Source organism: Neoarius graeffei, chromosome 2 (genome assembly GCF_027579695.1).
Source record: "Neoarius graeffei isolate fNeoGra1 chromosome 2, fNeoGra1.pri, whole genome shotgun sequence".
NCBI lineage: Eukaryota > Metazoa > Chordata > Actinopteri > Siluriformes > Ariidae > Neoarius > Neoarius graeffei.
In genome coordinates this window covers 107,804,954-107,949,132 of record NC_083570.1, presented here as the reverse complement: position 1 = coordinate 107,949,132, position 144,179 = coordinate 107,804,954, and the positions used below count along the sequence as shown (strand labels likewise).

At 44.4% G+C, this 144,179-nt stretch overlaps 1 protein-coding gene across 2 annotated transcripts; it reads right to left on the bottom strand.

The window, feature by feature from the left end:
* Nucleotides 1-75,755: 75,755 nt before the first annotated feature.
* Nucleotides 75,756-120,270, bottom strand: LOC132882102 (synaptopodin). 2 transcript variants are annotated; one of them, XM_060915356.1, is made up of 5 exons: nucleotides 120,058-120,270; nucleotides 107,238-107,481; nucleotides 106,360-107,098; nucleotides 83,653-85,697; nucleotides 75,756-81,607 (listed from the first exon to the last, which is right to left on the bottom strand). In XM_060915356.1, the coding sequence occupies exons 3-5, from the start codon at nucleotides 106,553-106,555 to the stop codon at nucleotides 80,693-80,695; spliced, it is 3,156 nt and encodes a 1,051-aa protein (XP_060771339.1). In that variant the 5' UTR covers nucleotides 106,556-107,098; nucleotides 107,238-107,481; nucleotides 120,058-120,270; the 3' UTR covers nucleotides 75,756-80,692. The 2 variants fall into 2 exon arrangements, with proteins under 2 accessions (XP_060771339.1, XP_060771338.1); XM_060915355.1 differs by having other exon boundaries at nucleotides 106,360-107,481.
* Nucleotides 120,271-144,179: the final 23,909 nt, after the last annotated feature.

Here is a 144,179-nt window from a genome sequence, read left to right as displayed (position 1 = left end):
GGTGACTCTAAATTGACCGTAGGTGTGAATGTGAGTGTGAATGGTTGTCTGTGTCTATGTGTCAGCCCTGTGATGACCTGGCAACTTGTCCAGGGTGTACCCCGCCTTTCGCCCGTAGTCAGCTGGGATAGGCTCCAGCTTGCCTGCGACCCTGTAGAACAGGATAAAGCGGCTAGAGATAATGAGATGAGATGAGTTACATAATATGTTTATAATCTTTTTATTATTAGGTATAGGTTATATTGAACATCCATCATACAAGTCCCTGTGAATGAGCTGGGGGGGGGGGGGGGGGGGGGGGGGGGGTTCATACAAACTCTGTTATAGATTTCTATTTTATGACTTCTACATTATCAAGTCAGGACAAAAACATTTTAGAGTCCAAACGTTCATTTTTTTCCAGCACAAAATTAAACGTTACAGAAAAAAAATGTTCGTATCTGAGCAGCATATTCTATAAGAGAGCACTTTTCAGATGAAAAAAAGAAAAAAAACATAATGAAGGCTACTGGGTTTTGGTGCAAAATGAAGAAGCGAGTGTGGCAGTCAAAGTGTCCAGAAGAACTGTGGCTGGTTCTGGAAGATGCTCAGTAAAACCTACAGCTCATTTCCGCATAAAACTGCACTCACTGGACCTCAGATTACTTTTTTTTTTAAGCAAAAGGTCATCTCACACAAAATATTGACTTTGTTTCATTGATTATGGCTTATTGATTACTGTTTATAGTATTTTTTAATGTTGAAACATTTCATTTCATTATTTTTAAGCCATTTTTTAGTCTACATCATTTCTTTACATGTGCCTAAGACTTTTGCAAAGCATAGTACAATCATGTATTAACATGGAGTTGGGAAGAACATCTGTCCTTTAGTTTCATCCAGATGTTTTGTCCTAAAAAGGGCACTGTGACCTAAAACAGGATTTTGTGGATGAGGTTTAAAAGACGGGCGGCACGGTGGTGTAGTGGTTAGCGCTGTCGCCTCACAGCAAGAAGGTCCGGGTTCGAGCCCCGGGGCCGGCAAGGGCCTTTCTATGCAGAGTTTGCATGTTCTCCCCGTGTCCGCGTGGGTTTCCTCCGGGTGCTCCGGTTTCCCCCACAGTCCAAAGACATGCAGGTTAGGTTAACTGGTGACTCTAAATTGACCGTAGGTGTGAATGTGAGTGTGAATGGTTGTCTGTGTCTATGTGTCAGCCCTGTGATGACCTGGCGACTTGTCCAGGGTGTACCCCGTCTTTCGCCCGTAGTCAGCTGGGATAGGCGCCAGCTTGCCTGTGACCCTGTAGAAGGATAAAGCGGCTCGAGATAATGAGATGAGATGAGAGGTTTAAAAGACACTACCTGCCATACAGACTCATATTTAATGGTGGTTAATGGAAGCGCAGGTCCACGTGCACCACTCATGCGGTTCCTGAGTAACAGAGGCCCCAGCATGTTCGTAACCCTGGAGTCCCTGAAGTGCTGCTCGTCATGGCTGACAGGCTGAAAAAAGCGCTACGGAGTAAGTGGGGCGAGGTATTGTTTTTGGTCGGGCTTCTTTGTTTTTTTGTTAACGATATTATGGGAAAACGGCTGGATCAATCTTCGTGAAACTTTCAGGATAGATGGGCGTTGGTCTCAAATAGAACCTCCAACATTTTGAGGGTCATCCGGTCAAGGTCACCAAAAAGGTCAAAATCGTTTTTGTTGTGTCTACTGCCTCATATAGAGGCACTTGCCACTACGTCATCGTGCTGTAAAAATGTAAGAGTGTAACGATCGCGCACTGCGGATACACATACACGTGTTCCAATTAAAATGGCCAGTGAGTGTATACAATTCAGTTCACCATTCGAAATAAATGGATTAAAGAAATCGCTTTCAGACATGTTTATGCTTATTACAGAGGGAAAGTGCGTTCCACTGAGCTCTAGTGCCGGGCCTTTTCCAGGAAATAAGAGTTTGGGTCATGGCGATAGCGTGTGTATGTCAGCCTCGGGTCAGGAGTTTCAGTTTTGAAAACTCTAAGCAGTAAGAGTAGAATAATATAAAGTACAGACACTTGGTATATTTTACTTCCGTGATTTTTAAATGGTTCATTTTTGGATTATGCTTCATTTTTGTGGCTCCTGCCTCATAGAGTAAATATACTGTGAGTGCTATATTTACTGTATGTATTAGATTAGATTCGATAGATTAGATACAACTTTATTGATCCCTTTGGGAGGGTTCCCTCAGGGAAATTAAGAGATGGACATGGGATCAGAAAACAATTTTATTTATAAGCAGTAGCCACATGGACCCATAGGGTACCTATTTTTTTCGTGATATCTTCCTTCATATTCATTATAAGTGCTACCAGGCGAGGTTTGTTTTGCCTGGCAACACTTGTTTTAATGTTGAAACAGTACATTTCATTATTTTAAAGCCATTTTTGGTCGACAGCATTTCTTTACAAGCTATGGCCGAATGGTTAGAGAAGCAGCTTTGGGGACTAAAAGGTTGGTGGTTTGATTCCCTGAACCAACAGAAATGGCTGAAGTGCACTTGAGGAAGGAACCTAACCCCCAACTGCTGCCCCAAGCTGCTCTGGGTATGTTGTATGTTGCTCTGCATAAGAGTGTGTACTAAATGCCACTAATGTACAACCCCGATTCCAAAAAAGTTGGGATAAAGTACAAATTGTAAATAAAAACGGAATACAATGATGTGGAAGATTCAAAATTCCATATTTTATTCAGAATAGAACATAGATGACATATCAAATGTTTAAACTGAGAAAATGTATCATTTAAAGAGAAAAATTAGGTGATTTTAAATTTCATGACAACAACACATCTCAAAAAAGTTGGGACAAGGCCATGTTTACCACTGTGAGACATCCCCTTTTCTCTTTACAACAGTCTGTAAACGTCTGGGGACTGAGGAGACAAGTTGCTCAAGTTTAGGGATAGGAATGTTAACCCATTCTTGTCTAATGTAGGATTCTAGTTGCTCAACTGTCTTAGGTCTTTTTTGTCGTATCTTCCGTTTTATGATGCGCCAAATGTTTTCTGTGGGTGAAAGATCTGGACTGCAGGCTGGCCAGTTCAGTACCCGGACCCTTCTTCTACGCAGCCATGATGCTGTAATTGATGCAGGATGTGGTTTGGCATTGTCATGTTGGAAAATGCAAGGTCTTCCCTGAAAGAGACGTCGTCTGGATGGGAGCATATGTTGCTCTAGAACCTGGATATACCTTTCAGCATTGATGGTGTCTTTCCAGATGTGTAAGCTGCCCATGCCATATGCACTAATGCAACCCCATACCATCAGAGATGCAGGCTTCTGAACTGAGCGCTGATAACAACTTGGGTAGTCCTTCTCCTCTTTAGTCCGAATGACACGGCGTCCCTGATTTCCATAAAGAACTTCAAATTTTGATTCGTCTGACCACAGAACGGTTTTCCACTTTGCCACAGTCCATTTTAAATGAGCCTTGGCCCAGAGAAGACGTCTGCGCTTCTGGATCACGTTTAGATACGGCTTCTTCTTTGAACTATAGAGTTTTAGCTGCCAACGGCAGATGGCACGGTGAATTGTGTTTACAGATAATGTTCTCTGGAAATATTCCTGAGCCCATTTTGTGATTTCCAATACAGAAGCATGCCTGTATGTGATGCAGTGCCGTCTAAGGGCCCGAAGATCACGGGCACCCAGTATGGTTTTCTGGCCTTGACCCTTACGCACAGAGATTCTTCCAGAGTCTCTGAATCTTTTGATGATATTATGCACTGTAGATGATGATATGTTCAAACTCTTTGCAATTTTACACTGTCGAACTCCTTTCTGATATTGCTCCACTATTTGTCGGTGCAGAATTAGGGGGATTGGTGATCCTCTTCCCATCTTTACTTCTGAGAGCCGCTGCCACTCCAAGATGCTCTTTTTATACCCAGTCATGTTAATGACCTATTGCCAATTGACCTAATGAGTTGCAGTTTGGTCCTCCAGCTGTTCCTTTTTTGTACCTTTAACTTTTCCAGCCTCTTATTGCCCCTGTCCCAACTTTTTTGAGATGTGTTGCTGTCATGAAATTTCAAATGAGCCAATATTTGGCATGAAATTTCAAAATGTCTCACTTTCGACATTTGATATGTTGTCTATGTTCTATTGTGAATACAATATCAGTTTTTGAGATTTGTAAATTATTGCATTCCATTTTTATTTACAATTTGTACTTTGTCCCAACTTTTTTGGAATCGGGGTTGTAATGTTATTTATATATATAAATGTAATATGAAAATTGTGATCAACATTTTCTGAGTAATCAGAACAAATTCAATTATTTGTAAGAATGCATTATTTCTGTTCTTGGATAGAAAGGGAAGTGGGATTTACTATTTCCAGCCTCCAGAAGGCAGTATAGACCAAACATCAGCTCGACACCACTGACTGTAACACTGCAGGCAGGGAGCGTCACGATTCAAATACACAAGTGCAACAATATCAAGGATTTTTTTTTAGACGCAAAGAGCATATATTTTTCTTATTAAAGCAATAGATACGATCTTACCAAGGAGCTTCTCAGATGGTGTTGGATGTTATCGAGGATTAAATCATTGGTCAAGAAAATATTCCTGCAGTTCTCAGCTGTGGCTTCTGAAGAGTCAAGAAACACAGTGGTGCTTGAAAGTTTGTGAACCCTTTAGAATTTTCTATATTTCTGCATAAATACAACCTAAAACATCAGATTTTCACACAAGTCCTAAAAGTAGATAAAGAGAACCCAGTTAAACAAATGAGACAAAAATATTATACTTGGTCATTTACTTAGTGAGAAAAATGATCCAATATTACATATCTGTGAGTGTCAAAAGTATATGAACCTCTAGGATTAGCAGTTAATCTGAAGGTGAAATTAGAGTCAGGTGTTTTCAATCAGTGGGATGACAATCAGGTGTGAGTGGGCACCCTGTTTTATTTAAAGAACAGGGATCTATCAAAGTCTGATCTTCACAACACGTTTGTGGAAGTGTATCATGGCACGAACAAAGGAGATTTCTGAGCACCTCAGAAACAGTGTTGTTGATGCTCATCAGGCTGGAAAAGGTTACAAATCCATCTCTAAATGTTTGGACTCCACCAATCCACAGTCAGACAGATTGTGTACAAATGGAGGAAATTCAAGACCATTGTTACCCTCCCCAGGAGTGGTTGACCAACAAAGATCACTCCAAGAGCAAGGCATGTAATAGTTGGCGAGGTCACAAAGGACCCCAGGGTAACTTCTAAGCAACTGAAGGCCTCTCTCACATTGGCTAATGTTAATGTTCATGAGTCCACCATCAGGAGAACACTGAACAACAATGGTGTGCATGGCAGGGTTGCAAGGAGAAAGCTACTGCTCTCCAAAAAGAACATTGCTGCTCGTCTGCAGTTTGCTAAAGATCATGTGGACAAGCCAGAAGGCTATTGGAACAATGTTTTGTCGATAGATGAGACCAAAATAGAACTTTTTGGTTTAAACGAGAAGCGTTATGTATGGAGAAAGGAAAACACGGCCTTCCAGCATAAGAACCTTATCCCATCTGTGAAACATGGTGGTGGTTGTATCATGGTTTGGGCCTGTTTTGCTGCATCTGGGCCAGGACGGCTTGCTATCATTGATGGAGCAATGAATTCTGAATTATACCAGCGAATTCTAAAGGAAAATGTCAGGACATCTGTCCATGAAGTGAATCTCAAGAGAAGGTGGGTCATGCAGCAAGACAACGACCCTAAGCACACAAGTCGTTCAACCAAAGAATGGTTAAAGAAGAATAAAGTTAATGTTTTGGAATGGCCAAATCAAAGTCCTGACAATCCAATCGAAATGTTGTGGAAGGACCTGAAGCAAGCAGTTCATGTGAGGAAACCCACCAACATCCCAGAGTTGAAGCTGTTCTGTACGGAGGAATGGGCTAAAATTCCTCCAAGCCGGTGTGCAGGACTGATCAACAGTTACCGCAAACATTTAGTTGCAGTTATTGCTGCACAAGGGGGTCACACCAGATACTGAAAGCAAAGGTTCACATACTTTTGCCACTCACAGATATGTAATATTGGATCATTTTCCTCAATAAATAAATGACCAAGTATAATATTTTTGTCTCATTTGTTTAACTGGGTTCTCTTTATCTACTTTTAGGACTTGTGTGAAAATCTGATGATGTTTTAGGTCATATTTATGCAGAAATATAGAAAATTCTAAAGGGTTCACAAACTTTCAAGCACCACTGCATGTTCATTTGTTTTTGCATTTCCTCCAGGTTACATTGTCCACAGGCTTTGGAAAGACACTGAATCGAGGGGTTTTGGTTTGCCGTTTATTCATTCGTTCATCTTCACTTAGCAATTCATCCTGCTCAGGGACACAGTCGATCATGGGCATATACACTATACATGAGATGCTATTACACACACACACACACACGGGGTAATTAGGTAAGCCTATATTGTATACAGTAACTCCACTTTGTAGCTAGAGAATTACTGACCATATTTGTTTTTAACCAGACATGGTGGTGATACATACAGTCCAGTATGTATTGTATCAGGTGTTTGAGTCAGCCAGAGGTTTGAGACTGGGATGAAGGTTCATGTTCCAGCAGGGCAATGACCCGAAACATACTGCTAAAGCTACACTGGAGTGGTTTAAAGGGAAACATTTAAGGTTCTTGGAATGGCTTAATCAAAGCTCAGACCTCAATCCAATTGAGAATCTGTGGTATAATTTGAAGATTGCTGGACACCAAAGCAACCCATCTAACTTGAAGGAGTTGGAGCAGTTTTGCCTTGAGGAATGGGCAAAAATCCCAGTGGCTAGATGTGCTAAGCTAATAGAGACACACCCCAAGAGACTTGCAGCTGTAATTATAGCAAAAAGTGGCTCTATTAAGTATTGACTTTGGGGGGTGAATAGCTATGCACACTCCAGATTTATGTTTTTTCATCTTGTTTGTGTCTCACACACACACATACAAAAACAAACAAACAAACAAAACAATTTGCACCTTTAAAGTGGTAGGCATGTTGTGTAAATCAAATGGTGCGAACCCTCCAAAAATCCATTTTTAATTCCAGCTTGTAATGCGACAAAACAGGACAAACACCAAGGGGGGTGAATACTTTTGCAAGACACTGTACATTCAATATTATTGTTATTAGAAGGATAACTGATTGCTGTTATGTGCTTCCGAATGGTTAGAATATTTGGTTAGCATATTGTCATTATGCTAAGATATTTGAACGATGCTCCACCTTCCATCCAGTTTTTGTTATTAGATACTGTAGTCATGTAGACATTTTTGTGACCATATGTTCATGGCAGGGGTGGCATGGTGGTATAGTGGTTAGGACTGTCGCCTCACAGCAAGAAGGTTCTGGGTTCAAGCCTAGCGGCCGATGGGGGCCTTTCTGTGTGGAGTTTGCATGTTCTTCCTCTGGGTGCTCTGTGGGTTTCCTCCTGGCTGACACTTGATGTTTCAAAGTCTCGTGCAGATAAGCGACGCCTGCTGTGGACCAAATGACTAAATTCAACATGGCTAAAAACTGAATAGGCTGAAAAGTATAATATTTAATTGCAATTGATTGCCAGTACGAGTCACGATATAACAGAAGTGGACAGTAATGAAGTACATTTACTTGAGTACTGTACTTAAGTACACTTTTTGAGTATCTGTACTTTACTTGAGTATTAATTTTTTTGGAAACTTATGACTTTAACTTAGATTAGATTAGATAGAACTTTATTGATCACTTTGGGCAGGTTCCCTCAGGGAAATTAAAATTCCAGTAGCATCATTACAGGATAAACAGAGAATAGAAATAGAGAAAAACTTCTAGATAAATTAAATTAAATATTTACATATACAAATATAAAAAAGAATAAGATATGGGGAAGAGGGGAAAAAAAGGCCAGCAGAAGAGGCATTGCACATTATATTGCACATTATATTGCACATTGTCCAGTATTGCTTATTGTCAGGCTAGGCTACTGCTCCTTCCCATCCTCTGTCCTCCTGTTACCCTTCCTCCCCCCAGAGAGGAGTTGTAGTCTTATGGCGTGAGGGACAAAGGAGTATTTAAGTCTGTTTGTCCTGCACTTGGGAAGGAGCATTCTATCACTGAACAGGCTCCTCTGGTTGCTGATGATGGTGTGCAGAGGGTGACTGGCATCGTCCATGATGTTCAGTATTTTGTCCATAGTCCTCTTCTCTGCCACCGTCACCAGAGAGTCCAGCTTCGTGCCGACCACAGAGCCGGCCTGCCTGATCAGTTTGTCCAGCCTGGATGTGTCCTTCTTGGATGTGCTGGCCCCCCAGCACACCACAGCGTAAAACAGGACACTGGTGACCACAGACTGATAGAACATCCACAGGAGTTTCCTGCAGATGTTAAAGGACCGCAGCCTCCTAAGGAAGTATAGCCTGCTCTGTCCCTTCATGTACAAGTGGTTGGTGTTGCAAGCCCAGTCCAGCTTGCTGTCCAGCCACAGCCCGAGGTACTTGTAGGAATCCACAGCCTCCACCGCAACTCCCTCGATCAGAACTGGTTGTGACCTTGGTCTGGACCTCCCAAAGTCAATGACCAGCTCCTTGGTCTTCAAGGTGTTGAGCTGCAGATGGTTCCTGTTACACCAAATGGCAAAGTCCATCACCAGGCTCCTACACTCCTCCTCTCTGTCGTCCCTGATATACCCCACGATGGCTGTGTAATTGTCAAACTTCTGAATGTGACACAGCTCTGAGTTGTAGCAGAAGTCCACGGTGTACAGGGTGAAGAGAAGAGGGGCCAGCACTGTGCCTTGGGGTGCTCCGGTGCTGCTAATCACAGTGTCAGACGTGATGTCCTTCAGCCTGATGTACTGTGGCCTGTTGGTGAGGTAGCTGGAGATCCAGGTGACCAGGCAGGGGTCCACTTGCATCCTGTTCAGTTTGTCCTGAAGCATAAGGGGCTGGATGGTGTTGAAGGCACTCAAGAAGTCCAAGAAAAGGATCCTCATTGTGCCATTTCCCTTATCTAGATGCGAGTGTGCTTGGTGTAGCAGGTAGACGATGGTATCTTTCACATCAACACCTGCCCGGTACGCAAACTGCAGACAGTCCTGGGCATGTTGCACCTGGGGTCTGAGGAGGCTGAGGAAGAGCCGCTCCAACATCTTCATCAGATGTGAAGTGAGTGCCACCGGTCAGAAGTCATTCAGCTCGCTGGGCCGGTTCTTCTTGGGAACTGGAACAATGCATGATGTCTTCCAGAGGGTGGGCACTCTCCCCAGCTGCAGGCTGAGGTTGAAAATGCGTTGGAGTGGCTCACCCAGTTCAGCAGCACAGGTCTTCAGTAGTCGGGGACACACCTTGTCGGGGCTGCTGCTTTCCTGGGGCGAAGGGTTGACCTCTGACCTGGTCTGCAGTAATGTATGGAGGAGTCTGTGTTGAGGTGGGGGAGGAGGGGGCTGCTGTGATGACTGGGGGGAGGTGTGTTGAGGGAAGAAGGAGAGATGGCTGCAGTGAGGGGGAGGGTGGGGGAGACGTGGGCTGGTTCAACCGGTTGAAGAAGTCATTCAACTCGTTCGCTCTGTCCATTGTCTCCTCAACAACTCTGGTCTTTGTGTTGTGGCCTGTGATGGTTTTCATACCTTCCCAGACCTCCCTCATGCTGTTCTCCTTCAGCTTCTGTTCCACCTTTCTCCTGTAGCTTTCCTTAGCTTCCCTCATGCAGCGTTTCACCTCCTGCTGTGCTGCTTTCATCACCTCCCTATCCCTGTTCCTGAAGGCAGCCTTCTTCCTGTTGAGGACAGCTTTGACTTCCCATGTTACCCATGGCTTGTGATTAGGGTAACACCGTACAGTCTTAGTGGAGGAAACCACGTCTGCACAGAAGTTGAGATAATCCGTCAGACAGTGTGTCAGCCCCTCTATGTCCTCACAGTGTGGGCTAAGCAGCACATCCCAGTCTGTGGTGTCATAGCAGTCTCTGAGGGCATCTTCCATTTCAGGGGACCACCTCCTGATGGAGCTAGTTGTTGCAGGCTGCCTTTGGACCAGGGGGGTGTACTTTGGCTGTAGACGAACCAGGTTGTGGTCAGACTTCCCCAGTGGGGGGGAGGTGTGTGACTCTGTATGCATCCCTCACATTAGCATACAGCACATCAATTGTCCTGTTGTTCCTAGTTGGACAATCCACAGCCTGGTAAAAAGCAGCCAAAGTAGAGTCCAAAGTAGCATGATTAAAGTCCCCAGAAATGATAATAAATGCCTCAGGGTGCTATGTCTGCAGCCTTGCTGTGACAGAGTGAATCCTCTCACATGCAGCGGCTGCGTCTGCCCTCGGAGGAATGTAAACACAGATGGTGATCACGTGACTGAACTCCCTCGGCAGATAATATGGCCGCAGGCTAACGGCTAGCAGCTCCAAGTCTGGGCAACATAAGACTGTCTTTACAGAGATATGTCCCGGGTTACACCAGCAGTTGTTCACGTAAATGATGAATCCCCCACCTTTGCCTTTCTCGCATGCTTTAGTGTCTCTGTCGGCTCTCACATCAGTGAATCCCCGCAGGTCCATGTTAGCATCCAGTACAAGGTGTGTTAGCCATGTCTCCATAAAAATAAATAAGCTGCTCTCCCGGTAAATCTGCTGGTTGTTCAGTGCGGATAGCTCGTCGACCTTATTCGGCAACGAGTTCACATTCCCCATGAATGGATGGTTTGTAGCACTGCCGGTTGTCCGCAAGCCTAGCCTTTAGCTTAGCCCCGGCTTTGCAGCCCCTGGGTTTCCTCCTCAGCTCCACTGGGATGGGGTGTCATATCCTGGCTCGTCCCATTGTTTTCAGGGCCAGCAGCTCCTCTCTCGAATAAGCAAGAAAACTGGCTCCTGGTTGCATGTTAAAGTTAAAAATATCCATGGGGTATGAAGAAAAACACACTATGTCTTCGTAAGAAGAGCAGAAAAGTAAAAAGGTGGTAAAAAGAGGTTTAAAGAGCTAAAAACTACAGAGCTACTAGAGAGGCAGCCATCTCACACAGCGCCCCACACTTCACTCCATTTGAAAGACAAATTTAATACTTTTCACTCCACTACAGTTCTATCAATGTCCTCGTTACTCATTACTATGAAGCAGCTTTGAAAGTGGATTTTTTTCGTTTTCTTTACTAAAACGTGGTTGTTTTTTTCACAGGTGACACTGAGACAGACTATCAGTAATCACTAGGGTCACGTCATGTCCATAGACTATATAAGATCAAGTTCAGTTTCTCAGCAGCATTATTTGAACACGATAAGTTGATGGCAGAATGGCAAGAGGCAGTTTTTCTGGAGAATGCACGCCCTCATGGCCATACCTAGAACCCATGTTTCAGTTTTCAGAAAGGGTTAAAGATTCATTTTGTTTTAAATGTTTGCTTTGTTTGCTTAAAACGAACCACATCACAGCCTACAAAAACTCGCCATCCAATCTGCGGAAGCATATTGAGGGAGGTAAACATTTTATTCCAAGAGAAAGCTTGCAGTGAAGGTGTCTGTGCTTTTAGAGCTAGCGATAATGCTGCAATACAGTGGTGCTTGAAAGTTTGTGAACCCTTTAGAATTTTCGATATTTCTGCATAAATATGAGCTAAAACATCATCAGATTTTCACACAAGTCCTAAAAGTAGATAAAGAGAACCCAGTTAAACAAATGAGACAAAAATATTATACTTGGTCATTTATTTATTGAGGAAAATGATCCAATATTACATATCTGTGAGTGGCAAAAGTATATGAACCTCTAGGATTAGCAGTTAATTTGAAGGTGAAATTAGAGTCAGGTGTTTTCAATCAATTGGTATGACAATCAGGTGTGAGTGGGCACCCTGTTTTATTTAAAGAACAGGGATCGATCAAAGTCTGATCTTCACAACACATATTTGTGGAAGTGTATCATGGCATGAACAAAGGAGGTTTCTGAGGACCTCAGAAAAAGTGTTGTTGATGCTCATCAGGCTGGAAAAGGTTACAAAACCATCTCTAAAGAGTTTGGACTCCACCAATCCACAGTCAGACAGATTGTGTACAAATGGAGGAAATTCAAGACCATTGTTACCCTCCCCAGGAGTGGTCAACCAACAAAGATCACTCCAAGAGCAAGGCGTGTAATAGTTGGCGAGGTGACAAAGGACCCCAGGGTAACTTCTAAGCAACTGAAGGCCTCTCTCACATTGGCTAATGTTAATATTTATGAGTCCACCATCAGGAGAACACTGAACAACAATGGTGTGCATGGCAGGGTTGCAAGGAGAAAGCCACTGCTCTCCAAAAATAACATTGCTACTCGTCTGCAGTTTGCTAAAGATCACATGGACAAGCCAGAAGGCTATTGGGAAAATGTTTTGTGGATGGATGAGACCAAAGTAGAACTTTTTGGTTGAAATGAGAAGCGTTATGTTTGGAGAAAGGAAAACACTGTATTCCAGCATAAGAATCTTATCCCATCTGTGAAACATGGTGGTGGTAGTATCATGGTTTGGGCCTGTTTGGCTGCATCTGGGCCAGGATGGCTTGCCATCATTGATGGAACAATGAATTCTGAATTATACCAGCGAATTCTAAAGGAAAATGTCAGGACATCTGTCCATGAACTGAATCTTAAGAGAAGGTGGGTCATGCAGCAAGACAACGACCCTAAGCACACAAGTTGTTCTACCAAAGAATGGTTAAAGAAGAATAAAGTGAATGTTTTGGAATGGCCAAGTCAAAGTCCTGACCTTAATCCAATGGAAATGTTGTGGAAGGACCTGAAGCAAGCAGTTCATGTGAGGAAACCCACCAACATCCCAGAGTTGAAGCTGTTCTGTACGGAGGAATGGGCTAAAATTCCTCCAAGCCGGTGTGCAGGACTGATCAACAGTTACCGCAAACATTTAGTTGCAGTTATTGCTGCACAAGGGGGTCACACCAGATACTGAAAGCAAAGGTTCACATACTTTTGCCACTCACAGATATGTAATATTGGATCATTTTCCTCAATAAATAAATGACCAAGTATAATATTTTTGTCTCATTTGTTTAACTGGGTTCTCTTCATCTACTTTTAGGACTTGTGTGAAAATCTGATGATGTTTTAGGTCATATTTATGCAGAAATATAGAAAATTCTAAAGGGTTCACAAACTTTCAAGCACCACTGTAGCTATGCAGTCTGGTTAGTCAAATGACTTTCTATGGATTTGCCTGCCAAGTTGCTACAGCCTTGTCCACAGCTAACATTAACACATAGCTAGTTAACTTGGACAGTTAGTTAGCATGTAAAAATGGACTTATGCTCACATGAATAACAGTAACTTTAGCCTAATCTTGCCAAATAAACAGAATGTAGAAATCTTTCTTTTCTCGTAACATTAGCTACCCAATATTATTTCGAGTTTGAAAAGAGTTTGCGAGCATGTCAGGTGGAGCTTCAGCGCTAAAGGTTCTACAAATTATTCAGAAAATCCAGTCGTTTGCTTCAGAGGCATTAGGTTTTGTAAGCGTTGTGACAATAATACAACAATGCATTGACAGAAAATGTACTTTTAATACTTAAGTATTTTTAAAAGCAATTAATTCAGTACTTTTACTTAAGTAAAATTTTGACTGTACAACTTTCACTTGTATCAGAGTAACATTTAACCAGTGGGATCTGTACTTTGACTTAAAGGAAAAGGCAACTTTTGTACAAAATCACCACAAATAGATAGATAAATATATAAAGTAATCGATCATGGAATTTATAGAGAAAGAACAGACCGCATAACAGTATCTTTTAACTTTTAATAATATGGGCTTGCGCTGAGCTCAGCGAAGATGCGTTCCACCATATTGATCTACTGCGTGACGTCATGCGGCCCACCACTGAAAAGAACTCTTCAGTGCTTCATGGTAATAAGGTAAAAAACCAGTACAATCGCTTCTTCAAAGTTTCACCAAATGGTTTTATTTATGCAACTTAAAGCTCATAATACTGTATAACTTTGGTCGAGTAAAAACACGGAGCAAAAACATGGCTGAATCCTGAATGACTCCTATTTGGATTTGTCCTACCAAGCCTACTGCGCATGCGTGAAGCGGCTCGGCTCGGTTTTCCCTTTCGGGCGTTCTCGTTTTCTGTTAGAATTTGGTAAAGAAAAAAATAAATGAATATTATTTACCAGCTTACCGGGTCCATGAACATAAATCTGACAGCTGACAAGGTCGGGATATAAACGAATCGAATACAAACCACCCGCCGGGACTCCTAATCACAGTGATCTGCTTGTAAACACTGTTTTCATGGGCCCAGTGACGTCACAGATCAGAGGGAGGCGCATTAACGAAAGATTCTGATTGGTTTATAGTTGCCCACAATCTCAAAATGGCTGCCTCCTCCAACTTCGACTCCTCTGTGTCAATTCATGATTTCAAAGTTAAAAATATTTTTTCATGTTCGATATATAATGGAAATAATTAATGGAATTGATTACGTATATGTTTTTCTCCTATTACACACCTGGTTTTGTACAAAAGTTGCCTTTTCCTTTAAGGAATAAACTTTGGGTACTTTGTCCACCTCTGCGATATAAGGTTACTAAAACCGAAAACGTAATTGAATAACACGTTAATTTAGAAATAAAGCAAGTTTTAAAATGACTTCAGTTCTCCTTTAATAATAATTATAACATTGTCAGAGAAATCATGTGATTAGCTGTGAGCCATCTACAGAGGATAAGAATTATTTCAAGTCTGCAGGCTTGTTCCTGGAGTGTGTGCTGTAGCTGGTTTCACTGCTTTATATTTTGTATTAGAAACAGCAGAAGCACTCTCGGCACACTCCTCACTCTGAGTGTGTGTGTGTGTGCCCACTTTTGGTTGGCTATTGCTGAAGCCATGTGTGTTACTTTTATCGTATATTCCTATTATTTATTTGTTAAATGCTGGTCCGTTAGCTGTGATTGTGTCTCCATTTTTAGTTTTTACAGTGAACAGCATCATAAGTCGACAATAAAACTCTTACACCTCAGCTCCATAAAATTCTCGATTCTGATCGGACAAAACAAATTGGTGTTTATTTGTTTCTATAACGGCAGCTCCGACTGTTGTGCAGAAACACTCGTTCTAATATGTTATCATTATTGTTTCTATAGTAACAGCTCGCTCGGAGGGACTTCTACAGTTTACACTATGCCCAGAATTTAAGACTGATAATAAATAGATTTGTTTTTAAACGTATTGTTATTTAACAAAGTATCTCATTGACAATGCGATGAATCTTACGAACAAGACGTTTATTTAACATTATTTTTGTCATGCTCCGCCCCGGACATCCACTCCGGAAATTACGGATCTCCCACGCCAGTGCCGATCCAGATCTGGGACGGGAATTCCATCTCACCTGAACTCACTTCCTGGTTTTCACGCCTGCATATTTAAAGGCCGTTCTCTGACTTTGTCAGAATGTCTAGTTTTGATACTCTAGCCGTTTCTGTGCCTCATTGCGGTTCATGGTTTTTTGCTCTAGCTTATTTTTCTCGTTCTTGGTTTTTTGCACTAACGTTTTTTTTTCTTGTTCATGGTTTTTTGCACAAGCACTTTTTCTTGTTCATGGTTTTTTACTCTAGCATTTTCGTCCTTACCTGTTTTATGTTTTTGTCAAGTTTTTTGTCCCTTTTTCCCTTGACTATTTTTGCCATTTGTGTTTTTGTCCTGTTTGTTTACCTTTTTGCCATGCTGTTTTTTTCCCTGGATTAAATCACCTTATTTACTGGATTACTGTCTGTTCTGCTTTTGGATCCTTACCTCACCACACCTCCACCACCCCTAACAATTTTACAGAAGGAGTCTCCAGTGTCAGTGCTGTAACAGTACGTTTCAGGATGGAGAACTTTACCAGTTTTGATTTTGCAAAAACACAAGCAGCTGTTTTTTGGACTTAAGAGTAATGCATCGGTAATGCATCGACCTGATTTTTGATGGATTTTGTGACCATACAACGTCCGTGTACCACCACAGGGAATCCTGTATGGCTTACTGATGTGGTGGTGTGTGTGTTTTTTTTTTTTTTTTTATATAAATGTTAACATTTCATTTCATTTTTTTTTTAAAGTCAATTTTGGTCGACAGCATTTCTTTACATGATGTGCCTAAGACTTTTGCACAGTACTATATGTATCATTACACATTAAAGGAAAAGGCAACTTTTGTACAAAACCAGGTGTGTAATAGGAGAAAAACATATACGTAATCAATTCCGTTAATTATTTCCATTATATATCGAACATGAAAAAATATTTTTAACTTTGAAATCATGAATTGACACAGAGGAGTCGAAGTTGGAGGAGGCAGCCATTTTGAGATTGTGGGCAACTATAAACCAATCAGAATCTTTCGTTAATGCGCCTCCCTCTGATCTGTGATGTCACTGGGCCCATGAAAACAGTGTTTACAAGCAGATCACTGTGATTAGGAGTCCCGGCGGGTGGCTTGTATTTGATTCGTTTATATCCCGACCTTGTCAGCTGTCAGATTTATGTTCATGGACCCGGTAAGCTGGTAAATAATATTTATTTATTTATTTTTTCTTTACCAAATTCTAACAGAAAACGAGAGCGCCCGAAAGGGAAAACCGAGCCGAGCCGCTTCACGCATGCGCAGTAGGCTTGGTAGGACAAATCCAAATAGGAGTCATTCAGGATTCAGCCATGTTTTTGCTCCGTGTTTTTACTCGACCAAAGTTATACAGTATTATGAGCTTTAAGTTGCATAAAAAAAAACATTTGGTGAAACTTTGAAGAAGCGATTGTACTGGTTTTTTACCTTATTACCATGAAGCACTGAAGTGTTCTTTTCAGTGGTGGGCCGCATGACGTCACGCAGTAGATCAATATGGCGGAACGCATCTTCGCTGAGCTCAGCGCAAGCCCATATTATTAAAAGTTAAAAGATACCGTTATGCGGTCAGTTCTTTCTCTATAAATTCCATGATCGATTACTTTATATATTTATCTATCTATTTGTGGTTATTTTGTACAAAAGTCGCCTTTTCCTTTAATATAATACGAAGTAAATAAAAAAAAAGCAGAATTCAAAAGGCAAATAAAGAAAATGTAAGTTTGATTTTTTTTAATCAATTTTTTTATTTACTTAAATTACACCGCATTTATAAGAGCAAAAATACATGTTGGTTGCATATCTATAATACAAAAAGTAATAAACACTGCTTGAAGAAGTGCATATGAAGGCTGGGGTCGGTTCTGCAGGGGCTGATGGAGACGATATTCTGGTCCGAGGTGCCAGGTCACCCTGCAGCTGGTGTTTGTCACTCAGGGCGTATGTGCAAGTGACGACTCAGTAATCTGCTGATGTACCAATATATAGAGTGTCACGACTCCAGAGAAGAATCACTTCTGCATGTGTTGAGATGAAATACTCGATGGGATTCGATACTCAGTTTTTCACACCTCTCCGAGCTTGCTGTGAGGAATGTTTACCTCTGTCATTACTGCATACAGCACAAAGCTCTCATGAGAAATGAGACAGGTTGCAATTTATAGAAAAAGTCTCAATATTGTTTGGAGTACACTGGACGTGTTCCATGCGTGCTTCAGAGAACAAAAAAAGTGCAAAAATAAGTGATCTTGCATATTTAAAAGAAATTAATACATGTGCTTGTTCAATGTCTAGAACATTCTCAATATCAATAACCTGTTCATTTTGTTATAAAATTACATTTCCAAATGACCCTTAAAGGAACCTCACCCAAAATAGAAACATTTCTGTTCATGAAGAAGTCAGTTAGCATGATCAAAATGATGCGTTGTGATAATCGGTATCGACATTCACTGGCCATGTTTTTGTGAGAAGTATTCCTTCGGGTGAACTTAAAGGAAAAGATACTATCATAAAAAGTCATTACCTGCTTATTTCCTTTACATTAATCCCAATTAAACTGGAAGGTAGGAACACTATTAAACATTGAAATTACACCAGGGATGGACAAACCACTAGCCCAGCGTTCCAGGACAAGCAAATTTGTTAGTTTTTACAGCACAAGTAGGGGTAAGTTTCCTCAAAAGCATCATAGTTCTTAAGATCTTGGAGAGAAATGTTCAGTATGATGCTCACTCTATCTACCATTCAACCGTTATGACCTCTGACAACATCGTTGGCAAAGGTTATGTTTTCACCTCCATTTGTTTGCTTTTCCCAACATAACTCAAAAAGTACTGAACAGATTTGGATGAAATTTAGTGGAAAGGTGGACCATGGGCCAAGGAACAACTGAATAAATTTTGATCCAAATCTGAATAAGTATGTGGATCCAGGATCCAGATATGTACATGGAGCCAGGATTTAAAAAAAAAAAATCTGTTCCATTAGTGGCATTTAGCAGACGCTCTTATCCAGAGCAACGTACAACATACTCAGAGCAGCCTGGGGAGCAGTTGAGGGTTCGGTGACTTGCTCAAGGGAACTTCAGCCATTCTTGTTGGTCCAGGGAATCAAACTGGCAACCTTTTGGTCCCAGAGCTAACCATTAGGCTATGGCTTCCCCCCAATGTAACTCAAAAAAGTAGTGAACGAATTTTGATAAAATTTGGTGGAATAGTGGGTCAAGGAACAACTGATTAGATTTTGATCTAAATCCAGATGTATATGTGGATCCAGATATGTACACGGATCCAGGATTTTTTTTTTCTGTTCCCAACATAACTCAAAAAGTAGTGAACAGATTTGGATGAAATTTGGTGGACAGCTTTAGTATTATCCTAGATTCAAGTGGTCTGATTTTGATGTTGATAATACGTGACTTGGTCGAGGTATGCACTCTATTGAGTGCTCTTCTAGTTCTTTCTGGGTCTTTTTTCACAATAAATTACTTTGAGCAATCTTTCAATGAATAAAAAGGGGCACTTTATCGTACATTGTGTCTCAATTCTTCTCCATCTGGACTTACACAAGCTATTTTGAATGCATACGTGTTCACATTGACGAGTATAGCAACACGCTATGAGTACCCGGGTGGTGTACACAAAATGGTTAAAATGTTGAGTGTGCAACACTGCACAGTTTTCACACTCAATAGTCACCATCTTGGCTATGTAGTGAAAGGAGAGGACCACCAACCTATTTTCAGCCAGTTTGAGGAGGACATTTCCACAGAGCATGAAATCTCTATACACACCACTGAGGAGGTTGTTTTAGCCTCTGTTTGTTTGTTCCCAACGTAACTCAAAAAGTAGTGAACGGATTTGGATGAAATTTGGTGGAAAGGTGAGCCATGGACCAAGGACTAATTGATTAGATTTTGATGCAAATCCAGATATGTATGTAGATCTGGATTCCAGATATGGACATGGATCCAGGATTTTTGTCTGTTCCGAATGTAACTCAAAAAGTAGTGAATGGATTTGGATGAAATTTGGTGGACAGCTTTAGTATTATCCTAGATTCAAGGAATTTGATTTTGATGTTGATAATAAGTGGCTTGGTGGAGGTATGCACTCTACCGTGTGCCCTTCTAGTCTTTGTGCTATGATGCTTTTTGGAAACTTCACCCAGATTCTCCTAACTGACTTACTCCCAAAACAATACTTACTTGGCTGTAAGTATTTCACATGCTACATGACCTGCTGCACCACACACATCAGCCGAGACACGATCTGGCTAACGGACGGTAGAATAATTTTTTAATTAGCATGTATTGGTTAATTTGTTGATAATCGGGAACATGCAGATGTGTGGAAACACTGAACAAAATAAAGTCCAGCGCAAAGCCATCATAGAACTCTCTTGCTTATGAGATGCCGTCACCTCATGGTTAAACATATAGATAGAAAATAAAGACATAGCCATAAGACTCGACGGATATATTTTACATGCGATGAGAGGACAGAGCAACAAGGCTCATATCCGAAACGTAATGCGCTACGTTAGCATATAATTGTTCACTTCATTTCGTCAAATTGGAATCATTCTTGGTCATTTTTCTAGCCAATTCCCTCACACATTCTCCATGACTCAATTATAGTCCATTCTTTTATCCATTCTCCAGGATCCTTTGAAGGTAGTCCATTCTCTTGTCCATTTTCTATGATCTCTAAATTGGAAGACATTCACTTGTTCATTCTCTACAAGCCATTGATTATAGTACATTCTCACATCCATTCTCTAGGAGTTCTCAAATTGTTGTCCATTGTCCTGTCCATTCTCGATGATCCCTAGACGATAGTTCCTTCTCCCATCCATTCTCTATTATTCTTAGATTGTGGTCCACTTTCTGTGGTCCCTAGATTGTAGTCTGTTCTTCTGTCCATTCTGTGTGGTCTGTAGATTGCAGTTCATTGTCTTATTTTTTTTTTCATTTCCGTTTCCGGTTGAGAGTACGTCGTGCGCGTTCTGGCTGCCGCTTCTCACCAGAGCTTTTTTATTTTATTTTATTTCTTTTTATATATTTTTTCTGTGTGTTTGTGTAGTTTGATGTTTGTTTGAGTGTTTTGTCCACCGGTTGTGGTGTGGCTCCGGACCCAGTTTTGGGTGTCAGTTCCCTCCAGGCCTTGGTTCGCCGCTTCTCACCACAGCTTTTTTGATTTTATTTTATTTCTTTTTATATTTTTTTTGTGTGTTTGTGTAGTTTCATGTTTGTTTGAGTGTTTTGTCCGCCGGTTGTGGTGTAGCTCCGGACTCAGTTTTGGGCGTCGGTTCCCTCCAGGCCTTGGTTCGCCGTGGGTGATGCCTGCGCTCCCAGCTATGGACTGCAGGGAGCTTGTTGCTCATTTTACATCGTGGATGTCCAGTGCTCTGCGCTTTAACGCTTGGCGTGATGTTCCGAGCGATGTTGCTGGGTGGCGTTGCGGTGGCTGTGCAGGCGGTTTGGACATACCAGCACTCTGTGTGGCGGTGCTTCTCTGCTTGCTTTGTGGATCCATGGCGTGGTGTTCGAGCAATGTTGCTGGTGGCATGATGGCGGCGATGCTGGAGATGTGGGACTTGTTTCCGTGCGCCTTTTGGTGGGACTGTGGCTGCTACAACACGGGAATTACATCCTGACCCTTACTTGTGGCCCTTTTCCACTACCCTTTTTCAGCTCACTTCAGCTCGCTTCAGCTCACTTCAGCCTGACACGGCTCGCGTTTCGACTACCAAAAAACAGCACGACTCAGCTCGCTTCAGCCCTGCTTAGCCCCTAAAACTCGCACCGTTTTGGAGTGGGGCTGAAGCGAGCCAAACCGTGCCGAGTGAGGCTGGGGGCATGAGGAGACACTCCCCTGTGCACTGATTGGTGAGGAGGAGTGTCCTCACATGCCCACACACGCCCCGCGAGCACGCTGGGATCTGTAAACACCGTAAACCCGGAAGAAGGAGAATTACGAATTACGAGAATTATGAAGCCTTATGCGCCTCGCCTCATCTATACGCTCTTGCCAGTATCTGTTGGCGTTGTCGGTGACAACAAGCCACAGAACCAAGACCAGCAACACTAACGACTCCATGTCCTCCATGTTTATTGTTTACTATTTTGGTCATGAGACTACCGCTTAAAAGCTCACTGATGTCACTGTTTGCGCTGCTTAACGACATCACGTGACATCCACCCACTTTCGCTAACTCCACCCAATGTGTCCACCCACTTTCAGCCAGCACGGTTCAGCGCGGTTGTAGTCGAAATGCAACTCCAACAGCCCCGCTCAGCTCGACTCAGCAGCATTTGTAGTGGAAAAGCGACATTGGTGGACTTTTTACTTTTTATTTTTTATTTATTTTTTATTTTATTATATTATTTATTTATTTTTTCTTTCCTTGTCTATAATTGTCAAGCATCCTTGGGTTTTTTGAAAGGCGCTATATAAATTTAACTTATTATTATTATTATTATTATTATTATTATTCATTCTTTATAGTCCAGTGGTCACCAACTCAACTGACTGGCCTGAGATACTCGGTTCCAAACTGAGTCAGAAACATTTGTCATGATTTCATATCTTAGATGAAATCAGTCACTCTAGACACTTGCTCTAGAATCGGTGTAATCCCTTTAGGCCCCTTGTACTCTTCTTTACCTTCTGGTTTCCATGAAAACATTTCCAAATTTGTGAACGGTAAAAGCATAGGCAGGTGTTGTAGCTGAATCAAGTGTTGTAAACTAAATTCTATAGGCAAGCAGGTATTCAGAAGGATGTCAAATGACCACTGTTCTGGTCCATTGAATGGTCCAAGCTCAAGTCCAAAGTCCATTCTTCATTCTCTCCGACTTACAGGTCTTCTGACATTCCACCCCTTTTGAGCCTCAAGCTTCCAGACCAGCCATGAGGGCAGGTGTTATGGCTGCGGATCCCAGGGGAGTGCATTCCAGAATCCTCCGATTCCAGTGAGGCATCCGAATCAGTGAGCGAACGAGTAGTGTAGAGGTGCAGAGGGGACCGGACTATTTGGGTGGGGGTAGCTGGGGGGCTGGTGAATGTGGGTGACTGGGCACCTTGCAAACGAGACTGAAATGGACTTGAAGGTTTGGTCTCAAAAGGCAAAATGGTACTGCTCACTGGAGACATAAGGAGACCATGGCCACTTAGAGCCCCAGGCAATAGGCTGTTCTTCTGCTTGGCTGCATTGATGATGTTCTTGGCTAGGAGGCAGTGATTAGCTTTGGTGTCTTGAAGAGGGATGGGGGATTGGCACCTGGTTTCCCAAAGTGGAGATACAGGAGTGGTGGCAGTGCAGTTATTGGTGGGCCTGGACAATGAGATGATGGCGACAGAACTTTTGAAGGGTTTTGGTGATGGGGAGGAGCTCATGGACTGTGGAGTTGGGGATGAAGTGACTGGGTTATGGAAAGGTCTTGGAGTTGGGGGAGGGCTGATGGGGTTCTGGACAGACTGTGGTGCTTGAGAGGAAGTGACAGGGTTATGAATAGAGCCTGAGTTTGGGGAGCAGGTTGTGGAATTATGGATCGACCTTGGTGGTGATGGTGAGGAGGGAACAGAGTTGACTGAGTTATGGATGGTCTTTGGTTGTGGGGAGGTGACCAGAGAGCTGCATTGGCTGTTGGGGGTCCACACTGCACCTGGGGATCTGTCTGTGCTGCTGAGGTGGCGGGACAGGTTGGGTGTCCAAGGCGTTGGGCTGCTGCCACTGTTGCACTGTGTTGCAGCTGAAGATTCTTCCTTGGCCTGGTGGTGGAAAAATAAAGTTATTGTCAGAATAAATGTATCTCTTGGTTGTATTTTTTGTAAGGGGTTTGTTCCTGTTATATAATGGTAATTGGTGTGCTTTGCATGTGTAACAGAGGTCGTCTCCCCTCCCCATGTTCTCTCTGCGTTGTGTATTTTGAAGGAAGGATGTCACACCCGACCTGATTTTAGAGTTTAATTGTTCTGAGATATATGAAAATAAATAAAACAATCAGGCACAGAAGCAAGCCAGACGCGTAATACTCCTCTGCCTGAAGCCAGTCGCAAAAGAGCAGAGTGCATAATACACTGTACAAGCATAAATAAAAATGCATAACCAGTGGCATACCTGAGATACGGTATATGAAAAGAAATAAAACAATCAGGCACCGAAGCAAGCCAGATGCGTAACACTCCTGCCAAACAAACCAGGTAAACCACATTAAATACAGCGGACAGTACTACACTCATAACATTGCTAGCTGAAGCAATTGAGCTACCACTCCAGCCTCGCTAGCTGACTGCAACGTGAGCAAGTGTGCTAAACTGATTTAATGCACATAGAAATAAAACAGCAAAACTTGTGCATACAGCACACAATGCACTAACATTGCTACTATGTTACAGATATACAAAACTCAAACTAGCAAATAAGAAAACAAAATAAAATAAATAAATAAAACAAAACAAAACAAAAAACAGTGCACATAAATACCATATACCTCTGCCTGAAGCCAGTCACAAAAGAGGCAGAGTTGAGGGCACCAGCAAATTTAAAAGATCCTGGCATGGGGAAACCCCGCCCCCCCAGACTACAACAGGACTTAAAGGAAAATGGACACGAAATCAAACATAGATGGGGAAATTCAGGGAACACATTCAACCCTGTTACACTCACCCCCACTGACTTCACTGAATTTCCTCTTAAGAAAAAAAAATCACATTACAAGGAAGGGCTACACAGACCCAGACTTGAATACAGTATACGAAAAAAAAGATATGCGGGCAGCAGAATAAAACAAATAAAGAAAACACTAGTGCAGGTAGGTATACCCCAAAACCAGGACAGAATGTCCAACAGCTGAGATGCTGTCCGGTGACGGACTAGAGAGGTGGGTAGTTAGAGGGGTTAACTAGACCACAACCAATCATAGTAGAGGTGCCATGTACACCTAATAAAGAGGGAATACACCCAAACCTACAATCATAGTCTAATACAATAAATAGACAGGAAACAGCAATACTTCTTTTCCTCCAAAGATAAGTGCCAGTACTGTGTGGAGAGGAGAGAAAAGTCGTTCATAAAAGGAAACTTACCATACTACAAAAGGAAACTTAACAATACCCATGCCCATGTGATAACCATGAAAAGTGAATATACTCTAGTGAGCCCCTCCAAAAAGACGCCGCACCCACTGAGCAGACATAGTCTGTATGAGCCTATTCACTGGCTTAATCAGTCTACCCCGTCTGGTGCGTACCCCTGTCAGGCCCGGTGAGACACATGTAGTGGGGGCATCCATGCATGTAGGGGAACCTACAGATGGCAGAGGATCAATAGACAGAGCCTCAACAGAACTCATATCAGTGGTGACACACACAGGACTATCACAAACTGAGGACACTGAGGTATTTCACAATTCCACTGAGTCTGGAACCCCCACACTCCCTTGTCAATAGTCGCTGGCTCAAGGTCCTCTGTGTCACTGCTACTTGTACCCAAGCCACCAGTAAGAGTGGCAACCCATCTCACAGTCCTGTCATCAGTGTCGTCTACACTAGACTGTGAGTTACCCGCCACACTCATGCTACCCCCAGAAAATGACATATGCTCATCCTCGTGGTCTGTGTCAGGGAGAGGCAAGAAATTAACTGGCATAATTAGGTTCCTGTGCACTGTCTTCACACCCCCAGAGGGACTCCTGATGTGATATGTGTGGATAGCCTCGTTCTTGGAAACTACAGTGTACAGTGTGCCGTCCCATTTATCTGCCAGCTTCTTTTTTCCTCTTTCCCCTTTATTAGCGAGCAGGACCCTGTCACCAACACTAACAGTTAGACCCTTTGCCTTCCTGTTATAAAGCTCCATCTGCCTACACTGCTGCTTCTCAGCATTAGACTGAGCCAGAGCCATGGCCTCCCTTAAATCCCTCCCCAGAGACTCAACATAACTATCCATGTCTACTGTATCCCCATCCAGCAGAACACTCTGAAACATCAAGTCCACGGGCAACCTGGGAGTGCGTCCATACATTAAATAGAAAGGGGAAAAACCAGTGGTCTCATGCACAGTACAATTGTACGCAAAAGTAAGACTGTCAAGCATTTGAGGCCACTTAGCCTTTGACCTGGGTGGAAGAGCCCTAATCATGTTCCCTAGTGTGCGATTCATCCTCTCTGCTTGACCATTCCCCATAGGATGATATGGAGTGGTGTGAGACTTTTCCACCCCCGCTAACAGAAGCAACTCCGCAATTAAAGCGCTTTCAAAATTAACCCCCTGATCTGAGTGAATGCAAGCAGGAAAACCATACACACAGAAAAACTTGTTCCAAAGCACCCAAGCTACAGACTTAGCAGACTGATTAGGGCAGGGATAAGCACACGCTAGCTTAGTGAAGTGGTCTGTCAATAGACTTATTCTGCGAGTCTTCTGCTGACCAGAAGTCGATACAGACCAACTCAAGGGGGCTGAGGTAGCAATAGAAATGAGAGGGGCCCTAGCCTCAGGTTCCGGGGCCTTGCTTACCACACATCTCTTGCACCTGTGAACATAATCCCTGACATCTCTTTCAAGCGTGTCCCAGTAAAACCTCTGTCTAGCCAGCCACAGGGTACATTGCTGGCCCTGGTGACCTGTCTCATCACGAACCCCCTTTAAAACTATGGATCTCAGTGCTTCAGGCACCACGTACTGGAAGGCATTCTTTTTAGACACAGGATTCTTAGCCACCCTGTACAGCACACCCAGTCATGTTGTCAGCTTACCCCACTGCCTTAAAGTCCTAAGGGTATCCCGGGACTCATGCACCCGCTCGCGCCTGGATGGGCATCTCCCCCTGTCAACAAAGAACCTGACCCTGCAGATAGTGGGATCCTGACACTGCTTGTCATACAGTTCCTCATGACTAAAAACAGGCAAAGTATCCTGACCAGTCATGGACATGGCCCTCAACTGTTGAGCATGAGAGATAGTCCTAAGTTTAGCACCATCCTCCCAGTTACAAGAAGACTGCAGCACAGCAGAGACCTCTTCACACGAGACCCTGCCTCCTGCTATGTTCTGAACAACATGTGTGGCCCCAACACACACATTGTCAGATGCAGAGGTCTTGGGGGCATGTGTGGCCCCAACACACACACCGTCAGCCACGGAAGCAGCCCACTGCTCTCTCATTTCAGCCAGCTCAGAGGATAGGCGAAACATATCCTGAACTGAATCCACCTGCAGGTTCTCTGCTTCTCCAAGCAGTTCAGCATAGGGAGTTCTGGTCAGGCGATGCATAATTCTAGGCGTCCCAAGTGGCTCCCTGCTCAGGGCATCTGCCACCACATTCTTAGGGCCTGGGATGTATAAGATGTCAAAATCAAAGGCCGCCAGCCTAGCCACCCAGCACTGCTCACAAGCATCCAATTTTGGCTTCGTCAAGACGTACTTAAGGGGGTTGTTATCAGTCCACACTGTGAACCAGTGACCCCGCAACCAGTGACTGAATTTGTCACAAATAGCCCACTTCATCGCGAAGAACTCAAACCGATGAGCAGGATATTTAGACTGGGCATGGTTCAATGACTTGCTTGCAAAAGCAATAGGCTGAGCTTTGTCCTCACCAGGCTGCACCTGAGACAAAACAGCCCCAAGACCACTCGTGGAAGCATCAACAGACAAGAGAAAAGGCTTCGAGAAGTCTGGATGCGCTAAAGGCACATTACTCACCAGTGCAGACTTAAGGTTCTGGAAAGCCTCTGCACACTCAGGGGACCAGTCCTGAGGGCAGAGTTTTCTCCTCTGCAAAGGCCTACTCACACCTTTACTCTTGCGCGGTCGCTTAGACCCACCTTTAAGTGCAAACAGTGGCCTTGCCATCACAGAACAGTTCTCAATGAAATGCTGGTAGTAAACCACCATACCTAAAAAGGAGCGGATCTTACTTGCAGATGATGTGACACCATCAGCCTCCATCAAATCTGACTGTGAAACATTCACAATAGCCTCAACCTTATGTGGATCACTTGCAACGCCATCCTGAGAAATGATATGCCCCAAAAACTTTACAGACCTCCTAAGAAAATTGCACTTAGCAGTCGACAGTTTTAAGTTGTGCTTTTTCAGCTGTTCAAACACCATGCACAAGCGCTGCAAACTATCCTCTTCAGACCTGCCAAATATGAGGACATCATCTAAATAGCACAGGAGACTTAAGAAATTTTGATCACCAAAGACAGAGAGCATCATCCTCATGAATGTAGCTGGGCTATTACAAAGGCCCTGAGGGAGCCTGTTATATTCATGTAACCCTAATGGTGATGAAAAGGCTGTATATTTCTTATCATCCTCATGTAATGGCACATTGTAATAGCCCGACGTGAGATCCATGGTGGAGAAAAACACATTGCCACCTAAAGCTGCAAGGACATCAGCCTGGTGGGGTAGTGGGTGAGTGTCTTTCACAGTGTGCGCATTAAGCCACCTAAAGTCAGTGCATATCTCCAGGTCTCCATTTTTCTTCCACACCAGCACCAATGGAGACGCGTACTCACTACTAGACTTTCTAATAATTTCCTTCTTGTCCATCTCATCTAAAGTCTCTTTCAACTTCTGGTAGTGGGCTGGAGACAACCTGCGATATGGCAATCTGAAGGGACGGTCATCCATCAACCTAATCCTGTGGCAAAACCCATGTGCTTCACCACAGTCAAGATGGTGGCAAGAAAAGACAGACTCATACTCCTTTAATAGATTAACTAACTTGTCCTTCCAATAAGAGGAGACCTGACAACTGTCAATGGGTATAGCACCCAGTCCAAGACTCTGCAGTGAACAGTCACCATTACCTACACCACTGCCAGAATCACTCTTGACAGATAAGCTGCCATGAGAACTGTCTGCACTCATTTTAGCCACATGCTGTGAAACAAAGTCCTGATCAAAATCCTCCAGTGTAACACATGGATATACGTCAGCAATTTTTGCATTTTGGCGTAAAGTTACTGCAGCCGACATGGGATTAAAAACCTTGACTGGAAGCCACCCATCTCCCCACATAGGAGAGACAATGTGCCCTACAAGCATCTGTCTATTAATACAGCGCGAGGTGCTGGGCTCCACAACCACCGTGCTGCCGACAGAGATGCATGTCTTAGGTGGTAACCTACCCCACACAAGGTGTTCGGTCATGGGCTGTAGCATGACTGCACTCCTCAGCCTCAGTGTGCCCACTTTATCTGGGATGGACCCCCCTCTCCATCTCTCCAGACTGGATAACAGCTGCAAAAACTGACTATCATCCTGACCTGCCACATCAGGCTGGCTCACAACCCGACAGAAAGCATCTCTGGACTTAAACTGACTGATCAAAGGCTTCAAAACATTTGTGCCAATAATCAATGGATCCATCTGTCCCTCAACAATTAACACTGGGACCTCAAAACTGAATCCATACATCTCAATAGCCAAATCGCACACACCCAGAGGACTAGTCTGCTTACCCCCACAGCCAACCAGGACAATATCAACAGGAGCTGGTGACTCACCTGGCAACACACCTGCTTCCCTCAGACACAGCACAACGTCTGCACTAAGCGTGGTTGCCATTGACCCAGTATCCAACATCCCCTTCAATTCAACTTTGCCCTGCACTAACACAGATGTGTAAAACAGACTGTCACTCTGCACAGCCCTAACAGTGTTTTGCATGACTATTTTACTTGATTTTGGCAATGTTTCATACAAATATGAATACACAGACTCAATGTCATCATTTAAATTGGAGGGTAAACTCAGATGCCTGCCACTGCCCTCCTCCGAATGGAGGCTCTCTAGTTTCCCTGAAAAGGCCTCGGCCTCTGTGCAGTCCCCACTGTGGCAGAACCAACAGCACGCCTCGCACCTTGAGACCTATCCTGACACTGTGCACGTATGTGCTCAGGACTGAAACACAAAAAGCACAACTTGTGTAACCTACAGTGTGACTGGGTAGAGTGGTCAGCGCTCTGACATACATCACATTTGAAACTGCACCTCACATTCTGCCCAGGGTAAGTATGCCGAGCAGCTTGCACATTGCACACTAATGCCTTCTCCAGCATGCCCAACAACCTGTCCAGTATTGTGCCCTCTGTCGCTGCACTATCTGGCTTGCCCACCCCCACTGTAGACTCACCAGATGGCCTAATGCCACTCATGACCTCATTTACTGGCATGACAGCAGAAACAGTGTGCTGTGCTACATGACCCCTTTGTCCCTTGCGATTTCTTAAATACTCATCCAGACGTGCCTGAACTTCATAGGCCATCCACTCACTCTGAGGCTTGCTTAGAAATGTCACAGAAAGGTCTTGGTCAGGGCAATGCCTAATAAACATGGCAGCGACTTCTACAGTCTGCAGCCACACTGACTTACCTGCACTCCCCAGAGCCTGTTCCGCTACCTCAGCTGCATTATTCAGCCTAATCCAATAATCAAGAGGTTGTTCATTGGCATATGGTGTGGTAGCGTAGAAATCAGCAAGAGGCATACCCGAATGCACAGCACTGTCAAAATGCTGTCTGAGGATGCGAAAGACAGCATCCACATTACCAGTAGTGGACACCTGGACATTATTATGGAGCCAAATGCGAACTACATCCCTGGCGCAGCCCAATAGCTTGCTAAGAAGCTCATCCACAAGTTCCCTCCTAGCACAGTTACTCTTACTCAGATACCCTCTCATCAAACCCTCCTACAGAGAATACTTGTCCGTGCTATCACCCCTGAAGAAAGGTGGCTCTTTCCGCTCAGACTTAAGGACGAGGTTCAATTTAGAAGCATCAATAAGAGTACCATCCCACAAGGAATGATCTGCAGAGTGTGTTGCTGGTGAACCTGATTGAACATTATTCAAAACACTTGCAGTGACACACTGACTAATATTAGCACTGATCTCCTTCACCTGCTCACTACTCAGTCTAACCGGGGTGTTAGACTCCGTGAAATTGAATGGTGGCACATCCTGATGCATGGGTGTAAATGGCGTAACTCTGTAACACTCAGCTAAGCCAGGACTACCTGGAGTGCTACATGTGAGAAGGCCCCTCCCCCTCACAGCACTAGAGTACCCACTATCCATACCCCTGCCAGCACCAGATCTATCCAAAGCAAATGTTAGATGGCCCCTCCCAAAACTATAGTGCCCAGGACTACCACCCCTAACATCCATGGTAATCTAACCATTCAAAAAAATTGAAATGGGGGGAAGAAAATGAAGTAGAAAGAAAAAAAAACAAAAACAAAAAAACCACAAAGCTACCGGTATATACACAGAATATACAATGCTCTTTCGCATCACCCTCAGCAAATGCATGCACGGAGAATTAAAAAAATATGCACGTCAGAGTCTTTGTAAAAGATACATGCATCCAATGGCGGTTCGCGTGATGACCGAGGCTCCGAAAACGGCAGGGCAGTACTCAGCAACAGGTCCTGGTGGAACGTCTCATCGATGCAGCAACCCCAGTGTTCGGCCACAGCTGAACAGACGAACGGGTCAAACGGCACCACCGTAACGGAGGTCGTCTCCCCTCCCCCACGTTCTCTCTGCACTGTGTATTTTGAAGGAAGGATGTCACACCCGACCTGATTTTAGAGTTTTATTGTTCTGAGATATATGAAAAGAAATAAAACAATCAGGCACAGAAGCAAGCCAGACGCGTAACACTCCTCTGCCTGAAGCCAGTCGCAAAAGAGCAGAGTGCATAATACACTGTACAAGCATAAATAAAAATGCATAACCAGTGGCATACCTGAGATATATGAAAAGAAATAAAACAATCAGGCACCGAAGCAAGCCAGACGCGTAACACTCCTGCCAAGCAAACCAGGTAAACCACATTAAATACAGCTGACAGTACTACACTCATAACATTGCTAGCTGAAGCAATTGAGCTACCACTCCAGCCTCGCTAGCTGACTGCAACGTGAGCAAGTGTGCTAAACTGATTTAATGCACATAGAAATAAAACAGCAAAACTCGTGCATACAGCACACAATGCACTAACATTGCTACTATGTTACAGATATACAACCCCCCCATTATCTCTAGCCGCTTTATCCTGTTCTACAGGGTCGCAGGCAAGCTGGAGCCTATCCCAGCTGACTACGGGCGAAAGGCGGGGTACACCCTGGACAAGTCACCAGGTACAGGGCTGACACATAGACACAGACAACCATTCACACTCACATTCACACCTACGGTCAATTTAGAGTCACCAGTTAACCTAACCGGTGGCACGGCAGTGTAGTGGTTAGCACTGTCGCCTCACAGCAAGAAGGTCCGGGTTCGAGCCCCGGCGAGGGCCTTTCTGTGTGGAGTTTGCATGTTCTCCCCGTGTCCGTGTGGGTTTCCTCCGGGTGCTCTGGTTTCCCCCACAGTCCAAAGACATGCAGGTTAGGTTAACTGGTGACTCTAAATTGACCGTAGGTGTGAATGTGAGTGTGAATGGTTGTCTGTGTCTATGTGTCAGCCCTGTGATGACCTGGCGACTTGTCCAGGGTGTACCCCGCCTTTCGCCCGTAGTCAGCTGGGATAGGCTCCAGCTTGCCTGCGACCCTGTAGAACAGGATAAAGCAGCTAGAAATAATGAGATGAGAATGAGATGAGTTAACCTAACCTGCATGTCTTTGGACTGTGGGGAAAACTGGAGCACCCGGAGGAAACCCACGTGGACACGGAGAGAACATGCAAACTCCACACAGAAAGGCCCTCCCCGGCCACGGGGCTCGAACCTGGACCTTCTTGCTGTGAGGCGACAGCGCTAACCACTACACCACCGTGCCGCCTATAGAGAGCGTGCACGTGACGTCACGAGCTCACGTGATATTTCTTTATCCGCCATTTTAAACGGCAAGGTCACACATAGAACTTAGACGAACCCGTTCTAATTATCAAGTGTGTGGGAGTAGATCTTTCGAGAATGGTTATATCTTGTTCAGCATTTGGTTGTACCAATAGACAGGGCCAAAAGGAGGGCCTGTCATTCTATAGATTCCCCGCAGACTCGGAGAGACGCGCAAAATAGGTGTCTGCTGTGCGAAGAGAAAACTGGAACCCCAGTTCTACCAGCTGAATTCGTAGTGAACACTTCATATCAGGTAGGTGTAATCTTCTAATTCAATACTCCTAGTACATCTGTTAAGTTGATTTTCGGATTGAATGATAACTGCATACTTAGAAACTAGACAGTCTCTAACGTTTAAAATGGCTATGCCTAGCCCTACTACCCTGGCCTAGTCTATGACAGTGTTTTATCTTTTTGGCTCATATATGCCTTTGAAAGGCCAATCCATAGTAGGGATGGCGAAAACTAAAAAAAATCTTGACCGACCACCGAGCCTCATTAGCCGGTTAAAGTCGGTTAACCTATGAGTTTAAACAGGGATGCAAACGGCGGATGCGCCTTTTTCACGGCTGAATCGCGCAGATCCGATTTTTTTTTTGGGGGGGGGGGGGGGGCGTTGGAGTGTCTGAATAATTTCATCAGAGTAAATTCTGTATTAAAATTACTAAATAAGCAAATGCCGTTACAGTCATGAAAAATAGGAAGTATTAGTATGAGAAGAAGGCAGTTAATCAGAGAGCTGCGCACATTTGCACAGCTTCCGCGCAAACGTGCGCAGCTTTCTGAGTTACTGTTTTTCAGACAAAAACATACATATTTACAACCCTGTCATTATCTGGAACTGAGTTTAGATTACAAACATTCTTAAGATAAAACGTCCTGCATAGTCTCTTTATGATAAACGTCTTAATGCCACTTACCCGTGAGGTTATCAAGTAGACATTCTTCTTTGGAACCTTCCAGAGGTATAGTTGAGATACCCATCCCGCAACAAAATATTTATAAGCTTCCAGGCTCTTGTAAGCTTTGAGGGCTTTGCCAGTGTAACACGATTCACAATTAACGAGAAAATTGTAAATGTCGTGGTAGGCCAGATCGGGCAAATAGCCGGCACCGCAGCTCCGAATTTCCCTGAACAAGGATTGTGGCAAGTTGTACGGATCTGCAATCCCCAACCTGGAACACTTTTCCACGTAACGCTGCCTCACGTCACCTTCAAGATGCTGAACAAACTTAGACAAGTAATCGCGCGATGTAGATGGGGTATTTTCCGAATTTTCTTGGGGATTACTGCCTGGATCCATTACGCTCGCGCAAGGTAAACTACCCTGATGCCGTCCAATATGGCGGAGTGGGCGGAGTACACACGTGCGGGTCACGTGACTGCACATCGTCTATACAAAACTCAAACTAGCAAATAAGAAAAAAAAAAACAGTGCACATAAATACCACATACCTCTGCCTGAAGCCAGTCGCAAAAGAGGCAGAGTTGAGGGCACCAGCAAATTTAAAAAATCCCGGCATGGGGAGACCCCGCCCCCCCAGACGACAACAGGACTTAAAGGAAAATGGCCACGAAATCAAACATAGATGGGGAAATTCAGGGAACACATTCAACCCTGTTACACATGCAAGCGAGACCAAAAACAGTTTGATTTAGTTATTTAGTGACTAAACTGTACAAGACCATGACAAACACCACGGCAAATAATATGCACTTACCACAGCAACACATAGATACACCAGAGAGCCAGCTTGCCTGATGAAGATTAACCATAGTTAAAGCTGCTATAGCTCTGTCTAGTCCTAAAATATCACTGCACATCTTAGTATCTTCCTTCTTGAGCAAATGACTGAACTCATGAAAGGCTTGATATTTAACTTGCAAGTTTAATCCTGTTTATTATAGCTATAGACAAAGCTTAATCTGCAAACAAAATAAATACAGTTGCAAATAACCATGTGGCCGAATACAACCTAATGTGCATGCCAACCAAAGACCATGCCTGAATGTTTTAAAAGGATTAGGAAGCCTTTACTTACACATTTACATCTGATGAGGCCAAGCGTTGGCCAAGTGGTAGTTCAGTGGTTAGGGTTCTTCCTGAGTGCTTTTCTAGTTACTTGTCTTGATGTAGTTCAGTTTAGCTATGAGAACTATGATTAAACCAGTATATCATTCTGAGGCTTTAAATATAAATTTTTTTCCTGGACAAATGACAAGCAAGCTAGATGAAGGAGGCCAAAATATACATGTTGACAAATTTGTTTTAATGCTTTCTTTCTTTCTTTCTTTCTTTCTTTCTTTCTTTCTTTCTTTCTTTCTTTCTTTCTTTCTGTTTTTGTGGTTGTGATGTAGTTTTTATAGCTCTCTCTCTCTCTCTCTCTCTCTCATGGAATTACAAAACAGTGAGAAAGGAAACTGTGAAACGGACAAAGACTCCATAGCAGTGGCGGCTGGTAGTCTTTCAAACAGGGGAGGCTGGTTGGTTACGATATTTCTAGATTTTAAAAGAAAAAACATCAATTTTGCCCATACTCTTGCCTCTGATCTGGCTGATTGTTGGCAGCGTCACAAACTGTGAAATAACAGGTTCTTTTGGCCCATTAGCCTACTGTCCAATATACATGATGGTGGTGTTGGGGGGGAGGGGTATATTTTAACATTTTATATTTTAAAATTGTGGCATGTTGTTTAAAAATTGATCATTATTGAAAGCAGCTCTTTGTCAGGAACCTCAGCAGTAGAGCTGGGTGCCACACATTTCATTCAATGACACTTTCCCTATATTTTACTTATTTTGACTGAGAAATGTTTTATTGACAATTTTGATAACACTTCACTTTTAATCCAGGTCTGTAGTGTGAAATGTTCTCGGCTGTGTTTTTGTTTAAAAATGTTTTCCAAATTGTAGCTGTGTTTAATTCATATCCAGAAAAATATATATTCCAATATAATATACTCAGCATAAACATTTTAAATAGATTCTATATTTTTGGTCCATTCATGACATATTACTAAAGTAGCCTATTTACTGTTGTTGATGTGGGTCACTCGCTGTTAGCCAATTCACTTTCTCGTACCAGGAGAGCTGAAAGGAACGAGTATTATTCCCTACCTTTTTCACCAAGTCAATTTGAGGCGTTGGTCTACCCTGCTCTTTAATTTTAATTTTTTCCTCGAAAGGAAGACTTGCAAATGGCTTCGCCAAAATTAAATCAGCAATGCTTGGCATCCGTGCGCAGCTTTCTTGCTAGCTGACTAGCCCCCTCAAGTTCAAGTTCAGTCACTCAAATAAACGAAATTTCTGGAACTAAGATAGCAAACTTGACAACACTATATTTACACTTTATTTACAATGAAAATATATACAAACTAAAAAAGCTGGTAGAAACCGTATGTAATGAATGAAATTAAAATGTAAGCTGATCTCTTACAATACACCACAGCACTTGCGAATCCGCATGGGACTGAACTGAGATTCACCGCTGCCTGTCTATAGTTGAAACGAGCTGTCAATCAAAGAAAATATCCGGCCGCTTTCACCAATCACCAGTCTCCTTGCGGAAACTGCCATGTCCCTCCCATGTGAGGCTGGGAGTCCGTGGGCATGCATTTTCGCAGTATTTGTCCAATAACCATCTTGCATTTTGAGATTGAAAAGCGCATACGGGTAGCTCCCAAATGCCATTGAAGTCCACTGAGGCTGGGAGTCCGTGAGACTCCGTGGGCGGGCGTTTTCGCAGTATTTGTCCAATAATCGTCTTGCATTTTGAGATTGAAAAGCGCAGAGCTCCCAAATGCCATTGAAGTCCACTGAGGCACCCGGAGCCACTTCCTAGGAGTGGCTCCCCCAAGCCATTTTCCAGTGTCGGGTTTTCCAGGACTGGAGTTGGTACTGGTGCCTTTGCTGGCATGTTCTTTTTCTGTGTGGCATGCTGGGCTTGGAGAGTTTTGGAAAGTTCTGTGGTGATGTTGGAGGCATTTATCATGGTCTTGACGTGGCCGGCATGTTTGACGGATACACCCATGAGGGAGGCAGAGACGTGGTGGGAGAAGGTGATCTTAGTCCCTCTGTATTTTCATGAACATACTTCTCCATTCTGGTCTGGCGTTTGGCAAACAGCTCTGCTCCTTTGCCAGATATGTTGGTCAGAGTTTGCTCAGGCTTGTGCTCTATCCTGGGTCGAGTTCTGGAGCTTTTCAGTGTTGAGGCCCACTCTGGCACTAAAGCCTCTTCAACGCCACTCTCATCCTTGACCAAGAAATTGGAAGCCTCTGCCCCTAGAGCCAGCTGCTCCTCTTCCTGATGTGTTTCTGCTGGTCCTCTGCTTCTTTTCTTCTCATCTGCTCCCTGAACCAGAGACAGGAGCTCGTGATTTGGAGCTAATTTTGGCTTCTCCTGAAACGTAAACATCGGCTTGCGGTTAGTCCGCTTACTTTGGCCTTCGTCTAGGATGCCCGTGCAAACTGGCGTCACTGACCTCCTGTCAGTGAGTAGCTGAGGGAAATAGGTGGAGCTTGGTGTGGTCAAGGGAGTGCAGTAGGCAGGTGATGGAGGAGGAGACATGGCTGATGGTGGAGGAGGATCAGATGGGATAGATGGAGGTAGGCTCATGTAGCCAGGAAGCACAGGGGTTGGGTATGAAGGAGCTGGAGGTGGAGGGGAGAACACTTGTCTGGAGGATACAGCAAAAGTTGGTTTAACAAAAGTCGAAGGTTCTTGGCCAGAATATACAGTAGCAGGTGGTTCATACTGAGCTGGAAGTGGAGAAGTTGAGTAGGACGGAGCAGGAGGGATGCTTGGAAAGAGCCTGCTGGCTTCAGTCGAGTTCCCCACAACAGGGGAGAAAAAGGGCCAAGCTAATCTGTTTGTGATGGACAACTGCTTTGATGTTGAGTCATCTGTTTTACTATTGGTCTCAGTGCTCTGGCTCCTGTTTGTGATGGCTTTAGGAGTCTCAGAAGGGCTTCCATAGGCCCCATTTAGCTGCAATTCCTGGTCTCTTTCTTGGTTAGGATTAGGAGCAGCAGGACTATGGTCACCACCAGAGGTGACATCCTTCCCTGCCTCTCCATGTTCAGGAATCTCTTCATCTTTATCATTTATGGGGAGAAAATGTCTCTCTTGCACACTATCTCCCACTTCATGCGACACCTCCCCAGCCTCTTCCATTTTATGTCCCTTGCTTTGGACACACCGGAGCTGTGTTTCACTTCTTCTGTGTTTCAAATCTTTGAACTGGCTGTCAGTCGAGCACTCCTTGGTCCATGTTAATGTGCTTGGAGAAGGTGAGTAAGGTTCATTGCGGAACTCTTGGTGGCTTCCTTGTCCTCCTCCAGCAACACTCACAAGTGTGAAAGCGTTCACTCTTTCTCTGGAGCGGTTGAAAAGCTGGACACCTCGGGACTTGGGGTTCGACGGCATGGTCAATTGTGCAGCAATGATCTGACTTCGTGTCCTTGCTTCCTTTAGCTCCTTCTCAGACAAACTGGCACTCCGGCCAAGATCTGCAATTACAGAAGAGCAACACAGAATACCGTCAAAAGGAAATAAGATGTTATATGATATCTATACAATGACTTCACCACTTATGCCTGAGGCGCATGGTCTTGCCCACATGCAAAGTTACTGGGGTTTTTTCGTTAACAAGGAGCTTTGTGTGAGGTGTTGCTCAGCAAAGCTTGCAAATGTCCAGTTTGCTGTGAACCGCCAAACACTGACTATTCACGATCTTGGTGAACTATATACTATTTTAAAACTGAAATAATTGTTCCTGCAGCATGTGGTTCTGATTAGCTGCTCTCTAACAGCGGTGGCCCAGGGTGATACATACCCTGGCTTGGTCCTGTTTTGCATTAGAGTGTCTCTCACGGAGGCCTGAGGACTCCTACACTGTCTTTATTTTCATTATCTTCTCATTACTATCATGAGAATTTGTGATTTTCCTGTATTTCGGACATATGGGACATCGTAATAGCAAGGTCTCACCATAGGTTTCTCTGTGCATGAAAGAAAATTTTAAGTAATTTAACTCCATCATACATCGCTTAGAAAATGAATGGATTCAAAATACCAAATTTGCCAATCCAGTCAATGAAAACCTTGTTTTAAAAACCATAACCAATGACAAATAATGTCTCTAAAACGTAAAGCCACAACAGGTCTAGCGCCCCTGCTGACTGGCTGGAGTACAATTTTAAGTACCGCTCATGCCCAGGGTTCTCCAGAAAATCTGTAGTCGTCAGTGAAAAAAAAAAAGTAATAGGGGGCTCTGGAATTTGCAGTGGCTAATGATGCCGCTGGAATTGCGGCCAGTGGTGTTCTAATGCTAGGTGGGTCTCGGGGCATGCCCCTCCAGAAAATTTTGAAATTAACATGCCTTCTGGTGACTTGTGGTGCATTCTCAGCAAATAAATTACTAACCATTTCCCTACTACAACACTTTGCTCAGGATTATTTCTTAAAATTAATCAAGATTTTCTATTTAAAAAAATGAAATATCACACATTCTATCATGGAGTGATGATAAATGATGAAATCAATCAATCAAACAAATCAAATCAAATCAGTCAACCTGTTGTGATGACGTGGTGTTTCCATATGCATCTCGATCACCAAAGTTGACAAACTGTATTATTCCTCTTAAACTACAACACTTTGCTAAGAATTGTTTCTTAAAATTAATCAAGATTGTCTATTCAAAAAAAGGAAATATCACACATTCTATCATGGAGTGATGACAAATTGTGAAATTAGTCTGTGAAATAAGTAGAATCAGAACCAGAATCAGAACCAGAATCATGTTTATTGGCCAAGTTTGTTGACACACAAGGAATTTGGTTCCGGCAGTTGGTGTCTATCTAGCCATACAGAAGAGGGGAAAAAAAAGTCTGAATATATGTATATGTCAGTTCTTCTTCTTTACCCTTATCAAAAAGAAGCATACTTTAAGTTCATTTTATTAAGTATACTTAAGTAAAGTTAAAGTATATTTCCTTGAGTATACTTTTGTCTACCAGGTATACTGATATCAATGTACTTACAGTATACTTGTAAGTAAACTAATCTAATACTTCTTGGGACTAAATTGGCCCACTTTTAGTTTATAAAAATTACACTTTAAGTCTAAGAGAAGTAAACTTTGAGTATACAACTAGTATTTTTATTTTGTACTGCAAGTATATCACAAGTAAACTTATATACTAATAGTTTACTCATTCGGCGGCACGGTGGTGTAGTGCTTAGCGCTGTCGCCTCACAGCAAGAAGGTCCAGGTTCGAGCCCCGTGGCCGGCGAGGGCCTTTCTGTGCGGAGTTTGCATGTTCTCCCCGTGTCCGCGTGGGTTTCCTCCGGGTGCTCCGTTTTCCCCCACAGTCCAAAGACATGCAGGTTAGGTTAACTGGTGACTCTAAATTGACCGTAGGTGTGAATGTGAGCGTGAATGGTTGTCTGTGTCTGTGTCAGCCCTGTGATGACCTGGCGACTTGTCCAGGGTGTACCCCGCCTTTCGCCTGTAGGCAGCTGAGATAGGCTCCAGCTTTCCTGCGACCCTGTAGAACAGGGTAAAGCGGCTAGAGATGATGAGATGAGTTTACTCATTCTATACATGTAGTCCACTCTTTAATTTATTTCATAGTACCCTGGAAATATACTGAGTTTACTTGTTTTATACTTCGAGTCCACATTTTAGTTTACTAAAGTATACTTTGTAGTATACTGCAAATATATTATTGGTTTACTTGTTACACACTTTTAGTCCACCTTTTAGTTTATAAAAGTATACTTTATAGCATATTAGAAATATATTATTCGTTACTGGTTATATACATCTAGTCCACTTTTTTTCTCGGTAACTCGCTGGCCATATGTGACTATATTACTACATAAACTACCTGTTATCACACATTCTATCATGGAGTGACAATAAATGGTGAACTCAATCAATCCATCAATCAACAAATCAAATCAATCAACCTGTTGCGATGACACGGTGTTTCCATTTGCATCTCGATCACCAAAGTTGACAAACTGTATTATTCCTCTTAAACTACAACACTTTGCTAAGGATAGTTTCTTAAAATTAATCAAGATTGTCTATTCAAAAAAAGGAAATATCACACATTCTATCATGGAGTGACGAGAAGTCTGTGAAATGAGTTAGTTCTTGTTCAGAACCAGAATCAGAACCAGAATCATGGACCAAAAATTTGGTTCCGGCAGTTGGTGTCTATCTAGCCATACAGAAGAGGGAAAAAAAGTCTGAATATATGTATGTCAGTTCTTCTTATTTACCCTTATCAAAAAGAAGCATACTTTAATTTCATTTTATTAAGTATACTTAAGTAAAGTTAAAGTATATTTCCTTGAGTATACTTTTGTGTACCAGGCTTACTGATATCAATGTACTTACAGTATACTTGTAAGTAAACTAATCTAATACTTCTTGGGACTAAATTGGCCCACTTTTAGTTTATAAAAATTATACTTTAAGTCTAAGAGAAGTAAACTTTGAGTATACAACTAGTATTTTTATTTTGTACTGCAAGTATACCACAAGTAAACTTATACAGTCTACTAATAGTTTACTCATTCTATACTTGAAGTCCACCCTTTAGTTTACTTCATAGTATACTGGAAATATATTATTGGTTTACTCGTTACACACTTCTAGTCCACTTTTTAGTTCATAAAAGTATACTTTATAGCATATTGGAAATATATTACTAGTTACTAGTTATATACATCTAGTCCACTTTTTAGTTTTGAAGTACAACCCTGATTCCAAAAAAGTTGGGACAAAGTACAAATTGTAAATAAAAATGGAATGCAATAATTTACAAATCTCAAAAACTGATATTGTATTCACAATAGAACATAGACGACATATCAAATGTCAAAAGTGAGACATTTTGAAATTTCATGCCAAATATTGGTTCATTTGAAATTTCATGACAGCAACACATTTCAAAAAAGTTGGGACAGGGGCAATAAGAGGCTGGAAAAGTTAAAGGTACAAAAAAGGAACAGTTGGAGGACCAAATTGCAACTCATTAGGTCAACTGGCAATAGGTCATTAACATGACTGGGTATAAAAAGAGCATCTTGGAGTGGCAGCGGCTCTCAGAAGTAAAGATGGGAAGAGGATCACCAATCCCCCTAATTCTGCGCCAACAAATAGTGGAGCAATATTAGAAAGGAGTTCGACAGTGTAAAATTGCAAAGTGTTTGAACATATCATCATCTACAGTGCATAATATCATCAAAAGATTCAGAGAATCTGGAAGAATCTGTGTGTGTAAGGGTCAAGGCCAGAAAACCATACTGGGGGCCCGTGATCTTTGGGCCCTTAGACGGCACTGCATCACATACTGGCATGCTTCTGTATTGGAAATCACAAAATGGGCTCAGGAATATTTCCAGAGAACATTATCTGTGAACACAATTCACCGTGCCATCCGCTGTTGCCAGCTAAAACTCTATAGTTCAAAGAAGAAGCCGTATCTAAACATGACCCAGAAGCGCAGATGTCTTCTCTGGGCCAAGGCTCATTTAAAATGGACTGTGGCAAAGTGGAAAACTATTCTGTGGTCAGACAAATCAAAATTTGAAGTTCTTTATGGAAATCAGGGATGCCGTGTCATTCGGACTAAAGAGGAGAAGGACGACCCAAGTTGTTATCAGCGCTCAGTTCAGAAGCCTGCATCTCTGATGGTATGGGGTTGCATTAGTGTGTGTGGCATGGGCAGCTTACACATCTGGAAAGACACCATCAATGCTGAAAGGTATATCCAGGTTCTAGAACAACATATGCTCCCATCCAGACGACATCTCTTTCAGGGAAGACCTTGCATTTTCCAACATGACTGCCAAACCACATATTGCATCAATTACGGCATCATGGCTGCGTAGAAGAAGGGTCCGGGTACCGAACTGGCCAGCCTGCAGTCCAGATCTTTCACCCATAGAAAACATTTGGCGCATCATAAAACGGAATATACGACAAAAAAGACCTAAGACAGTTGAGCAACTAGAATCCTACATTAGACAAGAATGGGTTAACATTCCTCTCCCTAAACTTGAGCAACTTGTCTCCTCAGTCCCCAGACATTTACAGACTGTTGTAAAGAGAAAAGGGGTTGTCTCACAGTGGTAAACATGGCCTTGTCCCAACTTTTTTGAGATGTGTTGTTGTCATGAAATTTAAAATCACCTAATTTTTCTCTTTAAATGATACATTTTCTGAGTTTAAACATTTGATATGTCATCTATGTTCTATTCTGAATAAAATATGGAATTTTGAAACTTCCACATAATTGCATTCCGTTTTTATTTACAATTTGTACTTTGTCCTAACTTTTTTGGAATCGGGGTATACTGCAATTACCCTTTTAGGTATACTATTAGTTTTCTAGCCCTAACCCTTACCTCATGCACACTACCAGTAGACAGCTTCAGTGTTTTGTTAAAACCTGCTGCCGTATATCACAAAGAAGCCAATATGTGTGAAAAATAAGTATTTTATAGGCTACTATCAAAAGGATAAGCACAACTACAGGGCAAGTACACTTCAACATAAGGCACAAATATTTTAATCCTTTATTATACTTTTGTTAAGTATATCTTGATCAAAAGTTTAAGTATAAGCTTAATATACTTAGACTTTTCTATATACTTTTCAGTATAAGCCAAGTATACTTATGTATAACTTTATTAAGTATATCTCTGACAAGTAAATAAAAAGTAAACTGAAAGCATACTCTCTTATTTTTAGTTTAAAAGAAGTATACTAGAAGCATGTGGACTTTCCAACAAGAGGTGACAACTTACTGGACTTGGTGTACACAACTCACAAAGGAGCTTACAAGGCCTACCGCCTCCTCCACATGGGTCTCTCTGATCACATTACCATCATGCTGAGACGAGCATATAGACCCTTTTCAGTCACGTGACCTTCGTAAACGCGACCACCATTTTGGACATGTAGCGGACTTCGGCTCGAATTGGTTTGAATGCGAGGAAGGCGACAAACGGAGAACATACAAGAAAAAGGAGCGAGATGCAGAAAACACCTTCGCTATCCAGCGACGTAGGGCATTTACAGGGCGCGCAGAGGGAGAAATAACAACAGTAACGACACATTAGCAACGCCGTACAGAAATACCGGTTTATGGCACAGACCCTTTCAGTTCTCGCTCATCTAGCTGCTACAATGACTGCTTAGACTGCAACAATAATACCTAATACACATTTAAGTATCCGTCATAAAGACGTGAAACTCGTCGAGTGACGAGTGTGTTCATTGATAAGCTAACACAATCTAAAAGTAGACATACCATCACACTGCCCTGGCGCTGTGCACAGTTTACCTTCTATGGTTTGTGCACTCACTATTTGCCATTACTTTCTCCAACCGTTGTTAGAGATTACAGGGAACGGCCTGGATTTAAGAGACAAATACATGTTCCTCTTGTTTTGAACACTTAGCCCATGTTTACATTAGACCGTATCAGCGGATCATCAGATTAACATTTTTAAAAGCGATTAGTGTGCACACAGCAACACCAATACACGATTCGTCTGCACACAGCAACACCAATACACAGATACGCTCGGCTCCGCAGGCATCCTGTGCTCCAAATCACTCCGCCCTGAACAGCGAGTGCCCTCTGGAGGGTGCGCACTCCGGCCCTGCACAGCTCACACAGCGCGCGAGTGAAGTGCACGAGCCACAATTCGGGACTGAGCCGCTGTGTGTGTGATCCCAGCGCAGATCACTTACCACTCGCAAGTGGAAGAATGGCAAGCCTAAAGACAATCGTTTTTTTTTTGTTACATAGTCAAGAGAGGTGTCGGATCACTGGATCCAGTGTAAATAGCTGCCAGAACCAACGCCCGAGGTTCCGGAGCGCGCTCCGGCTTGCTCCCCCTCAAATTAAGCGCTGTTTGTAGAACACTGCCTCTGATCTGTCCTACAGTGTACCAACAGCAAAGGAACACAACGCTAGCTAATGTCGTTAGCTAATAGCTACTACAGAAGAACAAAGAGGTTACAATGGGTTATTTTAGCCTATTTGGTTACACACTCGCCGCCACAGAATGTTAACAGCAATGTAATGCCTTTTCTGGCTAATTTTATTCGTCTTACCTCCAACAAAGTGGTCACTACACAAGCGCTGGTATGCCGAGGGCTGCCAATCTGTTAATGGCCGCTATCCATCTTCTCCGTCGGGATCCGATAAAATGATAACCCTTGCCTTGTTTGTTGATGGTTACTACATCCAGGTGCACAACAATATAGTGGCATGATGGAAGTCTTGCTGAAAATAAACACTTTCTTTGCTGCCGTTCCTCAATGCTGGCTGTGGTAAACTACTGGTAGTACATGTCCAAAATGGCGGCCGCGTTTGTCGTGACGTCACGTGAAAAGGGTCCATAGACCCAGAGTGAGAGCCATCAGACCAACATAAAAGGAGGTACATGTGTGGCCAGAGGGGGCCTCCTATGCTTTGAAAGACTGTTTTAGCACTACACACTTGGACATTTTCAAAGAAGCAGCCACTTACAATGACCACATAGACTTATGCCCCTTTTCCACCAAAGCAGTTCCAGGGCTGGTTCGGGGCCAGTGCCTAGTTTGGAACTTGTTTTTTTTTGTTTCCACTGACAAAGAACTGGCTCTGGGGCCAGAAAAACTGGTTCCAGGCTAGCACCAACTCTTTGCTGGGCCAGAGGAAAGAACCACTTACGTCAGCGGGGGGGGTTGTTAAGACCAACAACAATAGGAAGACCATGAAAGGTTGCCATTTTTAAGCAATGAGAAGCAGCAGCTGTACAAACGCGAAGTCATCCATTATTATTGTTGTTGTTGTTGCTACTTCTTCTCCGTGTTGTTGTTGCTTCGATGTTTGCGCCAAGGTTTATGCAAACGCAGCGACGTAACTGACGTATACAGTGACGTAACTGACGTATACAGCGACGTAACTGACGTATACAGAGACGTAATGACGTGGCTCCCCTTAGTACCCCGAGCTATGGAAAAGCAAACTGGTTCTCAGCTGGCTCGCAAGTTGAACGAGTTGCGAACCAGCACCAGCACTGGCCCCGAACCAGCCCTGGAACTGATTTGGTGGAAAAGGGGTATTAGAGGAATACACTGAGGCCGTCACATCATACATCGCTAAATACACTGATGATGTCACTCACTGCAAAACCATTACTGCTTGTGCTAACCAGAAGTCTTGGTTGACAGGAGAGGTTCACAGGCTCCTGCGGGCTCCAGCCTTTAGGGCCAGTGACACCGCAGGTCTAACAACAGCCAGAGCCAACCTGTCCATCAGGAACAACCATCAGGACAACCATCAGGAAGGCAAAACGTCAGTACAGCAATAAAATATCTGGACACTTCAGCAACACCAGAGATGCACAGTCTCTCTGGCATGGCATTCAAACCCTCACAAACTACAAACCCCCACAATGGACCTGTGAGAGTGACATCACATTGCTAAATTGCCTAAATTACTTCTTTGGATGCTTTGAAACACAAAACAACACACCAGCACAGAAGACCACTCCTCCCCCAGATGAACAGGCCGTATGTCTGGATCCAGCCAGCGTGGAGAGGACCCTCTCCAGGATCACCCCACGTAAGGCAGCTGGACCAGACAAGATACTTGGTCATGTTCTGAAGGACTGTGCCATGGAGCTCAGGGATGTCCTCGCTGACATCTTTAACATCTCCCTGAACCAAGCTGTTGTCCCCATGTGTTTCAAAGCTACAACCATCATACCAGTGCCAAAGAAGCCCCTCCCATCTAGCTATAATGACTATCGGCCCGTAGCACTGACTTCCATCATCATGAAGTGCTTTGAGCGACTGGTCATGCAGAACATCAAGTCCATTCTCCCTCCCTCTCATGACCCATTCCAGTTTGCATATAGGTCAAACAGGTCCATAGAGGACACTATCTCCGCTGCTCTCCACCCAGCCCTCACTCACCTGGACTCAAAGAACACCTACAGTAGTGCTTGAAAGTCTGTGAACCCTTTAGAATTTTCTATATTTCTGCATAAATATGACCGAAAACATCATCAGATTTTCACACAAGTCCTAAAAGTAGATAAAGAGAACCTAGTTAAACGAATGAGACAAAAATATTATACTTGATCATTTATTTATTGAGGAAAATGATCCAATATTACATATCTGTGAGTGGCAAAAGTATGTGAACCTTTGCTATCAGTATCTGGTGTGACCCCCTCGTGCAGCAATAACTGCAATTAAACATTTCTGGTAACTGTTGATCAGTCCTGCACAATGGCTTGGAGGAATTTTAGCCCATTCATCCATACAGAACAGCTTCAACTCTGGGATGTTGGTGGGTTTACTCATATGAACTGCTCGTTTCAAGTCCTTCCACAACATTTCAATTGGATTAAGGTCAGGACTTTGATTTGGCCATTCCAAAACATTAACTTTATTCTTCTTTAACCATTCTTTGGTAAAACGACTTGTGTGCTTAGGGTTGTTGTCTTGCTGCATGACCCACCTTCTCTTGAGATTCAGTTCATGGACAGATGTCCTGACATTTTCCTTTAGAATTCGCTGGTATAGTTCAGAATTCATTGTTCCATCAATGATAGGAAGCCATTCTGGCCCAGATGCAGCAAAACAGGCACAAAACCATGATACTAACACCACCATGTTTCACAGATGGGATAAGGTTCTTATGCTGGACTGCAGTGTTTTTCTTTCTCCAAACATAACAATTCTTACTTAAACCAAAAAGTTCTATTTTGGTCTCATCCATCCACAAAACATTTTTCCAATAGCCTTCTGGCTTGTCCACATGCTCTTTAGCAAACTGCAGATGAACAGCAATGTTCTTTTTGGAGAACAGTGGCTTTCTCCTTGCAACCCTGCCATGCACACCATTGTTGTTCAGTGTTCTCCTGATGGTGGACTCATGAACATTAACATTAGCCAATGTGAGAGAGGCCTTCAGTTGCTTAGAAGTTACCCTGGGGTCCTTTGTGACCTCGCCGACTATTACACGCCTTGCTCTTGGAGTGATCTTTGTTGGTCGACCACTCCTGGGAAGGGTAAAAATGGTCTCGAATTTCCTCCATTTGTACACAATCTGTCTGACTGTGAATTGGTGGAGTCCAAACTCTTTAGAGATGGTTTTGTAACCTTTTCCAGCCTGATGAGCATCAACAATGCTTTTTCTGAGGTCCTCAGAAATCTCCTTTGTTCATACCATGATACACTACCACAAACATGTGTTGTGTAGATCAGACTTTGATAGATCCCTGTTCTTTAAATAAAACAGGGTGCCCACTCACACCTGATTTTCATCCCATTGATTGAAAACACCTGACTTTAATTTCACCTTCAAATTAACTGCTAATCATAGAAGTTCACATACTTTTGCCACTCACAGATATGTAATATTGGATCATTTTCCTCAATAAATAAATGATCAAGTATAATATTTTTGTCTCATTTTTTGTCTCAATATTTTTGTCCGTGATGAGGGTGGGATCCATGATGTAACTGGCAGGAACCCAGCTCCTCTCCTCAGGACCATACCCCTCCCAATCAACCAGGTACTGGAGTCCTCTGCCTCGGCATCGTACCTTCAGCAACCTCCTGACCATGAAGACCTCACCACCATTTATGAACCTGGGAGGAGGACGGGGTTTGGAGGGTGGGGATAGGGAACTGGAGACAAGGGGTTTGACTTGGGAGACATGGAAAGTTGGGTGAATACGGCACATGGTTATGGGCAGAGACAGTCTTACAGAGCAGGGATTAATGACCTTGGAGATGGGGAAAGGTCCTATGAACTTGGGAGCCAATTTTCGGGAGACTGTCTTGAGGGGCAGGTGGCGAGTGGAGAGCATTACTCGCTGCCTCACCTAATAGATGGGAGCTGCCGAGCAGTGTTTGTCGGCTTGCTCTTTAAACATCTTGACAGAACGTAGGAGCTTTTTCCTGGTCAATGCCCATGTTCTCCTGCAGTGGCGCACAAACACCTGGGCAGAGGGCATGGCGATGACTTCTTCTTTGATGGGGAAGAGTGGTGGCTGGTAACCCAGAGAGCACTGGAAGGGGGAAAGACCTGTAGCAAAGGTGGGTAAGGAGTTGTGAGTGTACTCTATCCAAGGAAGGGTCTTGCTCCAGGAGGCAGCATCCTTGGACACCATGCACCTGAGAGCCACTTCCACCTCCTGGTTGGCCTGTTCTGTCTGTCCATTGGTCTGAGGGTGAAAACCTGAAAACAGACTGCAAGAAGCACCAATGAGTTTACAGAAGGCCTTCCAGAATTGAGCAGAGAACTGGGGTCCATGGTCTGATACGATGTCTGATGGGAGTCCGTGTAGACGGAAAACATGGAGTATCAGCAATTCGGCGGTCTCCTTGGCAGTGGAAAGCTTGGGCAGAGGGATAAAATGAACAGCTTTAGAAAAACAGTCGACAACAGTGAGGATACAAGTATTGCCACCTGAATTAGGGAGTCCTGTGATGAAATCCAGGGCTATGTGTGACCAGGGCCGGTAGGGAACAGGAAGGGGTCTCAGCAGGCCGGCAGGGAGTCTGTTGCCAATCTTGTTCCTGGCGCAGATGTTTCAAGTTGCCACAAACCTCTGGACATCCTCCTTGATGGATGGCCACCAAAAGCATTGTCGGATGAGTGCCAGAGTCCGGGGTGCTCCTGGGTGGCACACCATTCTGGAACCATGACCCCACTGCAACACCTGTGCCCGCACAGAAACAGGAACAAAAAGATGGTTAGGAGGTGCATCACTGAGCCCTGGGTCCTGCTCATGGGCCTTCTGGACCAGGGTTTCCACCTCTAACAGAGTGGCCCCCACCAGGCACTGTGGAGGAAGGATGGTCTTGGGGGAGGTCACTCCCTCCTGGAGGGGAGAAAACATTCTGGACAAGGCATCGGGCTTACCATTCTCAGAGCCTGGGTGGAAGGAAAGTGTGAACTTGACGCAAGAAAAGAAGAGAGATCATTGGGCCTGACGAGAATTGAGGCGCTTAGCAGTCCTGAGGTATTCGAGGTTCTTGTGATCTGTCCATATGATGAAGGGAAGGTCTGACCCCTCCAACCAATGTCTCCATTCTTCCAAGTCCAATTTAATGGCCAACAGTTCCCAATTGCCAAAGTTGTAGTTTCTCTCAGAGGGGGAAAGCTGATGAGAGAAGAAGGAGAAAGGGTGAAGCTTGTTGTCACTAGCCGATCTTTAGAACAATATGGCCCCAACCCCTGACTCCGAAGCATCGACCTCAACCACAAACTGCCGGGACGGATCTGGAATGGTGAGTATAGGTGCTGACGTGAACATTCGTTTGAGCTTAGAGAGCGCCTTCTCAGCCCCTTCCCCCCCATCTGAAAGGGACCTTGGCAGAAGTTAGAGCCATGAGGGGCCCAGCCACTGTACTAAAGTTCCTGATGAATCACCTGTAGAAATGTGCAAACTCAAGAAACCTCTGGAGTTCTCGCTGAGAGGACGGGGTGGGCCAGTCAGCAATTGCCTTAAGTTTCAGGGGGTCCATCTGAATCTGTGTGGGGGAGATAATGAAACCCAGAAAGGAGATGGAACTTCTATGGAACTCACATTTCTCAGCCTTAACAAAGAGTTTATTTTCCAGAAGCCATTGAAGGACCTGCCTGACATGGATGCGGTGTTCATCAAGGGAGCGGGAAAAAATCAATACATCATCCAGATAAACAAAAACAAAAAGGTTAAGGTCGTCCCTTAGGACATCATTAACGAGGGCCTGGAAAACCGCGGGAGCATCAGTCAGGCCGAACGGAACCATGAGATATTCGTAGTGGCCCGTGGGGGTGTTAAATGCCATCTTCCATTCATCCCCTTACCTGATCCTCACAGGGTGGTAAGCATTGCGTAGGTCTAGTTTGGTGAAAATCTGGGCTCCCTGGAGTAACTCAAATGGCATAGACATGAGAGGTAGGGGGTAACGGTTCTTGATGGTGATGTCATTTAGCCCCAGTAATCAATGCAAGGGTGCAAGGATTTGTCCTTCTTCTCCACAAAAAATAATCCTGCCCCTGCAGGAGAAGAGGAGGGATGAATAATTCCAGCTGCTAAGGACACGGTGATGTATTTATCCATGGCTTGCTTTTCAGAAGGAGAAAGTAAAATCGCCCCTTAGGCAGTGCAGTCCCAGGGAGAAGGTCAATTCCACAGTCATAGGGCCTATGGAGAGGAAGGGAAACAGCTTGAGACTTGCTAAACACAGGTTTTAAGTCATTATACTCGGGAGGCATGTTAGAGAGGTCAAGATATTCACCAATGGTGGGCTGGAGCAGCTCAGCGTGAGGGAGGGCAGATTTCAGGCATGACAATAAGCAGAATTGACTCCATCCTAAAATGGTGTTGTTAGTCCAGTTAACATGGGGGTTATGTAGAGTTAGCCAGGGCAGACCAAGAACTATGGGCACATGGGGATTACTCATGACAAAAAACTGGATGGATTCAGAATGGTTGCAAGAAATTCTTAAGGTGACCGGGGCTGTTTTATGGGTGATAGTGACCAGACCAGTACCGTTAAGGGTCAGAACAGTGAGGGATGGGTTCAGAGCCAGTAGTGGAATTCCCAGGTGCTTGGTGATGGTCGAGCAGATCAGGTTTCTGTCAGCCCCTGAATCAATGAGTGTCTGGAGGTCGTGGGAGGGACTGACTGCCATGGATAATGACCACTGGGAGTAGTGGTCTGATTCTGGACATTGCCCACCAGGGCCCCTAAACTCACTGGTGGGCTCTTCCTTTTAGAAGGCAAGATTGGCAGAAGTGCCCCAGCTGTCCGCAATAAAAAAATGCCCTCATATCCCGACAGCGCTGTCGTTCTTCAGGTGAGATGCAGGCTCGGTCTACCTGCATGGGCTCAGCGGAAGGAATGGGGGGCTGAGGGGGAGCAAGACTAGTCCTAGTTCTCTCTTTCACCTGCTGTCTGATCCGGGAGTCAATATGACTGGCGAGGTCCATGAGACCGGGGAGATCAGGTGGCAGTTCTCGTGAGACCAGCTCATCCTTGATGGAGTCTGACAGCCCATTCAAAAATGCATCAAACAAGGTGTTGTATCTGATCAGGTGGGTGGAGCACAGAAGCACAGCAGGCCAGAACTGAGTTCTCAAGAACTCTTTTATTTTCAGCTTTGGCTTTCACGCTCTCCCAGCCACACACGCACACACACAAGTGTTCTGGTTGGGGAGAGAGCTCCCTTTCTCTGCTCTCTCTCTCCTTTTAAAGGGGTGAGTCATTGGGGAAGACACACAAACACAGGTTAATTCTCATCAGGTGCAGTGATTCCACCACTTACCTTCCCTGACTCCGCCTTCCATTCACACACTGATGCTTGGCCACGCCCCTGCTACCACATACCCCCACCGCCCGACTCAGGCCGGGGAGCCATCCGGCCTGTAGCCGACCCCCCCCCCCCCCCCCCCGGACGGGAAAGGAAATCTGCCACGACCATCTGCGTCCCCGGCCTGTGGACCACCTCGAACTTAAACGGCTGGAGTGCTAGATACCAACGGGTGATTCATGCATTGGCATCCTTCATGCGGTGGAGCCACTGCAGGGGCGCATGGTCCGAACAGAGGATGAACGGGCGCCCCAGCAGATAGTAGCGGAGGGCGAGGACTGCCCACTTGATGGCGAGGCATTCCTTTTCGATTGTGCTGTACCTGCCCTCATGCACTGACAGGTTCCGGCTGATGTACAGCACTGGACATTCCTCCCCCTCCACCTCCTGGGACAGAACAGCCCCCAGCCCTCTGTCTGATGTGTCCATCTGCAAAATAAAGAGGAGAGAAAAGTCAAGGGAGTGTAAGAGTGGCCCCCCACACAGTGCAGCCTTTACCTCCGAGAAAGCCCGCTGGCATTGCTCCGTCCACTGGACCGGATCTGGTGCTCCCTTTTTAGTGAGATCAGTCAGCGGGCTGGTGATGTCCGAATAATTAGGTATAAACCTACTATAGTAGCCAGCCAGCCCCAGGAACTGTCTCACCCCCTTTTTGGTCTTGGGCCTCAGGCAGGCCGCAATTGCTGCTGTCTTATTAATTTGGGGATGCACCTGCCCATTGCCCAAGTGGAAACCCAGATACTGTACTTCCACCCGCCCAATCGCACACTTCTACGGGTTGGCTGTGAGACCCGTTTGCCTCAGCGACCTAAGGACGACCCTTAGGTGTTCTAAGTGCCATGGCCAGTCATTACTGTAAATAATAATATCATCCAAGTAGGCGGCCGTGTAGGTGGCATGGGGGCAGAGGACCCTATCCATAAGCCGCTGGAATATAGCGGGTGCCCCAAACAGCCCAAAAGGAAGTGTGACGAACTGGTGTAAGCCAAACAGTGTGGAAAAGGCCATTTTCTCTTGGGATAGCAGAGTCAAGGGGATCTGCCAATATCCCTTTGTCAAATCCAGTGTCGTATAAAAATGAGCCATGCCTAGTCGATCGAGCAACTCATCAATACGATGCATTGGGTACGCGTCAAATTTAGACACCGTGTTGACTTTTCTATAGTCCACGCAGAACCAGACCGACCCGTTGGCCTTGGGAACCAAGACCACCGGGCTGCTCCAGTCACTGTGGGACTCCTCGATGATGCCCATTTCGAGCATGGCCTCGAGTTCTTCCCGAACTACCTTTTTTGTGTTCGGGCAGTCTGTAAGGGTGGCTGCACACTACTACCCCCGGGGGCGTCTCAATGTGGTGTTCTATGAGGTGGGTGCGGCCGGGCAGGGGTGAGAACACATCAGAAAATTCTGTTTGCAACTGGGTGACCTCCGTGAGCTGGGTCAGGGAGAGGTGGTCTCCACAGGGGACCGGAGCAGTAGGCAATGTCAATTTTCTTTTTTGAACCTCTGGCCCCAGCTCTGCCTTCTCCGGAACCACCGACACCAACGCCACAGGGACCTCCTCATTCCAAAGTTTTAGTAGATTGAGGTGGTAAATCTGTAACGCCCCACCCCTGTCCGTTTGCCTCACCTCATAGTCAACGTCCCCGACTCGCCGTGTGACCTCAAAGGGTCCTTGCCACCTGGCGATCAATTTGGAGCTTGATGTGGGCAACAACACGAGTATTTTATCTCCCGGTGTGAATTCCCTAAGGTGCGTGCCCCTGTCGTACAGGTGGACTTGACGTTCTTGGGCCTGCCGCAAATTCTCCTGGGTTAGGTGCGTGAGTGTGTGGAGTTTGGCGTGCAGGTGGATAAAGTATTGAATTTCATTTTTACTGGTTGAAGGTCCCTCCTCCCAATTTTCATGTAGCACATCCAGAATGCCACGCGGCTTACGCCCGTACAATAATTCAAACGGGGAGAACCCCGTGGAGGCTTGCGGGACCTCTCACACTGCGAATAACAGGGGCTCAAGCCATTTATCCCAGTTGCGTGCATCTTCGCTTACAAATTTTCTAATTATGTTTTTGTGGGTGCGATTAAACCGTTTGACTAAGCCATCCATTTGTGGGTGATAAACGCTGGTGCGGATAGGCTTAATTCCCAGTAACCCATACAGTTCACGCAGTGTGCGTGACATAAATGTAGTGCCTTGATCAGTCAAAATCTCTTTGGGGATTCTGACTCGGGAAATGACGCAGATGAGCGCTTCTGCAGTACAACATGCTGAGATATTGCGAAGAGGCAATGCTTCCGGATATCGCGTTGCATAGTCCACCAGAACTAAAACAAAGCGATATCCTCATGTTGACCGATCTAATGGCCCAATGAGATCCATCCCAATTCTTTCGAACGGGGTCTCGATTAATGGCAGAGGGCACAAAGGCGCTTTTGGAATGGCCGCGGGATTTACTAACTGGTATTTGCGGCACGCCGTAGACCACCTATGGACATCGCCACGAATCCCTGGCTAATAGAACCGGGCCATTATTTGGGCTAATGTCTTATCCTGCCCCAAGTGTCCAGCCATGGGATTAAAGTGAGCTGCCTGGAATATAAAATCCCGGCAGCTCTTTGGGATTAAAAGCTGTGTTATTTGTTCCTTAGTCTGAGTGTCCTGCATCACTCAGTAAAACCTATCCTTAATAATGGAAAAACAGGGGAAGGACGGGGTGGCATTTGGCTGGAGAGTTTGACCATCGATTACTCTCACTTGGTCAAATGCATGCCGCAGAATCTCGTCTCACAACTGCTCTAATGGGAAATCTGTGAGGGAATCCCCGAGAGAGGGAGGAGGAGCATGCCGCTCCTCACTCTGATGTGGTGATGACGTAGACGGCTCTGTGACAGCTGCTCCTGCCAATGCCACTCCGGGACCTCCCCCCGCTGAACTATGGCAGGCCCCACTCTTCACTAAATGCGTCATTAATTCCTGAAATCCCGGCCAATCAGTCCCCAGAATTATCGAGTGGGTAAGGCGAGGATTAACCGCTGCCTTTACTCTAAATTTTTCCCCTCAAAATAGAATGTGGACTGACACTAAAGGGTAGTTGTGAACATCCCTGTGCACACACAACACCTTCACCAATTGTGCTCTTCCCAATGCCTCGTCTTGCACCAGGCTTTGGTTGATTGAGGTCTGATTACAGTCGGAGTCCACCAAAGCCTGATACATATCCCCTTGGATACTCACCAGTATGCGATATGCTCCAGCCTGATTGAGGGCGGTCCCCGGCACGTCAGGGATCCGGACCACCGCATCCACCTCCATCGCCGAGCACTGATGCTGGAGGTGCCCCGGTTCCCCACAGCGCCAGCATACTGGCCCACACTCTCTCCCTGCACCAGTGTTTCAGAGGGGGGAAAGACACAGACAAGGAAATAGGAAATGGTAGGGCACCATGGGTGCGGTAGGCCAGCTGGGGTGGAGCCGGCCCCTGCCTTTGCGGTGGGGGAATGAGGCGAGGACAAGGAACAGAGGGAGAGGGAGAAGAGAGGGGAGAAGGGGAGACATGCTGTCCTGCCATTAGAACAGCCGCCATATGGTCCTCCGCCAGCTCGATGGCCTGATCCAGCGACGCTGGGCGATGGCACTGGACCCACTCCGCTGTTCCTTCTGGAAGTCAGGCAACGAATTTTTCCAGTGCCACCAGATTGATGATTCCCTTGGCGTCGCAGTTGTCAGCCCTCAGCCTCTGCCGGCAGGCGTCCCAGAGTTGCTGGCCAAATGCAAACGGCCAGCCGACCTCCTCCAGGCCCAGCACGCGGAAGCGCTGCTGTTGCTGTTCTGGGGTGCGACCCACGTGTTGGAGGACAGCCCTGCGGAGGTCCGCGTAGATCAACCGGCTGTTGCCAGGGAGCTGTAGCGCGGCCAGCTGCGCACGCCGCGCGCTGTTCCACTGGCTAACCCCATGCCTCTGCTGCCTGCTCAAAAAGAGCGAGGAAGGCTTCAGGGTCGTCATGCGGACCCATCTTTATTAGGGTGAGGTGAGGAGGCTCTGTGGCGGTGGTGATCGTGGACTCCGCCGATGCAAGCAGGTGCCGGAATGCCTGGCGATCTTCCTGTTGCGCCAGCACCAGGGCTTCGAACCTTTGTTCCTGCTCCTTCTGGAGGGCGATCAGCACCTGGTGCTGGCTCTCTTGGGCTGTGGCGAGGGCATGGACCAGGTCCTTGAACGGGGAGGACTCCATGTGGCTGTTCCCTTCTGCACTCCATCCCGGGTTTCAGCACCACTGTTGTGGGTGGAGCACAGAAGCACGGCAGGCCAGAACGGAGTTCTCAAAATCTCTTTTATTTTCAGCTTTTCAGCTTTGCCTTTCACACTCTCCCAGCCACACATACACACACACAAGTGTTCTGGTTGGGGAGAGCGCCCCCTTTCTCTGCTCTCTCTCTCCTTTTAAAGGGTGCGGTCACTGCGGAAGACACACAAACACAGGTTAATTCCCATCAGGTGCAGTGATTCCACCACTTACCTTCCCTGACTCCACCCTCCATTCACAGACCGATGCTTGGCCACGCCCCCAGTGCCACACAAGGCATTCTCATTCCAGCCACAAGATGCTGCCAAAGTGCGAAACTCGATTGCATAGTCAAAAGCAGACTGGGCACCCTGCCGCAGCCTGCCACAGGGATTTCTCTTGCTGCCTCTCTGCCAGACAGGAAGCGTTTGAAGGTTCGCCTCATCTCCTCTGTGAAACCCTTGAAGCTGGCACAGTATGCTGCATTGGCATCCCACATAGCTGTTCCCCACTCCCTAGCTTTGGCAATGAGAAGAGTGATGGTGTAGGCCACTCGGGAATGCTCCGTAGGGAAGGCCAGTGGTTGAAGCTCAAGGGTTAGTGAGCATTGAGATAAAAATGATCTGCAGGTACCTGGTTCTCCATCGTATGGCTGTGGGGCAGGAAGTCTTGGCTCTCTGAAGAGGGCTGGAGCAGGACCTGGAGGAGGGGTAGGTGGAGGGGGTTGTGTAGGAGCAGACATTATTTGAAGCTGTTGTAGCTGAGTGGCAAGAAGATTGAGAGTGTCAGAAATGGCGACAAGGTTTTGATTCACCTGTTGGATGTCCTGTTGGTGGGTCCCAAGGAGAGCTCCCTGTCTCTGCACCGCTGCTCTTAGCCAGGCAAAATCTGCTGGGTCCATGTGGGCCAGACTGTGCTGTCAGAAGTGGTGAGCTGAGGTGAAGTGAGGACCCAAGAGCAGACTCAAGACAGGCAGTGTACAGAGAAAAGCTTCTTTAATGAAGTAGAGGGCAGAGGTACAGTAGGGCTCAGGCAAAAATTAGTGGTCAAAAAACAGGTCAGGAGGTCAAAAACACAGAGGAGCAGGTAGGCACAGTCAGGGACAAAAACAGGACAGAAAAATCTTAACAAAAATCCAAGAACACAGGGACAAGGGAAATCCAGGCAGAGGAAGCAAAAACACAATCCAAAGGAACAAGCAGGTAAAACAGGGGCAAAATACTGGACAGAAGACTAGACAAAAAACAAGGAACAATTTAGGCAGGGGGAATCAAGAAGACACAATACTAAATGGTTGTAGCGAGGAGAGGAAAGTCTACGAGAGACAGTCTGGCAACTGGAGTAGCTCCAAACAGTTCTTTAGAAGGCCCTGGCTGATGGGAGAGGAATGGTAGCAGGTGTGGGAGTGCCGCTTCAGGGAAAATGGCCTTCAGCAGGGCAGGACTGAATTCCTGTCCCGGATCCGGCCTGGAGCCAGCATGGAAGTCCCACAAACTCAGGCATGGATGGACTGGACTGGACTGTGACATTAAAAGACACTACCTGCCATACAGGCTCAGATTTAATGGTGGTTAATGGAAGTGCAGGTCCACGTGCACCACTCATGTGGTTCCTGAGTAACAGAGGCCCCAGCGTGTTCGTAACCCTGGAGTCCCCAAAGTGCTACTCATCATGGCTGACAGGCTGGAAAAAGAGCTATGGAGTAAGTGGGGCAAGGTATTGTTTTTGGTCAGGTTTCTTTGGTTTTTTTTTGTTAACGATATTATGGGAAAACAGCTGGATCAATCTTCATGAAACTTTCAGGATAGATGGGCGTTGGTCTCAAATAGAACCTCCAACATTTTGAGGGTCATCAGTCAAGGTCACCAAAAAGGTCAAAATCGTTTTTGTTGTGTCTACTGCCTCATATAGAGGCGCTAGCCACTACGTCATCGTGCTGTAAAAATGTAAGAGTGTAACGATTGTGCACTGCAGATATACATACATGTGTTCTGATTAAAATGGCCAGTGAATGTATACAATTCGGTTCACCATTCGAAATAAATGGACTAAAGAAATCGCTTTCAGACATGTTTATGCTTATTACAGAGGGAAAGTGGGTTCCACTGAGCTCTAGTGCCAGGCCTTTTCCGGGAAATAAGAGTTTGGGTCATGGCGATAGCGTGTGTATGTCAGCCTTGTTTCAGAGGTTTCAGTTTTGAAAACTCTAAGCAGTAAGAGTAGAATAATATAAAGTACAGACACTTGGTATATTTTACTTCCGTGATTTTTAAATTGTTCGTTTTTGGATTATACTTCATTTTTGTGGCTCCTGCCTCATAGAGTAAATATACTATAAATGCTATATTTACTATATGGACATGGGATCAGAAAACAATTTTATTTATAAGCAGTAGCCACATGGAGCCATAGGGTACCTATTTTTTTTTTGTGATATCTTCATTCATATTCATCATAAGTGCTACCGAGTGAGGTTTGTTTTACCTGGCAACACTTGTTTTAATGTTGAAACAGTACATTTCATTATTTTAAAGCCATTTTTGGTCGACAGCATTCCTTTACAAGCTATGGCCAAATGGTTAGAGAAGCAGTTTTGGGGACTAAAAGGTTGCTGGTTTGATTCCCTGGACCAACAGGAATGGCTGAAGTGCGCTTGAGCAAGGCATCTAACCTCCAACTGCTCCCCAAGCTGCTCTGGGTATGTTGTATGTTGCTCTGCATAAGAGTGTGTACTAAATGCCACTAATGTTATATATATATATAAAGATAATATGAAAATTGTGATCAACACTTTCTGAGTAATCAGAACAAATTCAATTATTTGTAAGAATGCATTATTTCTGTTCTTGGATAGAAAGGGAAGTGGGATTGACTATTTCCAGCCTCCAGAAGGCAGTATAGACCAAACATCAGCTCGACACCACTGACTGTAACACTGCAGGCAGGGAGCGTCACAATTCAAATACACAAGTGCTACAACATCAAGGATTTTTTTTAGACGTAAAGAGCGTATATTTTTCTTATTAAAGCAATAGATACTATCTTACCAAGGAGCTTCTCAGATGGTGTTGGATATTATCGAGGATTAAATCATTGGTCAAGAAAATATTCCTGCAGCTCTGAGCTGTGGTTTCTGAAGAGTCAAGAAATTTTTCACTTGTGGTGTATTGCTCATACAGTGGTGCTTGAAAGTGTTAGGGTTTTGCTGGGATTCGAACCTGGTTCGTTGGTGTGATAATCCAGCAAACCCCCACTAGGCCACCAGGGGGATGACTCAAATGCAGAGGCGTGAGGCGGAAGTAGAAAAAGAATCAAAAGGTTTATTTAAACTATATACACTATATACAGGGCAAAACAAAAGACAAAAAAAAACCAAAGAGTATAATCCAAAAGAAAAGCAAAGTGCAAAAATTCAAAAGCTAAGAAGATCAAAAAACACAGTACAAAGGAAACTGGAGATAAACATAACAGCACAAAGACTCCGTGACAAGAGGACTGAACTCAGGGGTATAAATAGACAAACTAATTAAGGACACAGGTGAAGATAATTAGGCAATTAACACAAACACAAGACACAGGAACAGAGGCGGCCTCTAGAGGCCAAAATAAACACGACATGAAAAGGAAATAACAGCGGCCTCTAGAGGCCAAAACAGTCCTAGTCCTAACAGGACCCCCCCCTCTAGGAGCGTCTCCTGACGTTCCCAGGGCGATCCGGATGGGCCGAATGGAAGTCCCGACATAGTTCTTTATCAAGGACATCCCGAGCAGGAACCCAGCAGCGCTCCTCAGGACCATAGCCCTCCCAGTCCACCAGATATTGCAACCCGCCGCGGACCCGGCAGGAGTCAAGCAGGCGATTCACAGTGAACACAGTCTGCCCCTGGAAGATGCGGGGGGGTGGGGGGTTCCTAGGGGCAGGGGCATACGTAGACGTCAGTATGGGCCGTAACAGGGAAACATGGAAAGTGGGGTTGATCCTCAGAGTCCGGGGCAACTGGAGCCGGTAGGAGACAGGGTTCACCCTGCGCACCACCTTGAAGGGGCCAATGTAGCGAGGAGCAAGCTTGCGGTTCTCCACCCGCAGTGGAAGGTCCTTAGTGGACAGCCAAACACGCTGCCCAGGGCGGAAAGCGTGTGCAGGTCTTCTATGGCGGTTGGCCTGAGTCTGGTTGGTTCTGGAGGTCTGTATGAGGGTCTTCCTGACCTTGCTCCAGGTCTTGCGACACCGTCTCACATATTGGTTGACCGAGGGCACCCCCGCGTCCTCCTCCTGGTCCGGGAACAGAGGTGGCTGGAACCCGAATTGGCACTGGAATGGCGACAGCTTGGTGGCCGATGACTGCAGGGTGTTGTGGGCGTACTCCGCCCATGGCAGCCAGGTGCTCCACGATGTCGGGTTATCCATAGCCAGGCCTCGCAGGGTGGTTTCCAGGTCCTGGTTGAGCCTCTCCGTCTGACCATTGGACTGTGGGTGAAACCCAGAGGAGAGGCTGGCAGTGGCTCCGATGACCTTGCAGAACCCGTGCCACACTCGGGAGGAGAACTGGGGCCCTCGGTCTGAGACGATGTCCTGTGGAAGACCAAAGACTCGGAAGACATGATTAAACAAAAGTTTCGCAGTTTCAAGAGCAGAGGGGAGTTTGCACAGTGGTATGAAGCGGCAGGCCTTGGAGAATCTGTCAACTAAGACCAAAATGACCGTGTTACCTTGTGACTCAGGGAGACCCGTGATAAAGTCGACTGCCACGTGGGACCAGGGATGCCGGGGAATGGTCAGAGGATGCAGGAGACCCTGGGGACGCTGTCGTGGGTTCTTGGTTCTGGTGCAAACCTCACAGGACAGGACAAATGACCTTACTTCCTTCTCCATGTTAGGCCACCAGAAGCGTCTTTTCAGGAAGTCCAGGGTCCTCCGAGCTCCCGGGTGGGCGGTGAGAGGGGAAGAGTGACCCCACTGGAGAACCTTGGCCCGGGCTTGATGTGGGACGTACAAGAGGCCTGGTGGCCCCGTCCCAGGACCGGGGTCCTGGCGTTGGGCTCGTCGGACAGCCTCCTCAATACCCCAGCGGACAGGGGCCACAATCCGGGACACAGGGATAATAGGCCCGACTTCATTCTCCCTGTTAGTGGCAGAGAACAGTCTGGACAGTGCGTCAGGTTTGGTGTTCTTGGAGCCGGGGCGGTATGAGAGGGTGAAGTCAAACCGACTGAAAAACAGGGCCCACCTAGCCTGTCGAGGGTTCAGTCTCTTGGCTTGCTGGAGGTACTCCAGGTTCTTGTGGTCAGTCCAAACCAGGAATGGATGTTGTGCTCCCTCCAGCCAGTGCCTCCACTCCTCAAGGGCCAGTTTGACCGCTAGCAGTTCTCGATCCCCCACATCGTACCGGGACTCAGCAGGACTCAGGCGGTGGGAGAAGTAAGCGCAGGGGTGCAGCTTTCCTTCCGAACGTTGAGAGAGCACCGCGCCGACACCACTGTCCGAGGCGTCCACCTCCACGATGAATGGTTGGGAGGTGTCCGGGAGAACCAGAATGGGTGCCGTGCAGAAGCGGTCCTTGAGGTCTTTGAACGCCTTTTCTGCCTGAGGAGACCAGCCATAAGATCCACCTGTCCCTTTGGTGAGGTCTGACATGGGTGCTGCCACAGAACTGAAGTTCCTGATGAACTTGCGGTAGAAGTTAGCGAATCCTAAGAACCGCTGAACCTCCTTAACGGACTTGGGAGTAGGCCAATCCCGGACGGCCAGGGTCTTGGCAGGGTCCATTTGGAGTTGGCCTGTCCGTACAATAAATCCCAGAAAGGAGACCTCGGGAACATGAAATTCGCATTTCTGGGCCTTGGCGAACAGATTGTTCTGTAGCAGCCTCTGGAGAACCTGGCGGACATGGTGGCGGTGCTCCTGCACGGTCTTGGAAAAGATAAGGATGTCGTCGAGGTAGACAAAAACGTATAGGTTAATCATGTCCCTTAAGACGTCGTTGATTAGGGCCTGAAAAACAGCTGGTGCGTTGGTGAGTCCGAAGGGCATCACCTGGTATTCGTAGTGCCCAGACGGGGTGTTAAAGGCAGTCTTCCACTCGTCTCCCTGTCGGATACGGATGAGGTGGTATGCGTTCCGTAGGTCCAACTTGGTGAAGACGGTGGCGCCTTGGAGCAGGTCGAAAGCTGTGGACATCAGCGGAAGGGGATATCGGTTGCGCACAGTGATCTTATTCAGGCCCCTGTAATCAATACATAGTCGGAGCCCCCCATCCTTCTTGCCGACAAAGAAGAAGCCGGCTCCAGCAGGTGAAGTGGAGGGTCGAATAAACCCAGAGACCAGGGCATCTTTGAGGTATTCCTCCATGGCCTTGCGTTCTGGCTGAGAGAGTGAAAACAGTCTGCCACGAGGAGGGGTAGTCCCAGGGAGCAAGTCGATGGCACAGTCGTAGGCCCGGTGCGGAGGAAGAACGGCGGCCCTGCTCTTGCTGAATACCTCCTTGAGATCCCAGTACTCTGTGGGAACTTGAGATAACTCGGTGAGATCAGGGGGCTCGGCAGGAGACACAGGAGAGCTAGAGAGCAGACAAGAGGCATGGCATGCAGGGCCCCATTCCACAACCTGGCTTGTTACCCAGTCTATGCGAGGGTTGTGGCGAGTAAGCCAAGGAAGGCCTAGAATAACTGGGAACTCAGGTGAAGGAATCAGGTGCAGGGATATTTCTTCCTTGTGACCTTGAGACTGGAGGAAAACTGGAGAAGTAACTTGGGTGACTCTTCCATCACCTAACGCTTGGCCATCGAGGGCAGACACAGACAGTGGGACTTCAAGAGGTGCAGTCGGAATATTGATGCTTTGGGCGAAGTGAATATCCATAAAGTTCCCAGCCGCCCCTGAGTCTATCAAAGCTTGACAAGAGTGGACAGACTCACCCCAGGAGATGGAGACCGGGATGTAGATTCCTTGGCCAGGGAGTCCGGGAGAGAGGGTAGGCCCCGTCACAACCCTCCCTCGGCTGGACGGGGCGGTCCTTTTCCCAAGAGTTCGGGACATGATGCTCGGAAGTGACCAGGCTTGCCACAGTAGATGCAGCACTTGTCCCTCCTTCTGCGCTCCCTCTCAGATGCGGAGAGGCGAGTACGACCCACTTGCATGGGTTCTGGACAGTCACTGAAGGAGGTAGACGGTCTCCAGGTAGAGGTAGGGAGGCTGGGGGGGCTCAAGGCTTGGTGGCGTTCTCTCATCCTGTTGTCCAGACGAATAGCATGTGAGATGAGGGTTTCGAGGTCACTTGGGCATCCAATAGAGGCCAGACCGTCCTTGATGGGGTCAGACAGACCATGGTGGAAGGCTGACACCAGGGCAGTCTCGTTCCATCCACTTACTGCTGCGAGTGTTCGGAACGAGATGGCGTAATCTGCGACGCTTCCTCCTTGCCGGATGGACATGAGCTTTCGGGCTGCGTCGGTACTGATGTCTGCCTGATCGAAGACCCGAAGCATCTCTTCAGAAAACAGCTGGAAATCAAAGCACTCAGGTCCCTGTCTTTGCCAGATAGCAGTAGCCCAGGCTCGCGCCTTACCAGCTAATAAGGTGATCACAAAGGCAATCTTGCGGCGATCCGTAGTGTAGGTGGTAGGCTGAAGCTCAAAGGTGAGTTGACACTGGGTAAGGAACTCTCGGCACTCACTGTGCTTGCCGTCATACCTCTGTGGTGCAGGAAGGCTGGGTTCACGAGGTGAAGAAGGCAGCATTGCAGGAGGCACTGGATCAGGAGTGGGAGCTGGATCAGGAGCAGGAACTGGATCAGGAGCAGGAACTGGATCAGGAGCAGGAGATGCAGGCAGAGATGTCAGCTGTGCCAGGGTTTTCCCAATTTGCTGAAGCAGTTCCTCGTGGCGAGCGAGGGCCTCACGTTGGCTGGTGAGCGTACGTCCATGAGCGTCCATGGTCGCTCCGAAGCGTGTCAAAGCTGCCATAATTCCCTGAAGGTTGGCCGGGTAGACAGTTGAAGCAGCCTCTGCTGAGTCGGTCATGACGGAGTCTTTCTGTTAGGGTTTTGCTGGGATTCGAACCTGGTTCGTTGGTGTGATAATCCAGCAAACCCCCACTAGGCCACCAGGGGAATGACTCAAATGCAGAGGCGTGAGGCGGAAGTAGAAAAAGAATCAAAAGGTTTATTTAAACTATATACACTATATACAGGGCAAAACAAAAGACAAAAAAAAACCAAAGAGTATAATCCAAAAGAAAAGCAAAGTGCAAAAATTCAAAAGCTAAGAAGATCAAAAAACACAGTACAAAGGAAACTGGAGATAAACATAACAGCACAAAGACTCCGTGACAAGAGGACTGAACTCAGGGGTATAAATAGACAAACTAATTAAGGACACAGGTGAAGATAATTAGGCAATTAACACAAACACAAGACACAGGAACAGAGGCGGCCTCTAGAGGCCAAAATAAACACGACATGAAAAGGAAATAACAGCGGCCTCTAGAGGCCAAAACAGTCCTAGTCCTAACAGAAAGTTTGTGAACCCTTTAAAATTTTCTATATTTCTGCATAAATATGACCTAAAACATCATCAGATTTTCACACAAGTCCTAAAAGTAGATAAAGAGAACCCAGTTAAACAAATGAGACAAAAATATTATAAGTTGTGATTAATTTATTTAGCAAAATGATCCAATATTACGTATCTGTGAGTGGCAAAAGTATGTGAATCTCTAGGATTAGCAGTTAATTTGAAGGTGAAATTAGAGTCAGGTGTTTTCGATCAATGGGAGGCCAATCAGGTGTGAGTGGGCACCATGTTTATTTAAAGAAGAGATCTATAAAAGTCTGATATTCACAACACATGTTTGTGGAAGTGTATCATGGCACGAACAAAGGAGATTTCTGAGGACCTCAGAAAAAGCATTGTTGATGTTCATCAGGCTGGAAAAGGTTACAAATCCATCTCTAAAGAGTTTGGACTCCACCAATCCACAGTCAGACAGATTGTGTAAAAATGGAGAAAATTCAAGACCATTGTTACCCTCCCCAGTTGTGGTCAACCAACAAAAATCATTCCAAGAACAATGCATGTAATAGTCGACGAGGTCACAAAGGACCCCAGAGTAATGTCTAAGCAACTGAAGGCCTCTCTCACATTGGCTAACGTTAATGTTCATGAGTCCACCATCAGGAGAACACTGAACAACAATGGTGTGCATGGCAGGGTTGCAAGGAGGAAGCTACTGCTCTCCAAAAAGAACATTGCTGCTCATCTGCAGTTTGCTAAAGATCACATAGACAAGCCAGAAGGCTATTGGAAAAATGTTTTGTGGAAGGATGAGACCAAAATAGAACTTTTTGGTTTAAATGAGAAGCGTTATGTTTGGAGAAAGGAAAACACTGCATTCCAGCATAAGAACCTTATCCCATCTGTGAAACATGGTGGTGGTAGTATAATGGTTTGCACCTGTTTTGCTGCATCTTGGCCAGGACGGCTTGACATCATTGATGGAACAATGAATTCTGAATTATACCAGTGAGTTCTAAAGGAAAATGTCAGGACATCTGTCCATGAACTGAATCTCAGGAGAAGGTGGGTCATGCAGCAAGACAATGACCCTAAGCACACAAGTCATTCTACCAAAGAATGGTTAAAGAAGAATAAAGTTAATGTTTTGGAATGGCCAAGTCAAAGTCCTGACCTTAATCCAATGGAAATGTTGTGGAAGGACCTGAAGCGAGCAGTTCATGTGAGGAAACCCACCAACATCCCAGAGTTGAAGCTGTTCTATATGGAGGAATGAGCTAAAATTCCTCCAAGCCGGTGTGTAGGACTGATCAACAGTTACCGGAAATGTTTAGTTGCAGTTATTGCTGCACAAGGGGGTCACACCAGATAGCAGGCGCGCGGGAACACATTTTAGGTCAGGGGTGCTGCATATTAAGTAGCCTAGTTAATGGGGGTCATGGGTTTATATATATATATATATATATATATATATATATATATATATATATATATATATATATATGCCATTATAATGCACTTTAAGATTGATACCTTGACATCGCTGCAGCGCGGTACCCCACGTTCCATAATCTACATGTAATGCATGTAAGCAGAACCAACCTGTGATTTTGGCCGATATGTCTGAAGACTCCAAAGAAGCTCCATTCCTGAGGCACATTAACTGAATATTTTCCATCATTAGCAGATTGTTTTAACTACATGGTGACGGAAAGATATAAATACTAACTATTATTTCAACATATCCTGAAGCATTGGCACCGGAACCAGTTTTAAAGTGATGTAAGAATAAGCAGGGGTTCAGGGGTTTCTCCCCCGAGAAAATCTTTAATGTTGTAGAGGCTAGATAGCGGGTTTTGCGCAATTTTAGACAGAAAGAGAACGGTCTTACTATGCTACCAGAAAACATGTTCTCATATCAGTTAGGCTGTGAAAACCATGCAGGCGAAATTAGTAATGATTTAAAATGTTTCATCCCTGCTCAGTAGGGGTGTACAGCGCCCTCAGCACCCCACTTCCTGCGCCCTTGCCAGATACTGAAAGCAAAGGTTCATATACTTTTGGCACTCACAGATATGTAATATTGGATCATTTTCCTCAATAAATAAATGACCAAGTATAATATTTTTGTCTCATTTGTTTAACTGGCTTATCTTTATCTACTTTTAGAACTTGTGTGAAAATCTGATGATGTTTTAGGTCATATTTATGCAGAAATATAGAAAATTCTAAAGGTTTCACAAACTTTCAAGCACCACTGTATGTTCATTATTTTTTGCATTTCCTCCAGGTTACATTGTCCACAGGCTTTGGAAAGACACTGAATTGAGGGGTTTTGGTTTGCCGTTTATTCATTCGTTCATCTTCACTCAGCACTTTATCCTGCTCAGGGACACAGTTGATCATGGGCAAATACAATATACATGAGATGCTATTACACACACACACACACACACACACACACACACACACACGGGGTAATTAGGTAAGCCTATATTATATACAGTAACTCCACTTTGTAGCTAGAGAATTACTGACCATATTTGTTTTTAACCAGACATGGTGGTGATACATATAGTCCAGTATGTAGTGTATCAGGTGTTTGAGCCAGCCAGAGGTTTGAGACTGGGACAAAGGTTCACGTTCCAGCAGGGCAATGACCCAAAACATACTGCTAAAGCTACACTGGAGTGATTTAAAGGGAAACATTTAAGTGTCTTGGAATGGCCTAATCAAAGCCCAGACCTTAATCCAATTGAGAATCTGTGGCATAACTTGAAGATTGCTGTACACCAACACAACCCATCTAACTTGAAGGAGTTGGAACAGTTTTGCCTCGAGGAATGGGCAAAAATCCCAGTGGCTAGATGTGCTAAGCTAATGGAGACATACCCCAAGAGACTTGCAGCTGTAATTGTAGCAAAAAGTGGCTCTATTAAGTATTGACTTTGGGGGGTGAATAGCTATGCACACTCCAGATTTCTGTTTTTAATCTTGTTTGTGTCTCACACACACACACACACACACACACACACACACACAAAAAAAAAAAAAAAAAAAATTTGCACCTTTAAAGTGGTAGGCATGTTGTGTAAATCAAATGGTGCGAACCCTCCAAAAATCCATTTTTAATTCCAGCTTGTAATGCAACAAAACAGGACAAACGCCAAGGGGGATGAATACTTTTGCAAGACACTGTACATTCAATATTATTGTTCCTAGAAGGATAACTGATTGCTGTTATGTGCTTCCGAATGGTTAGAATATTTGGTTCGCATATTGTCATAATGCTATGATATTTGAATGATGCTCCACCTTCCATCCAATTTTTGTTGTTAGATACTGTAGTTGTGTAGAATTTTTGTGTCCATATGTTCCTGGTGGGGGTGGCATGGTGGTGTAGTGGTTAGGACTGTTGCATCACAGCAAGAAGGTTCTCGGTTCAAGCCCAGCGGACGATGGGGGCCTTTCTGTGTGGAGTTTGCATGTTCTCCCTGTGGGTTTCCTCCGGGTGCTCTGGTTTCCCCCACAGTCCAAAGACATGCAGGTTAGGCTAATTGGTGGCTCTAAATTGACCATAGGTGTGAGTGTGAATGGTTGTTTGTGTCAATGTATCAGCACTGTGATGATCTGACGACTTGTCCAGGGTGTACCCCGCCCCTTGCCCATAGTCAGCTGGGATAGGCTCCAGCTTACCCGTGACCCTGTTCAGGATAAGCGGCTACAGATAATAGACAGATGCATGGATGGATGAAACTGTTACATTGTCATGAAATGTGATTTATGTGTGCAACACAAAAACATTGCTCAAACAGTACGATATTAATAAATGAAGCATCGTCATACATGGTGTGTTGACTTGCTAATGTATATTAGCATATCTTAAAAACAAAAATCAATAGTGATCTGGTAAAATTAGTGAAAATATTTCTGCAAATGTGCATCTGTCAGATTCTTGGGCTGGCTCCATCCCTGGAATATAAATAAACGAATGAGAATAAAAAACTACTTGCCTTGTCTTGCCTTGACAAGTCCTATACTTCTGATCATAATTATATCATAATTACAAATGTTAAAGGAGAACTGAAGGCAATTTTTTTTTATCAAAGTTCTATTTATCTAATTTTATTAAATATCAGAATGCATTTTTGATAACTATTTTGCCACTGCTATAGCCAGTTATGGGTGTTTTAAATATGCTATTTAATATATCAATCCATATGTCAAAGCAATGGCTGTAAATGAGATTTGTTGAGACTTGCGCGAGACATTTTTTTTTTTGCTAACTTTAGGACTGCAGTTGTCCTGAACAGTTTTACACTCAAGTTTCCATCAATGAAGAGTTATCAACAAAACTGACTTCATGTTAAAACTGTTAATGTTATAGTCATGTTGTCTGTTGCCGCCCAGATGAGGATGGGTTCCCTTTTGAGTCTGGTTTCTCTTGAGGTTTCTTCCTTATGTCGTCTGAGGGAGTTTTTCCTTGCCACTGTTGCCACAGGCTTGCTCATTGGGGATAGATTAGGGATAAAATTAGCTCATGTTTAAAGTAATTCAAATTCTGTAAATCTGCTTTGCGACAATGTCTATTGTTAAAAGCGCGATAGAACTAAACTTGACTTGACATTGTAGGATGGAAGTAAAACGTACAGCGGAAATCAAAGCGACCAACATCTGCCAACGTTGTCTAAAGATGCACGCTCCCTGTTTCGAATGCTGATGTAATCAAGCCGGAAGTTGTGTTTGTTTTTATAGCAATCAGGAAAGTTTGAAAAAAGTAGGCAGTAATCGTCATTTAAACTCATTTTTGTGCAACATTTTGTTTGGAAAAGTTTTCAAAATGGAGGCGCTGACACCTGGCTGATGTTTGGCGTTTTGAAGTCTCGCACAAGTCTCGTGAAGATTGCACGGGTAAGCGACGCCCGCCGTAGACCAAACGAACTAAATTCAACATGGCTAAAAACCAAATAGGCTGAAAAGTATAATATTTAATTGCAATTAGTTGCCAATACGAGTCACGATATAACAGAGGCGGACAGTAACGAAGCACATTTTCTTGAGTACCGGTACTTAAGCACACTTTTTGAGTATCTGTACTTGACTTGAGTATTACATTTTTTGGAAACTTATGACTTTAACTTAACTACATTTGAAAGACAAATATTGTACTTTTCACTCCACTACATTTCTATCAAGGTCCTCGTTACTTGTTACTATGAAGCAGCTTTGAAAGTGGAGTTTTTTTGTTTTCTTTACTAAAACGTGGTTGGTTTTTTCGCAGGTGACACTGAGACAGACTATCAGTAATCACTACGGTCACGTCATGTCCATAGACTGTATAAGATCAAGTTCAGTTTCTTAGCAGCATTATTTGAACACAATAAGTTGATGGCAGAATGGAAGGAGGCAGTTTTTCTGGAGAATGCACGCCCTCATGGCCATACCTAGAACCCATGTTTCAGTTTTCAGAAAGGATTAAAGATTCATTTTGTTTTAAACGTTTGCTTTGTTTGCTTAAAACGAACCACATCACAGCCTACAAAAACTCGCCATCCAATCTACGGAAGCATATTGAGGGATATAAACGTTTTATTCTAAGAGAAAGCTTGCAATGAAGTTGTCTGTGCTTTTAGAGCTAGCGATAATGTTGCAATAGCTATGCAGTCTGGTTAGTCAAATGACTTTCAATGGATTTGCCTGCCAATTTGCTACAGCCTTGTCCACAGCTAACATTAACACATAGCTAGTTAACTTGGACAGTTAGTTAGCATGTAAAAATGGACTTACGCTCACATGAATAACGTTAACTTTAGCCTAATCTTGCCAAATAAACAGAATGTAGAAATCTTTCTTTTCTCGTAACATTAGCTACCCAATATTATTTTGAGTTTGAAAAGTGTTTGCGAGCATGTCAGGTGGAGCTTCAGCGCTAAAGGTTTATTAAAGGTTAACAAATTATTCAGAAAATCCAGTCTTTTGCTTCAGAGGCATTAGGTTTTGTAAGTATTGTGACAATAATACAACAATGCGTTGACAGAGTATGTACTTTTAATACTTAAGTATTCATCTCATCTCATCTCATTATCTCTAGCCGCTTTATCCTGTTCTACAGGGTCGCAGGCAAGCTGGAGCCTATCCCAGCTGACTACAGGCGAAAGGCGGGGTACACCCTGGACAAGTCGCCAGGTCATCACAGGGCTGACACATAGACACAGACAACCATTCACACCTACGGTCAACATGCAAACTCCACACAGAAAGGCCCTCGCCGGCCACGGGGCTCGAACCCAGACCTTCTTGCTGTGAGGCGACAGCGCTAACCGCTACACCACCATGCTGCCCTACTTAAGTATTTTTAAAAGCAATTACTTCAGTACTTTAACTTAAGTAAAAATTTGACTGTACAACTTTCACTTGTATCGGAGTAACATTTAACCAGTGGGATCTGTACTTTGACTTAAGTAATAAACTTTGGGTACTTTGTCCACCTCTGCGATATAAGGTTACTAAAACCGAAAACGTAATTGAATAACACGTTAATTTAGAAATAAAGCAAGTTTAAAAATGACTTCAGTTCTCCTTTAATAATAATTATAACATTGTCAGAGAAATCATGTGATTAGCTGTGAGCCATCTACAGAGGATAAGAATTATTTCAAGTCTGCAGGCTTGTTCCTGGAGTGTGCGCTGTAGCTGGTTTGAGGTCCACTGCTTTATATTTTGTATTAGAAACAGCCAGGGGCACCGCCAGAAATTTTGGGCCCCATGAAAGATTAGAATTTTGGGCCCCCCAACTTTGCCCACCCTCGTCACAATTGCACTATTGTCATTATTTGACTTTTGATAGCCCATGGACCTTGAGTTTGTGACTTTGTTATTACATTTTATGTATTAACCTACCAGGGACTATATGAAAACCGGTCAGTGACTAATTCTGGTGCATTTACAATCACAAATGAAAATTCAAGATTTTGCCACATGCCTTCTTGTGCTAGGACAATTGGTAGTGAAATGTGTGACGTGACTGCTAATAAATCATAGAAAAAGTTTGTCAAAGCAAATATTCAAATATCCATGAACAATAAAATATTCAATATTCAAGATAGATTCTTACCAGCAATATCAACCAATCCAAATGTAAACATGAAGAACAATATTTACACTACTCATACAGTAAAGATTTAAATACCCAAGTCTAGGTGCCGAGGCTTCTTTGTAGCAAAGTCATGAATTAAATCTTTGAAGTCTAGAGAGCGAGCCAATTCACTTTCAATTGAAAGTATTGCTAGACTATTCAACCTCTCCTGCAACATGGTCGACCTGAGGTAACTCTTGATCAGTTTGAGTTTACTGAATGCCCTTTCTCCACCAGCAACTGTAACTGGCAGAGTGCAAAAAATCCTGACATTTCAATTTGATCAATTACGTACGTATTTCTTCATATGTTGTAACCTCTATCCCTCTTTTATGTGTGCTGCGCTTTCTCCAGCTCCTCAATTTGAAACCAATGGTTTAGAACGTGTGAACATTCCACACACGTAACCATGTCAAACACTTGACTGGTGACCGTTATTAGCAACACTTTAATCTAGCAAACTGTATATGGGGCTCACTCATTAAAAACTTCAATCCTAAAGCATTTATGGGTTGTATTGCTGCTTACCTCCTTCTCCAAAGGGGGGGTTCAGTGGTTTGGTAGGGCGGAGGTCCCCCTGAGGCTGAATCTGTGCATATTTAGGGCACCCCATTAGTTATGAAACTGGTTATTAGCACTAGTTATTAGCACCAGCATAACGTAATATTTCATCTTGTTTATCACACAAGTCAGTTCAGTTATTAAAATGGAAAAAATGTCACTGTACAAACTGTAAAAGTGTTCTCTTGATAGGCTAATCCAGGGCTTTTCAAAGTGTGGGGCGCGCCCCCCCTGGGGGGCGCCAGAGTTCTTCAGGGGGGGCGCAACGTGAGAGACAAAATGGATCGGTTTTTAGCTGTCTATGGTTTTTAGTACCTAAAGCTACAGTGAGTGAGGAGACAAAGTCTGGGCCAAGCAAAAAAACAGAGCCTCCAGGACGTTGCGATTTGCAACTTCAGCGCAAATTCAACCAATCCCCGCGAATTCAGGGCAGTGTTGCAATTATATCCAATCACCGCAACTTTCCCGCAAATTTGACCAATCGTTGGCGTCGTCTTGAGGTGACGTCGACAAACTACCTTCCGCCTTACTTCCGTGTGTTCACGAGAAGCAGCATGCGCGTCGTGTTGCCAGATTGGATGATTTCAAGTGCATTATGGCGGGTTTTGAACATATTTTGGACTGGAAAACGTCAGCAGTATCTGGCAACACTGAAGTGTGTTATGTTTACAGTGAAGGACTGTGTGCACTTTATTTTTTTTTTTTACTTAATACAAGAAGTTAATGGATGCCAACATTTTTGCCAAAATGGTATTTTATTTCCCATTGTTTAGGCAGCTTCAGCATCATACTGTGAGATTCTGTTCAAATTGTTTTTTTCTTCTATGAAGCCTGAGCCATTTATTTTATTAGTTTATAATTATTGTTTAATTTAGTCTTCAGGAGAGACTGACTGCACACAGTACTAGTATTAATAGGGTTTTTTTCTTACATGAAAGCTGAGGCATTTATATTATATTTTAAGGTAACTTCATGTTGTGCTGTGAGGTTCTATGCACTTTAACTTTTGAACCAACAGGAGCATTTGGATAAGTAAAGCCTATTTTTCTGCATTTTTGTAGCCCTGGTAATCTTTTATATTGGTAAAGTTGTTTATAGGACCATTTCTCAGTGTCTTTGTTTTTTAATCAACAGTTTTTCAGTAATAACTTTAATATTTAACATATCACTCAATTTTAATCACAAAAAGAGAAAATCGCAACAATTTCTCGCAACTTTCACTTCCTCCCGCAATGTAATCGCAACAAAAACCTAAAAAACACCGCAACTTTCATCGCAATTTTTTGGAAAACCCCCGCAACATCAGACATTTTAGCCCGCAACAATCACAAAAAAGGCCCGCGGAATCCTGGGGGGACTGGAAAAAGAAGGAAGTATGACCACGATTCTTTTTTAAAGTTTGGATTTTCATGGACTGGATCTGAAGATGCTCCACTGCCACAGTGTGTTGTCTGCCAAGAGATGCTAGCTAACGATGCTATGGGATGTTTAAAATGTGTAAAACAAGATGTTTTAAAAAGCACAGATGTTTAAAATGTGAAAAAGAAAAAAAATAATGTGTACAACAACCATTTTTTTAAAAATACGAATGGAACATTAAGTATAGCAACAACAAAAATTGTAAGGGGGGCGCTGTTGTTTATTTGCTCTCCGAGGGGGGGCTCACTCTCCCACACTTTGAAAACCCCTGGGCTAATCCAACCACGTTCATACTGTTCATTTACCATTCGCTAATATTTTGAACACACATGTGAGCGATAGCTACCGTTCTTTAGGAAAAACTGAGTGACCAGTTGCCTGCCTCTCCGGTCCCTCTCAGCTTTCAGCTGCCTTTCTTTACGTTTTTGACAGCCACTCTTCAGATTTAGCGATCATAGACTGTACGCACTCCACTGCTGGCTGGCTGGCTGCTGCACCGCGACACTGCAGCAAGTAGCGTTGCACTGATCAGCACACAGATTTAACGCATCGCGCTTCTACCAGAACTGGACCGTACCATTTCGCAAAAGGGGGAGGGTTAAATGACAATATGTTGAAGAACTCAAGAAATAGACAACCTTGTTCAATTAGCTCATTTTACCAGATGGAATATTGCATTGTTGTTATTTCAAAAGTCTTATTAAAATCATTAAAAGCATATTATCAGCCCCTTAAAGGGCCCTATGGCAGTGCTGGGCCCCTAGAATTGTTCTAACCTTTCCCCCCCTGGCGGCGTCCATGGAAACAGCAGAAGCACTCTCGGCACACTCCTCACTCTGAGTGTGTGTGTGTGTGCCCACTTTTGGTTGGCTATTGCTGAAGCCATGTGTGTTACTTTTATCGTATATTCCTATTATTTATTTGTTAAATGCTGGTCCGTTAGCTGTGATTGTGTCTTCATTTTTAGTTTTTACAACGAACAACATCATAAGTCGACAATAAAACTCTTACACCTCAGCTCCATAAAATTCTCGATTCTGATCGGACAAAACAAATTGGTGTTTATTTGTTTCTATAACAGCAGCTCCGACTGTTGCGCAGAAACACTCGTTCTAATATGCTATCATTATTGCTTCTATAGTAACAGCTCGCTCGGAGGGACTTCTACAGTTTACACTCTACCCAGAATTTAAGACTGATAATAAATAGATTTGTTTTTAAACCTATTGTTATTTAACAAAGTATCTCATTGACAATGCAATGAATCTTACAAATGAGACGTTTATTTAACATTATTTTATGGAAGGAGTCTCCAGTGGGCGGCACGGTGGTGTAGTGGTTAGCACTGTCGCCTCACAGCAAGAAGGTCTGGGTTCGAGCCCTGTGGCCGGTGAGGGCCTTTCTATGTGGAGTTTGCATGTTGTCTGCGTGGGTTTCCTCCGGGTCCTCTGGTTTCCCCCACAGTCCAAAGACATACAGGTTAGGTTAACTGGTGACTCTAAAGTGAGTGTGAATGGTTGTCTGTGTCTATGTGTCGGCCCTGTGATGACCTGGCGACTTGTCCAGGGTGTACCCCGCCTTTCACCTATAGTCAGCTGGGATAGGCTCCAGCTTGCCTGCGACCCTGTAGAACAGGATAAAGCGGCTAGAGATAATGAGATGAGATGAGACAACAAGCTGTATTTTTTTTTTTTTTGGACTTGAGAGAATACGGTAATGCATAGACCTGATTTTTGATTCTCAGTCATCCAGGTCGTAGTAAACTGTGGGTGGTAAAAGAGAGCAACTGGACTTGCCTGAAGATTCTTGAAGACGTTTCACCTCTCATGAGAGGTGAAACATCTTCAAGAATCTTCAAGCAAGTCCAGTTGCTCTCTTTTACCACCCACAGTTTACTGATTTTTGATGGATTTTGCGACCGTACAAATGAACAACATCCGTGTTCCACCACAGGGAACCCTGTTTGGCTTACTGCTGTTTATAGTATTTTTTATTTTAATTTTTTTAAATGTTGAAACATTTAATTTCATTATTTTTTTAAGCCATTTTTGGTCAACAGCATTTCTTTACATGATGTGCCTAAGACTTTTGCACAGTACTGTACATATCATTACACATAATTAATATAATGCAAAGTAAAATGATTTAAAAAAAAGCAGAATTCAAAAGGCAAATAAAGAAAATGTAAGTTTGATTTTTTTAAATCAATTTTTTATTTACTTATAAATTACACAGCATTTATAAGAGCAAAAATAGATGTTGGTTGCATATCCATAATACAAAAAAACAATAAAAAAGTAATAAACACTAACTGCTTGAAGAAGTGCATATGAAGGCTGGGGTCGGTTCTGCAGGGGCTGATGGAGACGATATTCTGGTCCGAGGTGCCAGGTCACCCTGCAGCTGGTGTTTGTCACTCAGGGTGTATGTGCAAGTGACGACTCAGTAATCTGCTGATGTACCAATATATAGAGTGTCACGACTCCAGAGAAGAATCACTTCTGCATGTGTTGAGATGAAATACTCGATGGGATCCGATACTCAGTTTTTCACACCTCTCCGAGCTTGCTGTGAGGAATGTTTACCTCTGTCATTACTGCATACAGCACAAAGCTCTCATGAGAAATGAGACAGGTTGCAATTTATAGAAAAAGTCTCAATATTGTTTGGAGTACACTGGACGTGTTCCATGCGTGCTTCAGAGAACAAAAAAAGTGCAAAAATAAGTGATCTTGCATATTTAAAAGAAATTAATACATGTGCTTGTTCAATGTCTAGAACATTCTCAATATCAATAACCTGTTCATTTTGTTATAAAATTACATTTCCAAATGACCCTTAAAGGAACCTCACCCAAAATAGAAACATTTCTGTTCATGAAGAAGTCAGTTAGCATGATCAAAATGATGCGTTGTGATAATCGGTATCGACATTCACTGGCCATGTTTTTGTGAGAAGTATTCCTTCGGGTGAACTTAAAGGAAAAGATACAATCATAAAAAGTCATTACCTGCTTATTTCCTTTACATTAATCCCAATTAAACTGGAAGGTAGGGACACTATTAAACATTGAAATTACACCAGGGATGAACAAACCACTAGCCCAGGGTTCCAGGACAAGCAAATTTGTCAGTTTTTACAGCACAAGTAGGGCTGAGTTTCCTCAAAAGCATCATAGTTCTTAAGATCTTAGAGAGAAAGTGTTCAGTGTGATGCTCACTCTATCTACCATTCAACCATTATGACCTCTGACAGCATCATTGGCACAGGTTATGTTTTCACCTCCATTTGTTTGCTTTTCCCAACATAACTCAAAAAGTACTGAACAGATTTGGATGAAATTTGGTGGAAAGGTGGACCATGGGCCAAGGAACAACTGAATAAATTTTGATCCAAATCTGGATATGTATGTGGATCCAGGATCCAGATATGTACATGGAGCCAGGATTTTAAAAAAAAATCTGATCCATTAGTGGCATTTAGCAGATGCTCTTATCCAGAGCAATGTACAACATACTCAGAGCAGCCTGGGGAGCAGTTGAGGGTTCGGTGACTTGCTCAAGGGAACTTCAGCCATTCTTGCTGGTCGAGGGAATCAAACTGGCAACCTTTTGGTCCCAGAGGAAAGTTATTCAGTTGTTCCATTAGGCCATGGCTTCCCCCCAATGTAACTCAAAAAAGTAGTGAACGAATTTTGATAAAATTTGGTGGAAAGGTGGGTCATGGGTCAAGGAACAACTGATTAGATTTTGATCCAAATCCGGATGTGTATGTGGATCCAGATATGTACACAGATCCAGGATTTTTTTTTTCTGTTCCCAACGTAACTCAAAAAGTAGTGAACAGATTTGAATGAAATTTGGTGGACAGCTTTAGTATTATCCTAGGTTCAAATGATCTGATTTTGATGTTGATAATACGTGACTTGGTCGAGGTATGCACTCTACTGAGTGCCCTTCTAGTTCTTTCTGGGCATTTTTTCACAATAAATTACTTTGAGCAACCTTTCAATGAATAAAAAGGGGCACTTTATCGTACATTGTGTCTCAATTCTTCTCCATCTGGACTTACACAAGCTATTTTGAATGCATACGTGTTCACATTGACGAGTATAGCAACACGCTATGAGTACCCGGGTGGTGTACACAAAATGGTTAAAATGTTGAGTGTGCAACACTGCACAGTTTTCACACTCAATAGTCACCATCTTGGCTATGTAGTGAAAGGCGAGGACCACCAACCTATTTTCAGCCAGTTTGAGGAGGACATTTCCACAGAGCATGAAATCTCTATACACACCACTGAGGAGGTTGTTTTAGCTTCTATTTGTTTGTTCCCAATGTAACTCAAAAAGTAGTGAACAGATTTGGATGAAATTTGGTGGAAAGGTGAGCCATGGACCAAGGACTAATTGATTAGATTTTGATGCAACTCCAGATATGCATGTAGATCTGGATTCCAGATATGGACACGGATCCAGGATTTTTGTCTGTTCCCAACGCAACTCAAAAAGTAATGAACGGATTTGGATGAAATTTGGTGGACAGTTTTAGTATTATCCTAGATTCAAGGGATTTGATTTTGATGTTGATAATAAGTGGCTTGGTGGAGGTATGCACTCTACCGTGTGTCCTTCTAGTCTTTGTGCTATGATGCTTTTTGGAAACTTCACCCAGATTCTCCTAACTGACTTACTCCCAAAACAATAGTTACTTGGCTGCAAGTATTTCACATGCTCCACAACCTGCTGCACCACACACATCAGCTGAGACACAATCTGGCTGATGGACGGTAGAACGATTTTTTTAATTAGCATGTATTGGTTATTTTGTTGATAATCAGGAACATGCAGATGTGTGGAAAAACTGAACAAAATAAAGTCCAGCGCAAAGCCGTCATAGAACTCTCTTGCTTATGAGATGCCGTCACCTCATGGTTAAACATATAGATAGAAAATAAAGACATAGCCATAAGACTCGACGGATATATTTTACATGCAATGTGAGGACAGAGCAACAAGGCTCATATTCGAAATGTAATGCGCTACATTAGCATATAAGTGTTCACTTCATTTCGTCTGTATAGATTCAATTTTCTCGCTAACTAGCTGGCCATATGTTACTACATTACTACATAAACTACCTTTTCGCCTAATGGGCAGCACACTGGGGATTTTACTCGCCTGGTAGGTGGGCTAGCGAATGAATTTGAGATTTGTCCACCCCTGAACACAATCTAAGGTCATGTCTTCCATTACTTTCTTTTGCCTTCAAAAGCTGAAACCATTTTGCAACTGAAATATGTAGGCGATTACACAACACTGCTGTATGCTAGCCTACATTTTTCACATTTGTCAACGCATTTGCTGTATTTCTAGATTTTTCACAAATTCCAACATACTTCATTCTAGTCACACATCTCTACTTTCCTTAACTTGCACACTCATTGCCCTTCTTAGTTCCATTACAAGATTATAATCTGTTTAGATAAAAGCAAGAGTCTGTATATACTAAAGTGTGGATTAGATTAAATGCCAAATCGCCATCATTTTCCAGACAGTTTGTGTTCACTTCTATTACTGTTTGCTAAAAGCACATTTCAGTAATTGTCTTTTAAAGCCAACTACCTGTCAGGTTACTGCTTTTATAGCACATAACATAATTCATAGACATATGTAAACAATGCCATTAAACCCAATCATTTCTCATTAACAAAATACTCAGGACTTCTACCCTTTCGGAAATTACTTTCAGCCGTTTTGTACCAATCCATTGCTTCCACGTTTGTATCAAACCACAAACATTGCCAGTAAACTACATACCTTTGGACTCCAATAATCCCAAATTAACACAACAACAACAACAAAAAGTCAACAAGGCAAAATGTAGAATGTGATAAAATATAACACTGCTTCAAAGGTACTCGCATGTCAATAATTTCTTTGGTCACCAGAAGCCACTGAAAGTCTTTGGTTAAATAAATCCAAGTAGATGCAATGTTCTGTCTGTCGAAACAAACAGTCAGGTGCAAGGCAATAAAAGCAGAGGTATTCAGTGCCAGGCTTGAGCTTCCCTTTTATTGCACAGGCGATTGTTTTTCCCTCGTTCAACACACCTGGTTCCACTCATTCCCATTACCGAGTCCATCATGAGTGGAATCAGGTGTGGCAGAGCATATAAAATGCAAAAAATGTATGCAGTGAAACCAGACTGAGACCGAATACCACTAATTGAGAGAATTTAAAAAGTGTTTTTCATTATTGCTTCATAAATCCAAGCAGATTAACATCATACAACACAAGCGCTGATCAACTCCCAAACCTCCCCAGCATTACATTCAAAACATAAAGGCCACTTTGGGATGAGAGGGATAAAATTGGAATCAGTCTTGATCCTTTTTCTAGCCAATTCCCTCACACATTCTCCATGACTCAATTGTAGTCTATTCTTTTATCCATTCTCCAGGATCCTTTGAAGGTAGTCCATTCTGTTGTCCATTTTCTATGATCTCTAAATTAGAGGACATTCACTTGTCCATTCTCTACAAGCCATTGATTATAGTGCGTTCTCCCATCCATTCTCTAGGAGTTCTCAAATTGTTGTCCATTCTCCTGTCCATTCTCGATGATCCCTAGACAGTAGTTCCTTCTCCCATCCATTCTCTATTATTCCTAGATTGTAGTCCACTTTCTGTGGTCCCTAGATTGTAGTCCGTTCTTCTGTCCACTCTCTGTGGTCCCTAGATTGCAGTTCATTGTCTTATTCATGCTCTATAGTCCAGTGGTCACCAACTCAACTGACTGGCCTGAGATACTCGGTTCCAAACCGAGTCTGAAACATTTGTCAAGATTTCATGTCTTAGATGAAATCAGTCACTCTCTGCACTTGCTCTAGAATCGGTGTAATCCCTTTAGGCCCCTTGTACTCTTCTTTACCTTCTGGTTTCCATGAAAACATTTCCAAATTTGTGAATGGTAAAAGCATAGGCAGGTGTTGTAGCTGAATCAAGTGTTGTAAACTAAATTCTATAGGCAAGCAGATATTCAGAAGGATGTCAAATGACCACTGTTCTGGTCCATTGAATGGTCCAAGCTCATGTCCAAAGTCCATTCTTCATTCTCTCCGACCTACAGGTCTTCTGACATTCCACCCCTTTTGAGCCTCAAGCTTCCGGACCAGCCACGAGGGCAGGTGTTATGGCTGCGGATCCCAGGGGAGCGCATTCCAGAATCCTCCGATTCCAGTGAGGCATCCGAATCAGTGAGCGAGCGAGTAGTGTAGAGGCGCAGAGGGGACCGGACTATTTGGGTGGGGGTAGCTGGGGGGCTGGTGAATGTGGGTGACTGAGCACCTAGTGAACGAGACTGAAATGGACTTGGAGGTTTGGTCTCAAAGGGCAAAATGGTACTGCTCACTGGAGACATAAGGAGACCATGGCCACTTAGAGCTCCAGGCGATAGGCTGTTCTTCCGCTTGGCTGCATTGATGATGTTCTTGGCTAGGAGGCGGTGATTAGCCTTGGTGTCTTGAAGAGGGATGGGGGATTGGCACCTGGTTTCCCAAGGTGGAGATACAGGAGTGGTGGCAGTGCGGTTATTGGTGGGCCTGGACAATGAGATGATGGCGACAGAACTTTTGAAGGGTTTTGGTGATGGGGAGGAGCTCATGGACTGTGGAGTTGAGGATGAAGTGACTGGGTTATGGAAAGGTCTTGGAGTTGGTGGAGGGCTGATGGGGTTCTGGATAGACTGTGATCTTTGAGTGGAAGTGACAGGGTTATGAATAGAGCCTGAGTTTGGGGAGCAGGTTGTGGAATTATGGATCGACCTTGGTGGTGATGGTGAGGAGGGAACAGAGTTGACTGGGTTATGGATGGTTCTTGGTTGTGGGGAGGTGACCAGAGAGCTGCGCTGGCTGTTGGGGGTCCACACTACACCTGGGGATCTGTCTGTACTGCTGAGGCGGCGGGACAAGTTGGGTGTCCAAGGCGTTGGACTGCTGCGACTGTTGCACTGTGTTGCAGCTGGAGATTCTTCCTTGGCCTGGTGGTGGAAAAATAAAAAGTTATTGTCAGAATAAATGTATATTTTGGTTGTATTTTTTGTAAGGGGTTTGTCCCTGTCATATAATGGTAATTGGTGTGCTTTGCATGCAAGCGAGACCAAAAACAGTTTGATTTAGTAATTTAGTGACTATATTGTACAACACCACGGCAAACACCACAGCAAATAATATGCACATACCACAGAAACACACAGATACACCAAAGAGCCAGCTTGCCTGATGAAGATTAACCATAGTTAAAGCTGTTATAGCTCTTGTCTAGTCCTAAAATATCACTGCACATCTTAGTATCTTCCTTCTTGAACAAATGACTGAACTCATGAAGGGCTTGATATTTAACTTGCAAGTTTAATCCTGTTTATTATAGCTATAGACAAAGCTTAATCTGCAAGCAAAATAAATACAGTTGCAAATAACCATGTGGTCAAATATAGCTTAATGCGCATGCCAACCAAAGACCATGCCTGAATGTTTTAAAAGGATTAGGAAGCCTTTAATTACACCCTCCAAACATATCCACAAAGCCAATGCAAGGTATAACAGGATTTCTGGAGCATTCTAGGTAAATATAGCAGGCTCTATTTATTCTCCAGTCTTCTGGGTTTTTCTTTGCAAAGGGAGCTTGCATGTCCTCTTCAGGTTATTAGCATGCAGCCAGCCAATGCTACTAACCTTTGCTGAGATATGCATTTGCTCTGAAGAGCCTGTTGAGCAGGCTTTCACCTCCAGAAAACATTTACATCGGATGAGGATGAGGCCAAGCGTTGGCCAAGTGGTAGTTCAGTGGTTGGGGTTCTTCCCGAGTGCTTTTCTAGTTCTTGATGTACTTAACAGTTTAGCTATGAGAACTATGATTAATCCAAAATATAATTCTGAGCCTTTAAATATATATTTTTTTCCTGGACAAATGACAAGTGAGTTAGATGAAGGAGGCCAAAATGTACATGTTGACAAATTTGTTTTAATGGTTTCTTTTTTTCTGTTTTTGTGGTTGTGATGTAGTTTTTATAGCTCTCTCTCGCTCTCTCATGGAATTACAAAACAGTGAGAAAGGAAACTGTGAAATGGACAAAGAATCCATAGAGTTTTGCTTTAATCGAGGAGAAAGGAAAAGAAAACATCAGAGAACAGTGAAATTAAGAAATATAAGAAAAGAAGAAAAACTACACACTGTAACTCGAATCAACCTAAAACCTAACTGTTTTGTTGTGATCTTGCAAGACAGCATCATATAAACATGCAGAAATAACCTTTATATGGAATTATTGTTCATTGCATTATTAAGACTAGACTAAAACTGTCCTCCCACAGCTACATTTCAGAAGCAACCGCACAACATAATTACAAGTATACAGTTAAGAGATGTCGAGGGTGTATGCTCGTTCCTTCTTTCATGTCTGTGTGCTCTTATTAAATTACAAATCGTAGATCATAAACCAGAAACACCATCTGCTAAAGTGCTTTAGAGGAACCTAGTGGACTTAAAGTTAACCATGAATTCTAGAAAGAAAGAGCAAGAATACATCCTGCCGTCTCAGCTAAAAAAGGTATTTAAGTTAAACTGAGGCTTTATTTAATGACACGTCCTAAAATAAGATGCAAATTTATTGGGAGCTATAGTCCACAAGACTTGAAATGGCCTTTTGATGACCAACCTTTATACATTTCTCAGCAGACCACCTGACGGCTATTTCTTCACCATACCAAGCTGGGAAAATAAACGACAGCCAAACACAATTCATCATTTAATCAGGGGCTGAAGGAATCTTGGGGGCCTAGAGAGAATAATAAACTGCCTCAGTGTGAAAATAATCTATAGCGTTTATAGCTGTTTCATTTTCCTGGAACCACTCCTGACATTTCTTCTGCCTGCTCATCAGCTATAACTACATAAGGACCTCTGTTATTCCCTGTTAAGTCTCTGTGCATGTTTTCCTTTCGTCTGTTGAGAGTACAGAGTGAACCAAAGCAGTGGAAGTTCTGGAAGAGAAATAGACTAGAAGAAAAAAAATGGCTTCCACACCTGTGGGGTAATCCCAGCCTTCTTGGTTGAGTAGGTGGGTTTGGGTGCCTGGATGACCGACCGAGGAGAAGTCACACGCTCAGAAGCTGAACCAGACACAGGGCTGGTCACATTGATCCTGCTCGCTGATTCCATCGGCGTTGTGGGTGGGGAGAAGCAATGGGCTGACCTGTAGAGGTGTGAGTCATACTGGGTTGGGATAGGGGTAGATGGAAGAGAGGTCTGTTTGGAGTACGAGGATCCCATCACTACAGGTTTGGGAGGGGGTGCTGCTTTAGGCAGAGTGCTTACAGGATCCTTGGTTGGGTTGAGGATGAACAGAGAGGAGTTGAGCTGGTAAGGCTGGTGCCGGGACAGCTCCATTTCCACTCTGCTGCAGCCATTTTCCAGTGTCGGGTTTTCCAGGACTGGAGTTGGTACTGGTGCCTTTGCTGGCATGTTCTTTTTCTGTGTGGCATGCTGGGCTTGGAGAGTTTTGGAAAGTTCTGTGGTGATGTTGGAGGAATTTATCATGGCCTTGACACGGCCGGGCATGTTTGACGGATACACCCATGAGGGAGGCAGAGACGTGGTGGGAGAAGGTGATCTTAGTCCCTCTGTATTTTCATGAACATACTTCTCCATTCTGGTCTGGCGTTTGGCAAACAGCTCTGCTCCTTTGCCAGATACATTGGTCAGAGTTTGTTCAGGCTTGTGCTCTATCCTGGGTCGAGTTCTGGAGCTTTTCAGTGTTGAGGCCCACTCTGGCACTAAAGCCTCTTCCACACCACTCTCATCCTTGACCAAGAAATTGGAAGCCTCTGCCCCTAGAGCCAGCTGCTCCTCTTCCTGATGCGTTTCTGCTGGTCCTCTGCTTCTTTTCTTCTCATCTGCTCCCTGAACCAGAGACAGGAGCTCGGGATTTGGAGCTAATTTTGGCTTCTCCTGAAACGTAAACATTGGCTTGCGGTTAGTCCGCTTACTTCGGCCTTCATCTAGGATGCCCGTGCGAATTGGCGTCACTGACCTCCTGTCAGTGAGTAGCTGAGGGAAATAGGTGGAGCTTGGTGTGGTCAAGGGAGTGCAGTAGGCAGGTGATGGAGGAGGAGACATGGCTGATGGTGGAGGAGGATCAGATGGGATAGATGGAGGTAGGCTCATGTAGCCAGGAAGCACAGGGGTTGGGTATGAAGGAGCTGGAGGTGGAGGGGAGAACACTTGTCTGGAGGATACAGCAAAAGCTGGTTTAACAAAAGTCGAAGGTTCTTGGCCAGAATATGCAGTAGCACGTGGTTCATACGGAGCTGGAAGTGGAGAAGTTGAGTAGGACGGAGCAGGAGGGACGCTTGGAGAGAGCCTGCTGGCTTCAGTCGAGTTCTCCACAACAGGGGAGAAAAAGGGCCGAGCTGTCCTGTTTGTGATGGACAACTGCTTTGATGTTGAGTCGTCTGCTTTACTATTGATCTCAGTGCTCTGGCTCCTGTTTGTGGCGGCTTTAGGAGTCTCAGAAGGGCTTCCATAGGCTCCATTTAGCTGCAATTCCTGGTCTCTTTCTTGGTTAGGATTAGGAGCAGCAGGACTATGGTCACCACCAGAGGTGACATACTTCCCTGCCTCTCCATGTTCAGGAATCTCTTCATCTTTATCATTTACGGGGAGAAAATGCCTCTCTTGCACACCATCTCCCACTTCATGCGTCACCTCCCCAGCCTCTTCCATTTTATGTCCCTTGCTTTGTGTTATGTCAGTCGGCCACCGGAGCTGTGTTTCACTTCTTCTGTGTTTCAAATCTTTGAACTGTCTGTCAGTCGAGCACTCCTTGGTCCATGTTAATGTGCTTGGAGAAGGTGAGTCAGGTTCATTGCAGGATTCTTGGTGGCTTCCTTGTCCTCCTCCAGCAACACTCACAAGTGTGAAAGCGTTCACTCTTTCTCTGCGGCGGTTGAAAAGTTGGACACCTCGGGAGTTGGGGTTCGATGGCACGGTCAACTGTGCAGCAATGATCTGACTTCGTGTCCTCGCTTCTTTTAGCTCCTTCTCAGACAAACTGGCACTCCGGCCAAGATCTGCAATTACAGAAGAGCAATACAGAATACTGTCAAAAGGAAATAAGATGTTATACGATGTCTGTACAATGACTTCACCACTTATGCCTGAGGTACATGGTCTTGCCCACATGCAAAGTTACTGGGGTTTTTTTTAGTTAACAAGGAGCTTTGTGTGAGGTGTTGCTCAGCAAAGCTTGCAAATGTCCAGTTTGCTGTGAACCGCCAAACACTGACTATTCACGATCTTGGTGAACGATATACTATTTTAAAACTGAAATAATTGTTCCTGCAGCATGTGGTTCTGATTAGCTGCTCTCTAACAGCGGCAGCCCAGGGTGATACAGACCCTGGCTTGGTCCTGTTTTGCTTTAGAGTGTCTCTCACGGAGGCCTGAGGACTCCTACACTGTCTTTATTTTCATTATCTTCTCATAACTGTCATGAGAATTTGTGATTTTCCTGTATTTCAGACATACAGTATGGGACATCCTAATAGCAAGGTCTCACCATAGGTTTCTCTGTGTGTTAAAGACAATTTTAAGTAACTTAACTCCACCGTACATCCCTTGGAAAATGAACAGATTCAAAACACCAAATTTGGCAATCCAGTCAATGAAAACCTTGTTTTAAAAACCCTAAACAATGACTAATAATGTCTCTAAAAAGTGAAGCCGCAACAGGTCTAGCGCCCCTGCTGACTGGCTGGAGTACAATTTTAAGCACCGCCCATGCCCAGGGTTCTCCAGAAAATCTGTAGTAGTCGGCTAAAAAAAAAAAAAAGTTGTAGGGGGCTCTGGAATTTGCGGTGGCCAATGATGCTGCTGGAATTGCGGCCAGTGGCGTGCTAATGCTAGATGGGTCTTGGGGCATGCCCCTCCGGAAAATTTTGAAATTAACGTGCCTTCTGGTGACTTGTGGTGCATTCTCAGTGAATAAATTACTAACCATTTCCCTGTAAAATACTTGCAAAATATGTATGAAATTTCACTCCAGATGTGTGTGCGCTTGGGTTTCTCAGTTACCCCCTGTAGTATACTGCCTGGCTCTGTAACATAACTACATATGCTATGGCATGGTCATGTGGTCCAGCTCAGCCAATCAGAGCATGAGAATCAATCAACAAATATAGCAATTTCGTGGTGAAATAATTGGATTTGCAGCAAATTCTGGGTAGTGGAGATGATATAAATCGCTTAAACACTGAAAGGCAAGCTTTCCTTTTTTTCTGGCATCAAGTAGCCGGTGCAGACCATCGGTGTAGGCAGAGAAAACCGCCGGTCGTCAGCGCTTGTGGACATATCTGCATGCTCCTGTGTTTCAATGACAAAGTCGCCTATTTTCCATGTCACGTTACTTGTCTAAACTGTGACCATATTCATCTGATCATTTCTACCTCTGTGACTGTTAGGAGAAGGGGGCAGGACTACCAAATGAGTAGGTGTACCAGACTCTGCCTCTTGTTGCTCCTGTGCAAACTCTGGCTCCAAATTTGGTTACACGACAGAGGAAGTTCAGCACCTTTTGATTTAATTACAGCATTCAGTCTTTTTGGGTTCACACCTGCCATCAACTAAAATGACTCTGATTAACTCCAAATAAAGTTCAGACATTTACTCAGTTGCATTCTCCAGCAAAAGCCAGGGTTCACAGAGAGCTTACAAAGTATAAAAGGGACCTCATTGTTAAAAGGTATCAGTTAGGAGAAGGGTACAAAAAAATTTCCACGGCATTAGATATACCATGGAGCACAGTGAAGACAGTCATCAAGAAGTGGAGAAAATATGGGACAACAGTGACATTACCGAGAACTGGACGTCCCTCCAAAATTGATGAAAAGACAAGACAAAAACTGGTCAGGGAGGCTGCCGAGAGGCCTACAGCAACACTGCAGAAGCTGCAGAAATTTCTGGCAAGTACTGGTTGTGTACTACATGTGACAACAATCTCCCGTATTTTTCATACGTCTGGACTATGAGGTAGGGTCAAAGAAAAACATCCAGGCCCGGCTAAATTTTGAAAAAAACAAAACATCAACTCTCCCAAAAACATGTAGGAAAATGTGTTATGGTCTGATGAAACCAAGGTTGAACTTTTTGGCCACAATTCCAAAAGGTATGTTTGACGCAAAAACAACACTGTGCATCACCAAAAGAACACCATACCCATGGTGAAGCACGGTGGTGGCAGCATCATGTTTTGGGGTTGGTTTTCTTCAGCTGGAACAGGGGCTTTAGTCAAGGTGGAGGGAATTATGAACAGTTCTAAATACCAGTCAATTTTGGCCTAAAACCTTCAGGTGTCTGCTAGAGGAATTTCATCTTTCAGCATGACAATGACCCCAAAAAAGTTTTGGAACGGCCCAGCCAGAGCCCAGACCTAAATCCAATTGAAAATCTGTGGGGTGACCTGAAGAGGGCTGTGCACAAGACACGCCCTCGCAATCTGACAGATTTGGAGCGCTTTTACAAGGAAGAGTGGGCAAATATTGCCAAGTCTAGATGTGGCAGGCTGATAGACTCCGACCCAAAAAGACTGAATGCTGTAATTAAATCAAAAGGTGCTTCAACAAAGTATTAGTTTAAGGGTGTGCACACTTATGCAACCAGCTTATTGTACGTTTTTTATTATTTTATGTTTTTCCCCCGAACAGATTTGTTTTTCAATTGAATTGTACAGGTTATAGGTCACATTAAAGGTGGGAAACGTTTTGAAATTCTTTATCGTGGTCTAATTTTTTTTACATCAGAAAAACCTATCATTTTAACGGGGTGTGCACACTTTTTATATCCACTGTACCAATAAAAAGGCACTTCTGAAGTCTGTAAGTGCAAATTGGAAATGCTCCCAGCTCTACATGCATGAAACAACACAAGAAAAGCAGTATTTTGCATGGCTTGCTTATATACTGTATCCTGAACCTGATTGGCTGTTATATTTTATGATATCATAAAACTTAGCTGCCACACGTTCAATACTAACTCAGGCTTCTTAAAGAAACATGCCAATTCACTTGACTGTCAACTTTCACATCTTATAATTAATTACAGGATACATTTTTCTTTAAAATGCAAGACTTCAGGAAGCGTTTGTGTATCTTGAGTAGGTTTCAATAATATAATAAACACTTTCAACACATTTTCGGGAAAATAACGTTGAAACTTATGAGTATGTTTTTTTTTTTCTACCATTCCAAATGAAATGAATAACAACACTGTGCCTCTTGGAAAGACGGATGTCAGACAGCGATCATTCTGTTGACTATGGCAGTGGTTTTATCGTCTCGGCTGCCATTCCATGCTGCACAAAGTATTTCCTCTAGCATGTGGCTTCGCTCCCTCACTCAGCATTCCTCAACTGCCGAGAAATCTCCCATCGTGGGTCTGTGGCGTCTCGCAGACACCGAGGCCTTTTACGCAGCTGCACCAGTGTCCTGACACATCTTTACACAACACACACGGCAATTAAAATTCCTTCAACTTTGACCTTGAGAATTGGGTTTCTCTATTATCTCATCGAGCTTAATATAATCTTAAGCTTTTAAGCCCACTTCCTGTGACTGGCTTCATAATGTCACATACATATTGTTAAAGTAAGTTCATGGTGGGGCTGATATACTTCAGATTATTTTATTTCCCATTTGTGGTGAAATTTAATCGTAAGAATATGTGTTTATATTCATTAAAGACAGACAGACAGAGAAAGGCAGACAGACAGATAGACAGACAGAGAGACATGCAAAGACAGACAGAGAAAGGCAGAAAGACAGACAGACAGCAACAAAGAGACAGCTGGAGATGCAGAGAGAAAGAGACAAAGACAGACAGAGAGAAAGACAGATAGACAAACAAACAGACAAAACACAGACATACAGACAGAGAAAGACAGACAGACAGCAACAGAGAGAATGAAACAGATGAACAAACAGAGAGACAGACAGACAAACAAGGGGGAGAGGGGAGGGGGAAACAGAGAGATGGAGACAGAGATAGGGAGACAGAGGGGAGGTGAGGGATAGGGGAAGAAAGAGAGAGGGGTGAAGAGGAGAGAGAGAGAGAGAGGGAGATAGAGAGGGGGGAGAGAGAGAGAGGACAGAGACAGAGAGAGTGAAACAGAGAGAGAGAGAGAGAGGACAGAGATAGAAGGGGAGAGAGAGGGAGGGAGGGAGAGAGAGAGAAGACAGAGAGACATGGGACAGAGGGAGGGAGGGAGGGAGGGAGGGAGAGAGAGAGAGAGAGAAGACAGAGAGAGAGAGAGAGAGAGAGAGAGAGAGAGAGAGAGGACACAGAGGGGGCAGAGAGAGAGTGCAAGGGGGGGACAGAGAGAGAGAGAGAGATGAAGCCAGACAAATGCGAGTTAAAACATATGAATACGGATCATGTGATTTATTCTTTATGATTGAACTGCACTCATGGACTGTATATCATCACAAATAATTACATTTAATTAATGTTTTTGTGTCAATTAGAGGAAAATAAAAACAGGATTAAATTAAAACTGAGATTTGTTGTGCAGCTCTATATTACATAATAATAATAATAATAATAATAATAATAATAATAGTTAGGTGGTGTAGTGGTTAGCGCTGTCGCCTCACAGCAAGAAGGTCCTGGGTTCGAGCCCCGTGGCCGGCGAGGGCCTTTCTGTGTGGAGTTTGCATGTTCTCCCCGTGTCCGTGTGGGTTTCCTCCGGGTGCTCCGGTTTCCCCCACAGTCCAAAGACATGCAGGTTAGGTTAACTGGTGACTCTAAATTGACCGTAGGTGTGAATGTGAGTGTGAATGGTTGTCTGTGTCTATGTGTCAGCCCTGTGATGACCTGGCGACTTGTCCAGGGTGTACCCCGCCTTTCGCCCATAGTCAGCTGGGATAGGCTCCAGCTTGCCTGCGACCCTGTAGAACAGGATAAAGCGGCTAGAGATAATGAGATGGATGGATGGATAATAATAATTTGACAGAAAAATCAAACAGGCACCTTGAAAATATCTTGATGACACTCTTTAGTATAAACACACAGGTCATTATAGAAAATCGCGCGTGCTGATTGGTTGAGAGATTCGGACTATTTCTCGATAATCACCTCGAGCGACTCTGCAAAATGGCGGCTGATCACTTCGTCACTGTAAGTGAGGAAGAATTACAGATTATGAAAGAAAATGCTGTTCCTAGAAGCACTAAAGATGCTACGAAGTTTGGTCTAAAACTATTCAAAGGGAAGGTGGAATTGTGATTTATTTTTATTTCAAAACAAAGGATTTTATGTGACTCGGTGTAGAAAAGTGACACAAGTCTGCGCCACATCGTTATTACATTTACATGACACTTTTGAAGTTTGTAATAAATTATTTTTTAAATACGATTTATTTTTAGTTTTGAAATAACCACCTGCGTATTTATACTAAAACAATTAACCACCTCAGGCTCCGTGAATATCGGTGAATAATAACGAGATGGTGAATAATTCACTTCACCTTCAGCAAATAATTGTTCATTATAATAATCTTTATAATCGTCTTCTTGCCCCGAGTGCCATCCTGAGCTGCAGAACACGGAGAGCGACGTCACTGTGGGCGGAGAAGACAACTGACTCGAGGGTGTTGACGATGTAATCGTTGTTAAACACTTCGGTGCAAACGCAGTCTGTTTCTTTTACACAGCTCTAATTGGTCGTGCATGTAGCTCTGTGGGAGGTGAAGCTTTTAACCCCTAAACCCGGCACAGGACGTTTGGCAGGACGACGTGCGAGAGCCTCCGTCAGTCCGAGCGAAGGCCTGAGATACTGTATGCCACGCAATAAAACTCGAGTGGAGCCTTTAAATCTTTCCTTAAACACTTTATGAGGAGGTTTGGGCAGGTCAAAGAGCTTCTGCATCAAATAGGGCAGGATCAGAGAGAGAGAGAGAGAGAGAGAGAGAGAGAAGGAGAGAGAGTGCAGACAGATAGATGAAAAGAAACAGAGGGCGAGTGATGGACAAAAACTGTGAGTCATAAAAATAAACAGAGAAAGAGGGAGATGGAAAGAAGCAGAAATGGGAGAAAGACATGAAATGGAAAGGGGGGAACGGCGGATAAACAGAAACAGGAGGGAATGAGAAAGAATTAAGAGAGATGTAAAAATGTAGAGAGTGAAGAGAAGGACTAAGAGAAGCACACAGAGAAAAAGACTGATAAAGATGGGAATTATACATCAGGAAAGAAAGAAGAGATGGACAGAGAGGAATGAGATACAGAGAGAGGTAAAGAAGAGGAAGAGTGAGACAGGAAGAAAGGAGACAGACAGACAGACAGACAGGCAGAAACAGAGAGACAGGCAGGCAGACAGAAATAGACAGACAGAGACAGACAGAGTGTACATTAATACAGCAGGTTTATGGAACAATACTTATAAAAATAACATCTTGAAGTTCACCGAGCGATCACACTTTCATCCCTTCACACCTTCTGTCCTCCTCTCTCTCTCTCTGTCCCCCCGCTGTTCCTGTCCCACTCTCTCTCTCTCTCTCTGTTCCTGTCCCTCTCTCTCTTCCTGTCCCTCTCTCTCTTTGTGTGTTCCTATCCCTCTCTCTTTCTGTCTCTCTCTCTGTTCCTGTCCCTCTCTCTCTCTCTGTCTCTCTCTCTCTCTGTTCCTGTCTCTCTCTCTGTTCCTCTCTTTCTGTCTCTCTCTCTCTGTTCCCTGTCTGTCTGTTCCTTTCCCTCTCTCTCTCCCTCCCTCTCTCTTTTTCTCTCTCTGTTCCTGCCGTTCTGTCTGTCTCTCTCTATCTGTCTGTTCCTCTCTTTCTGTCTCTCTCTCCTTCCCTCTCTCTTTTTCTCTCTCTCTGTTCCTCTCTTTCTGTCTGTCTCTCTCTCTGTTCCATCTCTCTGTCTGTTCCTTTCCCTCTCTCTGTTCCTCTCCCTCTGTCTGTTCCTTTCCCTCCCTCCCTCTCTCTTTTTCTCTCTCTCTCTGTTCCTCTCTTTCTGTCTGTCTCTCTCTGTTCCTCTCTCTCTCTGTTCCTCTCTCTCTTTCTGTCTCTCTTTCTCTCTGTCTCCCTCTCTCTGTTCCTCTCTTTCTGTCTGTCTGTCTCTCTCTCTCTTTTTCTCTCTCTCTGTTCCTCTCTTTCTCTCTCTGTTCCTATCTCTCTCTCTCTCTCTCTGTTCCTCTCTCTCTCTCTCTCTCTGTTCCCTGTCTCTCTCTCTGTTCCTCTCTTGTTCTCTCTTTCTGTCTCTCTCTGTTCCTCTCTTTCTGTCTCTCTCTCTCTCTCTGTTCCTCTCTCTCTGCTCCTCTCTCTTTTTCTCTCTCTCTGTTCCCTGTCTCTCTCTCTGTTCCTCTCTTTCTCTCTTTCTGTCTCTCTCTGTTCCTCTCTTTCTGTCTCTCTGTTCCTCTCTCTCTGTCTCTCTCTCTCTTCCGTCTCTCTCTCTGTTCCTCTCTTTCTCTCTCTTTCTGTCTCTCTCTGTTCCTCTCTTTCTGTCTCTCTCTCTGTCTCTGTTCCTCTCTCTCTCTGTTCCTCTCTTTTTCTCTCTCTCTCTCTCTGTTCCGTCTCTCTCTCTGTTCCTCTCTTTCTCTCTCTTTCTGTCTCTCTCTCTGTTCCTCTCTTTCTCTCTCTCTCTGTTCCTCTCTTTCTCTCTCTTTCTGTCTCTCTCTGTCTCTCTCTCTGTCTCTGTTCCTCTCTCTCTCTTTTTCTCTCTCTCTGTTCCCTGTCTCTCTCTGTTCCTCTTTTTCCTCTCTCTTTCTGTCTCTCTCTGTTCCTCTCTTTCTCTCTCTTTCTGTCTCTCTCTGTTCCTCTCTCTCTCTTTCTGTCTCTCTCTGTTCCTCTCTCTCTCTTTCTGTCTCTCTCTCTCTGTCTCTCTCTCTCTGTTCCTCTCTCTCTGTCTCTCTCTCAGCTTGTTCTTCATATCATTTCACAGTTAGCGGGTTTCTCTGCGGTCCTCGCGCGCGCTCACATATTACTGAGAGAAAAACAACAGATTTTTCCCCTTACCGTGATTAGAGTTCACCGGTCCCTCTCTCTCTCTCTCTCTCTCCCTCCTTTAAACGGCTCCGTCTCCGGTTATATTCCAGTTTGAAGTGAGCTCGCGCTCAGCTCACGCCCTCTTTCCGCGGCTCGAGCGCGGCTCGTGTTTCCTCCCGCTGCTGCTCGTCACGGTTTCTCTCCGCAGCTCACGCGCGCCTTTTTAAACCCAGCGGCCTCCGCAGCGCTTTAACCGGCCCAGCTCACCCAGTGCGCTCGCGCACACAGCAGGGCCCGTTTGGGATTCGACCCGAACACAACTTTTGGGATTAATTAACACTGGATAAGCGCGCGCGCGTGCGAACTCAGAGGGTGAAGTCATCATGCTGTACAGCACTGCATGCGTCACCACACGGGTCAACACGTGTCAGTACTAAAGTCAGGAAGATTCTGGAACCGGGATTAGTGTTAAAGGTCAGAGTTTGATTTGGGATTGAGATTATTAACATAACCCGCGACCCTGCACAGGATAAGCGATTACAGATGGATGATTGGATAAGACTGGGCTGCCAACTCTCACGCAATGAGCGTGAGACACACGCATTTGATTGTCTTCACACGCTGTCATGTGTCGATGTTAATAAAAGGAGGAACCAAACGGTCGTGCTGGTAAAGAGCTGGTTTTTTTATTATCAGCTTGAGTTGCGGGCGGCACGGTGGTGTAGTGGTTAGCGCTGTCGCCTCACAGCAAGAAGGTCCTGGGTTTGAGCCCCGGGGCCGGCGAGGGCCTTTCTGTGTGGAGTTTGCATGTTCTCCCCGTGTCCGCGTGGGTTTCCTCCGGGTGCTCCGGTTTCCCCCACAGTCCAAAGACATGCAGGTTAGGTTAACTGGTGACTCTAAATTGAGCGTAGGTGTGAATGTGAGTGTGAATGGTTGTCTGTGTCTATGTGTCAGCCCTGTGATGACCTGGCGACTTGTCCAGGGTGTACCCCGCCTTTCACCCGTAGTCAGCTGGGATAGGCTCCAGCTTGCCTGCGACCCTGTAGAAGGATAAAGCGGCTAGAGATAATGAGATGAGATGAGCTTGAGTTGCTACAGCTAACTCCCCATAACACAAGTACGTACCCAACAACGTCCTCACGTACACGCCACGTCGTGACGTCACTAAGCAACCTGTAGTTACTTATCACAACATCTCCCTTTTTCCAAAAGAATAAACTCAACAATTAAACCAGATGTACATCACATCAATTAAAGGTAACATAAATATAACAGTCTCACTCTAGGACTTTGGGGTAGACTGCCTGCCGTCCACAACAACGTGGGGTTTATTCTGCCCCCGATAGTTGCTGTTCCTATGATGTGTGAACAGTTTTTCAGAACAGTCTCTGGGTGGTCAATTAGTACCTCCGCATTGCTTTTGTGATCTCAGGCGCTTATGTAATTCCAATTCCTATTTATCTTGTCAATTATCTGATCTTACCCAAAACATAACAGTCTGTATATGGAACATAACTTTAACCAAGGAACATTTTCCCCATACCTATCTCACCCCACAGAATTACCCAGGAAAACAGGAAACAGTGTGAAGGTGAGTGTCATTACGTGTTCAAGTGTCTCTATATCTGAGAGGTACTCTGACCTCACGACCTCTGGATGTCACCTGAACAGCCCTGTGTGGGGATGACTGAGGTGGTGAACGCATCACAGGTGGATCTCTCAGTCTCTGGACAGAAACAGGGTCTCTGTAGCTGGGTCTAGCCACAGAAGGAGGGCTGCCGGGCAGCTGCAGCGGAGGTCCCTCAGGCTGCAGCTGCTGCTGGTCCAGAGGGTCAGCAGGCTCCGGGACTGCCTGCAGGTGTCTTCTATTGCGTCGCAGCACCGCACCGTTGTCTGTCTTCACAATGTAAGAACGGGGCTCAGTGCTCTTGCCAATGACTTTAGCAGACATTCTCCACCCCTTTTCTCCATCCAGTTTCACTCTGACGGCCTGCCCAGATTGAAGTTCAGGAAGTGGCAGGGCAGAGTGTCGGCGGTCATAGAAGAACCGGTAGGCTGATTTGGCCTGAGCATCCTTTTGCTGGATTTGCTGTCTGTTCACAGGAGTAGCATGTAATTTGTCTTCCAGCATAGGAAGTGTGGTCCTGATGTGTCTTCCAGTCATAAGCAAAGCTGGGCTCTCCCCAGTAGCAGCACTAGGGGTGGCTCTGTAGCACATCAGTGCAAGATATGGATCAGGCTGCTTTAAGATGCGCTTAGCAGTCTGCACAGCTCGCTCTACAGCACCATTTGCCTGGGGGTAATGGGGGCTGGTGGTTGTGTGCGCAAACCCATAGCTTTGGCAGAAGTCTTGAAACTCACCCGAGGTGAATTGTGTGGTGTTGTCGCTCACCAGTTCCAGCGGGATCCCCCATCTTGCAAACATGCCCTTGAGCCTGGTAATGACCTGGTGGCTGGACGTCAAAGACAGGTGAGCAATTTCGATGTGTCTGGAGTAGTAGTCAGTCACAATGAGATAATTCTGTTTCTCTAACTCACACAAATTAGCAGCAATGCGCTGCCAGGGGCCCCCAGGTAAAGGTGTGGTGAGAAGCGGCTCACGTCTTTGAGTGGGTTTGTTTTCAATGCAAAACTTACATGTTGACACAGTCTTTGTGATCTCTGCACTGATCCGAGGCCACCATACTGACATCCTGGCTCAAACACGACACCTTGTCAGACCTTGGTGTCCCTCATGTAGCTGTTTGAGCACTTCTGATCTAAGTGCAGCAGGGATAACCAGTCTGTCTTGATACAACACCAGTCCATCGGTCTCAGAGAGGTGAGCTCTGGCAGAATAATATCCATGCAGGGATGGAAGCAGCGATTGTGGCTGAGCGGATTTTGTCAAGTTTTTGTGATGAGATGGGCGCATTTTCCACCACTGACTCCACATATGCTTGTACTTCCTGATATGTGTGTTCATCACCAATGTCAGTCAGAGGGCTCCTGGAAAGAGCATCGGCTACGACGAGGTGCTTCCCCGGGACGTGCTCAGCCACCACATTGAACCTCAGAAGGCGCATTAGGAGTCTTTGGCATCTTGGAGGGACTTTGTCCAAATCATATGTGTTAATGAGGGGCACAAGCGGTTTGTGGTCCGTTTGTAGACGGAAGCATTCCATGCCTTGCACATAGCGAGCGAACCGTTCACATGCCCACACTCCTGCAAGACACTCCTTTTCAATTTGGGAGTATCTCTTCTCTGCATCTGATAGCGTGCGGGAGCAGAATGCCACTGGCTTTAACTCACCCTCATGTTCCTGCAATAACGCTGCTCCTAATCCGTAGCTACTTGCATCAGCGCTGATGACGGTGTTACGGTTGACATCATAATAAGCAAGTGCTGGGGCTGACACGAGCATAGTTTTTACCTTCTGGAACGCCTCTTCTTGTGCACCGCTCCACACCCACTCACTTTCCTTCCTGAGCAAGGGAGTGATGGGATGCAGCTCAGAGGAGAGGCCGGGCAGGAATTTTCCAACATAGTTGACAAGACCCAGGATCTGTTTGAGTTCTGTAACAGTGGTTGGACTTGGCATTTGTGTGATGGCTTTGACTTTGTCACTGTCAGGTCTCATGCCTTCCGCACTTATGATGTGGCCAAAGTACTGTATTTCTGTTTTGCCAAAATGACACTTGGTCTTGTTCAACTTTAACCCACTGTCCTTTATGGTCTTCAGCACAGCATCAAGACGTGTGTCGTGCTCTTTCCTTGTTGCTCCATAAACGAGTATGTCATCCATCACCACGACAATGCCATCATGATCCTTTAACAGCGTCGACATTTGTCTCTGGAAGATTTCCGGAGCCGACGTGATACCGAATGGCAGACGTCGGAAGCAGAATCTCCCCATCGGGGTAATGAAGGTTGTCAGCTTTTGGCTGGCAGCATCCAAGGGGATCTGCCAAAATCCGCAGGAAGCGTCGAGGGTTGAGAACACTTTAGCTCCAACCAGCTTGGGAGCAATATCCTCCAACGTTGGCAGGATGAACCTCTCACGCTTAACTGCCTTGTTTAAGCGCTTTAGATCAACGCACACTCGCACCTGCTCTTTGTTCTTCTTCTCGACTGGAACCATTGGGGCACACCAGTCTGAGGGCCCTGTAACCTCCTCAATTATGCCCAGGGCCAGCATGCGTCTCAGCTCAGCCTCAATTTTAGGCAGGAGGGGAAACGGGATGCGACGTGGTGTAGTCAGTGAGTAGGGCTCACAGTCAGTTTTTAGTTCAATTTTTACAGGGTCACACTTGAGCAAACCTATATCCCCAAACACATTGCTTAACATTACAGTGTCCATGCCATCGACTCTCATGACCAGTCCCATCCTTGTGGCAACACTCCGTCCCAGGAGGTTGTGAGAGTATGGCCCTTCAATTACAGTGACCCAAAATCTGTATTTCTTGCCCTTGTACTCACTTGTTGCCAGAAACTTGCCAATACTCTTTACTTCGCCGCCTGGGCTGGTGATGGGTCTCTTCCTTGCAGAGATGAGCTGAGAGTGGTGTGGCAGCCTCTTAAATGCAGCTCGTGACATCACGGTAATGTCTGCCCCGGTGTCTATTTTAAATTCCACTGTGCTGCCGTTGACAGGTAAGTTTACAAGCCACTCGTTTTCTGAATCCGGTTGATCCATTATGTCTGACACTGTTTCACTGACTTCTCCAAGGAAAAACATCTCATCCGTATCAGTGGTGCTGCTGGGCAGTGCAGCTACCTCCTTTAGCATCCTCGTTTGACAAGCTGCCTCAAAATGTCCAATTTTATTGCACCTTCTGCACTTTTTATTCTTGGCTGGGCAGGGATGCATTTTGCCATGTTGCCTGTTACAGCGGGAACAGGTAGGATGATGTTTTGACTCACTGTGTTCCTGTTTTTTCTGCCATTGTCCCTTGTTGCTGCTCCTTCTGCCATGGAACTGCCGCCTCCCCTGTCTCATGGCGTCCACTGCACACTCCGAGCGCAGGCTCACATTCTGTTGCTTTATTTGTTCGCTCTGGTGCGCTATTTGTATAGCCCTTTCAAGGGAGAGTTCAGGCTCTAGCTGCAACTTCTGTGACACATCGTTGTCAGATATACCAATAACAATTCTGTCTCTGATTTGCTCATCTTTAGTCCGCCCAAACTCACAGTACTGTGCCAGTTCATACAAACTCCTCACAAAAGCCTCGACCGACTCACCGGGCTTTTGCACTCTCTTGTGAAAACATGCTCTTTCATGGATCACATTTCTCTTGGGCACAAAATGGTCGGAGAATTTGGTTATCACCGTGTCGTAGTCCAACTCCGGTCTGCCTCTTTCCGCCTCACCGTTGTCGTCGTCCTCCTCCTCGGCGTCATCGTACACAAAAGAATCATAAATCGCTTCCACCTCTCTCCCCATGGCATAGAGAAGCGTGTTCACTTGGACTTCCCCGCTATCTCTGTCCAACTTTGACGCCACCCGAAAGCTGTCGAAACGGCGGCGCCACATTGGCCACTCTGCCGGGCGAGTGAAGTCAAAAGATTCCGGTGGTCCGAGCTTCGCCATGCCTTACTTCGTGAGCGTGGAGTCGGCCACTTCTGACACCATGTCATGTGTCGATGTTAATAAAAGGAGGAACCAAACGGTCGTGCTGGTAAAGAGCTGTTTTTTTTATTATCAGCTTGAGTTGCTACAGCTAACTCCCCATAACACAAGTACGTACCCAACAACGTCCTCACGTACATGCCACATCGTGACGTCACTAAGCAACCTGTAGTTACTTATCACAACACACGCTCACACGCCATACCTCCAATTTCTCACGCTAGAAAAAAATCTAGTTTATCTATCTGATCTAGGCTACCCATTGCGTCGCGCCAACCACTTGCGATCGATCAATTACGCCTTACGCACGGCTAAACAGGCAGAGAGGTGTTCCCTCTGTACACACTCCCCTATGGTAGGTGGCGCATCTAATGATGCTGCACTCGCCGGAAGTTGGATAATTGCCTACCGTCAATTTAGAGGAAGAGGAGAGAGAAGAAGGTATCTGAGTTGAAGACGGGTGTCTCAGACAGGTTTGTACATATGCACGCCAATGTGTGGCGTTACTGGCGTAATTATGAACTTATATAAAGTTTTTGAATCGTTTTAGCCTATAAGTGTTGTGAGAATATTTAATGCCATATCGAGAGCTGTGTACTAGGCATGCTAAATCATTATAGGCCTACTGCCGTGCCACAGCCTCTATCTTCCCCAACAAGCAGCACGGGAGAGCACCTCCTTAGCACACGTTTATTAAGGTGCATTTTTAGTTTGTTTACTGTATGTTATCATACTTTATGACTTTATTTGAAGCCATACTGGAAATGTTGTAAAATAAAGCAAGTAAGAGATAATATTACAAATGCAAGAAGAGCCATTAGCCACCATACCTATTGTTTATTTACAGGGTATTTATTTTTAATTATTTATGATGTATGTAATTGCTCAGTTAAAGTAAATAAAGCATGGTCACCTGTAATATTAAAGCACTTGAACTTGTGAATAATTTAAAAAAAAGACAGAAAACAATATACTGAGGAGACAGGGTTTCAAAGAGGGCAAGACAGGTAGAGAATATTTGTCAGATAACAGGCCCTGACGAATACTGTATTACTAATAAGAAACATAGATAAGAAATACATTAATAAGAAATATATTAATATAGCTTATTTAAGTATGACCAAAATTTTTAAGCCCAACTTTGTGTGCACATTCCCACCTATGGCCAAGATTTAGCTTTTTGTGTTTCAATACTGTTAAAACTTAATCATTTTAATGTTTCTTGTAGCACATGCACATTTTGCTTACTGTTTAAGCATTTTATTTGTTCTTTTGCTGTTGATATTTTTCCCCATGCCAATCTTCTGCTGAACCCAGTGTGTGGAAAGCCCTTAAATGCATAATGAATAGTCAGTGAGGGACAATCTTATTTTTTGCAACAGTTATTAAAAACTTAAAATTTAGTTTCAATTCAGAAGGTGTTTAGGCTTAGCTGATAAAATATTTTCAAACATGAACTTGCCTTTAAATCTGAAACACATGTCTATAGGGCTACAGGAACATTGGCAGTCATCTGTAGTTTTCTAGTGTGGGGGCTTTTAAGCCAAAACTTGGTGCTTTTGTTGGCCACAAGCTGAAGGCCTGGCAAGTCAGGGTGTGTAAGAATGTAGGTATGGCACAGCAGGCCACTCCAAAAATCCACCAGAATGCAGGAACATCTACTAAATCCAAAATCTCAACACACCCCCCCCCCCCCCCCCCCATTGTCCATCTTCAGCTGGACGACCCACAAACAAAATACCAGAATGCAGGGGGACAAGTGAATATCAAACTGAATACAAAATTCCCACTTACTGCATGGTGTGCGGAAAAACTTTGAAATTTCAAAAAGTTGGCAGCCCTGCATAAGATATTAGAGTTGGAGTTCAGATTAGAATTAGGGTTTAGAAATTATATCATTTGGGTTTAGAGCTAGGATTGTTTGTGTTAGTATTTAGAGTTGGGATTGGGATTAAAATGGGTTTAGGTTATAGAAATTGGGATGGGATTAAGATTATTAGTGTAGAATTGGGATCAAGAGTTTAATGTTAGGGTTTAGAGATTGGGGTAGAATCGGGATTGAGATTATTACTGTTAGGAGTTTCAGTTGAGATTAAGATAATTAGCATTAGAGTTTTCTGTGGGATTGAGATTATTCAAATTTAAAATGCAAAGTTAGGGTAGAGCTGGGATTGAAATTATTAGTGTTCAGGTTTTAGAGTTTTATTTCAGATACAGATAATTACTTTTAATTTTTAGAGTTTGGTTTAGGGTTGAGATTATTACTGTTAGGGTTTAAAGTATGGTTTGGGATTATTAGTATTAGTGTTTAGAGTTGTGGATGGAACTGAGATTATTGGTGTTATGGTTCACAGATGGATGGAGGATTGAGAGTATTAGTGTTTGGGTTTCAAGTTTGGTTTGGGATTGAGATTATTAGTGTTAGGGTTCAGAGACGGGTTTGAAATTGTTAGTGTTCGGGATTTGAGTTTAGATTGGGATTATTAATGTAGGGGTTTAGAGTTGTGGATGGAATTGAGATTATTACTGTTAGGGTTGTAGAGTTTGGTTAGGGATTGATTATTCAGATTAGGGTTTAGAATTAAAGTTGGGATTGAGACTGTTGTAGAATTTAGAGATGGGTGTGTTTATTATATTTAGGATACAGGGTTGGATTTGAGAATGGGATTATTGTGCATAGGGTTTTGGTTGGGATTGATTTAAGTGTTGGGGTTACAGCTAAACTTGACAGTGTTGAAATTATTAGGGTTGGAGTTGAGGTTGGGTTAGGTTAGGTTAGTTTTATTATTATTGTTGGTTTATGTTTGGGATTTACATTTACAGTGGGGCAAAAAAGTATTTAGTCAGCCACCAATTGTGCAAGTTCTCCCACTTAAAAAGATGAGAGAGGCCTGTAAATTTCATCATAGGTACACTTCAACTATGAGAGACAGAATGGGGTGAAAGAATCCAGGAAATCACATTGTAGGATTTTTAATGAATTAATTGGTAAATTCCTCGGTAAAATAAATATTTGGTCACCTACAAACAAGCAAGATTTCTGGCTCTCACAGACCTGTAACAACTTCTTTAAGAGGCTCCTCTGTCCTCCACTCGTTACCTGTATTAATGGCACCTGTTTGAACTCGTTATCAGTATAAAAGACACCTGTCCACAACTTCAAACAGTCACACTCCAAACTCCACTATGGCCAAGACCAAAGAGCTGTCAAAGGACACCAGAAACAAAATTGTAGACCTGCACCAGGCTGGGAAGACTGAATCTGCAATAGGTAAGCAGCTTGGTGTGAAGAAATCAACTGTGGGAGCAATTATTAGAAAATGGAAGACATATAAGACCACTGATAATCTCCCTCGATCTGGGGCTCCACGCAAGATCTCACCCCGTGGGGTCAAAATGATCACAAGAACGGTGAGCAAAAATCCCAGAACCACACAGGGGGACCTAGTGAATGACCTGCAGAGAGCTGGGACCAAAGTAACAAAGGCTACCATCAGTAACACACTACGCCGCCAGGGACTCAAATCCTGCAGTGCCAGACGTGTCCCCCTGCTTAAGCCAGTACATGTCCAGGCCCATATGAAGTTTGCTAGAGAGCATTTGGATGATCCAGAAGAGGATTGGGAGAATGTCATATGGTCAGATGAAACCAAAATAGAACTTTTTGGTAAAAACTCAACTTGTCGTGTTTGGAGGAGAAAGAATGCTGAGTTGCATCCAAAGAACACCATACCTACTGTGAAGCATGGGGGTGGAAACATCATGCTTTGGGGCTGTTTTTCTGAAAAGGGACCAGGACGACTGATCCGTGTAAAGGAAAGAATGAATGGGGCCATGTATCGTGAGATTTTGAGTGAAAACCTCCTTCCATCAGCAAGGGCATTGAAGATGAAACATGGCTGGGTCTTTCAGCATGACAATGATCCCAAACACACCGCCCGGGCAACGAAGGAGTGGCTTCGTAAGAAGCATTTCAAGGTCCTGGAGTGGCCTAGCCAGTCTCCAGATCTCAACCCCATAGCAACTCTTTGGAGGGAGTTGAAAGTCCGTGTTGCCCAGCGATAGCCCCAAAACATCACTGCTCTAGAGGAGATCTGCATGGAGGAATGGGCCAAAATACCAGCAACAGTGTGTGAAAACCTTGTGAAGACTTACAGAAAACGTTTGACCTCTGCCGTTGCCAACAAAGGGTATATAACAAAGTATTGAGATGAACTTTTGTTATTGACCAAATACTTATTTTCCACCATAATTTGCAAATAAATTCTTTAAAAATCAGACAATGTGATTTTCTGGATTTTTTTTCTCATTTTATCTCTCATAGTTGAGGTATACCTATGATGAAAATTACAGGCCTCTCTCATCTTTTTAAGTGGGAGAACTTGCACAATTGGTGACTGACTAAATACTTTTTTGCCCCACTGTACATCTATTTGTTTGACAGATGGTTTTATCTAATGTGATCTACAGGAAACAGGACTTAATGAAACTCTGCAACCGAGCCGCTGAGGGTTAATGTTCCTGCTGAAGAGCCACTAGAGCTAAGAGTTTAATACAGACCGAATGGCTGCAGTATTCAGTGATTAGTTGTTTAACTCTGTGCCACATGACTACACATTAAGCTTTCAGGAAAGGAAAGGAACTTCCTCCTCTGGCTAAGAGAGAGAGAGAGAGAGTAGGAAAGTGAGAGTGATGAGTTCTGTGAAAGAAGAGGACAGGTGAGACAAAGTGATGACAGGTGATGATGAGGGCTTGGAGACAGAGAGAGAGAGAGAATTATGTGATGGAGGGAGGGAACTTTATGAGCCCTGGGCAGTGGGCAGTGGTGCAGTATCCAGTCTAGAATGTGGGTGGAGGGAGAGCTCGTCCTTAAAGCAGAAGGACTGGGAGCACAGCCCCTGAGGGCTAAGGATCAGAGGTCAGATTATCCTGTCGGATGTTGTCCTTCATCAGATTCACTCCCACAGGATTCCACATGCATGTGTGTGTGTGTGTGTGTGTGTGTGTGGAGGAAGCAAAAAATGTTACTGAGGGTTTTCCCCATGCGTTCCTACCCACAAAAATCTAACTTGACTTTAACTAGGCTAAATTTATAAGATCCAGCTGTGAATCAGATGTCACTCTGTTTACTGCGTTCTGCATTTTCTAATCTAAGATCTAATTCTCAGATGCACCAGGGTTTGCTTATGAAAACAGACTCTGTTCATCCGGACTATTCCACTTACGAGGGGTTTGACTCATAATTAGAAACATATTACTTTAAAGACACATTCACTTTACATCAAGCTGCTAGGTTGGGTTGTTTTTCTTGCGAAGGCAAAGTGCAGAGCTTTGAATCACGTGGCTAAACATCAGATCTGTTTAATGTGTTTAAACATCTGGACAAAGGCCAAAACCTGGAGGTGCGGTTGAGAAGCACAACAAGTCTCTATGCTATATGCTGTACTGTGTAAACATATTATCCCGTATAGAACGAGGAGTCAGGGACTGAAGGAGAAAGACAGAGCTTGTGCATGTGTTTTTTCAGACTTGTTTAAGTTTGTCATTGGTTTTCTAGTCAGGAAACTGCCTGGGACCAATATAATGCCATGACATCATCTGTTTTTCTCCACATCCCGCATGTTACACTCACTCACCAACTGACATGAGAGTGAAATACAACAGCTGTCAATCACAGCTGTCCGCATAATCACAGCTACATGATGTCAATAATGCAGGGCTGCTTTTAATGCTCTTCCCATCCGCACAACACCCACGCAAGAGTGAATGCAACAAGGGCGAGCGTTCATCCTGATCATGATTCCTTCCAGCTAGCTCTTTTTGTTCTCACATTACGGTCAGTGGTTCTGCGGCATGGGAGAGTGAGGGCCATTACAGCATTACAGTACAGAAAATGTGCCTTTTGGCCACAAGGAAACAGATGTTAATATTTAACATGCTCTGAAGGTTGACCAGTGAGGGTGTGGGGATGGTGATCTGTTCTCTGTCTGCATTCCTGTCAACCACAAAAACCATAGAAACTTTTTGCTGATAATGACATATCCATCCAACTGTAGGAAATTGTAAGAAATCCAGTACTGGACTGTATCATCTTAATCTGACATTAGCTAAGATTAGTCTCCCCAAGATTAGATCTCTAATGGTTTGCTAGGGTTCAACATTTGAATGATTTCTGCCCATGTTCATGAAGCTCCACCACCAGTATCTCAGGTGATCCATATTATTATATAGTTTTTATATAATCACTGAGAGGGCGGCACGGTGGTGTAGTGGTTAACACTGTCACCTCACAGCAAGAAGGTTCTGAGTTTGAGCCCAGTGGCCAATGAGGGCCTTTCTGTGCGGGGTTTGCATGTTCTCCCCGTGTCTGCATGGGTTTCCTCCGGGTGCTCCGGTTTCCCCCACAGTCCAAAGACATGTAGGTTAGACTAATTGGTGGCTCTAAATTGACCGTAGATGTGAATGTGAGTTGTGAATTGTTGTTTGTCTCTATGCATCAGCCCTGAGATGATCTGGTGACTTATCCAGGGTGTACCCTGCCTCTCGCCCATAGTTAGCTGGGATAGGCTCCAGCTTGCCCATGACCCTGCACAGGATAAGTGGTTACGGATAATGGATGGATAATCACTGAGATCCAAACACAAACAAGAATTCCAGACCGGATACCAGTTTTCCAAACGAGTTGTCAGCTGTCAGTGACTTAATAAACTTTTGCCAATGCTGCTATCACATGACAACTCACGATGCTTTGCAATGAAAATGAGGTGTTGGTGGCAACAAAGGGACTTTGACTTGACGTTCTACATATCTTCCAGGTTATTTGTAAGGAATAAAACAAATCAGCTAGTGCACGTTTAACAAAACAGCCATGTTTTTGATCACTGTTTTATCAGATACATAACCCCCCATTCTGTAATTTAAAGGCAAACCACAGTAACTACAATAGCACTGAAACAAAAATAAATACTTCTAAAGGTTCTGCCAAAAGTGGAGTACATAGATTTCTTCCATTTCCTGACCTAAACAGAGCAACCATGTTAGAAAATGTCCAAAAGTTTCAACCAAACCTGCATTTAGTTACAAAGGCATTTTGCCTTGTTGCAATCTGGCCATCTAAGAGGTAATAAACGAGAAACTGAAGTAAATATTTACTTGTTTTCCGTGCTGGGCGATCAGGACTGGAGGTCAGCAGAGGCTTCGCTTTGACCCAGCTGTTCTTCTCCTTTTCCCAGAAATCAGTTCCAATCCTGTCTGTGTTTTCCTCACATGAGATCATGGTACCATGGGTCATGGTACCCTGTCCAGTCCAGCTGATCCCTCTCTTGACAGGGTTGTGTCCGCTTTCCATCTCCCCTCTCTAGACTGGCGACTTCAAGGGATTAAAAAAGCAAGTTTTTGGTTTAGAGCGTCCAGTTTTCCTGCGTGTCTGTCCTTGGCTCAAGTTTTGTGCCTTATGGGTGGTCAGGATGGCTTGAAGGGAGGGTTTCAAGTGCTGTTCTTCTTTCAAAGCCAAAAAATAATAAATAAATAAAAGCAAAATCGGAGTTACAGATTCAGCCTGTAAATCCTTTAATCCGTTCAACAGCAAGACAGAGATGTAGTTTTACTTTTGATACAACGTAATATAGTATTACTCAAATTCTAAAACAAAGTCCCGGGAGGTTCCTTTAGATGCACCCTGGACCAGTTCCAATGGAAACCAGCCAAAGAAATTTCACAATTTGCGATGTACTCCACTGCAGATCCGGTAAAAGCTGAAACACCATCTATGGTTCTCTTTGGGTTTGTTTTTCTTCAGCGATCCAGACATTTCTCTTCCTCTCTTTCTTCTCTCGGTTCCCAAACACTCCCCTGCTCATATATCACAATCTCCACCAGGCAGGTCACGGTTCTGTATAGACATATGCACCAACAATGTCTTGAAAGAAAAGTGACGTATTGTAGCTTGCTGTAATTTCATTACAGCATGAAAGCACTATTCATTGGAAAGGTCAGGCAGATTTCCGTGTGTCACTATTCAAATAACTCACCTTTTGACAAGGATTTCTTATTTATACATTGTGGTCCTATCATAAACAATTACTTGCTGTAACAGTCTCTCTAGAAATCTCTTTGGGTGGCTTCATTGTATAAATGTTGGGTTTATTTGTTCTGTTCGGATTCGGTCCAGTGAGATGAAGCAGAGGCAGATGGTGTCTCCAGAATGAGCCTGAAGTTCAGATTTCACTATGATATTGAGATGAACTTGGTGATGGACCTCTAATCCACTTCCACCTAAAACAGAAAACGATATGAGCTGTCAAACTGAGAAAGCAATAGTGATAGTGTCAGTATGATGTATCAGGAAGTTTTATTCTCTGAACTCTTGGGGTGTGGCAAATATGGCTGTGTTTCATATTAAATGAAAAAGATTAACATTTATTTTTCATCATTTGAGAAGGACACCACTCCCACTGAATTACCAATGGAAAGAATGGAATGAATTTCCTACTTGTGTAATAAATGCACAATACACTAGCCATTTCCTCATGGATTAATAGCAAGGAGAAGGAAAGGGTGTCAAAAGGAACAAGGTGTCACCCAATTAAAGACTGAAACATGACAAGCTTTATTCCTTATCATGAAAGCAGGGAGGGTTTCAATTCCAAAGCTGTATGCATCCCAAGAATGTGCCACCCCCCAAAAAAGCGCAAAGCCCTTTGACTTCTCTTAATCACCGAGATCCATGCCTTTAGAGGCAGAGTTTCAAGTTAAGGGGGGAAAAAGGAAGAGAAAACAATCCACAGGGCATTAGTGACCCCTAACCTGCACTATGGTCTCCTGTATCCTGTTGAACCTGAGCCTGAGGGCTTGTGAGTTACAGAGATGACATTTATCATGATCACTTCTTTTCACACCCTGTTAAAAGCAGTTAGAGCCTACACCAGTTAGACTGAGGCTTTTACGGCTCTTCCTGAGATCATACACAGCAGCATCAGAGTGTTTATTTGTACCATTGTCCCTAAGGAAAAGATAATCGACTCCAGCACTTGACCACAATGTGCTTCAGATCAGCATTCTCCGTGCGCTCTCTGGTGTCAGACAGTGAAGAGCAGCTGCTTTGTTGAGATATGCAATAAGGAGATAGGACCACTGATGGTAGCCATTAAGGCTACGTCCACATTAAACGGCATTTTAAAACAAGAACAATCTCCGTCCAGACAAGTGTTTTAGTGTCGGTTTCTTTTCTTCTGGAAAAGCGTCACAGGGAAGGGATTCTGATTAGACCCAATCAGGAAGCGAACATGGGTGTCTGCTTCATCGTTTCCAAACGTCTCTGTTGGGGTTTACATTAGACCGTATCAGCGGATCATCAGATTAACGTTTTTAAAACGATTCGCGTGCACACAGCAACACCAATACATGGATACGCTCAGCTCCGCAGGCATCCTGCGCTCCAAATCACTCCGCCCTGAACAGCGAGTGCCCTCTGGAGGGTGCACACTCCGGCCCTGCGCAGCTCACAGAGCGCGCGAGTGAAGTGCACGAGCCACGATTCGGGACTGAGCCGCTGTGTGTGTGATCCCAGTGCATATCACTTACCACTTGCAAGTGGAAGGATGGCAAGCCTAAAGACAATCATAACTACACAATGGGCAGTATTTGCATCAGTATTTGCAGTATTTTCATACTTTTATACTCTTTAATGAAAGGTGATACAAGGTGGAAGTCCGCACCGTTTTTCAGCAGTCGCGTCACATGACCAACGCCAGTGAATCAGGAAGGTGGATGTCACAATGACGTCCAATGACGACGCCAGCTAGAGCTCAACACAGCGTATCCGCGTATTCTCAATGTTTACACAGCACCGGACCAGACACGATCTAGATTGCATACGTGAACCCTGGCGGATTCCCGTTTCCCGGCGTTTCCAGGCGGTTTAATGTAAACGGACAGTGCATCCGTGAAGAAAACGAGACAGATACGGTCTAATGTAAACTTGGCCTCTGTTTTCGCCTGTCTACACTAAAACGCTACGCTGCAGTTTTCAAACGAAAACGAGGCCAAGAGAATTTCCAAAAGTGTCCATTTTTAGGGTTTGGAAACTCCGGAATAGTATGGATGCTGGATGTAAACGTAGCAAAAGTGATGCATTTTAAAACTAAAACCTATTAGTATGGACCTAGTCTAACATTTATTAATTTGAGCCGAGAATTTAAAGGTCAAAAGCTGTTTTGTTAGCTAAACTCAAACATCTTAAAACAAGATGTTCAGAAAAGATTTTAAAAAGAGCTTAATATTTAAGGATGCAACCATTCAAAATGAAAAAAAACAAAACAAAGACCGTCAATGATGGTGTAGCTCACTCCAGCCCTGTCTAATCTAGAAGGCGCAATCTACGTTGCAATAAACGTTGATAAATAAACGTTGCAAGCTATGTACACTATATACAAGCTATATATAGAAGATATATCCACTCTTGGAATACCAACCTATTTGCCAGAAAGAATCCAAAACGGCGAGGAATTGACTTAGAAGAGGCGATTTTTGTTGAACTGCTCATTAAGGCTTAATTAATCCATAACTTCATTAATAATTGTAATGAAGCAAATCTGGGTAGAAGTTATATGCACCCTAGGTACCACTACACTCAAAAAAACCAACATGGGTGTTTGTTACATGAACCTAAGTCTAACATGTCACGGTTGACATTTAGGTCACTCAACAAAATTGTTTCTGGCTAAGTTAACGCATTTTTACTTGGGTGGAAATACTTTCCATAATTTTATTATGTTCACTGAGCAAGTTATTTGCAAGTTATTTTTTTGAGTGTACCTTAATGCCAGAAAGAATCAAAATGGGTGAAGAATTGAGGGAAAAGAAGCGATTTGTGTGGAAACTGCTCGTTAGGGCTTAATTACTCCATATCTTCATTACTAATTGAAATTATGCAAATTTGGGTAGAAGCTATATGCACCCCAGGCAGACCTACCTTCCTGCCAAAAAGAATAAAAATCAGTGAAGAATTGAGAGAGAAGAATTGATTTTTGTGAAATGTGGACGCCGCCGGCCGGATGAGTTAATAAATAAATAAATAAAATAAAAATGCTAGTTATAAATACCTGCATAAGTGTGTAGACAGATTTATTCACAAATGTTAACATTCTCTCATATTTTGTAACTATTTGGATTTTTATGAAGGCAGAATGGTGAGCGTTCATATGAACTGTTTCACATCTCCAGGGTTTCTGATTCGACCCTGAATTTGGGTTACTATCTGTGTAGAGTTTTGCATGTTCTCCTGTGTCCATATGGAGTTCCTGAGGGTGCGCAGGTTTCCTAAAATGGTAGCTAGATTGTCTACTCTAAATTAATTTGTATATGTGTGCATGCCGCCCTGAAATGGAAACCATTCTAGAGTGTAGAAGCCTGAGATTCAGAAAGGTAAAAAAAAAATCGAATTTGTTTTTCTTATTGTACAGATTACTGCTTGCAAACTCTTCATCTTGTTATTGAGTATTTATCTATGACAGTATGCATAGTAATCCTGTTATCCTGGTCAGGGTCATTGTGAATCCAAAATCTGGATTGGCCAAACAGCTTGAATGGGCCAAATTCACCCATAAGATATTCACACTTTACCGTTCCTGGGCCTACCTACTGACATGCTTTGGGAGGTTGCAAGAAACCCAATAACCCAAAGGAAACCCATAGGGAGATCATGTAACCCAAACTCCACACAAGATCAGGGCTGACCTGGGAAGCCTGGAGATATGAGATGGCAGCAGTAACGTGGTGTTTTATTCCCTATGGATTCAGATCAACATATTTGCTCAGGATATTTCTACTGGTTCCTGACTTTTTGGATACCCTGTGTACATACTGCAGAATGTACATAGAGCACACAGCCTTGTATTACCTCCACCATCTTTGTTGGAGGTTATGTTTTCGCTTCCATTTGTTTGTTCCCAACATAATTCAAAAAGTAGTGAACAGATTTGGATGAAATTTGGTGGAAAGGTGAGCCATGGGCCAAGGAACAATTGAGTAGATTTTGATGCAAATCTGGATATGTATGTTGATCCAGAATCCAGATATGTATGCGGAACCAGGATTGTTTTGCCTGTTCCCAACATAATTCAAAAAGTAATGAATGGATTTGGATGAAATTTGGTGGACAGGTGGGTCCTGGGCCAAGGAACAATTGAGTAGATTTTGATGCAAATCCAGATATGTATGCAGGTCCGGGATCCAGATATGTATGCAGATCCAGGATTGTTTTGCTTGTTCCCAGCATAACTCAAAAAGTAGTGAAAGGATTTGGATGAAATTTGGTGGACAGCTTTAGTATTATCCTCGGTTCAAGTGATTTGATTTTGATGTTGATAATATGTGGCTTGGCGGAGGTATACACTCTACCATGTGCCTTTCTAGTTGGTTGATGAACCTTCTAATGAGGGTGGTAAATTAACAGAGTTAAACTTCCTGTAGCAAATTTAATCTACATTTACTGTCTCAGGAGGTGTGTTTGAGTTTAATATGTATGAAGCGTGTCATGATAGCATGGTGCACACTTTTTATTTTTATTTATTTTACATTTCTTTCTCTTCTAATCTGTTTCAATAAATATATTTTTTAATGAGTCAGTTACTTTATTTTATGAACTTCAGAGATTTTTTTTAAAATCTTTTGTACAGTACTTTGTTCAACATGGGTTGTTTTTAAACCCATTTTACTACAAATAACCCTGACTTCAAGTTCTGATGAAGAGCCCAAGACTGCATCTGCATTCTAACACCATTAATACAGGTTCCTCAAGGGTTCTTTGGATAGTTCAGGGTTCTTTGTTAATCTCAAAAAGTGCTAGTCGCCACAAACATCTCTAATTTGCCTTTGACAATCCAAAAAATCCTTAACGGTTCTGGATTTAACCGTTTAATCTTCTGTAATCATTGTATGAATCGATACACATTTGCTTGCAGGTTCTTGTTGAAACCCGTGACCAGATATCATATCTCAATCTGTAAATCCTTAAATGTAATAACCACACCTGCAGTATTCATATTTTTCTCAAAGTGCGCCAAAGTTCTTGTCTCAGGACCCATCAGGAATGCGATAAGGTAAACAACGGAGGTAATTACTCATCTTGAAGTCTGCAGTGAGTGTTTGAGCCTTATCAGTTTTGTGAAGCAGAAATACATGTCTGTACACTGAGCTAAGCTCTTTGCTCTCCAGCTATTTGTTTTTACTTTATGCTGCCAAAAGTGCTCCGCCTATACAAGCCCATTAACTTCAGCTAATTATTTGGATGTGTCAGATTTATGCATCTTTTCCATTATGATATTTCTGTTCTCGAGTCTGATTTCGCTGATTTCAAGGTATACATCTTACAGTGTAATCGTGTGCATGTGTGTGTGTATGTGTGAGAGAGACGAGATGGTGGATGACTGTGGTTTATGACAGACTTTGCTTTAATCTCCTGGATCCATTACAGCCTGCTGGGCCTGGATCTCATTCAGTCATTCACAATGACCTGACTCTATCATCTCACACACACACACACACACACACACACACACACACACACACACACACACACACACACACACACACACTCAAACAAAGCCCCTTTCAAGCACCTGTAAATGCCCCCAAAAATAATTTGGGGGTTACTCTGCAAAGCCGGCATTCCTTGCCGGTAATGTTCAGAGAGCTTGTGATAACCAGCGTGCCTCGGCTTGTCCGTGATGGTGACAGATAACCAAAGTGCTGAGCTCCAAACTTCTGAAAAGTTTACTGATGATGGCACATACTACCTAAGGGCAAAAGCAAGGACACAAAGAACCAGGAAGGAATTACGTTATTAATAAGAGCACAGACAATGTGCACGTCCCCAGTAGCAAGAATGTCAAACCGGCTACAAAGTAAATTCTTGGTTAAGCTTTTGGAATAAAATGAACTTTTCCAGGAATTTCTTTTACAAGGAAATAAACGAGGCATGTATGTTCAAACTAACAATGCTACTGAATGAATATACTGTATTATGTATATGGCCGTATGGGCCACAAAATGAAAGAAAGAAACAAAGCCAACAAGCTAGTCTGAATAAACACAAATGCTATACATGAAGCAAAAATGAACTTAAATGAATACTTTACAATACAAAATACACCTTTAGTGTTTGAACGTTGCTGCTTCTTTGTAAACAAGAGCAGACTTTGCTCCGTCATGTGACCCCCATAGCAACGGTAACTACGCCGCCATGACAGGAGGCAGGTTAAAACAAAATGGCGAGAATAGAGACAGAACGCGCGTCTTATCTTCTGAAATATCGGGATTCTTTCAGCCCAGAAGAGCGTTAAAAAATAATTACGAAAAAAACTAGAATTCATCAGTAATATCAATCCCTACAATGTCCCGAACAGTGTTGTAGTCAAGTCACTAAACCTTGAGTCCGAGTCCAGTCTCGAGTCCCCAGTGTTCAAGTCCAAGTCATTAAAGAAAATTGTGAGTCGAGTCTGAGAACAAGACTCCACCCGCACCATTTGACGGTGGCTGTTGCTACCTTTATGTGAAAGCATCTCTGCTACTGTGTTGGACTAATGTTACTGCTCGACTGCCCCATTTTAGTTAATAGGCTACAGATAAAAAGCTTGTTCATCGCTCAGCAAGCCCCGCCCACTATCAACAGGGCAAATAACATGAGAGAGGGTTAACACTACCTAGTTTTTGATTGATTGATTGATTGATTGATTGATTGATTGATTGATTGATTGATTGATTGATTGATTGATTGATTGATTTTCACACACGCACACATCATCAAAAGAAAAGCAAAGTTTATCGCTCAGCAAGCAAGCCCCACCCACTATCAACAGAGCAATGAACCTAGTGTGTCACTTCCTTCTCTGGGTGGAGTCTTGCCAAATGACGATTGAGGTTCAAGGTTGTGCCCGTCGTCTCCTCAATAGTTCTTCTACATATGGAACATGCAGCAGTGCATTTTTTTCCCACTGCATGAGAAGTCTGTATAAGCAAACTGGACAATCCTAGGGGCGTTCTCTCCAGGCATTAACGTTAGTTTGTTTTTTGCACATGATGTATGAACCGGTGAATGTGCATTCTCTTGCATGAAATTAGTATAAAAATTAATGTAGATATAAATATAAATCTTATGCCAAATTATTATGGCATGTTACAAAAAATAAAGAAAAATTCAGAGTCCTCATCTCCAATTTATGAGTCCAAATGCAGTTAATTTCCCTGAGGGAACCCACCCAAAGGGATCAATAAAGTTCTATCTAATCTAATCTAATCTAATCTAATCTAATCTAATCTAATCTAATCTAATCTAATCTAATCTAATCTAATCTAATCTAATGCATGAGTCCGAGTCAAGTCATGAGTCCTTAAAATTAGGGCACAACTCGGACTCAGGTGCAAGTCCTGGACTCGAGTACTACAAGCCTGGTCCCGAATCTTTTTTTTTGGAATTGATGGAAATGTGGCCTGATGTGGAATTCCCTGACATAGAGACCTACTTACTGTTCTCTACAAGTCTTTACACAAAAGATCAAATCAAGGCCTACAAAAGCCTAGAAGCTTACCAGTTATTTGTGGCTGGCTGAGTAAAATGCATCTTCATAGGCAAAGCAACAGTAAATGTGAGGATCCTGATTGGAACAATTGGTATTTTTGAAGGATTACTTTGTCGATTACCAGTGGAAATAAATGAGTCACTAAGCTTAAGCTTATGTTATTATTTCTACCTAGGTTAACCACTCGCAGCCACAGAAATGAAACTTCTTAGAAACCTTGGATAGCTATTAAAAATCATAGTAGTGTATTAACAGCCCACTGTAACAGCATGGCTGGCTGGGGTCGAGCCTGCTCGCACATAGGAGCATTACTGTTTGCAGCTAAAGCAGGAATTCGAATGATGAAAGCAAAAACATGTACAGTGGTGCTTGAAAGTTTGTGAACCCTTTAGAATTTTCTGAAATTTCTGCATAAATATGACCTAAAACATCATCAGATTTTCACACAAGTCCTAAAAGTAGATAAAGAGAACCCAGTTAAACAAATGAGACAAAAATATTATACTTGGTCATTTATTGAGGAAAATGAGCCAATATTACATATCTGTGAGTGGAAAAAGTATGTGAACCTCTAGGATTAGCAATTAATACGAAGGTGAAATTAGAGTCAGGTGTTTTCAATCAATGGGATGACAATCAGGTGTGAGTGGGCACCCTGTTTTATTTAAAGAACAGGGATCTATCAAAGTCTGATCTTCACAACACGTTTGTGGAAGTGTATCATGGCATGAACAAAGGAGATTTCTGAGGACCTCAGAAAAAGCATTGTTGATGCTCATCAGGTTGGAAAAGGTTACAAAACCATCTCTAAAGAGTTTGGACTCCACCAATCCACAGTCAGACAGATTGTGTATAAATGGAGGAAATTCAAGACCATTGTTACCCTCCCCAGGAGTGGCCGACCAACAAAAATCACTCCAAGAGCAAGGCGTGTAATAGTTGGCGAGGTCACAAAGGACCCCAGGGTAACTTCTAAGCAACTGAAGGCCTCTCTCACATTGGCTAATGTTAATGTTCATGAGTCCACCATCAGGAGAACACTGAACAACAATGGTGTGCATGGCAGGGTTGCAAGGAGAAAGCCAGTGCTCTCCAAAAAGAACATTGCTGCTCATCTGCAGTTTGCTAAAGATCACGTGGACGAGCCAGAAGGCTACTGGAAAAATGTTTTGTGGATGGATGAGACCAAAATAGAACTTTTTGGCTTAAATGAGAAGCGTTATGTTTGGAGAAAGGAAAACACTGCATTCCAGCATAAGAACTTTATCCCATCGATGAAACATGGTGGTGGTAGTATCATGGTTTGGGCCTGTTTTGCTGCATCTGGGCCAGGATGGCTTGCCATCATTGATGGAACAATGAATTCTGAATTATATCAGCGAATTCTAAAGGAAAATGTCAGAACATCTGTCCATGAAGTGAATCTCAAGAGAAGGTGGGTCATGCAGCAAGACAATGACCCTAAGCACACAAGTCGTTCTATCAAAGAATGGTTAAAGAAGAATAAAGTTAATGTTTTGGAATGGCCAAGTCAAAGTCCTGCTCTTAATCCAATGGAAATGTTGTGGAAGGACCTGAAGCGAGCAGTTCATGTGAGGAAACCCACCAACATCCCCGAGTTGAAGCTGTTCTGTACGGAGGAATGGGCTAAAATTCCTCCAAGCCAGTGTGCAGGACTGATCAACACTTACCGGAAATGTTTAGTTACAATTATTGCTGCACAAGGGGGTCACACCAGATGCTGAAAGCAAAGGTTCACATACTTTTGCCACTCACAGATACGTATTGGACAATTTTCCTCAATAAATACAGTGGTGCTTGAAAGTTTGTGAACCCTTTAGAATTTTCTATATTTCTGCATAAATATGACCTAAAACATCATCAGATTTTCACACAAGTCCTAAAAGTAGATAAAGAGAACCCAGTTAAACAAATGAGACAAAAATATTATACTTGGTCATTTATTGAGGAAAATGAGCCAATATTACATATCTGTGAGTGGAAAAAGTATGTGAACCTCTAGGATTAGCAATTAATACGAAGGTGAAATTAGAGTCAGGTGTTTTCAATCAATGGGATGACAATCAGGTGTGAGTGGGCACCCTGTTTTATTTAAAGAACAGGGATCTATCAAAGTCTGATCTTCACAACACGTTTGTGGAAGTGTATCATGGCATGAACAAAGGAGATTTCTGAGGACCTCAGAAAAAGCATTGTTGATGCTCATCAGGTTGGAAAAGGTTACAAAACCATCTCTAAAGAGTTTGGACTCCACCAATCCACAGTCAGACAGATTGTGTATAAATGGAGGAAATTCAAGACCATTGTTACCCTCCCCAGGAGTGGCCGACCAACAAAAATCACTCCAAGAGCAAGGCGTGTAATAGTTGGCGAGGTCACAAAGGACCCCAGGGTAACTTCTAAGCAACTGAAGGCCTCTCTCACATTGGCTAATGTTAATGTTCATGAGTCCACCATCAGGAGAACACTGAACAACAATGGTGTGCATGGCAGGGTTGCAAGGAGAAAGCCAGTGCTCTCCAAAAAGAACATTGCTGCTCATCTGCAGTTTGCTAAAGATCACGTGGACGAGCCAGAAGGCTACTGGAAAAATGTTTTGTGGATGGATGAGACCAAAATAGAACTTTTTGGCTTAAATGAGAAGCGTTATGTTTGGAGAAAGGAAAACACTGCATTCCAGCATAAGAACTTTATCCCATCGATGAAACATGGTGGTGGTAGTATCATGGTTTGGGCCTGTTTTGCTGCATCTGGGCCAGGATGGCTTGCCATCATTGATGGAACAATGAATTCTGAATTATATCAGCGAATTCTAAAGGAAAATGTCAGAACATCTGTCCATGAAGTGAATCTCAAGAGAAGGTGGGTCATGCAGCAAGACAATGACCCTAAGCACACAAGTCGTTCTATCAAAGAATGGTTAAAGAAGAATAAAGTTAATGTTTTGGAATGGCCAAGTCAAAGTCCTGCTCTTAATCCAATGGAAATGTTGTGGAAGGACCTGAAGCGAGCAGTTCATGTGAGGAAACCCACCAACATCCCCGAGTTGAAGCTGTTCTGTACGGAGGAATGGGCTAAAATTCCTCCAAGCCAGTGTGCAGGACTGATCAACACTTACCGGAAATGTTTAGTTACAATTATTGCTGCACAAGGGGGTCACACCAGATGCTGAAAGCAAAGGTTCACATACTTTTGCCACTCACAGATACGTATTGGACAATTTTCCTCAATAAATACAGTGGTGCTTGAAAGTTTGTGAACCCTTTAGAATTTTCTATATTTCTGCATAAATATGACCTAAAACATCATCAAATTTTCACACAAGTCCTAAAAGTAGATAAAGAGAACCCAGTTAAGCAAATGAGACAAAAATATTATACTTGGTCATTTATTTATTGAGGAAAATGATCCAATATTACATATCTGTGAGTCCATTCTACAAGCATTTTACAACTGCTTCATTCAATCCACCCTCACCTTTGGCATCTTGGCATGGTTTGGCTCCCTGAGTGAGTTGAACAAAGGCCCTTTAAATAGAACCATCAAGATGTGTGCAAAGGTCATTGGACAACCTCAGACCACCCTTTTAGCCATACTTGAGAAACAAGCCATCAGGAAAAGTAAATTAATTGCATCTGACCCCACTCACAATCTGAACAACCACTTTGTTCTCTTACCCTCTGGGAGGAGATTTCAGTCCCTGCCCCCAAAAACTAAGCGAGCCATGTCTACTTTTGTTCCAGCATCCATCAGACTATTGAACACACAAAAAGACCTCTCCCACACGCACACACCCATCACTAGTTTTTAAGCTTTTTAGGTATTTTTTCCCTTTTATTGAGTATTCATTGTGGACATTATGATGATAGTATGTATATATGTTTGCCTAACCATAAATGAAGTTCCCTCACGGGAAAATATAGTTCTCTTGAATGCCGGGGCAAGAATGGTATGATTGACAGGAAAAGCTTCACTAATGTCTCCTCTGATCGAAACCTTCCCAGACATGTTCTCATGGAAGTGCTTAATGAGATGTCCTACTCTGTTGAAATATTACTTCTGTATTGTATTGTGTATCATTATATGATGTTTTTGTCGTATCGTGTTTATCATCTCCATGGTCCAGAAGTCTCGTTTGTGTTTGGATGTACTTTTTCGTCATTCAGTTTTCTAGACACTGCTTTTCTAGATGCCCTAACACTGCTTCACTCCACCCCCCGAGTGTTTCAGTTTGAAATCGGTATGCTCCCAGCACAGCCACATTCTCCTGTACAGCTCGTGTTTGTGTGGAGGAATACCTGTCCAGAGTCTGGATTTTTTATTAGCTATAAACCATATTAAAACACTTTTACACCTAAGATGTATGAGAAAGGGTTACTGGGACAGACAGAAGCCCCGAGTGCATGCTGTCGCTTGACCTGACCTTATTCCCTGCTGCAGGTAGTCAACAGAGAAACACAGAGGAGTGATGAAGATGATACGAAGCGGACACAGATGCTCAGTGGACCGTCTGCCTGCTGTCGTGTTTAAGTCATTATGGTTGCTAAGATACGCCTGGAGCTCATATGCAAAAAAAAAAATTTATAATTAAATAAAAAAATCTACTGTTACTGCACTTTAGTCATCCTGGTTCTGCTATTACACACTAACACACACATATATGAATACACAAATCTCACACACACACACCACAAGGAGATATACAATTATCTGGTGCTTTATACTGAGTAGAGGAGTGGCACTGAGACAGATCTCTCTCTCTCTCTCTCTCTCTCTCTCTCTCTCTCTCTCACACACACACACACACACACACACACACACACACACACAAAACAAAGAAACTGTTCGTATTCACAAAGCTAGGAATGAACATGCTGAACACACACACACACACACACACACACCATCCTGATACTCAGTGCTACTGTCCTGAGAACAGACATAGCAAAAACACACACAGTAACTGACACGAAACTGTAGTTTATCACTGATCTGAGAACAGCTGCAACCCGGCAAGCTCCTATTTATCTCCAGCTAAGTGAAGAAGATCCTCCATGAGATGAGTCGTGCAAAATATTTATGAGACGGCAAACATACACACAGAAGCTTTCATACACACACATACACATGCTTTCTTCGCAGATGGCTGCACTCAATACACAGCTACTCCAACTCAACAGGTGATACAGGAAGTTGGGAAGATATCACAACATTCAGAAGTCATCATTAGCAAAAGAGGCATGAGACTCACCTGGACTCTCCTGGGCTTCACTTTGTGTGTGTGTGTGTGTGTGTGTGTGTGTGTGAGTGACGGCTTTCCAGACCCTCCTCCTGTTCTCCTCCTTGTCACTCTCTTTTCTCTCTTTCCGTCCTTCTCATTCTCTCATCCTCCGTTTCATTCTTTCTTTCTCGTTCTCTCAGTGTTTCTCTCTCGCACGTCCTCTCTCTGGGACTGAGGAAAAGAGGGAAAGGGGGTGTGGTCGCACCACAGTTGGAACACACTAGGTTCTTTGTCTGGCCCCTTTCATATGGTTTCCTTCAAGCATGCATACTGAACCCATTATTCCATTAGATATATTTTCACATATAACTCCGAGACCTCTTCATCTTGTCCCATTCCATTCTACCTGACTCCACTTGAAGACTGAGTCAAGCAAAGAGAGTCAAGAAAATGAATGGGGTATGAAATATACACAAGGAAACGTGCTCTAATGTTGCCCTGGTGTGTATTTCGAGACTGTGGTTGATTGTTATGAATTATGAAAGTGACTGGCGAACTCTGTAATCACTCTCTCCTGTGAGTTTAAAATGAAGGCAAAAGACACAAAAGAGTCATGAAGCTGGACATGAAATATTCCTGAACTTTGCATCTTGAGTTGCATTTCCACCACAGGAGCATGTGTTTCAGCTACAGAGACCATTTTTCTTGTTCTGTTTAGTAGTTAAATTATTGTTGCTCATATAAGCTACTGTATACAGTATATATTATTTAAATGTGTGTGTTTTTTAAATTTGTCCACTGTTATAATGTGATATATCATTTAGAGAGCAAATTTTATTAAATTGATTTACCCCACAGGTCTTAAATTCACAGTAATGGCTAACTGAAAATGGCTATGGAAACAAACTACAGGCAAATAAGAACGACAGAGCATGCAAGTACCTGCAGTGATAGACAAAAGTAAACACTGACATTAATGAATGCTTACTAATCGACAACTATATCAGTTAATTTGCCATAATGTGACTACTACTGATTCACAGAGGTAAATGGCTACTGTATAACTTGACTACTACTGATTCCCAGTGCCACAAAGTTACTTACCACCAAAATAACTGACATGGATACACATTGTCTCAAATTTATGTCGCTATAAAGTAACTAGAACATACACACATTGTCTCAAAGTTACATAGCTATAAAATAACTATAACAGATACACATTGTCTCAAATTTATGTAGATATAAAATAACAAGCACATTGTCTCAAATTTACATAGCTATAAAATAACTAGAACAGATAAACATTGCCTCAAATTTATGTCACGATAAAGTAAACAGAACAGATAAAAATTGTCTCAAATTTACGTAGCCATAAAGTAACGAGCAAAGCTACACATTGTCTCAAATTGATGTGGGTATAAAGTAACTAGAACAGATACACATTGTCTCAAATTTACATAGATATAAAATAACACGCACATTGTCTCAAATTTACGTAGCTATAAAGTAACTAACCCAGATACACATTGCCTCAAATTTACATAACTATAAAATAACTAGAACAGATAAACATTGTCTTGAATTTATGTCACTATAAAGTAACTAGAACAGATAAACATTGTCTCAAATTTACGTAGCTATACAGTAACAAGCAAAGCTACACATTGTCTCAAATTTATGTGGGTATAAAGTAACTAGAACAGATACACATTGTCACATTTATGTAGCTATAAAATAATTAGAACAGATAAACATTGTCTCAAATTTATATAGCTATAAAGTAACTAACCCAGATACATATTGTCTCAAATTTACGTAGCTATAAAGTAACTAACCCAGATACATATTGTCTCAAATTTATGTAGCTTTAAAATAACTAGAACAGATACACATTGTCTCAAATTTATGTCGCTTTAAAGTAATGAGTAAAGCTACACATTGTCTCAAATTTATGTGGGTATAAAGTAACTAGAACAGATACACATTGTCACATTTATGTAGCTATAAAATAACTAGAACAGACACACATTACCTCAAATTTTCATAGCTATAAAGTAACTAACACAGATGCACATTGTCTCAAATTCTCATAGTTATAAAATAACGAGCACAGATGCACATTGTCTCAAATTCTCATAGTTATAAAATAACGAGCACAGATACACATTGTCTCAAATTTATATAGCTATAAAGTAACTAACCCAGATATGTGTTGTCTCAAATTTATGTAGCTATAAAATAAGGAGCAAAGATACACATTGTCTCAAATTTACGTCACTATAAAGTAACTAGAACAGATACACATTGTCTCAAATTTACATACCTAGAAAGTAACTAGTACAGATAAACATTGTCTCAAATGTACGCAACTATAAAATAATGAGCTACACATGGTTTCAAATTTACATAGCTATAAAATAACTAGAACAGATACACATTGTCTCAAATTTCTATTTGTTACGTTATATTTGTATAACGTAACTAGTATCTAATCACAATATCGCAGAGTTACATAGCTATAATTTAACTTGAACCAATTTACAGTGCCATAAATTTGTGTCATTATAACATGACTAGTACTGATTCACAAAGTTACAGATTTCTATAGCTATAACATAACTATTACCAATACGCAACATCACAATGATATGTAGCTATAATGTGATTCATACCGAGTCACATCATAAAGTTATGCTTATACCAATTTACAGTGTCACAGAGTTATGTTGGTGCAGTATAGACATTTCACATTTCTAGCTGTCAACACATAAGTAGTTATATACTATGATGAAACTTCAGTAATAAGGAAATGCTTTGACTACGTCATGACAAAATGTAACCAGGTTAGATTGTTTTCTAGTAACTCATAAACTGCATATACACAATAGGAATATTTTAGGGTTAGGGTTAAGAACTCATGAACTTTAAGTGCATTTCCATCATTGGAACTGAACATACACTCACTTTATTAGAAACACCCATACATCCACCTGCTGTTTGATGCAGTTCTTTAATCAACCAATCCCTTGACAGCAAGAGCTTCACATAATGTTCACTTCAAACCTCAGAATGGGAAAAATTGTGACCTCAAAGTGTGACTTTCTTTCACTGTGGCATGGGTGTTGGTTTGAGCCAGATGGACTGGTTCGAGTATTTCAGAAACTGCTGACCTCCTGGGGTTTTCACACACAACAGTCTCTAGAGTTTACACAGAATGGTGCGAAAAACAAAAAACATTGAGTGAGTGAGGGAGGGAGGGACAGTTCTGTGGGTGGAAACAAACACCTTGTTGATAAGAGAGGGTCAGAGGAAAATGGCCAGACTGGTTCAAGCTGCCAGGAAGGATATAATAACTCATATAATCACTCTTTACAACCATGGTGAGCAGTAAAGCATCTCAGCATACAACAGCAGAAGAATACATTGGGTTCCACTCCTGCAGCCAAGAATAGGGATCTTCGAATCAAGAACAAGTTCCTATTACATTGGCTGGGGAGTGTAAACATAAATGGTGTGGGTTAGTGGGAAACTTTGTAACTGATGAATGCATATTTCCCCTGAGGTACAGTGGTCTCTATGTGATAATGCTCATCAAAATGATATGTGTAGTCAAATTTCAGACAGATCAGCTTCCTGGTGTCCGTCCTGTCCATAAATATGTCTGTGCATGTTTCTCCTGGCTGAGCACAGCAGGCGTGCATTATGGTCCTCCTTACAGATATTTGTGTCTGTTTGAAATTTCATATCTGGGTGATATTGAAGGCCTCCACACATGTTCATCTCCTCATCATCTGGCTTTGAGTAGAGCAAGAGTATGTCCAAACTTTGATCTCCAACTACAGACATACATTGTATATCAGTGCACATCTATAAATTACCAGGCTGGTTTTCCAGACACAGATTAAACCTAGTCTTGGACTAAATTATATGTCTAGGAGATCCTGAAACTTACAGCAGACTTTTTACATCTTCCTACATGTAGACAACCAGCCATAGCATGCTCCAGTTATTTCGATGTAGTAGTTGAAATTTTCAGCACCTCGCTAATGAGCAAGAATAAGTACATGTTTTTGGAAGAAGACTGAAACAAACAAATCCACAATGTGATTTAGAGAACCGCAACAATCCTGAAGACATTGAAGCGAGCACTAATGCTAATGTCCAGATGATTATAAATGTGCTTATTAGACAACCCTTCTACAGAGGTCACTGTGAGACATAGATCACATTGATTTATTCCAATCTTGCTCTCTTTTCTTTGGCCTCTATGCCTTCTTATTTATTTTTGTTTTCAACACCCCCTTTGCAGCTGGATTCTGTTCTCTGTCCTGCAGGCTAGCTTGATATTTGAAAGGGCATCCATGGTGGTGGGTGGTGGGTGGGGGTTGGGGAGTAGGGAGAGTACGACAGAAGTACAGTGTCTCTGTGTGTGGGTTGATGGGAAATTGAAGGAAATGTTCTAACACATTCCATCAAATCCAGGCTTTTTGGCAGGGCGGAATTTCCTAAGTGTTTTGGTCTACATTCTCCCTTCATGCCTTTGTCCCATACATAAAGTTATTAAAGAAGGCTGGGACTGAGTGCTGACATTGATTCGAACCGCTCACAGACTGCAAACGAACTCTATAACCTTTAACCAGACCACCAACCTCTTAAGCCTTTGCTCCACCCTATACAGCTCCATGAAGCTGAAGTCAGTGGGAGTCGGGGTACAGTACTGAGTCATATTAATTACTGGTAACAAATCACTTTGAGATAGGGTTCATAAAGGAGTCATATCAGTTAGTGGTTACAAATGAGCTTTTTATGTTGGGGTTCAGAAATGAGTCATATCACTAATGATTTAGGAAACAGTATGAGCTCATTCATTCATTTTCTGTAATCCTGGTCAGGATCATGGTAGATCCAGAGCCTATTCCAGGAATACACTCTGACTGGGACGCCAGTCCATCACAGAACACCAAGTTCACACATCTTGACATACTCGTTCACAATTATGGCCAATTAGCGCAGCAAATAAACCAGACAACAAAATGTGAAGAAACCAGAGAATCTGGAGGAAATTCATGCAAACATGGAGAGAACATGCGAAAATCATCTGTAATTGGTTAAAAATCAGTCTGAGTTGAAGTTCATAAAGGAGTCATAGCTGCAACTAGTTACAAATTAGCATGAGTTGGAGCTCATAAAGGAGTCAAAGTCATAACTGATTACAAATCAGTGTGAGTTGGAGTTCATAAAGGAGTCATAGCAGTAACTGGTTATAAATCAGTGTGAGTTGGAGTTCGTAAAGGAGTGTGTAAGACTCCCTACGTGTGGGTGGAGCACTGAGGACGGCAGGACAGAGATCAGGTTTGGAAACAGGCTTTATTGCCACACTTTTCAGTGAACAATGTTTATGGGGACTAGACAAACACACACACACAGCCAGCGTCTAGTCCGGAGCCTCCCTTCTGCTCTCACTCTCCCTCCTTAAATAGGGCGCGGTCACTGGGAAGACACACACAAACACAGGTTAATTGTTCTCAGGTGTCATGATTCTGCCACTTACCTTCCCTGACTCCGCCCTCCTGTCACCGACCGGCGCTTGACCACGCCCCCGCTGCCACATACCCCCACCGCCCGACTCAGGCCGGGCGGCCGTCCGGCCTGCAGCCGACTCCCCCCCCCCTTGACGGGAGAGGAAGTCCGCCACGACCATCTGCGCCCCCGGCCTGTGGACCACCTTGAAATTAAAGGGTTGGAGCGCCAGATACCAACGGGTGATCCGCGCGTTGGCATCTTTCATGCGGTGGAGCCACTGGAGGGGCGCGTGGTCCGAACAGAGGGTGAAAGAGCGCCCCAGCAGGTAGTACCGGAGGGCGAGGACCGCCCATTTGATCGCCAGGCACTCCTTTTCAATCGTGCTGTAGCGCCCCTCACGCACTGACAGCTTCCGGCTGATGTATAAGACCGGGCGATCCTCCCCCTCCACCTGCTGGGACAAAACGGCCCCCAGCCCTCTGTCCGACGCATCCGTCTGTAACATAAAAGGGAGAGAGAAGTCAGGGGAGTGTAAAAGTGGCCCCCCACACAGTGCAGCCTTTACCTCCGAGAAAGCCCGCTGGCACTGCTCCGTCCACTGGACCGGATCTGGCGCCCCCTTTTTAGTGAGGTCAGTCAGCGGGCTGGTGACGTCCGAATAATTAGGTATAAACCTACGATAGTAGCCAGCCAGCCCCAGGAACTGTCTCACCCCCTTTTTGGTCTTGGGCCTCGGGCAGGCCGCAATCGCTGCTGTCTTATTAATTTGGGGACGCACCTGCCCGTTGCCCAAGTGGAAGCCCAGATACCGTACTTCCACCCGCCCAATCGCACACTTCTTTGGGTTGGCAGTGAGCCCCGCCCGCCTCAGCGACCTAAGGACGGCCCTCAGGTGTTGCAGGTGCCGCTGCCAGTCGTTACTATAAACGATAATGTCGTCCAGGTAGGCGGCCGCATAGGTGGCGTGGGGCCGGAGGACCCGGTCCATCAGCCGCTGAAACGTAGCGGGCGCCCCAAACAGCCCAAACGGAAGTGTGACGAACTGGTGTAAGCCAAACGGTGTGGAAAAGGCCGTTTTCTCCCGGGATAATGGAGTCAAGGGGATCTGCCAATATCCCTTCGTTAAATCCAGTGTCGAGTAGAAGCGAGCCGTGCCTAGTCGATCGAGCAGCTCATCAATACGAGGCATTGGGTACGCGTCAAATTTAGACACCGCGTTGACTTTTCTATAGTCCACACAGAACCGGACCGAGCCGTCGGCCTTGGGAACCAAGACCACCGGGCTGCTCCAGTCGCTGTGGGACTCCTCGACGATGCCCATTTCGAGCATGGCCTGAAGTTCTTCCCGAACCACCTTTTTTTTGTGTTCGGGTAGTCTATAAGGGCGGCTACGCACTACCACCCCCGGGGGTGTCTCTATGTGGTGTTCTATGAGGTTAGTGCGACCGGGCAGGGGCGAGAACACATCCGAAAACTCGGCCTGCAACTGGGCGACCTCCGTGAGCTGGGTCGGGGAGAGGTGGTCTCCACAGGGGACCGGAGAGGTACGTGATGCCAAACTCCCTTTTTGAACCTCCGGCCCCAGCTCCGCCTTCTCCGGAACTACCGACACCAACGCCACGGGGACCTCCTCGTTCCAGAGTTTGAGCAGATTGAGGTGGTAAATCTGTAGCGCCCCACCCCTGTCTGTTCGCCTCACCTCATAGTCGACGTCCCCGACTCGCCGTGTGACCTCAAAGGGTCCTTGCCACTTGGCGATTAATTTGGAGCTCGACGTGGGCAAGAGTACGAGTACTTTATCTCCCGGTGTGAACTCTCTAAGGCGCGTACCCTTGTTGTACAGGCGGGCTTGCCGTTCCTGGGCCTGCCGCAAATTCTCCTGAGTTAGGTGGGTGAGCGTGTGGAGTTTTGCGCGCAGGTCCATAACGTACTGAATTTCATTCTTACTTTGTGAAGGTCCCTCCTCCCAATTTTCCCGCAGCACGTCCAGGATGCCGCGCGGCTTACGCCCATATAATAATTCGAACGGGGAGAACCCCGTGGAGGCTTGAGGGTGCGGTTGAACCGTTCTACTAAACCGTCCGTTTGTGGGTGATATACACTGGTGCGGATCGGCTTAATCCCCAGTAACCCATACAGTTCGCGTAGTGTTCGTGACATAAACGTAGTGCCTTGATCAGTTAGAATCTCTTTCGGGATTCCAACTCGGGAGATGACGCGGAAGAGTGCCTCTGCAATACTGCGTGCTGAGATATTGCGCAGAGGCACTGCTTCCGGGTATCGCGTTGCATAGTCCACTAGAACTAATATAAAGCGGTACCCTCGTGCTGACCGATCTAATGGCCCGACGAGATCCATCCCAATTCTTTCAAACGGGGTCTCGATTAACGGTAGAGGGCGCAATGGCGCTTTTGGAATGGCCGCTGGATTTACTAACTGGCATTCGCGGCATGCCGTACACCACCTACGGACATCGCCGCGAATCCCCGGCCAATAGAATCGGGCCATTATTCGGGCTAGTGTTTTATCCTGCCCTAAGTGTCCAGCCATGGGATTAAAGTGAGCCGCCTGGAATACCAATTCCCGGCGGCTCTTTGGAATCAAAAGCTGCGTGACTCGCTCTTTAGTTTGAGTGTCCTGCGTCACTCGGTATAATCTATCCTTCATAATCGCGAAGTAGGGGAAGGACGGGGTGGCGTTCGGCTGGAGCGTTTGACCATCGATTACTCTCACTTGGTCAAACGCATGCCGCAGAGTCTCGTCTCGCGACTGCTCTAATGGGAAATCCGCGAGGGAATCCCCAATAGAGAGAGGAGGAGCCGGCGGCTCCTCACTCTGACGCGGAGATGACGTAGACGGCTCTGTGACAGCTGCTCCCGCCAAAGCGACACCGGGACCTCCCCCTGTCAAATGGCAGGACCCACTCTCGACTAGGCGTGTCATTAAACCCCGAAATCCCGGCCAATCAGTCCCCAAAATTAACGAGTGGGTAAGGCGAGGATTAACCGCCGCCTTCACTATAAATTTTTCCCCTCTGAAAATAATGTGGACCGACACCAAAGGGTAGCTGTGAACATCCCCGTGCACACACAACACCTTCACCCCCTGTGCTCCCCCCAATGCCTCGTTTTGAACCAGGCTTTGGCGAATTGAGGTCTGATTACAACCAGAATCCACCAACGCCTGATATGTAGCCCCTTGGATACTCACCGGTATGCGATACGCTCCGGCCCGATCGAGGGCGGCCTCTGGCGCGTCGGGGATCCGAACCACCGCGCCCACTTCCATTGCTGTGCACTGCTCATGAAGGTGGCCCGGCTCCCCGCAGCGCCAGCAAACCGGCCCGGGCTTTCCCTCTGCACCGGTGATCTGGGGCTCACTCACCTGAGATGGGGGAGAGACAGACACAGAAGGGAGACACGGGAGGGCACCGCGGGTGCGGCGGGCCGGCTGGGGTGGAGCCGGCCCCCGCCTCCGCGGTGGGGGAATGGGGCGAGGACGGGACACAGGAGGAGAGGGAGAGAGAGAGAGAGAAGAGGAGAGAAGAGACGATGCCATCTGCTGTCCTGCCGCCGGGACAGCCGCCAGATGATCCTCCGCCAGCTCGACTGCCTGATCCAGCGACGCCGGGCGGTGGCACTGGACCCACTCCGCGGTTCCGGCTGGTAAGCGGGCGACGAACTGTTCCAGTACCACCTGGTCGACGATTCCCTCGGCGTCGCGATTGTTGGCCCTCAGCCACCGCCAGCAGGCGTCCCGGAGCTGCTGGCCGAACGCGAACGGCCGGCCGACTTCCTCCAGTCGCAGCGCGCGGAAGCGCTGGCGCTGTTGCTCCGGTGTGCGCCCCACGCGCTGGAGGACGGCCCGGCGGAGGTCCGCGTAGGCCAGCCGGCGGTCGGCGGGGAGCTGTAGCGCGGCCAGCTGCGCCTCTCCCGTGAGCAGGGGGAGGAGGCGCGCCGCGCGCTGCTCGATCGGCCACCCCGAGGCTTCGGCGACCTGTTCGAACAACGTGATGAACGCCTCGGGGTCGTCCTGCAGGCCCATCTTGGTGACAATGAGGGGAGACGGGCCCGCGGCCGGAGCGCTGGTGGACCCCGCCGACACGAGAAGATGCCGGAACGCCTCGCGATCTTCCTGCTGGGCCAGCACCAGGGCTTCGAAGCGCTGCTCCTGCTCCTTTCGGAGCGTGACGAGTGCCTGGTGCTGGCTTTGCTGAGCCGTGGCGAGGGCGTGGACCAGATCGGCGAACGGGGAGGATTCCATGGGGCTGCTGGTTTGGTGCTCCACGTCCCGGGTTTCGGCACCACTGTAAGACTCCCTACGTGTGGGTGGAGCACTGAGGACGGCAGGACAGAGATCAGGTTTGGAAACAGGCTTTATTGCCACACTTTTCAGTGAACAATGTTTATGGGGACTAGACAAACACACACACACAGCCAGCGTCTAGTCCGGAGCCTCCCTTCTGCTCTCACTCTCCCTCCTTAAATAGGGCGCGGTCACTGGGAAGACACACACAAACACAGGTTAATTGTTCTCAGGTGTCATGATTCTGCCACTTACCTTCCCTGACTCCGCCCTCCTGTCACCGACCGGCGCTTGACCACGCCCCCGCTGCCACAGAGTGATAGCAGTAACTAGTTATAAATCAGTTGGAGTTCATAAAGGAGTCATAGCAGTAACTGGTTACAAATCAGTTGGAGTTCATAAAGGAGTCATAGAAGTAACTGGCTACAAATCAGTTGGAGTTCATAAAGGAGTCATGGTCGTAACTGGTTACAAATCAGTGTGAGTTCATAAAGGAGTCATAGCAGTAACTGGTTACAAATCAATGTGAGTTCATAAAGGAGACGTAGTCGTAACTGGTTACAAATCAGTTGGAGTTCATAAAGGAGACGTAGCTGTAACTGGTTACAAATCAGTGTGAGCTGGAGTACATAAAGGAACTCATAGCAGTAACTGGTTACAAATCAGTTGGAGTTCATAAAGGAGTTGTAGTCATAACTGGTTACAAATCAGTTGGTGTTCATAAAGGAGTCTTAGTCATAACTGGATACAAATCAATCTGAGTTGGAGCTCATAAAGGAGTCATAGCAGTAATTGGTTACAAATCAGTTGAAGTTCATAAAGTAGACGTAGCTGTAACTGGTTACAAATCAGTGTGATTTGGAGTTCATAAAGAAGTCATACAGTAGCAGTAACTGGTTACAAATCAGTTGGAGTTCATAAAGGTGTTGTAGCAGTAACTGGTTACAAATCAGTTGGAGTTCATAAAGGAGACATAGCTGTAACTGGTTACAAATCAGTGTGAGCTGGAGTACATAAAGGAACTCATAGCAGTAACTGGTTACAAATCAGTTGGAGTTCATAAAGGAATTGTAGTTATAACCGGTTACAAATCAGTTGGTGTTCATAAATGAGTCGTAGTCGTAACTGGATACAAATCAATCTGAGTTGGAGCTCATAAAGGAGTCGTAGCTGTAACTGGTTACAAATCAGTATGAGCTAGAGTTCATAAAGAAGTCATAGACATAACTTGTTATAAATCAGTCTGAGTTGGAGTTCATAAAGAAGTCGTAGCCGTAACTTGTTACAAATCAGTGCAAATTGTGGTTCATAAAGGAGTCGTAGTTGGAACATAAAGATATCACAAGGTCAAACATCATCAATGCCTCACCCTTCTATAGTTGGAATTCTCCGTGTAGGAAGAATGGGATTCCTTGTTTATAGCCAAAAAAAAAAAAACAAGAAAAATGAAGGTTGTATCAATAACTGCCTCAAGCTTGATGAAATTACATTCAGTAAATGTTTCCTCATGTCTGGCTTTCTAAAGCTATTTAGAAATACTTATCTAAAGATCAATTACTGAAAAACCTTCAGGATATTCATGAAAATATTTAATATCTAAAGATATCTGAAGATAAGTTACTGCAGAACTTTTAGGACATTTATGCCAGCAATATTTCCCACATATTGATGCTAAATATAAAGGTTTAAAAAATAATAAAAAAGCACAAATCAAGCATTTTTGTTGAGAGTCACTGTTGTTAAGAGTCATTTTGGTTTCCTTTACACTACACACCACAAATGGCACTGCAAGAGTCACTGGACCATCATATCATGATGGTTTGCAAGCAGAACTACTTGGGATGTTTTGCAACCAGGTACAGTTTAGAGGGTAAAAGAATCAGGAAGAACCAATTACATTACAGCTTTTTAGTCCTGAACCTTTCACTCGAGTAGATGTAGATTTGAAACACTGTGTGTCATTAACAGCACTTCCTGGTTTTCTTATCATCTTGTACATTTTTGTTTTATTTATTAGTTTTAGATGAACCCATTTAATTTCCAGTTACTGTGAATTAGGCATATGCTAAATGAATCATAAACACAACAACCTTGATGCTCCTTTCTTCATCACATACATTGGGCACTGTCACCTCACAGCAAGAAGGTTCTGGGTTCAAGCCCAGTGGCGATGGTGACTTTTCTGTGTGGAGTTTACATGTTCCTCCCTGTGTCTGCATGGGTTTCCTCCGGGTGTTCCAGTTTCCCCCAAAGACCAGAATACCCAGTCTTTGAGGGAAACCAGAACACCGGGAGGAAAGAAAGACTTCCTCCAAAGACCAGTTAGGTTAACTGGCTACTCTAAATTGTCCATAGACGTGAAGAGAAGAAGAGAATGTTCACATGTACACTCAAGCACAGACTTAAGCACAGTAAAATTCCTCATCTGCATTTAACCCATCTGAATCAGTGAACACACATGTACCCAGAGCAGTGGGTAGCTATGCTACAATACCCGGGGAGCAGTTGGGGGTTAGGTGCCTTGCTCAAGGGCACTTCAGCCCAACCTTCAGGCCATGGCTGCCCCATGTTAACCTAACTGCATGTCTTTGGGCAGTGGGGGAAACCAGAGGAAACCCACGCAGACATGGGGAGAACATGCAAACTCCACACAGAAGGCCCCTGATGGCTACTGGGCTCAAACCCAAAACCTTCTTGATGTGAAACGACAATGCTAACCACTACACCACTGTGCCACCTTTGAATGGTTGTTCCCCAAGCCTGGAAATGGGTTGTGGCAGGAAGGGCATCTGGCATAAAATTGTGCTCCAATTAATATGACATGTGGCTCAATAGGGTCCACATACATAAGCAGGAAAAGCTAGAAGAATTAAACAATTCATCACATACATTAGAGCTCAGTGAAATTCCTTCTCTGCATTTAACCCATCTGGGGATATGAGCACACGCACCAGTTGGAAGCTGTGCTGCAGCACCCAGGGACCAATAGAGGGTTAGTTGCCTTGCTCAAGGGCACTTCAGCTATTTGCTGGTCAAGGGAATCAAACCAGCAACCTTTTGGTCCCAAAGCTGCTTCTCTAACCTTTAGCCTACAGCTTCCCCCAAAACTTGCAAGTAGAGTTGCAGGGGATTGAACCCTGGACCTCATACATGCAAAGCATGCGCTCTTCCGTTGAGATACATCCCCAACAAAGCTTGCTCATCATAACCTCCACCAAAAAAGGCAGACAGTCAGAATCTGTGGATCTTATCATGTACTCCACTTTGCAAACTATGGCTCAAAATAGCATGAGTACAAAAAAACATCTCAAATCTGAAGATCAAACACAAGTCTGCTGTCTACTGACTCATCTTTGCCAAATTGCTAACACTTCCCAGCATGTCTTTATCATGACTAGGATTTTGAACACTCACTGAAATGTTGTGGAAAATTTTGAACAAGAAACAATTTTTTCCACCAGGGCTATTTCACTTCATCAAGTACTGTATGTTTTGAAACACATGAAGCATTTCATTATACAAAATTACTTTTGCGCTCATGTATGTGCACATTTTTTCACGTGTTTATTTCTGTTTTAATTTTCTACCCTCATTTGTAATTTGTTTGTTTGTGTTGTTTACATTTTGATGTCTCCATTTCCATCTCAGAGCCTGTTGGAAGCAGATACTCTGTTTCTCAGACATGATTTCCTCCATGTCTCCATCAGGATGATTTAGCGGGAAACTTCACAGACTGAGCTTAAAGCTGCAGCTACAGCATGACCGCCTGTGGTCTGGATCCAAGCATGGAGCATTCAGCATGCCCAGACGTGGTAGAGAGTGAGTAAGTGTGATTGTGTGTTCAATGACGTGATCAACTGAGGGGCCATCTGAGTTGGTCATGAAATTCTGGGCTTTTTGGCAGAAAGCTGTAGGGTGTGAGCTTGTGGTAGGAGCCTGGTGCTTTTATCCAGACCTCAGCCACCTCTGATCCTCTGCTTCTTCATTTTAATAAGCCTTTCTTAACTTCTAGGGTTGCTCTGAAAGCAAATCTTTTTGAACGCTTAATATATATTTGTGACTCATTTCTCAAGAGGGTGGTACAAATTAAATCCTCTCACATTTCCAGTTCTCTCATGTTGGTGAGAAGCCACCCAAACCACAAGCAAAGCCCAAAGGTAAAACCAGCAAGTCCCTGGTTTTGCCTGTGAGCAAGTCAGACTCGACAGATATGAATCAGGATTAAGAGTTTAGATTGATCTCAGAAACAATCAGTGCACTCAGCTTTCTGGTCCACCCCTGTTTTGATAAGGGCTTCAGCACATAACTCATCTCTGCACAAAAGGCATAGCATGCAGCAATGCCAAAGCAAACAAATGATTGATATCGTGGTAACAGTGTGAGAAAAATAAACAGCATTATCACACAAGCTAACTTTTAAAATAGATGAAAAACAAAGCAAGATGCCTTCTTTCACAATAGTGGTTCAGTCTGATTTGGAAGGTCATTTGATTTCACTCTGCATACTTTGATAAGAAGTAATTGGAGGAGGCAGTGAATGATTCAGGCGGGGATTTTTTTCTTCTCTACTGAAAGTTTCTGTGTGAGTAGTATTGAGCCAACTGCTGGAAACTCTGACCTGTCTTACATCGTGCTCCTCACCCCCACCAATCAATAAATCTCCCATCGCATAGCTCTCTTTGTAGATGTTCCAACCGTCTACTTCTTTGCTTACCCACAGAGAAAAATCTTCAACATGAGGTACACATCTTTGAAACTTAATCTCTTAAAAAGGTTAAGCACAATTCATCAATGAAACCTCGACTCACTTTATATCACAGGGACCTTTGAATCTTTCTGGAAAATCCAGCACTGATCCCTTGATCATGGCTTTAATAAAATTTAAAAATTGCAATTGTTGGCAAATTGCTGGGGTATAAGAGAAATAAAACACTTTGGGATATCATGTTGTAGGAAAATAATCAACTTATGGGTGATGACAGTAATGTCACTGTGGCAGCGGGGGTGTGGTCTAGCATCGGTCTGTGACAGGAGGGCGGAGTCGGGGAAGTTAAGTGGCAGAATCACTACACCTGTTGTTAATTAATGTGTTTGTGTGTCTTCCCAGTGACCGCGCCCTATTTAAGGAGCGAGAGCGAGAGCAGAGAGAGCTCTCTCCACAACTAGACTACTGATGTGTGTGCGTGTGTCTGAGTGTGTGTGTGAGAGTAAAGAGATACGCTGAAAAGCTGAATAAAAGAGAGTTTGGGAAATCAGTTCTGTCCTGCCATCCTTCTGTGCTCCACCCACCTACATGGACTGCCACAGTGGTGCCAAAACCCGGGATCCGAGCACAGAAGACAACAGCCCCATGGAGTCCTCCACCTTCGCCGACCTGATCCACGCTCTTGCCACGGCCCAACAGAGCCAGCACCAGATGCTGCTCTCCCTCCGAAAGGAGCAAGAACAACGGTTTGAGGCCCTGGTGCTGGCGCAACAGGAAGATCGTTGGGCGTTCCGGCACCTCCTCGCGTCGGCAGGGTCCACCATCTCCACCGCCGCGGGCCCTTCCCCCCTCACCCTCACGAAGATGGGCCCGCAGGACGACCCCGAGGCATTCTTCACGCTCTTTAAACAGGTAGAAGAGACCTCGGGGTGGCCGGTGGAACAGCGCGCGGCGCGCCTCCTCCCCCTGCTAACGGGAGAGGCGCAGCTGGCCGCGCTACAGCTCCCCGCTGACCGCCGGCTGGCCTACGCGGACCTTCACTGGGCCGTCCTCCAGCGAGTGGGAAGCACCCCGGAGCAACAACATCAGCGTTTTCGCGCTCTGCGCTTGGAAGAAGTCGGCTGGCTGTTTGCATTTGGCCAGCAACTCCGGGACGCCTGCTGGCAGTGGTTGAGGGCCGACAGTTGCGACGCTGAGGGACTCATCGACCAGGTGGTACTGGAACAGTTCGTCGCGCGTTTACCAGTGGGAACCGCAGAGTGGGTCCAGTGCCACCACCCGGTGTCGCTGGATCAGGCAATCGAGCTGGCGGAGGATCATCTGGCGGCTGTCCCGGCGGCAGGACAGCAGATGGCATCTTCTCTTCTCTCCTCTTCTCTCTCTCTCTCTCCCTCCTCCTGTGTCCCGTCCTCTCCCCGTTCCCCCACCGTGGAGGTGGGGGCCGGCACCACCCCAGCCGGCCTGCCGCACCCGCGCTGCCCTTCTGTTTCTCCCTTCTGTGTCTGTCTCTCCCCCACCTCAGGTGAGTGAGCCCAGATCACCGGTGCAGAGGGAAAGCCTGGGCCAGTTTGCTGGCGCTGTGGGGAGCCGGGCCACCTTCAACAGCAGTGCACGGCGATGGAGGTGGGCGCGGTGGTTCGGATCCCTGGCGCGCCAGAGGCCGCCCTTGATCGGGCCGGAGCGTATCGCATACCGGTGAGTATCCAAGGGGCTACATATCAGGCGTTGGTGGATTCTGGTTGTAATCAGACCTCAATTCGCCAAAGCCTGGTTCAAGACGAGGCATTGGGGGGAGCACAAGGGGTGAAGGTGTTGTGTGTGCACGGGGATGTTCACCGCTACCCTTTGGTGTCGGTCCACATTATTTTCAGAGGGGAGAAATTTATAGTGAAGGCGGCAGTTAATCCTTGCCTTACCCACTCTTTAATTTTGGGGACTGATTGGCCGGGATTTCGGGGTTTAATGACACGCCTAGTAAAGAGTGGGTCCTGCCATTTGACAGGGGGAGGTCCCGGTGTTGCTTTGGCGGGAGCAGCTGTCACAGAGCCATCTATGTCATCTCCGCGTCAGAGTGAGGAGCCGCCGGCTCCTCCTCTCTCTATTGGGGAATCCCTCACGGATTTCCCATTAGAGCAGTCGCGAGACGAGACTCTGTGGCATGCGTTTGACCAAGTGAGAGTAATCAATGGTCAAACGCTCCAGCCGAACGCCACCCCGTCTTTCCCCTACTTTGCGATTATGAAGGACAGATTATACCGAGTGACGCAGGACACTCAAACTAAAGAGTGAGTCATGCAGCTTTTAATTCCGAAGAGCCGCCGGGAATTGGTATTCCAGGCGGCTCACTTTAATCCCATGGCTGGACACTTGGGGCAGGATAAAACACTAGCCCGAATAATGGCCCGATTCTATTGGCCGGGGATTCGCGGCGATGTCCATAGGTGGTGTATGGCGTGCCGTGAATGCCAGTTAGTAAATCCAGCAGCCATTCCAAAAGCGCCTTTGCGCCCTGTACTGTTAATCGAGACCCCGTTCGAAAGAATTGGGATGGATCTCGTCGGGCCATTAGATCGGTCAGCACGAGGGTACCGCTTTATATTAGTTCTGGTGGACTATGCAACGCGATACCCGGAAGCCATGCCTCTTCGCAATATCTCAGCACGCAGTATTGCGGAGGCGCTCTTCCGCGTCATCTCCCAAGTTGGAATCCCGAAAGAGATTCTGACTGATCAAGGCACCTCATTTATGTCACGAACACTGAACGAACTGTATGGGTTATTAGGTATTAAGCCAATCCGCACCAGCGTGTATCACCCACAAATGGACGGTTTAGTGGGACGGTTTAATCGCACCCTTAAAAACATAATTAAAAAATTTGTAAGTGAGGACGCACGTAACTGGGATAAATGGCTCGAACCCTTGCTCTTTGCAGTGCGAGAGGTCCCCCAAGCCTCCATGGGGTTCTCCCCGTTTGAATTATTATATGGGCATAAGCCGCACGGCATTTTAGACGTGCTGCGAGAAAATTGGGAGGAGGGACCTTCATCAAGCAAAAAATGAAATTCAATACGTTATTGACCTGCGCGCAAAACTCCACACACTCACACACCTAACCCAGGAGAATTTGCGGCAGGCCCAAGAACGGCAAACCCGCCTGTATGACAAGGGTACGCGCCTTAGAGAGTTTGCACCGGGAGAGAAAGTACTCGTACTGTTGCCCACATCGAGCTCTAAATTAGTCGCCAAGTGGCAAGGACCCTTTGAGGTCACACGGCGAGTCGGGGACGTCGACTATGAGGTGAAGCGAACGGACAGGGGTGGGGCGCTACAGATTTACCACCTCAACCTACTCAAACTCTGGAACAAGGAGGTCCCCGTGGCGTTGGTGTCGGTGGTTCCGGAGAAGGCGGAGCTGGGGCCGGAGGTTCAAAAAGGAACATTAGCATCACGTCCCTCTCCGGTCCCCTATGGAGACCACCTCTCCCCGACCCAACTCGCGGAGGTTGCCCAGTTGCAGACCGAGTTTTCGGACGTGTTCTCACCCCTGCCCGGCCGCACTAACCTCATAGAGCACCACATTGAGACGCCCCCGGGGGTGATAGTGCGTAGCCGCCCTTACAGGTTACCCGAACACAAGAAAAAGGTGGTTCGGGAAGAACTTGAGGCCATGCTCGAAATGGGCATCGTCGAGGAGTCCCACAGTGACTGGAGCAGCCGGTGGTCTTGGTACCCAAGGCCGACGGGTCGGTCCGGTTCTGTGTGGACTATAGAAAAGTCAACGCGGTGTCTAAATTCGATGCGTACCCAATGCTTCGTATTGATGAGTTGCTCGATCGGCTAGGCACGGCTCGTTTTTACTCGACACTGGATTTAACAAAGGGTTTTTGGCAGATCCCCTTGACTCCATTATCCTGTGAAAAAACGGCCTTTTCCACACCGTTCGGCTTACACCAATTCATCACACTTCCTTTTGGGCTGTTTGGGGCGCCCGCTACGTTTCAGCGGCTGATGGACAGGGTCCTACGCCCCTACGCCACCTATGCGGCTGCGTACTTAGACGATATCATTATTTATAGTAATGACTGGCCGCGGCACCTACAACACCTGAGGGCCGTCCTTAGGTCGCTGAGGCGGGCGGGTCTCACGGCCAACCCGAAGAAGTGTGCGATTGGGCGGGTGGAAGTACGGTATCTGGGCTTCCACTTGGGCAATGGGCAGGTGCGTCCCAAAATTAACAAGACAGCAGCGATTGCGGCCTGCCCGAGGCCCAAGACCAAAAAGGGGGTGAGACAGTTCCTGGGGCTGGCTGGCTATTATCGTAGGTTTATACCTAATTATTCGGACGTCACCAGCCCGCTGACTGATCTGATTAAAAAGGGGGCACCAGATCTGGTCCAGTGGACGGAGCAATGCCAGCGGGCTTTTTCTAAGGTTAAGGCTGCACTGTGTGGGGGGCCACTTTTACACTCCCCTGACTTTTCTCTCCCCTTTATGTTGCAGACGGATGCGTCAGACAGAGGGCTGGGGGCCGTTTTGTCCCAGCAGGTGGAGGGGGAGGATCGCCCCGTCTTGTACATTAGTCGCAAGCTGTCGGTGCATGAGGGGCGCTACAGTACCATCGAGAAGGAGTGCCTGGCGATCAAGTGGGCGGTCCTCGCAATCCGGTACTACCTGCTGGGACGCCCTTTCACCCTCTGTTTGGACCACGCGCCCCTCCAGTGGCTCCACCGCATGAAGGATGCCAATGCGCGGATCACCCGTTGGTATCTGGCACTCCAACCCTTTAACTTCAAGGTGATCCACAGGCCGGGGGCGCAGATGGTCGTGGCGGACTTCCTCTCCCGTCAAGGGGGGGGGAGTCGGCTGCGGGCCGGACGGCTGCCCGGCCTGAGTTGGGTGGTGGGGGTATGTGGCAGCGGGGGCGTGGTCTAGCATCGGTCTGTGACAGGAGGGCAGAGTCGGGGAAGTTAAGTGGCAGAATCACTACACCTGTTGTTAATTAATGTGTTTGTGTGTCTTCCCAGTGACCACGCCCTATTTAAGGAGAGAGAGCGAGAGCAGAGAGAGCGCTCTCCACAACTAGACTACTGATGTGTGTGCGTGTGTCTGAGTGTGTGTGTGTGTGTGTGTGTGTGTGTGTGTGAGAGAGTAAAGAGATACGCTGAAAAGCTGAATAAAAGAGAGTTTGGGAAATCAGTTTTGTCCTGCCGTCCTTCTGTGCTCCACCCACCTACATGGACTGCTACAGTCACTTTGCATTCAGCTGTATCACTTTAATATATATATTTAGGCACTGCCTCAAAGCGGAACTCCAGGTGAGTGTAAAATGTGTTCATAAATAATACCATGCTATTTTTAAAAAAGCAAATTAAAAATATGCTCTGGATTTAAAAAAACCCATCTATCTTATGTAAATAAAGATACAAATTTCATTGTCCCAGTGGTCAAGTGTTTATGAGACATGTTGCCTTGCACTTATGATCAGGTTCCCTGTGGTGGGACACATACATCATTCATACGGAAGTCATATGGTTGCAAAAGCCATCAAAAATCAGGTTAATTGTTTATCATATTGGGTGGCATGGTGGTGTAGTGGTTAGCACTGTCACCTCACAGCAAGAAGGTCCTGGGCTTGAGCCCAGTGATTGGCAAGAGCCTTTATGTATGGAGTTTGTGTGTTCTCCTCGTGTCTGTGTGGGGGTGCTTCAGTTTCCCCCACAGTCCAAAGACATGCAGGTTAGGCTAATTGGTGACTCTAAATTGACTGTAGGTGTGAATGGTTGTTTGTCTCTGTGTCAGCCCTGTGATAACCTGGTGATTTGTCCAGGGTGTACCCTGTCACTTGCCCATAGTCAGCTGGGATAGGCTCCAGCTTGCCTGCGACCCTGTAGAATAGGATAAGTGGCTACAGATAATGGATGGATGGTTTATCATACTCTCTTAAGTATGGAACTTCACGTAGGGAGCTCCACTCATCATCATTACTGCCAAACCCAATCCAGGCTTGAAGCAAACCATGTTTGGTTGACTTGGCCAGAATTGCAACAGTAGGGTGGCCAGTTCGTTTCTGTGCACTCAAACATGGGCAATTTAAAGCAGTCAGTTAACCTAACTGCATGTCTTTGGGGGAAACTGGAGCACCCAGAGGAAACCCACGTAGACAACATGCAAACTCTACACAGAAAGGCCTCTGTTGGCCACTGGGTTCAAACCCAGAACCTTCTTGCTGTAACATGACAGTGCTAACCACTACACCACCGTACTGCCTGGAGCGCCACAATAAGCTATAAAATCCAATACACCCTCAATCATGTTATTCTTCACTTTACCAAATGCAGATCATGACAGCCCAGTGAGATACAATGAAGAAGCACTCAAACTGGGGTTTGCTCTGGTTTGGGTAACCATTACCTAATGGTTACAGAAGCAACTTTGAGACCAAAAGGTTGCTGGTTTGATTCCCTGGACAAGCAGGAATAGCTGAAGTGCCCTTGAGCAAGGCACCTAACCTCCAGCTACTCCCCCAGCTGTTCTGGGTATATTGTATGTCACTCTGGATAAGAACACCTGCTAAATGCCATTAATGTAATGATCTCTAACAGGGCCATCCATGTGTAAAAAAAAAAATCACAAAATAACTTTAATTGAATAGTATCTATGAAGATATAGGTACCCCATGTGTGCTATCTGACCACTGCCAATGACTCAGAAGGCATGCCATATTTTCAACCTTTTCAAGTTCCCCTGTGCTCCCTGTACTGGCTTCCTGGAGCTGCCTGCAACAGAGTTAAACATAATTTTTTGCCTATAAAGCCAAAAACAGGCCCCTACCTACCTGAAGGCACTTACCAAACCAAACCCCAATCAACATCACGCTCCCTTCAAGTCTTGACTCAAGTCTCTGGCTTGACTTGACTTGCGGTATGACCCGACCGCAAGTAGAACTCGTGATCTCCCGATCAAGAGGCGGACACACTAATCATTTGGCCAGCTCATGGTAGTCATCAAAAAGTAGTGAGTTATAATCGCACTATCTAGTGCCATCCAGAATAGGTTCCATTTAGTCTGGTTCCTGTCAAGATTTCTTCTTCATGGCAGTTTTCTTCCTCAGGGAGTTTTTCCTCACTAATGTTGCCTTTGTCTTGGATCTAACATTACATCTGCATTTCTGTAAAACTGTTTTGTATGTATGACAATGTCTATTGTTAAATGTGTTGTAAAAATAAAGCTGAATTGAACTGAAATTTATACAATTGTATCCATGTTGAAGATGAACGTTAGGCCAATAAATGTGAATTAAAATGTCAGCATGTGTAATACAGCATTCCCAAACCGCCCTGATGTGATTGTACATGAGTTCTACAAGGTTCAGTAAGCAAGCCTGTGCAGCTGCAATGAATACATGCTCTTTTGTGTGAAGACCTCATGCTCCTCTCACACGGGTCAATGAAGCTGGAAAGCAAATTGAGTCTCAGAGTTCAGACAGAAATATATGGGAATGACAACATCACTGCCCCCCTCCCCCCCAACTCTTTATTCTTCTTAATTCATGAACAGGTCAATTTAGGCACAGGTTGTTTGGGTCTCTTTGAAACTTGAAGCAATTCCGCCAGTTTTCCCAGCACAAAGTGCAAATACAGCATTTCAGCCATCCAGTCTAACAGGAAAAGAGTGCTGCCCCATGATTCATGGCTGTGTTTATATAGCTACCTATTCTCTCTCTCTCTCTCTCCTTGTTCTCCACCAGGGCTGGGAGCAATTACAGTCCATGACTTCTGCCATATGGGACCAAACTTCTCAGATTTTTACTTCCCGATGTAACAAATACTCATATCTTTTCCAGTCGCTGATTTTTTTTTTTAAGTCTGTCCAGGTTTATTTATACTTTCATTAAATTGAATTGCAGGCATGTGACCCAAATGTACTATTTAATGGCAGGAGTAAATTTAGCCAAAATTCAGTGACTCCTACTCAGACAGTCTTTGTTTATGTAGTAAGGGCCTTTATGCAGTTAATTGCCCAATGCTCCTTGCTGTAAGTCAAAAGCCTTGTGTGAAGATTTATGCATGGCAAAATCAGAATATTTTAGTATCCAGTTACCTCATTGATGCCACAAGTCCAGTATTCATTGGTGATGTAGAGAACAGTCCTTGCAGCCATTAGCCACAATGGTGGAAATTGTGTCATGATTTTTCAATCAGAGCAAATATTGTTAGCAGAGGCATACGAACACAATGACAGGTCTGTCAGTAGGCTGCAGGCGTGTTTTCCTGTTCGCTGACCTCATGGCAGGGCTCGATAATGCCATGTCACGAGCAGGAACATGAGCATGAGTACAAACACAGGCATTTGTGCAACCACAGGCACTAGCAGAACCATGAGTGTGAATCCAAGGGACAGGGATAAATACATTCATTATACTTGCCAACCCCCAGAGAATGAAAAGCGGAAGATTAGATTGTGTAATGCAGTTGTGCCCTTCTAGGGGGGTCCAGGGATGTGCCCCCCGGAATATTTTGAGGAAAAAAAACAGTGTAGAATGGTGTATTCTCCTGCATTCTGAGTGCCATATTTGAAGAAAATTGATCAATAAATCAGACCGGTGTACTTCATAAAATGCTGCTTCTCACCTTGCACTGATGCTATGATGCTGGATGATCCAATGACCAAGTCGCCTTGAACTTGTCGTTGCAAATCTTTTTTCCCTTTGGCGTTTTCATTGCTTGTGATCACCAGAGCATGTTTGGTGTTTACAAATAATGGTGTGATTTGTTGTAACATGTGAGCTCATTGCTGATTGGCTAGAACCATAACAAGAACCAATAGAATGGCACAGTAGGCTAGAGCAATACAATTTAGATCAACATTATTATCTCACCATTCCATTGGCGCTCAGCTTCACTTAATATGACTATTTGATGCTATATACTTGTATCTCCTGTGCCCAAAACAGCTGAAGCAAGATCAAAATGTATGGGCGCTGTGTGAGATAGCTGCCTCTCTAGTAGCTCTGTAGTTTTTAGCTCTTTAAACCTCTTTTTTCCACCTTTTTTTACTTTTCTGCTCTTCTCACGAAGACATAGTGTGTTTTACTTATATAACATGGATATTTTTAACTTTAACACGCAATCAGGAGCCAGTTTTCTCACTTTTTCAAGACAGGAGCTGCTGGCCCTGAAAACAATGGGACGAGTCAAGATATGACACCCCATCCCGGCCGAGCTGAGGAGGAAACCCAGGGGCTGCAAAGCTGGAGCTAAGCTAAAGGCTAGGTTAGCGGACAACCGGAGGTGCTGCAAACCATCCATTCCCTCTGTTATCATGGGGAATGTGAACCCGTTGCCGAATAAAGTCGACGAGCTTTCCGCTCTGAACAACCAGCGGGTTTATCGGGAGAGCAGCTTATTTATCCTTATGGAGGCATGGCTAACACAACTTGTACCGGATGCTAATGTGGACCTGTGGGGATTCACTGCTGTGAGAGCCGACAGAGACACTAACACATGTGGGAAAAACAAAGGTGGGGGACTCATCATTTATGTTAACAACTGCTGGTGTAACCCGGGACATACAGGTATTTCCATAAAGACAGTTTTATGTTGCCCGGACTTGGATC

Coding starts and splice junctions, on each gene's coding strand:
- LOC132882102 (XM_060915355.1), bottom strand. CDS start 106,555: ATGGAAAGCGGACACAACCCTGTCAAGAGAGGGATCAGCTGGACTGGA. Junction 85,698..106,359: donor TCGCCCAGCACGGAAAACAA/GTAAATATTTAC, acceptor CTGTAATTGCAG/ATCTTGGCCGGAGTGCCAGT. Junction 81,608..83,652: donor AGGCTGGGATTACCCCACAG/GTGTGGAAGCCA, acceptor TTCCACCACCAG/GCCAAGGAAGAATCTCCAGC.